The sequence below is a fragment of the Microcebus murinus genome, chromosome 19 (genome assembly GCF_040939455.1).
Source record: "Microcebus murinus isolate Inina chromosome 19, M.murinus_Inina_mat1.0, whole genome shotgun sequence".
Taxonomy (NCBI): Eukaryota; Metazoa; Chordata; class Mammalia; order Primates; family Cheirogaleidae; genus Microcebus; species Microcebus murinus.
In genome coordinates, this window is record NC_134122.1 from 12,561,702 (window position 1) to 12,668,866 (window position 107,165).

General features: G+C 50.0%; 2 protein-coding genes across 4 annotated transcripts; both read left to right on the forward strand.

Annotated features, from left to right (window-relative positions):
• Positions 1-4,514: 4,514 nt before the first annotated feature.
• Positions 4,515-75,238, forward strand: SYT17 (synaptotagmin 17). Of its 3 annotated transcripts, none has more exons than XM_012736051.2 (8): positions 4,790-4,810; positions 8,973-8,995; positions 9,628-9,776; positions 16,091-16,239; positions 18,385-19,004; positions 45,798-45,918; positions 47,675-47,830; positions 73,782-75,238. In XM_012736051.2, exons 4-8 carry the CDS (start codon positions 16,092-16,094, stop codon positions 73,976-73,978), a joined length of 1,242 nt encoding a protein of 413 aa, XP_012591505.1. In that variant the 5' UTR covers positions 4,790-4,810; positions 8,973-8,995; positions 9,628-9,776; position 16,091; the 3' UTR covers positions 73,979-75,238. The 3 variants fall into 3 exon arrangements, with proteins under 3 accessions (XP_012591506.1, XP_012591505.1, XP_012591504.1); XM_012736050.2 differs by lacking the exon at positions 4,790-4,810 and adding an exon at positions 8,180-8,828 and having other exon boundaries at positions 8,978-8,995; XM_012736052.2 differs by lacking the exon at positions 8,973-8,995 and having other exon boundaries at positions 4,515-4,810; positions 9,642-9,776; positions 73,782-75,231.
• Positions 75,239-81,178: 5,940 nt separating this feature from the next.
• CLEC19A (C-type lectin domain containing 19A) lies at positions 81,179-102,625 on the forward strand. Its single transcript, XM_012736034.2, has 5 exons — positions 81,179-81,365; positions 92,791-92,956; positions 94,129-94,222; positions 96,639-96,771; positions 101,879-102,625. Exons 1-5 carry the CDS (start codon positions 81,278-81,280, stop codon positions 101,956-101,958), a joined length of 561 nt encoding a protein of 186 aa, XP_012591488.1. The 5' UTR covers positions 81,179-81,277; the 3' UTR covers positions 101,959-102,625.
• The last annotated feature ends 4,540 nt before the right edge of the window (positions 102,626-107,165 follow it).

A 107,165-nucleotide genomic window follows, 5' to 3' on the forward strand; every position in this document is an offset into this window, starting at 1 on the left:
CTGTATAATTAAAACTGACTTAGGAGACAAGTGCCGTCCGCCCGTACAGCAGAAATAGAAAGACACCCAGACAGAATTCGTGTGGCCCGCAGTTCTGGCACTTTTTAATTATAATAGGTAGCTTCAGGACTGGGGTTTGCATTGCCACCTCTAACTAGCTTCTTAAGGACCGTGAAGAGAAGACTGTTAGTGTGACTATGTGCCATGTCTGCCATCCAGGGCTGGGTGCCCGAGGGGACAGAGAGGCCTGGCCCCTTTCAGAAGATGGAGATAGACACGAGTCCGGAAGTGCCTTCAGGGGGTGACTGAAGTCTCATTCCCTGATCGGCAGCTCTGCGTGTCATTCTGTGTTAGGAGGTGCCAGATTCCAGAACCATCTAATCCGCCCATTGGACATCTCTGCCTGGATGTTCCGCAGCCACCTCATGGTGGGCATGCTGTTTTTGTCTCCCAGAACCTTCTTCTTAGAGAACAAGCTCCTCCCCTCTGCACGTGGTCCTGGTGGGATTCCGGCTTACGGTGTGCACTTGCCTCTGGTCACCTGGGTGGGGCTGACTCAAGCAGAGCGCAGGGTCCTCTGGACACAGTAGGCACGCGACCTAAACAGGACCAGTCGTTTTCCATAAGATTTGACACAAAATCTCTCTTCCTTTTGAGCACAAACTGTAAAAATATAAACTTAAGACCACTAGTGGCTATTTTCTGCCATGTGAAGCAAACCTACTCCAGGGGGAAAAAAATCTAAGGTTCAGAGAGAAGCTGTGAAGGGGTGAGACACAGAGCGAGAGATCCCTGAAGACCTCGGTGGCATCCCTAACTCCACCCACGCCCACAGCATTTGCACTTGGCCTTCCCAGCTAATGAGCTCATAAATTCTTTTTGGCTCAAGCTGGATTGGACTGGGCTTCTTTTAGGAACCTTAGATAACACATACCTGAGACTCAACATATCCAAACGTAAAACCCTTCTCCGTTCCCCACCTCCCACCCCTGCAGGCACACCAGCCCTCCTCCTGCCCTCTCTGCCTCCCATGATCTCATTGCTGCTCACTCAGGCACCGCCACTGATTCGCTGCCATCTCCTTGGTTCAGACTCGCACCACTTCTTACCTGGACTGTTCCAACAGCCTCCGTGCTGGCCTCCCTGCCTCCAGGCTTGTCTACCCCCTGCCCAAAGACAGCCAGGTAGACAGCCAGACACATGCACACCTGCCAAAAATCTTTCTGAGATCATGATCGTCCCTGCTTGCTCTTTTATGGGGTAACCCAGGAGGCTGCCTGACATCTGGCCCCTCCTACCTGTTGACCCTCACCTGGCACCCCACTCTCCCCACACTCCAGCGTGAAAACCACTCCCAGTGGCCCCTCTCACCTCTAAGCTAATGCACATGCTACGTCGAGGGGTTCTTATTCTCTTCTGAGCCATGGAACCCCGGGAAGTCTGTTGAAACCTATAGATCCCATCTCAGAATAATGTTTCTAAAATCATAGAATAGAATACTTAGGATGATAGTGAAATTATAATTACCTTGATAGACAGTTATTAAAATATTTAAACAAATTTAGGTATGATAATGTATGTGCTTCTCTATTAACCCATTAAATAGAAAGATCTAGCAGTGGGCCTAATAACTATTGTAACTTTCAAGCAGTAAAGAGTATAAACTTCAAGTCATTTGCAACAAGAATAAGGTGATATGAATATACATGATTTCTGCTGGTGACAAAGCCCCAACAAAAAGTGCTAACGTTGTGTTGGTTTGTTGCCTGCATTTATAATGGAAGGAAACACTAAAATCCAGGAAGAGGTTAGTGGCAATGCCGATGTAACTTTTTTCCTTTTTCAGTTCATGGACCTCCTAGGAATCAATCCCTGGACCTCCCAGTTAAGCACCACTGAGCTCTAGAATAATCTCCCCACCTTTGTTCAGTTCTTTGGGACTCAGTTTAATGCCAGCCCCTTCAGGAAGCCTTCTATGACCCTTGTCATCTGGGTCCCTCCTGTGTACCCCCGAGCCTCCTTTTATCACACCACAGGTCACAAATAATTCTATATATTTGTCATTATGTGTCATCTCCTGAACTGGGGGTTTCTCCACCAAGATTTGCAAAAGTGCCGGCTGCCTTGTCCACAGGCACGGCCTTGGTCTGAGACCAGGCTCAGGGCCGGACTCTGGGTCCCTGTGAAAGGCAGGGAGAAGCTTGCAGAGCCCTGGGACCCTGGTGTCCAGTCTCAGAGTGACATCTGACATCCCCCCCCCATAAAGACTTACAACTACTTCTTGCCCCTTCTTTCACCCAGAATGGTGTGGCCGTGAAGCTGGGCCTTTAGTGCCAGCTAGATGTGCATTTTTACCCCGCCCTTGTCTCTTTTCACCTGTTTATCTTGGGCACCCACTTTGCCCCTCAGCCCAGAACTTCAACTTCCGGGGGTCTGTAAGATGAGGACCATGGCAGCACCCACCTTGTAGGGCTCTAGCGTGGATCAAACAAGAACAAACTCGGGGTGCTCAGCACTCAGTCATAATAACCACTTGACGTGAGAGCTGGAACCATCCAGGCTAGCTGTCATTACTGGCCATTTACTCGTTCAACAAGCATTTATTAAGCACTTACTGTGCCAGGGGCTCTGCATACAATTAAAGCATTTGATAATATCAGAGGTAGGTCCTATCATCCGCATTTTATTTTATTTTATTTTTCATCCTCATTTTAGATAACCTTTTCCCTTGGGGGAGGGATGCTTAGTATTCTCAGACAATTTCACGTCTTAGGAAATTAGAGTACCAAAAAATCCTGGGTGGTTCCTCCCCTTTTCCCCAAGATCAGGCATTATGAGGCAGCACGACACAGGGGAGAGGAGAAGGATTTGAGTTTAGGTTTGGATCCCAGTGCCTGGAAGCCGTATACTTCACCTCTTATGCATTCTTTTTTTCTCATCTCAAGAATGGGATAGCAATACCCATTGCTTTGTGGAAATCAGAGAATTAAAGGGTCGAGCTTGTATAAAGGACCGAAAACAGTGCATGGCACACAGACCTCAAAAAGGGTTAGTTAGTATTATTTGTGGGAACACCTAAGAAACTCCTCTGCCTCCCTGACGTCCCCCAAGGGCAGCCATCCCAGGAGACACCCCTCCTGGGCAAAGCTCACTCCTCACCCAGCACACCGTCCCACCAGTGCTGGAGAAAGACTGTGGGCAGGACGCGTGGGTTCAAAGGCCAGTGCCTCCTGCTATCAGCTGTCAGGCCTTGGTGGGTGCCTTTCCCTCTCACCTGTCAACTGGGGATAATCCCTGCACCTTCCTTAGGAAACGGAGCCAACAGCAAGGACAAAAGCAGTTACTGAGTGCCCACTGTGGCCAGGCACCCTGCTGGCTGTGTAGGAGTCGCCCAGGTCCAGGAGGATGAAATGAAATAAGCTTGTGCAGGGTTGAGCTCAGTACGTGCATGCTATGCGCTGCAAATTGAATGCATCATACTCAAAAATGCATACGTGTGCTAGATTTTTACACAAAACATACACACACATGTATGTTACATCTTCTGTATATTGCTTCCACGTTCGTTTTCTCATTCATTCCCACAAAACAGCCCTGGAGGATAGGCAGGGCAGAGATTTTATTCCATTTTCACTGATGAAAAGACAGGCGCTGGGAGGTTGAAATTAAAAGGCTGATAAACTGGTCACCAGCAGCAGGAGCTGGCTGGGCATTTTAAAGACAGAGCCAGCGGAGGGCAATGTTCCACCTCGAATCTCTCAGCAGACAGCCGGGGCCTGGGGACGGGAGGCCTTGGGCTGGGAGGTTTGGTGGCGGCCTCCGGGCCCAGGGCGCCCTCGCCACGCGGGCAGGCGGGCGGCGGACACGCCCCGGGGCGCACACTTGCCTGCTCGGGGCTGCCGGCGGGCAGAGGCGAGCGCGAGCCCGGCGCGACGCTGGGTGGCGCTGCCGGTCCGCCCCGCGCTAGACCTGTTGCGTCCAGGGCGCAACTCGGGCAGGTTTGGGGTAGAGGGGCGCTCCGCTCCCTCCGCGCGCCCCCGGCAGCCCCGGCCGCTGCATCTCCCTCCCGGCGCCTCACGCCCACCTTCGCTCGGGGCTCCCATCCGTGCAGCCTCTGCGTGCCCCACCGCAACCGTCCTAGGCGCGTCGGGTGGGGCGGGAATAAAGTTTTTCCAACCCGGTTTGGGGAGAGGGCTGGATCGGGAGGACCCTCCCCGCTGCAGACTCCATGGCGGGCTGGACTGTGTCCCCTCGGCTTCACAGCCGTCCCCGGGGCTCTGCTTTCGGTAGGTGCCAGCCCCGAGAGGGCCGGATGGGCTGACCTGTGCACCACCCCCTCCCACCTCCTCCCACCCCGTCCCCATCCCCTTCCCCTCCCCCGCCCGCCGCGCGCCCGGGCCCCAGCGTCTCCGCCCCGCCCGCGCCGGGGTCGCTGCAGTCCCCGCGGCTGCCCCGGGCTCCCTGCCCAGGCGCCCCGGCCCTGCTCCAGCCTGGGGAGCGCCTCGGGGGGAGTGCGGGACGGCGAGAGAAGCCGGGGCGGGGGCCCTGGGCGCCGGATCTCCCCGAACCGGGGAGGTGGCCCCGACTCCGGGAGCCGGAACGCAGGGACAGGCAAGGACGGGGCGGCCGGCGGAGGGGCGGGCGCCGCTCATCAGCCACGCCAGTCACGTCTGGGGCCACTCGGCTGCTTTTTTCTTCCTTTCCCCCTGTGCTTTCTCCCCCCTCCCCGGTTGGCGAGGGCAAAGTGGCCGTGGCGGCGCCATGCCCGGGCCGGAGTGAGTGCGCGCGGGCGAAAATGGCGTACATCCAGGTAGGGCTGGGGCCGGGGGCACGGTCCGGCCGGGGTGGGGGGCCGCGCCCCCTCTGGCTGGGAGCGCGCGGGAGGGAGGGCACGCGCCTAGGCTCCCGCAAACTTGTCTCGAGAAAAAGGGTGCGGAGCACAGGCAACCTGTGCAGCAGCGGCCGTGCGCCCCGGGAGCAGTCGCCGGGGACCCCCAGACCCTGGGATGGAGGGCGCTATGCGGACTCCGCGCGCGCGCCCTCGCCTCCTGCGGAGGGAAGGGGGGTGGGGCGGGCTCTTCTCCCCCCTCCCCCAGCCCCTGGCACCCCACCCCAGGGGAGGGGCCGCGGGGAGGGCGCCCGGGGCGCGCCAGCCGCCTGGCCCGCCAGCTGCCGTTACCGTGGCGACGGCTCCGGCTAATTGGCCGGCGGAGCGAGCCTGAGGCAGCTGTTCCGGCCAGGAGGGACAAGGACGTCGTCTCTCCCGGGCACTGGGTGCTGAGGGGTGGGGGACACCCAGAGGCCAGAGGCGCGCTGGCGAGGGGGAAGGGAGTCGGGGACTCTAGCCCATCGCATTGGGGTGTGGGAGATGTGGACCCCACCACCTTGGAGAAACTCCCCCAAGAAGCCGTGAGCTGAAGTAATTTCCAAGCAGCGTTTTTGGGGGCTAGGCTGGACTTCTTGATTAAGAAACCCCGCTCCTCTGCAGGGAGGGAGGTGGCCACAGGTCAGCGCCAAGGTCAAGCAGGCAGACCCGCAGGGAGACCCGCTGAGCCGCTGGCTTCTGGGGCTGCTGGCTCCTCCTAGCCCGGCAGAGCCGCTCACGGGCTCCCACGTCCAGGCTGCATCTCGGCTCACTTCTTGTCCCCTCAGCCTGACATGGGGGCCTGCTGGTCCCCTGGTGGCCCTCTGGTTTGCACACCCCTGCATCTCGTCCTCAGACGCTTCAGTCTGCGGGAAACTGTGCTGTCACCTGGCTGAGCCTCTCCCCTTCCTCTCCTGGCTTGATTCCCTGGATTGCCTTCCCTGTCATGGCATCGCCGGTTCCTCCTCTCAAGTTCAAGGAAGGTCACATTTACTATACGCCCGTGTGCCCAACGATGTTGAGGGGCTGTTCAACAGTCGCTCGACACACGCGTGGGTGACCCCTACTATGTGAGGATACAGTGGTGAAGACTGAAGAAACGGGCATTGTAACAGGCTTCTGGGGTTCTTAATGACCACCTTCCAGGGCCACACAGCTGCCTGGGGGTCAAGGTGGGATATAAAACACAAGATCGTGGGGACCGGTGAGGGACAGGTTAACCATCTCTTGTGAGGATGGCCCCATGATGTTGGCTTTCCTTCTAGAACAGGGGTCCTCAAACTTTATTTAAACAGGGGGCCAGTTCACTGTCCCTCAGCCCATTGGAGGGCTGGACTATAGTTTAAAAAAAACTATGAACAAATTCCTATGCACACTGCACATATCTTATTTTGAAGTAAAAAAACAAACAGGCAAAAACACCCCCATGTGGCCTGCGGGCAGTAGTTTGAGGATGCCTATTCTAGAAAAAGGTGTTAAACTTTTTCTGTAAAGTGCCAGATAGTATTTTTTTTTCTTTGCGACCCACATGGTCTCTGTCACAACTGTTGGACTCTGACTGTGGCACCCAGGCAGCCACAGATAGCAGTAAACAGGTAGGCGTGGCCATGTTCCAATAAAACTTTATCCGTAGACATCAAAATTTGAATATTATGTACTTTACACGAGTCAGGAGGTATTGATCTTTTGGTTTTTTCCAGCCATTTAAAAATGCACAAATTATTCTTAGATCGAGGGCTGTACAAAAACAGGCTGCCAGGCCGGCCCTCTGTTTGGAGTGGGTTCTCCTTCCTCTTTCTGGCTCCATCTGTTCTCTTCCCTTGGTGTTAGACACAGGGGCCTGGTGGACCCAATGCAGACCCCCTTCCCTTTTCTCTTTCATCTTCCTCAGTTTCTCTTTGTTCCCCAACCCTCATCTTGTACCTGACACTTGAGCAGTCTCAGTGGTTGTTCCTCAGCAAGGGCATGAAGTGGCCTTGTCTCTGGTCACCTTTGTTTTATAAATGGTCTTTTTTGGCTGGGCGCAGTGGCCCACGCCTGTAATCCCAGCACTCTGGGAGGCTGAGGCGGGAGGATTGCTCAAGGTCAGGAGTTCAGAACCAGCCTGACCAAGAGCGAGACCCCGTCTCTACTAAAAATAGAAAGAAATTAATTGGCCAACTAAAAATATATAGAAAAAATTAGCCGGGCATGGTGGTGCATGCCTGTAGTCCCAGCTACCCAGGAGGCTGAGGCAGGAGGATTGCTTGAGCCCAGGAGTTTGAGGTTGCTGTGAACTAGGGTGATGCCACGGCACTCGCTCTAGCCCGGGCAACAGAGTGAGACTCTGTCTCAAATAAAATAAAATAAAATAAAATAGTCTTTTCTGACCATCACATGTCCAGGAAATGCTTCCCTAAATTAAGGGAATCACCATGGATTGTTGTGGAAAAGTATCACTTTATCTTTGCCCTTTATCTGAGCGTGTTAAAGCACTTTCTCATGGAAGCCCCATGAGGGCATGGCTTTCTGCTGCTTTCTTCTCTGTTGTAGCTGCCGGAACACTACCTGGCGCCTACTAGCTTCCACTGGGTCTTGACAGCTCGCCTTATTCTCCTGGCAGAAAGGGTACATTTTATTTTGCAGCCAGGCAGCACGAAAGCATTTGCAGGGTGTCCTGTCTCTTCTCAGCAGCACCCCTCAGAGGTAGGGAGTAGCTCTTCCACTAAAGAAGAGGCAACTGAGGCTCAGAGAGGCCCCCTGACTTGCCCACGTCTCGTGATTGGTTGCTTGTGAGGCCAGGACTAATTCTTCTCTACCCAGGGGGTGATGTGGCCCCTCAGCACCTTCAGGTCTTGTTCTGTGTATGGTTTGGGTTGCAGTTTTGGAAGAATGTGTTGGGAGGGCCTTTGACTGTTTCCCGAGCTGCAGTTTATTCCCTTACCACTTCAAGGCTTTTGAATTTTTCACGGGCCATGTAACTATTCCACCACCTGTACTATTATTAACTTAATTTTTTTTTTGCTAAAAATGGAATTTTTATTTTTACTTTAAAAAATCATATGAAAAGGAAACTTTATGACACTGCGGTGATAGAAAACCGGGATCACGTGATATGAGCAGAAGGCAACTGGAAAAATAAACACAATGGGAATAACGCCACATTATTGAATTCCAGTGGGGTATGGCTACCTGCAAGGCTCTTCAAGGCTCTGAGCTGGGAGTCTGCTTTCTTCTTTTAAATAGAAGGGCGGGGGGCGGGGGGACGAGTAAGCTGTAGGGTGATGTTAACATCCAGTGGTACCAATCTGAGACCTTCTCCTCCTTGAAAGAGAATTGGAAAAGATAGTAACTTTCTCTCTCTTGATGCAAAGTTCTGAGTTTGGGACGCACCTCAGTTCACCTCTGGGGTTCGCCTAGGCTGGGATGCGGGACCCCTCCTCACCTGCGTGGTTTACTTGGCCCGTTTGGAAAGCCATCTGCAGGAGGAGGAGGAGGAGTGAGCCTGTGCCTTGGGAAGGCGGGAGAAGAAGATGGGGAGGGGGGTGGGGCCACAAAAGAAACGGAGGCCCTCCCTCCTCAAGAGGACCAGATTGTGGCTTCCTTTTGGGTTCCCTCTGTTGTGGGTGGTCATATGCAGCTCCCCACCATCACCATTGGAGCAGAATTGGAAGGTAGGGACTCCAGGAGGGCGGGGGAGCCAAGTGACATCCACTCTGTGCCTGCCTGCACGCTAGCTAATCATGTCCTTTTGGGTTGGCTTCATGGCTATTTCTGTATAGGAAGGTTTGCTATTCTCCTGGAGTGTGGCTGCATTGGATAGCATGACTATCTATCCGCCCGCTCTGATTCATAACAGCATACGGTGCAAATCAAATCGAAATGCTAAAGTTTCCCATTTATTCGGTGTTGGTTAACCAGGAGGCTACCAGCAGCCCTGAATATAGCAACACCTTGTTAGCAAGTCACCTCCCTTCCCAGGATGGTAAGTGGAAAGATGCAGGGCTTTTTTTTTTTCTTTCTGTCTTGTTTTGAGTTGCTGGAATATTGCTAAACTGGTCTTGTCTCTCTCTTTTTGTAACCCCTTCACCCCCTTACGCCCCGTGGCTTCATCATGGATCTCTAAAAGGGCAGTTGGAACCATTAAACGAGGTGGGTTAATTGGATGATTTGTTTGGTCTGGTTTTTAATCAAGAAATGCTTGCCTTTCGTTTGGGAGCCTTAACATAGAGCTGTGTGGATATTGAGTACTAAGCAATAACCCGACGCTGATAACAGCACAGATTCCATCCCTTTCTACCGAAAGGAGATCCCCGTGAGGCAGGCACTAGTTGACAAGTTTCCCTCCCCATCCCCTGCTCATTCCATTTGATTATCTCTGTCTCATGTCACTGAAACAGAGATTTTTTTTAAAAAAAAATTTTTTTTCCTTTGCTTTCAAGAAGACAGAGTAATATTCATTGTGTTTCGAGAACATATTGTATAGCCCTCCTGATGTACAAACCACCCACACGTCAAGAAAGACGTTCACGTAAACTACAAAAGAAAATACCTGCAAATGTTTTGCCTGCTACCGATGGCTCCAGCGAGTTGATGTTTGCTGTCTCTGTGCCCGCAGTTGGTAAATAGAGATGGGAAACATTTTGTTCTGAGAGCTCGGCAGCAGGGCCAGAGCTCCCGAACGTCTTTATTTCTCATCAGGGATCGGCTGCTTGTAATTTGGGATCTTGTTTCTCCTCTCCCCTTCCCCACTCTTCCCACCTCCCCCCCCCCCATGGCCTCAGGGTTTTCTTTCTAGAATCTCTGATCTGCTGCTGTGCAGATGGACCTGCCGGCACTGCTGTCAGAAGTGCTACGAGTCCAGCTGTTGCCAGTCGAGTGAGGATGAAGTTGAAATTCTGGGACCTTTCCCAGCCCAGACTCCTCCCTGGCTGTAAGTAAAACTGCTCTGAAACTTCCTGGAAATCAATTTCAAGACCTTTTTTTTTCTCTCTCTCTTTTTCTGGAGGGGGTCAGGCGGGGGTGGGGTGGGGGTCAGGGCCACAGGAGGAGGGATTTGGGGGTGTGAAGGAGGAGAAGCTGAGTTTCCATTGACACCTTTGCTGCGGGTGGGGCTGAGTGCTGTGCTCCTCTTGTAGTTTGGCACGCTGGCGAGACCAGCTGGCGGTGGGGCTTCAGTTCAGCTGCCTTCCCATCGGGCCTTCTGAGATATGAACCGCGTAACGCTAAGTGTGTGGGCACTGCTAGTCACGTGGCGTGGCGTTCCCAACAAAAAAAAAAAAGAGATCTGTGAGCACCTATATTCTTCAAGCCTTGACCAAGTTCTGAGGGTTTCTATCCAAGTCTGTGTGATAGGTTGTCTTAGCACCTGGTCTAGTGCCTGCCCATAGTAGATGCTCAATAAATATTTGTTGCATGGATGGGCGGGTGGAATGAACAAACAAGTGCCTTTTTGCTGGTCTGAACAAGAACTTCAGAAACAGGGAAGCAGAAAAGCACCTCCAGGCTCCATCCTGTCCTCCAACGCTGTTTATGTTCTCTCTGGCATCTTTCATTTTATTTCCAATTTGCTCTCCTCCCGCGCCTGCATACAACATCTCCATCTGCCAGTCGCTCAGATATTTTGGGAACGCAGTTTTGAAGCTTCTCAGCCACGTGTCTGGTCCACCTCTCTCTGGCTGGGAGAGGGATGTGGTCAGAGTGGATAGATCCAAGAAGGCCGGGGCTGGGAAGGGTCTGGAAGTCCTGGAGTGCAGCTTCCCTTGATCTGTAGGGGGAGGCCCGGGGAGGGAGGGAGACCACACCAGGCCCACAGCTGGAGCCTGGTAGGGGTGGGGTAGTGCTGTCTCAGCAGAATCCTTGGGCTGAGATTCCAGAAGTCTCTAGCGCCTCAGGCCTCTCATTTTTCTCTTCTTAGAAGCAAGTATCAAATATTTTCCCTGGCAGAGTGGCTTTGTGTCAGACAATGTGAGTTCCTATCCTATTTCTACTACTATTTTCTCGTTCTGTGACCTTGGGCAAGTTGTTTGATCTCTGTGTGCCTTGATTTCCCATCGGTAAAATAAGCGTGATAAAAAGAATAGTATTTATCTCATAGAGTTGTGGCAGCTGATAAAAAGAATAGTATTTATCTCATAGAGTTGTGGCAGCGATTACACGAATCTGTATATGGAAATGCGCTTAAGAATGCCTTGTTGGTAATCATAATGTAAGGGATTCTCTTTTCCCTATTTTGGTCTTAGTTTTTTCATCTGTAAGATGGGCATAATAAAGCACTTTTATAGGGTTATTATGGAGAGTTGATGAGATATGCTTACACGGTGCTTATTAGCACAGTGGTAAAAGGTCTGTAAGTATTCATTTCTGTCATTATTAGGTATTGGTAGAGATGCATTAAACCGATGGAAAGGCCATATTAAGGAACTCTTCCATGATTCGTGAGTTGTGTGTAGAGTTGAGATGTTTGGTAGAAGCAACTCATTGATCAAGAGCTAACACCCATTGTCCAGTGGTCTGCCTGGCCGAGGTTAGCTTAGCCCATCTGGCGTCTTTAAAGCTATGCTCACAAGAGTGCCAACTCTGCTGAGGGCAGGGATTTTTATCTCTCTTGTTAACTAAAAAAAAAATTATTGTTGGCCAACTGACTGACCTACAGGCAGCAGTTGAATCCTGAAAGTGCCAGTCATCCAGTTGAAAAGTGCATCTCAGTTCCTTTGGTAGTTATTTCGCAAGTACATAGTGTGCCAAGCACTGTGGTGAGTGCAAGGCTAGATAGGGTCCCATGACCATGCTCAGGGGATTTAAAATCTTGTTAGAGGAGATGAGGCAGGTATGTAAGTCTAGCTACCTGCTAGAGTTGTGCATTCACACCCTGCATACTATATAGGACAGCCCTGCATACGGTCTTGTTGTGAAAAAAATCCAGGGATAATGGCTTCAGGCATAGCTGGATCCAGGGGTGTAAATGATGTCATGGAGTCTCTCTCCCCCTCTCTCTGTTTCTTCTGTATTGACCTCACTTTTAAGCTTGCTTTCTCCACATGGCAGCACTAGACTTACATTTCAGATGCCATGGCATCTGAAAACCAGGAAAGACTCTTACTGGCCTGGCTTGGGTCATGTACCAACCCTTGACCCAGTCACTCTCACCTGGAGGGAACAGTGCTAGAGTCGTGCCGGGTCGCCTGCCCACCCTGGAACCAGGGAAATGCCCATTCCCACCCGAGACGCATGAACTAGGCTCGTACGCCAGGGGTTGGCAAGCTTTTTTTTTTTTTTTGTAAAGGACCAAATAGTAAATATTTTAGCCTTATGGGCCATATGGCCTCTATTGCAGCTACTTCTGCCGGTGCGCAGAAGCACAGTACGTAAATGAATGGGCATGGCTGTGTTCCCATAGCATGTCGTTTGCAACATCAGGCGGAGAACTTGGCTCTGGAGTTTGTTGACCCATCTAGTAGACAATTGGGGTGTTGTGACCAGGGAGGAGGGAACAGACCCGCGGTGGACAGACACCACACAGGGATCTTGAATGCCAGATTTTCTTCTGCGGCAGTGGAGCCCCCTCACAGATATTGAAAATCACAGTCAGACACCTGTTCGCCCCCCAGATGCCCAGCTGTTGAGTGTCACAGATGCACAATCCAGGTTGAGACACTGAGTTGGGGGACAGCTGTGTTTTTCCTTGGTGGCTGACCCTTGTGCAAGCAGGGGACCCTTTTGGGGGGCAAGAGGGCTGGGACCCTCGGGGTGAATGCTTCTTTTGGTTTTTGCCACACGTAGACAAGTGGGCTGGAACTCCCCCAGCAGGGCCAGCACACCACGCACCTCCAGGTGGCGCCATTCACGTGGTGGCCATCATTCATGGCATGGTCTAGAGTCCTGCGGTCCACAGCCTGAACAGCCAGACGGGAGCTCCGTGCTTCCTGGGGTGAGCCAGGTCTCTCCTGAACCCTGGGCAACTCTTACTGCATTTTTGGGCACCCAACACAATGCAAAATGGTAAGAGAAATCCGTAAAGGGGAGGTGGGTTAAATCATTCAAGAAGCAAAATTTACAGCTTGTGCTCTCCCCAGATTTGTTTACCGAATGGGTAGTTGCATGTTATCAAACAGGCAGAGAGTGAAAATGTCAAGCGTATGGGCTTTGCAGCGCTGTTCCACAGTGACATCTGAGTCAGAACCGCAGGACGTGCCTCTGTGGACTGGCCTGTGGCAGATGAGCTGGCCCCTGTGTGTGCTCTGCGTGTGAGCCTGTGACCATTAACACACCGTTAATGGCCACGTATGATCATGTCCCGTGTGCCCCCAGCTGCCCTTGGCTGGGCTGGGCTGGTGAAGGTCAGGGAAACTGTACAGTCTAACTGGTTCCTTTCGGGGCAAGGCCAGAAAAACCCTTGAGGGGGTAATTGAGGAGTGAATTGAGGTCAAGTTGTTTATTTGTTTGTCCAAAAAGCATGTGTTGAGTACCTACTATGTGCGGAGCTCTTATAGGTCCTGCAGAGATGCCCTGCTTAGCCGTGGGAACTGTGCCATCCAGAGTTTATAATTGCTGAGCTCAGTTTGGGTTCTGCCACTCAACAGTGGTGCAAATTGTTACCTATTCTTTACCCCACCCCACCTGGGGCTTCCATTTACCATCTGTAAAGGGTGGGGTAGTTAATAACAATTAACATCTGGATTTTGGGGGGTTTTTTTAGACAAGGTCTAACTCTGTTGCCCTGCCTGGCTAGAGTGCAGTGGTGTCATCATAGCTCACTGCAGCCTCAAACTCCTGGGCTCAAGTGATCCTCCTGCCTCAGCCTCCCGGGTACCTGGGAATGTAAGTACACACCACCATGCCTGGCTAATTTTTGAAAAGTTTTTTTGTAGAGACAGATCTCACTGTGTTGCTCAGGCTGGTCTTGAACTCCTGGCCTCAAACAATCCTCCTGCCTTGGCCTCCCAGAGTGCTGGGATTATAGGCGTGAGCCACTGCCCCCAGCCACTCCTGGATTGTTTTAAGGATGAAATGAGATGGTTGGTACGGAGCATTTAGCACAGTGCCTGGCACACAGTGGGTGCTAGCACCCAGCACCTTTGATCATAATACATACAGATGTCACCATTCAGAAGTGTGTCCTAGTATGGGAGGGGGTGACAAGCCATGCACTGGGATCATTGTGCTGCAGGATAAGAACCACAAAAAGGGTGCATCCACTCACTCACTGGGAAAAGAAATGCGGAACAGCCCGGGCATGCCAGGCACCACGCTAAGGTGGGGTGGGCCGTGGTACATGCGGCAGACGCCGTCCCTGCCCACATGGGGCTGTGGCTTAGTGTTGGATGCAGAAGATGAGTCAGCAAGCCACAACTAAAGATGAGTTATGTGCAGGACGGGGGAGGGAAAAAAGGAGGTGTCAGGATAGGGGCTGATGGGGTGGGACAGGCCTTCGGGGACAGGGTGGGAGCCTCTGAAGCAGGGACCCGAATGATGAGGAGGAGCCAGGCAGGTAAAGGGGACAGGAAGCATATTCTGGGCAGAGGGACCATTGCTGGGCACATCAAAGGGCCAGGCGGCCTGGTGTAGCGGAGTGGCTTAGGGCAGATTCAGGCCAGCGTGTCCGAGGGCCTTCAGAGGGCAGTGGCATTAAAGCCGGTCCTTGAAGGCTGGTGGGACTTCACAGGAGGGGTGGCCGCTGCAGTGCAGTGTGGCTGCAGGATTCATGGCCTTGTGGTGGCCAGGGGCCCCGGTGGCTGTAACGTTTTCGTCCTGCCTTCCTTGGAAGGTGGCATTGCTTTCATTTACGGGAGAGAGAGAAGAAAGATGGATACAGAACGACCCCCCGGCTCTGCCCCTACACCCCCCCCCATTTCATCCTCTATCTTCACTTCTTACAGACCAGGAGCTAGAAGCAAGCAAACATCCCATTTTCCCCTGGTAACATACCCGGACTTGCCTTGGCTGTGCCCCTTGTATCGCTTTTGAAGAACATCAGATCAATCTCATTTCATGCACAGGATGCATCTGAAGACCTCACAGAATTCAAAACTTGCATTTTTCCAGATGAGTTTCCCTGCAGGCTTAAATGTCAAGCTGGGGGGATGTGGTCTCACCAGGCATAGATCTGCAGCCATCAAGGCTCGGGCGTGTGTTAGTAGCAGCATCCGTCTCAAAGCCACACCACAAGCTTTTCCACCTCCTTTCCCTCCCCAACCCCCCACATTCTTACCTAGAGTATTGGCGGCGGGGATCTTAAAGCCACCCTTGTTGTAATAATATGAGCTGAGCCGGGCATAGGAGTGCACTTGTATTGCCAGCTACTCAGGAGGCTGAGCCAGGAGAGGATCAGGCCAGCCTGGGCAACATAGTGAGACTCTGTCTCTTAAAAAATAATTTAAAAAACAAATTAAAAAAAAAATGTATTGAGCATCTACCTACTATATACCAAATGTTCTAAGCATTTTATGTGTGTTACCTCATTCAGTGTTTACAGCAAAAATATAAGATGGGTACTGTTTTTCCCGTTCTACAGAGGGGGGAACAGAGGCACAGAGAGGGAAAGGGGTTTGCCCAAGGTCACCCAGCCAGGGTTCAAACCCAGAGGTTGGCTCATAGTCACTACCCTGTATCATCTCATCCGTTCCCCATCTTGCGTGTCTTAGCGTTTCTCATCATCGTTGGGAGCACGGTGAGTCATGGGTACTTCTAATTCATAGCTGCTTCTCGGCACCAAACTTCTGTTCTTAAATCGTCGATTCTCCGTGCTGTTTTGTAGCTGTAGTTCTGCCACTCAAAGAACCCTTGAGTGACATTGTTATAGGATATTTTTAAAAGACGTGAAATTATAGACACAGTGACTGTTAAAATAGCAGAACGCTTGCTCCCCAAAAGCCATCTGCAGAAGTTTGGATGCATATGCACAGCCGCCCAGTGCACTCCGGACTGAAGAGTGACAGGTGTCCGGCTTCACTTAGCCGAAGTGGCGCCCCCATGTGGCAACAGCCTAAGTTTACCCATCCCTCCACCCAACCCTCACTTTGAAATTATGCACATCCTTGACAGATTGTTCTAAATTGGGGACTTATTTCTTCATATCATTTCACATTTTGTGCAAAAAGCGAGACACTGTTGAGAGTTGAAGGATACCACACTATTTCAGATTTGCGTTATTCCAAGTTGCATAAAATGGGTCTGGGAGCCGTCGTTCACCATGCCAGCCCCCCTTGGGATTCCTGGACAACCGTTGATCTCCGTCGCCTCCTCTAGGATGGCCAGCCGGAGCAGCGACAAGGACGGCGACTCCGTCCACACGGCCAGCGAGGTCCCTCTGACCCCACGGACCAACTCACCGGACGGGAGACGCTCGTCCTCAGACACGTCCAAGTCCACCTACAGCCTGACCCGGAGGATTTCGAGTAAGTGTTCCCGCCGTGCCTGTGCGGTGGCCCTGGCTGGCAGAGGCGGGTGGCAGTCCAGGAGACGGTGGGGGGGAATAACGGCAGTGCGACAGAGAAGTGCATCGCCCCTGATTTCTGCTGAGTTTAGCCAGAAGCAGTCATTTTGATTGATGTTTGCTTCTATTAATTACGAGTTGGATCGAATTGGCTCAAATAATTGACATTATCAGTGTATATCGTTTCAGGTCCTCAGAGGTGGGTGTTACCATGCCCTGTAACAGAGTTTGCTAGTTCAGGTGACGTCGGTCGGGGGTCGGGCGGGTTGTGGCAGTGGCTGAGTGCAGAGGCTGTGTGGAGATAAACATTGCCCCAAGGCAGTGACAAACAGGGGCGCACGCTCTGCCCGGAGAGTCTACTAGGGCAGGGTGGGGACTGTGGCCAATTGGAGAGCTAGTGCCCCATTGAAAGTATCTCACTAAAATGTGTTTACATTGGTTACATGTGAAAATGATAGGATTTTGGTATAGTGGGCTACATAAAGTAAATGATTGCAATTCATTTTGCCTCTTTTCTTTGCACGTTTTAAAAGCCATGGCTGGCCGGGTGCGGTGGCTCATGCCTGTGATCCTAGCACTCTGGGAGGCTGAGGCGGGAGGATTGCTCGAGGTCAGGAGTTCAAAACCAGCCTGAGCAAGAGCGAGACACCATCTCTACTATAAATAGAAAGAAATTAATTGGCCAACTAATGTAGATAGAAAAAAAATTAGCCGGGCTTGGTGGCGAATGCCTGTAGTCCCAGCTACTTGGGAGGCTGAGGCAGGAGGATCGCTTGAGCCCAGGAGTCTGAGGTTGCTGTGAGCCAGGCTAATGCACAGGCTGATGGCACTCACTCTAGCCTGGGCAACAAAGTGAGACTCTGTCTCAAAAATAAATGAATAAATAAAGTCATGGCTGCCAGATCATGTTAAGTTTCACATGAGGCTTGCATTTCTGGCTCGCGTTGTATCTCTGCTGGTCTGGATGGTTTCTAAGTCTCGTGCCCAGCTCCAGACACAGGTGATTCGCATCCAGCACACACTGCTGAGAATACCTCCCGTGTGCCAGGCACGAGTCTCATGATTCTCGCTGGCGAGAGAGATGTTTGGGCAGCTAATGAGAGCTATAGGCTCGTTGCTGCGACAGGGGGACGTGCAAAGATTAGAATGAGGGACTTGGGAGCAGTGAGCTCTGCTGGCTGATGGAGGAGGGAGAGGCAGCCCCTGGCGATGAGGTCTGAATGTGACCACCCGTTATTCTTTATTGATCTCCTACTGTGGGCACAGGTTGTGCCCAGCCCTTTCCAGGCCTTGGCTCGGTGAATCTTTACCACAGTCTTTAAGGTTGGTGCTGCTATTGACTCTATTTTACAGATGGGAAAACTGAGGCCCAGAGAGTCTATCTAAGTAATGTGCCCAGAGTCACACGGCTCATTACTAATGAGTCACACGTCTACTCTCTTAAAAGTGGAGGCAGCATGGCCGGGCGCGGTGGCCCACGCCTGTAATCTTAGCACTCTGGGAGGGCGAGGTGGGCGGATTGCTCGAGGTCAGGAGTTCGAAGCCAGCCTGAGCAAGAGCGAGACCCCCCGTCTTTACTATAAATAGAAAGAAATTAATTGGCCAACTAATATATATCGAAAAAAAAATGAGCCGGGCATGGTGGCACATGCCTGTAGTCCCAGCTACTCGGGAGGCTGAGGCAGGAGGATGGCTTGAGCCCAGGAGATTGAGGTTGCTGTGAGCTAGGCTGATGCCAGGGCGCTCACTCTATCCTGGGCAGCAAAGCGAGACTCTGTCTCAAAAAAAAAAAAAAAGAAAAGAAAAGTGGAGGCAGCATGGGTAATGGTTAGAGCCACGCTCAGACGGGCCAGGCTTGTAAGGCTCCTGCACTTACAAGTGTGTGACCTTCGTTAAGCCACTTAAAGCTTCCGCCTCTTCACCTGTGACCTAACACAGGCAGTTTGCATAGGGCGGCACCCGGTGCCGAGCTGCTGTGCGGACGGCAGTGGTAGCAGTGGCCCCGTGAGTGGCGGCAGTGGCCCCGTGAGTGGCTGCTGACCTCACACGGCGCCCGGGCCGCCCCGTCCGCGGCGGGTCTTCATTGCTGTCTCTGCTGGCCGTTTAGGTCTCGAGTCCAGGCGACCCAGCTCCCCGCTCATCGACATCAAGCCCATCGAGTTCGGCGTGCTGGGCGCCAAGAAGGAGCCCATCCAGCCCTCGGTGCTCCGGCGGGCCTACACCCCGGACGACTATTTCAGAAAGTTCGAGCCGCGGCTGTACTCGCTCGGCCCCGGCAGCGACGACGTGGACTCCCTGACGGACGAGGAGATCCTGTCCAAGTACCAGCTGGGCATGCTGCACTTCAGCACCCAGTACGACCTGCTGCACAACCACCTCACCGTGCGCGTCATCGAGGCCAGGGACCTGCCCCCGCCCATCTCCCAGGACGGCGCGCGCCAGGACATGGCGCACTCCAACCCCTACGTCAAGATCTGTCTCCTGCCCGACCAGAAGAACTCCAAGCAGACGGGGGTCAAGCGCAAGACCCAGAAGCCCGTGTTCGAGGAGCGCTACACCTTCGAGATCCCCTTCCTGGAGGCCCAGAGGAGGACCCTGCTCCTCACCGTGGTGGACTTCGACAAGTTCTCGCGCCACTGTGTCATTGGGAAGGTGTCCGTGCCTCTGTGTGAAGTGGACCTGGTCAAGGGCGGGCACTGGTGGAAGGCGCTGATCCCCAGTTCTCAGGTAAGGGGTGGCTTCTCGGTGTCCCCTCCCGGGAGCTTAAAAAAAAAAAAATGATGATTTTAATTTTATTTTACTGGTCAAAAACAAAAATTTTTTTAATTTTAGTTTTAAAAGTTTTATTTTGAAATAATTTTCAACTCGCAAGAAGTTGTAAAAATAGGACAGAGAATCCCTGTGTCCTTTTGCTCTGGCATCCCCCACGATGACATCCTACACAACCAGAGCGTGTTAGCCACGCTAGGAAATGACGTCGGTGGCTACACTAGACTTTACTCAGATTCTACCCGTTTTTACACGCACTGCTGTGTGTGTGTGTGTGTGTGTGTGTGTGTGTGTGTAGTTCTGTGGAATCTTATCACATGTGTAGATTCACATCCCCACCACCACTCAGGGAGCTTTTTTGTCACTGATGCTGAGTTATTTAATAAGGAGAATGATTGTCTCGAGTATAAAGCCATCAGTCATTTTGACTTTCAGAAATTGATTTGGGGGGGAAAAAATGAGGACTGGAGAACAGGATGATGCATGGATGTTTTTCAGGCAAAGTGTTCGATTGCCTTCCTTCCCCTGGGCAGCCCAGGGGAGCCACCCACGGACCGGGCTGTGTGTCCAGTAGACCTCTGGACATTCGGAGCCCCGGGGAAGGAAAAGACCCAGCCAGCAGGAGGCCGATCTAGCCCATCCACGCTGGGGACAGCAGTCAGTCCTGTGTGACGCAGGCCGGTTCTTTTGCATCGAACACAGTGAGGCGCTTCTCAAAGCTGGGCTCTGTTGGCCAGGGATTTGGTGGCACAGCGTCACATTTGGGGGACTGTCTCCCTGTCAGAGCGTGTGCCTGGGCACGCGTGCATGTGTGTCTGCATCTTCCGAGATAGGAGATTTGTTCTTCTCTTAGTTTGGATTCCCCAAGAGGAAGACCCTGAGGCGAGGGAGGTCATTTCTTAGGCAGGTGACACCAGGGGGGAGTGGTCACATAAAGGGTGCATTATCAAGCTGGCTACCGTTGGGGGGACTGGACTGTCAACCTCCTGTGTACAGGACACGCCGCTGGGAGAGGGGGCGAGGGAGCTGGCGTGTTTGTACCCCAACACCTGCCAGTCACTGGGGTGAATTCCCCGGCACTTCTGGCCTTTTGCACTGCCAGGTAAAGAGACCTCTGGCATCCACACGTGCAAAGTGACGCAGGAGCTGGGGCTACACACCCGTCCCGTCCCGTGCGCGCTGAAGTGGTGAGGGAGAGGGGACGGCGGGCAGGGCGTTGGCAGCGTCGGCTGTGACCCCAGACTAGCGCCGCAGCCGTTCCTCCGGGTGGCCTTCCTCCCGCCACACGGCCAGGACCTGTGGGTGCTTCCTGGGTGTCTTCCTTGGAGCTTGATATCATGAGTTTTCAAAGAGTCCTCCCATGTCAACCCTGTAGAAACTTACAGGAACGGCAGACAGTGAAGCACAGGAGTGGGGACTCGGCCGCCATTGGGTTCACCAGAGTCACCTTTCCGTGGGGAGCCACCGGGGGTGGCGTGTAAAGAAAATGGCCTTGGACGCGACCCCCCCTTGCTTCCTAGCTGCGCCCAGGGGGTCCCTCTGCTTCCTCACGGGTGAAGTGGGGGCTCGGACACGCCTGGCAGGGCTGAGGTCAGGCCTCCGTGAGCTCGCCCCGCCGGGGCCTGCTGGGTGGGGGCTCCCCACGAGCGGCGGCCCTGGTTGTCAGGAGGGGACGTCTTCTGTCCCGAGCCTGTTGGCAGCGGGCCCGTGGCGCTCCGCTGTCCTGCGTCCTCCGCGGCAGTCGCACCTGGTGAGCGTCCAGCCGGGCGGCCGGGGGCCCACAGCGTTTCTGATCGTTTCTGGCACCGTGCCTTCTTGGAGCAGAGGAGCTGGCGTTTCGTGCGCTGAGCTGATCTGGGGACTGTCGGAGAGAGACAGCCGGGCCTGTCTTATGTCACCGGGCGCAGGCTTCTCCCAGACGGAGGGCTGGCTGGCGCCTTGGTTTCACGGGGACCTTCGGGTGCCTCTGCGAATCAAAACTAGGTATAAAATGGAAATATTTCAGGCAGGTCAACTGCTCTGATCACTCATCTGGTCTGTCACAAGGTCTTCCAGCCTTGTTAATTCCCTCTCTGTGGGTTTCAGTCTAAATCCCTGCTGTGAATTCCTTACATCCCTCTCTCTTGATTGAGATGCATAATTTCTTAGTATTGCTCAAACGAAATTTTGGAAGAGTCATCTCGATCCTTAAGATATTTGTTTTCTTTCTCTACACCTCTTCTTTGTTATTCTTTGTTCTTTCTTTTTTTCTGGTTTGCTCATTTTTTTTTTCCCTATTTTTCTTGCAGTCCTGTTATGTGCTGGGGATCTCTAGTTGGATTAGTGAAATGAATATCATGGAGTTCCCATCAGTGAGAAACTCCCAGTCTAGGGGGAAGATAGGAAAACAGCAAACCATTATTAATACAGTGTGCTGCACACGGCGGTAATAGCAGTACAGCCGAGACTCATTTTATTAAGAGTGGTCAAAATTGTCCGGGCTCATTGGGAGGCTGAGGCAGGAGGATCGCTTGAGGCCAGGAGTTCGAGACCAGCCTGAGCAACAGTGAGACCACGTCCCTACTAAAAGTAGAAAAATTAGCCAGGTGTGGTGGCATGCACCTGTAGTCCCATTTACTTGGGAGGCTGATGCAAGAGGATCACTGAGGTCAAGAGTTTGAGGTTGCTGTGAGCTAGATGGATACCACAGCACTCTGGTCCGGGCAACAGAGTGAGACTGTGTCTTAGAAAAAAAAAAAAAGAAGACCGGGCACAGTGGCTCATGCCTGTAATCCTAGCACTCTGGGAGGCCAAGGCGGGCAGATTGCTCAAGGTCAGGAGTCCGGAAAAAAAAAGAAGAATGGTCAAAATTGACTGAATCTTTCCTAGGAAGGCGCCATATTGGAGACTGCGGCACCATCACTCAGTAATCCCAACACGGTGTGTCCTCCACCGCGGGACTGGATCAGGGTGTGCTCAACTGAGTTTAGGGAGCAATGTATTTTAAGAAGGAGTTTTAAATGTTGATGAAATCTACTTGGGGGTGGTCACGCTAGATGAACACCGGCATCATACTTAGGCGAGAAGCTTGCGCAAAGAAAGGCACGTGGAGACTTTGAGGGAAGACCTCACGGCCATCACCCGTGTCACGCCTCCTCTGGACCTGATGCTTTCCTGGGGCGGAAAGGCCAGTTGTCTTTGGTTGGGTTCCCTTGAGACAGAGCCTGAGACAGCGGCTTGCACGTGCGCGAGTTTGCTAGGGCTGCCCTAACGAGGCAGGACACATTGCATGGCTTAAAGCCACAGAAATTGGCTGTCTCACCGTCCTGGCGGCTAGGCGTCCAAGCTCGGGGGTGGGCAGGGCCACACTCCCTTTGGAGCCTGTAGGGGAATCTTCCCGTGGCTCTTCCTAGATTCTGGCGGTTGCTGGCAAACGTAGGCATGCCTTGGCTTGCAGCCGCCTTGCTCTGCTGTCTCATGGCTGTCTTCGCCCCCTGTGTGTCTGGGTCTCTGCTCTTCTTCCAAGGACATCCGTCATATTGGATTACGACCCACCTTATTCCAGTGTATTTAATTAACTTAAAAAATTACACTTGCAATCACCCTATTTCCAAATAAGGTCACATTCTGAGGTACTTAGGGGTTGGGACTTCACCCTGTCCTTTTGAGGGACCCGATTCAACCCATCCAGGGTGCTTGAGAAAAACCTGCAAGGGAGAGAACAAAACGGGATGGGGGAAGGGTGACAGCCAAGCCAGGGTGTGGCCTCAAGTCACACCTGGCTTCAGCCCAACCTATGTGGAGAGGGGACTCTGGATGACAGGCTTGCCCTGCAGAGCTGTTCCCCTCCAGGCAGGGGAGCCGGCCTTTTGTACCCCTGCATCAGCTAGTCGTTGGCTGTGAACCCCCCTGGGGAATCTGATTTCTAGCTGAGTGGCCATGGGCCTACCCAGAGCTCTTACTACTCAGAACATGCTTCTGCAGCAGGGACGACTTGGAGACGTTCTGGGTTCTATGGGTGGGAGAGCGCTACTGGCGTCTATTGGGTGGAGACCAGAGATGCAACAGAACATCCTACAATGCACAGGATGGTCCTCTTCCCGGTCCCCTCCTTCCCACCCCCAACAAAGTTATCCAGCCAAAAACGCCAGTAGTGCTGAGCTCGAGAAACCCTGTTTGGGAAGAAGGGGAGAATGCGTGTTGAAGGGACATGACGGGCTGTGCCTTAACAGGCCAGCTGAGAGCCGGGCCAGTCCCTGAAGGGGGGGGAGTTTGAGCAGAGACAGTTGCTGGGATGGGGGGAGAGCCAAGGAGTGGAGGGTGTGAGCACCAGATGTCCAGGGAGCTGCTTTGCTTTTCGTTCCATATGTGGAAGAGGAGGTATTGGTCATGAACAAACACCCTCGTCAAACCACATAGTCTGTACTGTAGACAGAAGACAAAATTCTCACGCCGTGCACTGAAGCTGTTAGAATGAATGCAATTGCTCAGTTGCTTTGGAGGCTGGTGTCTGCTCTCACCAAACCGTTTGGTTGACTGGGAAGGGGAGGGTGCGGTTGTGCAATGATGTGTAAGACAAAATGATTCAGTTCCTTGTTTTCTGCCTGTGCTTATGGTATACGGTCAGAGCACCTCTGAGGGTCTGGTTCTGCTCATGCTTCTCTGCCTTGGAGAACCCTCGCAGAGGATGAATGGGTGGCTCGCTGGGCCAGCACATAGACCCCCTCTGACTTGCAGCAGGAATGTCCCATCTGTCTCTGCCTTTGAACATTGCATCTGTGATCTTGGCATTCAGAAAATTGGCGGCTAATGGAGCCACGGCATTTTTGGTCTTACGGACAAAGTTAGCCAGACTACAATGGGAACGAGGACACGGTGTGGGGGGACACTGATGTAGGCGTGAGATTGCACTGACCATTAAGAGAAATGCTGCTCACCTGAGCGAACTGAAAGCCATTTAGAGGGGAAGTCTGTGTAGGCGCAACTCTTTTTAATTATTAGTTTTAGTTGTGGTAAAATACACAGAATATAAAATGTATCACCTTAACCATTTTTAAGTGCACAGTTCAGTGGCACTAAATACATTCATTCACATTGTTTTGCAACTGTCTCCACCATCCATCTTCCTCTTGGGGAATCCAAACTAAGAGAAGAACATCTTGTGAAAGGGAAACCTTATACTCATTAACTACTGCCTCCCCATTTCCTTCTGCCCCCAGTCCCTGGCAGCCGCCATTCTGCTTTCTCTCTCTATGAGTTTGGCGACCCTAGGGACCTCATATACATGGAATGATACAGTATTTGTCCTTTTGTGTCTGGCCTATTTCATTTAGCATAATGTCTTCAAGGTTCATACATTGTGTAATATGTGTCAGAATTTCCTTCCTTTTAAAGGCTGAATAATATTCCTCTGTGTGTGTGTGTGTGTGTGTGTATGTTTGTGCATGCGTGTTCTTTATCCATTCATTTTTCTGTCAATGGACACTTAGGTTGCTCCCACCTTTTGGCTATTGTGAATTATGCTGCTACGAACACGAGTGTGCAGATATATGTTTTATCAACTCTTTTTTTTTTTTTTGAGCCATAAAAACATCCAGGATGTAGGCAGTTTGTTTTCTCTTGCAGTCATGTGGTTTTCAGAAGGAAGGGCAAGGGTGGCAGAGAGATGGGCTGTCCCGTGCTCATGTGGAACCTTACTGAGCTTTAGGAAGGACACACAGGTATATCCATTTATCACAACTCATCAAGTTCTCTTAAGATCTGTGCATTTCACTGTGTATAAATTTAATCTTAAAACACCCTACCATAAACACACATTGAACTCTGGCTAATGATATGCCTGCTGAAATGTTTAGAGGTGCTATCGTCTGAATGTTTGTGTTTCCCCAAAATTTATACATCAAAATCCTAACCCCCAAGGTGATGGTATTAAGAAGTGGGGCCTTTGGGGAGGTGGTTAGGCCATGAGGGCAGAGCCTTCATGAGTGGGATCAGTGCCCTTTTAACAGAGACCCCAGTAAGCCACCTTGTCCCTTCCTGTATGTGAGGATGAAGCAAGAAAGTCCCAACTGTGAGGAACAGGCCCTCACCAGACACAAAATCAACTGATGCCTTGATCTTGGACTTCCCAGCCTCCAGAACAGTGAGCAATAAATTTCTGTTATTTATGAGCCACCCAGTTCAAAGTATTTCCATTATAGCAGCCCAAATAGACTAAGAGGATGTGTACTAATATTTGCAACTCATTTTGAAATGCATTCAAAAAAGATAGAGTGATGGTGGACAGATAGGTATGCAGTGAAGCAAATATATAATAGCATATTTTGAATACTTGTAGAATTATTAATATCAATAACTGTTCATTGTAGAATCTAGGTGATGTGTTTAATTGCGCACTCTACAATTCTTTTAGCTTTTCTGTAATTTGAAAATGTTCATGAGAAAATGTTGGGGAGCAAAGGACGAGAGGAAGCCAAGATGCCATTAGTAATAATCGCTGTGATCTCCTAGGCAAGGTGGGGGGCTGTCTGGACCCCACGTAAGGTAGAGGTACCCGTGGTCAGCTTGGAGGTGCAATGTGAAGGTAGCGTCTTTGCTGCCCAGGACCAGCCCTGAGACATTCAGCTCCAGTTTTGGGGGAACTGTAAGCAAGGGACATAAAACAGAGTGGGGCTTTCTGCTTGTGGGGGCCCTCTTTAAGGAGTATCAGAATCACCTGGGACCTGGGACTGTGGGGTCTCCTAGACCTCATCCTTCCTGATTCTGATTTTGTAAGTCTTGGGGGAGAAGCCCATGAATCTGCATTTCAGGGAATGTGCTGGGAGATCCTAATACAGGTGGGCTCTGGAGCTCACTTTGAGAAACGCTGGGTGGCTGGTGGAAGGTGGAAAGGGTTTGGCCGTTAGAGCTGGACAGGCTTGGGCCTGAAGCTTGGCTTTGCCACTTGCTGGCTGCTTGCCGAGAAGGTGTCACGAGCGGGCTCGGCAGCCGCCACGCCCAGGCCGCTGTGCAGGGCACACCCAACATGCGGCTGCCGTCGTAGTGACGACATATGGAGGAGCAGACTCGAGGTGCAGGGCGCTTGGAAGTTCACGGGGGATGACAGTTCTGAGTCATGGCAGGGTGTAGTATTAATATCTCATATCGTGAAGCCCGATTGCCCACTGAGGAGGGGTGTTTGATCTGGGGCCGGAAGAAGAAAATGTGTTTAGTCAAAAGTGATATTTGCACACCGGGATGCTGGCTATTTATGTTCCTGAACGCCGCTTTAACCTGAGATTTACTCTGTCCAGAGGAAAACCTTTTAGACCTTTGCAGCCTACAGTTCAGGGCTCTGTGGCTTAGGAAGCGGAGCCTGTGCGTGTTGCCTCTGACAGGCCTGTCTTCTTTGGTGTCCGACAACCCGGGGAAAGTCGTCTGCCATCCTAGGTTGGGCTCCCCTAGAAACAGACCAAAGACAAGGATCTGAGTGCAAGTATTTTACCTGGGAGGTGACGCCAAGGAAAACCAGAAGGGAAGAGGGGAAATGAGACCGATAACAAGCAAGTTACGGCTGTGGGCCACTGGGACTAACCCCCGCTGGAGAACTCAGTGCAGCCTGTGGTGGGGGGCGGGAGCTGGGGTATTTATGCACCAGTCGCCATTAGGCGAGAGTTCTGGGATGCTCACCGGAGTCCTGAGTTATTATTCCTTGGGCACCTGCAGCTTGCCGTAGGGACAGGAACAGGGAGGACTCTGGTGGCCAGAGAGACCCTAAGTGGGGAGACGTAGGGCCAACAACAGGAACTCTGGCCTGGTCAGGGCGAGGTGCTGCGGTGGGACCTGCAGCACCCCCACTCTTACTCTCGCCACCTGCACAGCTCAGGCTGCGGGATCTGCCACGCCCCTCCTTGTCTCTGCTCACAGCTGCCTTCGTCTCTCCTTTCCTCTGATCAGGAATGTGCAAAGCAGATGGACATGACCCCTGGCTAAGCAGAAACCAGTAAAGAAAAAGATGCCAACCTCCCCGCCCCCACCCCCATTTTTTTTTTTTTTTTTTTGAGACAGAGTGTCACTCTGTTGCCCAGGCTAGAGTGCAGTGGTGTCCACCTAGCTCACAGCAACCTCAAACTCCTGGGCTCAAGCGATCCTCCTGCCTCAGCCTCCCGAGTAGCTGGGACTACAGGCATGCGCCACTATGCCTGGCTAATTTTATATATATATATATATATATATATATATATATATATATATATATATATATACATATATATATATGTTAGTTGGCCAATTAATTTCTTTTTATTTTTAGTAGAGACGGGGTCTCGCTCTTGCTTAGGCTGGTTTCGAACTCCTGACCTTGAGTGATCCTCCTGTCTTGGCCTCCCAGAGTGCTAGGATTACAGGCGTGAGCCACCGCACCCAGCCTTAGACTTTATTTTTTGGGCAGTTTAAGTTCATGGAAAAATTGAGAGGGGGGTACGGAGATTTCCTGTGCACTCCTGCTCCCACACATGCTCAGCCTCCCGTTACCAGCATCCCTCACCCGAGCGGGACACTTGTCACTATGGATGAACCTACATTGACAAATCGCTATCACCCCAAACCCCAAATAATATACATTAGGATGCACTCTTGGCGTTGTACATTCTGTGGGTTCACATAAGCACATAAGGACACATATCCACCATTATGGTGTCACACAGAGTATTTTCACTGGGACTTTTTTTTTTTAAGAGACAGGGTCTTGCTCTATTGCCTAGGCTGGAGTGCAGCGGCGTGATCATAGCTCATTGTAACTTCCAACCCCTAGCCTCAAACGATCCTCCTTGCCTCCGGCTCCCAACTTGCTGAGATTACAGGCATGAGCCCCTGTATCTGGCTAGACATTTTTTTAAAAGCACAAATAATAATCTATGTGCTCGCTGGACCTGGTACCTGGAAACTGCCTGGAGTTGTGAACACCCCCAGCCTGCCTTGTCAGCTGCCAAAAACAGCCCGGTAACTCCTAATTGCACTTCGCATTTCAAAGTCACTCACCACCTGACCCCCGTAAGAGCCATGGCTCTTGACAAGGCAAATGCCAGGTTTTTAATGAGAATCCCTCTTTAACTCGCCCCAAGCTGCTGTCAGCCTTGACCCTCACAGTCGAATCCTGGCCTTTGTTTGTATGTTAAAATTGTCTCCTGCTCAGGTTTGGACGACCAGCCATGTTTTGGCAACACTTTGCAGCCAGAGCTGGACCCAGACCAGCACCTTACAAACAGCCATTAACTAGAACTTTCTTTTCACGTGGTCCTTCTTATTGTCTTCCTCCTTAAATAGGAATTGATTTTACATTTCAGACATCAACATGTACTTTTGATTGCTGGTTAGTATTTGAACTAGAAGAGGAATCAGATGATTTGGAACAACTTCCCTACTATATAATATATAGATGAGAAAACTGCAGCACAGAGAAGTTAAGTAACTTGCCCAAGGTCACGGAGTTGGAGAATGGAAGAGGCTGCTTTTAAATCCTGGCATCTGCCCGTCAACCTGCACCCTGTCTCTCTGGGGCTCGGCTTCCTTCGTTGGAAAGTGGCAAGAATAACAACCTCATGGGTGTAGTCAGGGTGCCATCTGATCATGCCTGTGGCCTGTAGCAAGGCCGCAATGGATGAGAACGTAATACTGGTGACAACACTGCGTAAATGTCACTGTCGAGTCGTTGCCATGATGATTACACTAAAATCGCTAAAATCTTCCTAGCCAAAAGACTGAGACTCAGTTTGACCAGGGGGGATAAAGCAACATTTATTTGCCAATCAAGGAATTCATCCACTCCAGCTGGGCTTGAGGAGATGAGGCCCTGAGCTGCGAGTGGCCAGCGGGTTGGGTGGCCCAGGTGCCTGGCGGTGAGCTCCAAGGGGGGCTCTGTCCCGAGACGGAGAAGTCAAAGGTTTCCCTGGGCCGTCGACATTGCTTGAGCACACACGCGTGGCAGGTTCCAGGGCTACAAACACGAGCGAGGACATAGCGAGCATTTGTGGAGTGCTTCTTGCTTCCCGACACCGTGCAAAGAATGTGATTCTGCATCGTCCCACTGCAGACTCACAGGCCTGGGCAGTATGTGGTCATCCCCATTTTACACAAGAGGAAACTGAGGTCCTGGTCCGTGAGTGACGTGCCCGAGGTCATTCAGGGAATGAATGGGGGAGCTGGGACTTGAACTTGGGCTGGGTGACTCCTGGGCTCGGTACTTCCAAGTTACCTGTAGCTACCACTGAGAAGCAGTCATGGGCGTCAATATCTAAGATACAGATGTCTGTGAGGGTGAAAATCAGCGGGGCTGTCAGGGAAGCCTTTTCATTGCAAGCAGCAGCAAAACTGATTCTGGAAAATGATGAACAAGATGATAATAGATTCACTTATTAAATGCTGGGCTCTAAGGCCTTTACATATATTAACCCGTTTAATTCTCACAACAACAATGTGACAGGTGTTCTTAACTATCCCCATTGTACAGGTAAGAACACTGAGGCCAGGGAGTTAGAGTACTTCCCCACAGTCACCCAGTTAGTAAATGGTCAAGACAGGACTGAGGTCAGGCTCTCTGGGAGAAAAAGAAGGTGGCGTTGAAAGGGTAGTGGGGTCGTTCATGGAATCCAAAGAAGAATTGTATCACCCCGGGGCAGGTCTGGGACTCCCTTGAGCAGGTCTCCATGGACTTCTCTCCAGAACAGCGCTGTCCGACAGAAAACACAACACAAGCCCCTCTGTCACCCGGGCTAGAGAGCAGTGGCCAAACCGTAGCTCACTGTAACCTCAAATCCCTGGGCTCACGTGGTCCTCCCACCTCAGCCTCCCCAAATGCTGGGATTTACAGCACAAGCCACCGCGCCCAGCCTACACATACAATTTTTTTTTTTTTTTTTTGAGACAGAGTCTTGCTTTGTTGCCCAGGCTAGAGTGAGTGCCGTGGCGTCAGCCTAGCTCACAGCAACCTCAAACTCCTGGGCTCAAGCGATCCTTCTGCCTCAGCCTCCCGAGTAGCTGGGACTACAGGCATGCGCCACCATGCCCGGCTAATTTTTTATATATATATCAGTTGGCCAATTAATTTCTTTCTATTTATAGTAGAGACGGGGTCTCGCTCTTGCTCAGGCTGGTTTTGAACTCCTGACCTTGAGCAATCCGCCCGCCTCGGCCTCCCAAGAGCTAGGATTATAGGCGTGAGCCACAGCGCCCGGCCCTACACATACAATTTAAAATTTCCTAGTAGTCACATTAAAAAACCTGCAAAGAAGCTGATGAAATTTATTCTAACACTATTTTACGTGATCCAATACCTCTAAAATGTCATCGTGCCCACGTGCCGTCCGCATAAGAAATGGTGAGTGTGAAGTTTACGTTCCTCTTTCCCCACTAAACCGTCCAACCCATCGCTCGTCTCTTTCACACTCCGGCCGGCGCGTCTCAGCCTGCGAGCTTCCCGTGCGCGGAGCCGCGGAAGGCGAGGGGTTACTGTACGGACACGGCAGCTCCACGGGGGTGGGACCGCTGGGCTCCAGCCGCCCTCCTCCTCTGTCTCCATTCCGGTTCCGTCCCCAGGGGACAGAGGATCTGGCGGGTCTCCCCCTTGGGCGGGGTGTCCAGGGCAGGTGTCATCTCAGCATCCATCTCCAACGAGGTGTAGCCTTGTTTGATCCAGACACTGGCTTCCGCTGGGCTGGGCCTCGGTGTTGCCAGAAAGAAGAGAAGGGAGAGGTGAGATGGAGGGTTTGGTCCCCAAGGAGTTTCTGCCTGCGCTGGCGACCCCGCCGGCCACCCCGCCGGCCGCCCTGGGGAGTTGGACTGGGCGAGCGAGCGGGAGTCGGTGTGCGGAGGCCGAAGGTCGGGTCAGCTCATCGGCATCTCTGGAAGAAAAGCCGCACTGCTTCGGGCACAGCGGGGTTCAAGGGCTCAGACCTGGTCATCAGGAAGGTAGAGTCTACAGGACAGGACGTCAGACCAACGACCACCGGCCGGCTCCTGTGCGGATGCCGGGGGGAGCCCCCCAAAGCCCAGCAAAGGAGCTTCTGCTGCCAGAGAAGGGGGCAGGGCAGGAGTGCTACATAGACGGGAGCTACAGTTCCCTCCTCTAGGGCCCCCCAGATCCAAAGACGGGGGGAAAGCACCATTTTTTGTAACAGTGAGAGCTTCTAAGGGCAGCAGACGTTAGAAAGTATCTATAAGGGACGCCCTTGCTTTTTATTTATTTATTTTTTTTTTTTTTTTTTGAGACAGAGTCTCACTCTGTTGCCTGGGCTAGAGTGCTGTGGCGTCAGCCTAGCTCACAACAACCTCAGACTCCTGGACTCAAGCAATCCTGCTGCCTCAGCCTCCCGAATAACTGGGACTACAGGCATGCGCCACCATGCCCGGATAATTTTTTCTCTATATATTAGTTGGCCAATTAATTTCTTTCTATTTATGGTAGAGATGGGGGTCTCGCTCTTACTCAGGCTGGTTTCGAACTCCTGACCTTGAGCAATCTCCCTGCCTTGGCCTCCCAGAGTGCTAGGATTACAGGCGTGAGCCACTTAACCTGGCCTGCCCTTGCTTTTTAAAGAAAGTAATGGAAAGATGTATTAGATTCGTGCCAGGTGCCCAGCCCTGGACCAGGCGCTAGAGTGTCGTGGGAAGACCTCGGGCTTTAGCGTCTGACCGGCCCACGCTCTGATCCGGACTTGGCCACGTACACCTTCACCCGTTCAGTGGATACTCCTCAGCGCTCGCTCAGGCCGGGCATTGGTGTTCCAGAGGGGACTTTGACTGTGTGGCCTTGGGGAAGTTACTTGACTTCTCCAAGCCTCAGTTTTCATTAGAGAAAATGGGGATAAAAGCCAAAAAGCATAGTTCTCAAGAGTGCAGGATCTGGAGTCAGTTTCTTGAGGGTCATCCCCTAGGAAACCGTTTTTACTCCCAACCTGTCTGACGCCGAATGTGTGAGTTGTTTCTCAGACCAACCGATTCTTTCTCCGGACGCCAGCGGGGTGTCCCACCATTCATTTCCATTCCGACATGAACTGCCTGGAGTTAGCACAGACCCCTCGGGGTAAGGGCTCCGTTCTGCAAGACTGGCCCCCACTTGAGACACCCACCATAAGTCCCAAGGCGCCACCTGTACTTCTGACGGACCTGGCTTTAAATCGGGAGTTCCCGTGACCCCCCTGCTCAAGTTCAATAATTTCCTAGAAAGGCTCACAGAGCTCAGGAAGGCACTTTGCTTGCTGTGACCGGTTGATTATAGAGGGTACGAGTGAGGAACAGCCACACGGAGGGATGTGTAGGGCAAGGCGTGGGGCAGGGGGCGTTTCTGTGCTGACTGACTCCAGGTAATCCCCCTCCAGCACCTTGATGTCGTCACTCACCTGGGAACTTTCTGACCCGTCCTTTAGGGTTTTTATGGCAGCACCGGCATGTAAGGAGGGGTTGATTGAATCACCGGCCACTGGTGATGGAGCCTCCAGCCCCTTCCCTCCCCGGGGGCCCGGGAGTGGGGTTGGAAGTTCCCACCCTTTAATCCTGCTTTGGGCTTTCTGGTGGCCAGCCCCACCCTGAAGCTGCCCAGGGCCCCCGGCCACCTGTCAGTCATCTCAGTAGCCTACAAAAAGACACCTGGGCCGGGCGCGGTGGCTCACGCCTGTAATCCTAGCTCTCTGGGAGGCCGAGGTGGGCGGATTGCTCGAGGTCAGGAGTTCGAAACAAGCCTGAGCAAGAGCGAGACCCCGTCTCTACTATAAATAGAAAGAAATTAATTGGCCAACTGATATGTATATAAAAAATTAGCTGGGCATGGTGGCGCATGCCTGTAGTCCCAGCTACTCGGGAGACTGAGGCAGAAGGATTGCTTGAGCCCAGGAGTGTGAGGTTGCTGTGAGCTAGGCTGACGCCACGGCACTCACTCTAGCCTGGGCAACAAAGCGAGACTCTGTCTCAAAAAAAAAAAAAAAAGACACCTGATCGCTCTGGAGATGCCAGGGGCTTTAGAAGCTGTGTGCCAGGAACCAGGGACAAAGATCAAATGCACCTTCCTCGTTGACATCATGGCTGTGCCACCTGCTCACTGCATGATGTCAGAACCTGCCTGGACCCTCCGGTGCCTCTGTTTACCCGTGTGCACGATGAGGACAGTAATAGCACCTCCCCCCTGGGGGCACGGTGAAGATTGGATGGGAAAGCCCTCGCCTGGCACGTGGTGTGCTCTCACCCAATACTGGTTGTCATCAATACCTCATCCTCATCCTCATCCTCATCCTCATCCTCATTGCAGGGCTCTTTTGGGATCCGAATGGGAGAATGTGACGAGATGGCAGGTGCTCAGCCCCGTGTGTGTGCGGAAGTGCTCCGTCCACGTTTCCAGCCGCGGCTATTGTTGGCTTATCTAGTGAACACGTTACGAGGGTTTCCCGCACGTCGCCTCCCGCGTGGGTCTTGGGGGTAAAGCAGTAAGTGAAGGGCTTGCCGTCTAGGCTGAAGGTGACGGTTAGAATCCAGAGTCCAGAGCTGTGTTGTCCACCAGCACCTGCCCTGGATGGGGGTCCTGGGGGACTTATACCCCTCTGTTCCCAGTTCTGTGCCCAGTTCCGGCTCAAGACGGAGCTTGTGTTCGTGGCACAAGTAGTGGCCACCAAGCACCCACTCCCAGAGGTAAGTCTGAGGCCTGTGGGAGCACCCGGCAAGGGGACTGCCCCACTGTGGGTGCACTGGAGTTGGGGGGAAGGTTGGGTGGCCCAGAATGTTCTATTTGCCTGCCATGTAATTTGGCCCTACGGGGAACGGCACCACACTGGAAGCAGGAGCCGGGGAAGGGCGATCCTTACAGACCAGCCGTGGATCTTGGTGTTTATCCCGAGAGGGGTGGGAGCCATTAAAAGATAAAAAGTAGGGGAGACCCCTGGTCAGGTGTGAGTTTTAGGTTGCTCCTCCTGGAGTAGTGCCTGAGATGGATGCAGAGCCGGGTCTCTTGGCCTTGGCACCCTGGGCCGATCGTTCCGTCTTGGGGGGCGCCGACCCTTGTGCTGTGGCCTGTTTCGCAGCCCCCCGGCCCCCACTCACTAGGTGCCAGCAGCTCCCTCTCCCTGGCTTGTCACAGCTCAAAACGTCTCCAGACATTGCCGCACGTCCCCTGGAGGGTGCGGTCACCCAGTGGGGAACCAGCTTCGGGGATGTGAGAGGGCAGACCAGGGTGACCTGTGAAATGGGGGGCGCGCTTTCCTGGCTGTTGCTGCTTCTCCTTGGGAAGGGGGGGCCGTGATTCTCTCTGTGGCCGGGTCTCCATTCTGGGCGCTGGGTAGCTGGAGGCAAGGCGTCACACCTGTCGTTTCGGGTTTGGGCCGATGGTCTCCACGAAACAGGTATCTCTGCAACAAGAGGCTCACCGGAAGCCCCAGTCGGGATAAGAATCAGTTATCTCGCTCTTCCGAGATGCCTGAAGGCGTCTCAAGTAGGTTGGTCTGAGCTGCATAGCCGTGAGTCTTAGACGTGAACGCTCCCATCTTCCCTGGAAGGTTTAGCTTCACACACGGGGTAGAAGCAAACGTCTCACGTGGTCAGCATGCACTGGGCCTTCCATGCCCGGAGGACCGCGGGGGTCACTGCCCTCAATGAGCTCCCAGCCTCAGGGGCAGGAAGACGGGGGAAAGGTGGTCACCCCCTCAAAAATGAAAAATGAGCCTTACCTCACCCCACGCACCAAAATCAAGTCCAGACGGCTGAGCACTTACATTGGAAAGGCCAGACTTTGAGTTTTAGAAGGAAATGAAGAAGATCTTCCCGACCTCAGCGTAGCAAGGCACCTCTTTATAGAGGCCGTAAGTGCGAGCCATCGTGGGGAAGGATGCGCCACCACATGGAAACGACGGGCCTCCGCCCGTCCGTCGGCATGGTGGAAGGGGTTACGGGGCAGGCCACACCCTGGGGGACACGTCTGCCGTGCGCACGTATTATTTAATGGTTTGCTAGGGCTGTTGTAACCAAGTGCCACACGCTGGTGGCTTAAACGATAGGAATTCAGGCCGGGCGCGGCGGCTCACGCCTGTAATCCTAGCACTCTGGGAGGCCGAGGCGGGCAGATTGCTCGAGGTCAGGAGTTCAGAACCAGCCTGAGCAAGAGCGAGACCCTGTCTCTACTATAAATAGAAAGAAATTAATTGGCCAAGTAATATATATAGAAAAAATTAGCCAGGCACGGTGGCGCATGCCTGTAGTCCCAGCTACTCGGGAGACTGAGGCAGAAGGATTGCTTGAGCCCAGGAGTGTGAGGTTGCTGTGAGCTAGGCTGACGCCACGGCACTCACTCTAGCCTGGGCAACAAAGCGAGACTCTGTCTCAAAAAAAAAAAAATAGGAATTCAGTGTGTCACAATTCTGGTGGGGTGTTGGCAAGGCCACACTCCCTCAAAGGAAAGAATCAGGCCTTTCTCCTAGCTTACAGTGATTTGCTGGCTATCTTCGGTGTTCCTCGCCTCCCAGACCTCTGCCTTTATCTTCACGTGGTGTTCTTCCTGGTACGTGTCTGTATCCAGATTTCTCCTTTTTATAAGGACACCAGTCGTTGGGTTGGAGGCCCACCCTACTCCAGCAAGACCTCATCTTCACTGATTACCTCTGCCACGGCTCTTCTTCCAGATAAGGCCACTTTGGGAGATACTCAGGGTTGGAACCTAAACATGAATTTTGGAGGGACATAGTAATAATTCAACCCGTCACAACACATGACTGGTGAATAATTAGCATCCATAATATTCAGAGGCCATTAACAAGAGAAAGAAAGACAAATATCCAATAGAAAAATGAGCAAAGAGAAAGAAAAAAGCGTTTTCCCAGAAGGGAAATAGCTGATAAACATGAGAAGGTGCTCACCTTCTTCGGCAGGCAGGAAAATGCAGGCTGAACCCAGAAGATAGCTCTCAGATGGGAGTCATTAAAAAGCCCGACTGTAACAGACAAATGTAATCCAGTGTGGAGTGTATGTTGTCAGCCACACCTCGGGCTCGTAGACGAAGGGCATCGAATTCACACAGTGAGTCAGAAAGTCAACATTTCTGCACAAAAAAGGAAATGCAGTCGCACCGATAGATGACTAGATAGGCAATCAAAGAAATGCAAACAAAAAATATGGTGCCATCTTACGCGTATGCATTTTAGCCGTCACACAGATCCCACGCCCATTTGCTGAATGGTTAATACCCAATCCTGGTAACGCCACAGGGGGACTTCTGTGCTCCCCTCTGCCCGTGGCCGTGAAGTGAGTTCACCCCTTTTAGCAAACAGTCCAGCAGTTCATATCAAGAGGCAGAAAAATATCTTGCTATTCCTTGAGCCGGCGATCCCACCCCGGGGTTTTACTAGAAGGATGTGACATAAAAGAAGAAAAATACTTACCTGCCCAGTTTAGAGCATTAAAAAATAACCTAAGTATCTAGCAATGGGAAAATGGTCAGGATAAGTTAATAGCATCTCAGCCTAATGGAATATTATATATGTGGACGATAAAAGTGATACTTACGATGTCTGGGTAGCCGCATGGAAAATGTGTGTGTGTTGAAATTTTTAAAGGAAGGCAATTTCAGAATTTGCCAGTATTGTGAGTGCGGCCCTGCAAATGCCGTGTCGGTGTATTGGCAAGGACTGGGGGGGGGGGGATACTGAAGAGGAAGAAAAAAAAAAAGAAAGCATTTGATGAACTGTGTAAAGTGCTGGCATTGTGGTTGGATTTTGCTTTTTAAAAAATTCATTCCTATCTTACTGGTTGTGCAGTAGATTAAGAGACAAAAGGCTCCTTCCACCTCGGGAGAACAAAGGCAGAGGAGCAGGTGTGAAACACTCTTCCAGGTGACAGCAAGAGGGCTGTCGAGGAGCACTTCAAAGGACGGCGGTCAGGAGCGGAGCCCGGCTCTTGTTTTCCCCAGAAAATGTCTTTTGTCCCAGATGGTTTTCTTTGATTTCCTTTTTATTGATTAGAAATTAGCCGTGTCCAAAGGCTGCAGGGAGAGAGAATTTCTGTCCGGGTAGAGATGAGCGAGCCGAGCCGGCTGCCAGGGAGGGAGCTTGCAGGGCGGCTTCTGGAATCATCTGAGTAATTTACAGATGGTCTATTTCGGTTCTCCCCAGCCCACCCCACGTGGTTCGACCAAATTAAACTCCCTGGGCTCCTATGCAAAGGGAAAGGAGGGCACTTTGCTCGTGAGAGCCCCTCCACAAGGGACGAAGTGGGCGTGGTCCTGGTCACCCAGCTCCTTCTCCCATCTCAGCTTCGATTGTTTTGAGGTTGGACAGGGCAAGGGACAGAGCGTCGTACCGGTGACTCCTCTCGGGCCCTGGTGTGGCCGCAGCTCGGCCTCCACGGTGAGGGCCGCACTGCTAGTTCTCGGGGTCACCTGCACTGACGCCGTTCCGGAAGCCGTGCGTGTAGTAGCGGACATGTGGGCGCTATCCTCACCTTTATGGAGAACAAGAAAATAGCAGGTAAGGACCAAATGCTGTGCAGGAAATAAAACAAAGTGGTGCAGTCGAAAGCGATGGGGGTAGAGGGAACTACCATGTTCACCTGGCAGTCATGGAAAGCTTAGCAGAGGAGGTGACAGGTGAGTGGGGATTTCCAGGAAATAGCAGGGTCTAGCCCTGGGGGTGAGCATGGTCTTGTATTTTCAAGGAACAGAAAGCAAACAGAGATGGTTGGTAGGGGCGGTCTCAGAGGTAGGCAGGGGTCAGGTCATTTTGATCCTTGTAGAGCAGTACTCCTCAACTGGTGTTTGCCCTCAGGGGACATTTGGCCTTATCTGGAGACATTTGGGGTTGTCACAACTAGGGGGGAAGGGTAATGCTATCGGCAGTGAGTGGGTAGAGGCCAGGGTTGCTGCTGAACACCTTGCAACGCACGGGACAGGCCCCACAACGAAGAATGATCCAGCCCAAGGTGGCAGTAGTGCTGGGGTAGACGAGTCCTGTCGTGGACTAGGCTAAGGACTTTGGGTTTTATTCTAACAGTGTTTTAACAGGAGTTTTAAACAGGGAAGCGAGAGAATGGCATGCTTCCGTTTTCTTTTATAATACGAACCTAGAGTACTGACCTCAATGATTCCACCTCTGACATTCCAAGCTTATCTCACCAAATTTGGAGACTTCATAGAGTTGAGATCTTCCCAGAACGAGCAATCCATTTGTCTTAGGAAGGCTGAGCCCACTTCCTGGGAGGACTTTTGTAGTTGGTGCCTGGCTTTCCTCTTTGCAGCTAAGAAGAAAGGCCTGAGGAGGAAACGGAAAGGAAGGAAATCTTAGCTTGATCTTCCCTGGCTCTGCCTTGTGGCTAGTGGTTTGGCCTCTTCCTGCATGGAGGAGACTCGAGACAAGCGCAGCTGAGGCAGCGAAGGGACTTTTCTTACGTGTCTTGGAGAAGCGTTCAAAGTCTTTGATTCCCATTAACCATTTGTTCAGCCTAGAATCGTGCATAAGACAAAAATCTGAATCAGCCCAAGGTTTAGTTCAAGGTTTCTTAACTTGGGCACTATTGATATTTGGGGCCAGATCATTGTTTGTTGGGGGTGGGGTGCTGTCCTGCACCTTGCAGGATGTTTAGGAGTATCCCTGGCCTCGACCCACTAGATGCTAGTAGCACACACGCAACCCAGTTGCGACAACCAAAAATGTCTCTAGATATTGCCAGATGTCCCTGGAGGTGGTGAGGGGAGAGGGCAGAATCGCGCCAGGTCAATGCAAGTCGAATGCCGATACTCCGCGGCGTCTGCAGGGGTCACGGTTGAGTCTGTGATCCTCCTGGGGGGTGGGTATAGATTGAGAGTTGCCGGCTAGGCGGTCCGGCTTTCTGTTCCCACTTCCAAGTTCTTGGTCAGCTGGCGCTCGTCAGCTTTTAAATCCAGCATCAGATGCTTCTAGGGGAGAGGGACTGGGAAGACACTGGCTCCAGGAACCCTCCGGGGACATTTTTGCCCCCAGGTTGCAGTTTTTGATGTCCCCGTGAATGCCGCCGTTCACGTGTGCCACATACTCCGGGGCGGAGGCCCTGAGTTTAGTGGGGACTCTGTTCTTTCTCCAGGGCTGGGTTAAGGTAAGTCTTTGAGACCCCAAGCCCCTGAAAATGATGGAGCCCCGACCATATGTTATTCAAGATAATATCAGTTCTCAACTGCAGATCTCAGCAGTGTTCTGATTTCTCAATGCTTACGTCGGTATTATTTCTGAACTAGCAAATTCTTGCCAAAAAAAAAAAAATGTATTTTTTTTTCTTGTTTTTTATTTGAAGTAGAGGCGGGAGGCATCACCCATTCCTGGGGGCCTGGCACGTACATACTTTTCCCGTTTAATGAGTGTGGTCGTTCCCACTCAACTACAATAACAATCTAGGACTACACATGGGTGAGGGTGATATTATTTGTAAGGAGAAGCCTCACTAATTGATTTTAAAAATATAATTTATTGACCAACTTTGGCTACTTTATTTTTTATTTTATTTATTTATTTATTTATTGAGATAGAGTCTTACCCTGTTGCCCGGGCTAGAGTGCCCTGGTGTCGGCCTAGCTCACAGCAACCTCAACGTCCTGGCAATCCTTCTGCCTCAGCCTCCCAAGTAGCTGAGATTATAGGCATGTGCCACTAGCTACTTTATTATTAATAACAAGTTAGGCTGCACACGGTGGCTCATGCCTGTAATCCTAGCACTCCGGGAGGCCAAGGCGGGAGGATCGCTTGAGGCCAGGAGTTCAAGACCAGCCTGAATAAGAGTGAGACTCCGTCTCTACTGAAAATAGAAAAACATTAGCTGGGCGTGGTGGCACATGCCTGTAGTCTTGAGCTACTCAGGAGGCTGAGGTGGGAGAACTGCTTGAGCCCAGGAGTTTGAGGTTGCAGTGAGCTATGATGACACCACTGCACTCCAGCCTGGGTGACAGAGGGAGACCTTGTCTCAAAATAAAAAAATAAAATAACAGGTTACTTGGGCCTTTATATTAAGAAATTGAGAAATTCAGGACCAGAGCAACAGAGGGAATTGGAGCTATAGTGAAGGGTTCCCTCATTCTGTTCCACCTGTATGGGGTGCCCTTCCCTGCAGTATTTGCTGAACCAAACCCTACTCATCTTTCAAGGCTTACCCCAAATGCCTCTTTCTTCATAAGCCTTCCCTGAACACACCCCTCCCAGGAATGGGCTGTGCTTCGGTCTGTGTCTGGTCTGGTTCTTATGGCTCCTTAGCACTTAGGCCCTAGAAGTATTTTTTAATTGAGGTGAAATCACATAATGTGCATTTAATCACTTTAAGTGTACAATTCAGTGGCATCTAGTCCATTGTCAGTGGTGTGCGGCCGTCACCTCTGCCTAATTCCGGAACACTTCCCTCACCCAGACGAGACCAGGTGTCTGTCAAGCGGTCGCTCTGCATTCCCCCTTCTTCCCAGAGCCTGCCCCCACGACTGCTGTCTGCCCCTGTGGATTTACCTGTGCTGGTTGGGCATCTTATAAATGGAATCATATAACCCGTGCTCTCTCGTGTCTCTGGCTTCTTTTCGCTTAGCGTGTTTTCAGGGTTCATCTACATTGTAGCGTGGATCAGAGCTTCATCCCTGTTTGAGACTGAGTGATATTCCAATGGATAGATAGACCATGTTTTGTTATCTGTCTGTTGGTGGACACTTAGACTGTTTCCACCTATTTTGAATAGCGTTGCTGTGAACGTGTGCACGCAAGTTTTTGGGTGGACATGTGTCTTCTATTCCCTCGGGCATGTACCCAGGAGTGGAACTGCTGCCTCAAATGGTAACTCTGTGTTTGACCTTTTGAGGAGCCACCAACCTGGTCACCAAACTGACGCACCATTTCTCATCCCCACTGGCAGCGCATAGGTTTCCTGTTCTCCACCTCCTGGTCGACACTTGTTATTTTTCTTTTTTTTTTTATTTGCTCTATGTGTGTGTGCATGTATTACAGCCATGCTATTGTGCACCCCCTGGAATTTTGATTTGTTTTTGTATCTTCCTTGCTGTCCTGCGATAAACTGTCAGTTGCTCGATGTCTATGATTGATGCTTAATCACCACGTGGTGCAAGAGTTCGTGCATGGGCTCAGCCTGAATCCTGTCCTTTTTATTTATGATGTGATCTTGAGCAAGTCACGCGGCTTCTCTAAGTCTGAATTCCTTCATCTGGAAGGTGGAAGCCTCTAGAGCTGTTGAGGGAAAGAGACCAGATTCAGCTTTCGTGTGCCTAGGACGGGGCCTGTCCCGTGGCGATTTCTCCGTAAAGTTTTGCCATAACGAAAACAATTGCCACGTGGCCAGTGCCTGGGATCCAGTAACTGTTAAATCAGCGATTGTTACAGGAATCAGTGAATCCTTCGATATTGCATAATTGGCGCTCTTTTTTATTTTCTGCCAACCGTTGCCCTGACTCCAGACGACAGTCTTGCATATTGATCACTCCCCAGATGAGGCAGAGAGAAAGAGTGGCCGGATCAATGGAAATGCTTCCCTGGAAAAAGACAGCAGGGAAGCCGTGATGTGTGCGTGTGCTGGGTGGGGGTGGGGTGGGCGGAGAGCGCGGCGAGCGTGTGTCCTGCAAAGGGAAGAAGGGACAGAGGAGCTTTGCTTTTTGAAGATGAGTGACACTCAGCCTGCTTAGAAGGAACGTGGCTCCAGGGAGCTGCCTGGTCGCAGGTCCAGTCCGTGGCCCCAGGGGAGGGAAGGAGCAACTGTGTCTACTCTTGAGGGCTGCAGGAGGGGCTGGAGGGTCCTTAGGTATTGAGGGCCCAGGAGATGGCCTCACTCCTTCTTCCAATGCCCACGAGGGTGGCCAGGGCTGGGCAGACACCCACGAGGGCAGCCCTTAGGCTGCCCTGTAGACATCTCTAAAATCTGCCTCTCAGTACAATCTGGCCACACGGGCCTTCCCTTTGTTCCTTGAACACTCCAGGTCCATTCCTCCTCCCACTGCCCCAGCCCTCGACTTGCTGTCCCCCTGCCTGGCGAGTCCCCTCCCAGCTTCCTGGGGCTCCCTCCTCACTCCCCGCTCCTCAACCCCGCCTGTCACGGAGGCTGGATTGGCAGCTCCCGCCTGAACCCCGTCGGCTCTCTTACCGTGCCTCCTTTGTCTTGCTCTCCTTTTCAGTATTTATTTTTATGTTTTCAATGGGAATGTTTCCAACAAAAATAATAAAACAAACAGCCATGTACCCATCTCCCAGATTTGACAAGTGGCTAAGACTTTGCCACATGTGCTCACTTCAAATCCCTCGCTTTTAATCAACTTTATTAAGGTAGAACTTACATATAATAAATACATGCATGTTAGATGTACGGTGTGCTGGTTTTTTGGCAAAATGCACCCACGTAACTGCCACCACACTCAAGATAAAGAATATTTCCGTCACGCAAGAAAGGTCCTTTCCCCTCTCTCACGCTGCTCTATTTTTCTCCCTAATACTTAACGGTATTTGAAATCATCTAGATGTATTTTTAAAATCTGTGTCCTGTCTGTCTCTCGTGTGTTCCGTAAAGACGGGGACCGCCCTCACTCACTGAGGTGTCTCCAGGCGTGTGGCACGTGGCTGTCCCACAGTGAATTTATCGAGTGCATGATCTTTCACCTGTTATCCTCGTGCACGCATCTGGGCACACGTGTGTGAGTACGTCTGTGTGGCAAAGTGCCTGCAAATGCAACTGTCGGGTCGAAGGACATTTAACTTTTTTTTTATTTCAAAGAGACATCTAACTCCCTTTCTGTTTGCCGGCCCTGTAACAGCCTATTCCGCTGTTTCTCGGCCTCAGCACTGTTGCCTTTTTGAGCGGGATGATTACTGCCGGGCTGCCCTGCACACTGTGATGTTTACGGCAGCCCTGGCTCCACCCACTAGGTGCCAGTTGCAGCCCTCTTCCCAGTTATGACAACCCAAAGTGTCTCCAGATGTTGCCAGATGTCCTCTGAGGGGCAAAATCACTCCCCGCTGAGAACCGATGGTCTATAATAGGCAGGCTAAATTTCTTGCCATACTCAATTGTTCCTCAGTTGGCCTCATCTCTAAATAAAATACCCTTGATGACACTAGATTTGTAGAATCTATTTTTTTTTCACCCCATTTATGCAGCTCAGTTGGCTGAATTACAAGCCACAACCTCCAGCTGGAAAGCTGCATCGTGAGATGAAAAGCTGGCTGATTTTAAAAGGAAAGTGGTGTCACTCTGACTTATAACCTGGGAGGGGCAAAGTCCAGGAGGACGCAGATGGCGCCTCCCTGGCCTGGGCCCCTGCAGAATGCTCAGCTCTCGCTAGGGTGCAGGTGTCTGCACGGTCGTGCCCCGAAGATGTTGCATCTCCCAGGCCCTTGAGAACCAGCAGAAAAGCCCTAGCAACTGTGTAAAGGGCTCTGAACTTTTATTACTCCAGACACTGAGCTCATCGTTCCTGCCTTGAAAATCTACAACCTGCGATGCCCAGGGCAGGGCGGCAGGAACGGAAAGAAGGGTGAAAGGGAAGAAGGGCGAAAGGGGGCGGGTGAGGCAGAGTGACACGAAGGGGGCGGATCCCATCTAGGAGGGCGCTGTGGCCAGATGTGTGTCAAAGGAAGATGATTCAATGACGCGTGTTAGAGCTCGGTAAGGACCAGCAGGAGAGGCGTAGAGATGGGATTTTGCAGTGGGGGAGAGAGATCGGGCTCAGCCTCGAATGCAGTGTGGACAAGAAGGAATTTATGGCCGAGGAGCCAGGTGGGGGCAGTGGATGGAAAATTACTAAGAGGAAACGTCAGAGGTAAGAGGGATCCTGGCTAAACCCATCTAATGAGATTCTCGCTGAAGACAGGCCCAGGTAATCAGACATCACCTGGGGCATGGCGGAGGATGAGGAATGATCGGATATTGGGGGTGGGGGCTTCTTGTTTAACTGACTTAGCAGAATTCTTTGCTAAAACTGGCTTTTACAAGGAAGTCCACAAATACGCCTGGGAGAAGGTTCAGGAGCCTGAATACAGTTTAGTCAAGAAAAGAATGTTAAAAGAAAAAAAGAAAAAAAAAAAAAAAAAAGAAGAAAAGAATGTTTGTCAGTGGCCAGGTGGGCACATGGGTCCAGTCTTGCCAGATCTTCCTCTTTTTCAAGCAAGGTGAGAAACCCAGATTTTATTAAAACTGTGAAATAGCTTGGTTCATTAATTATATAATAATTAGCAAGTAATTATCTGTTTAAATATGACGTGGGCCAAACAAACCACACCTACAGGCTGCCTGTTTGCAACCTCTGCGTGAACTTGCGAGCGAGGCTGTTCCTTATTTGTTCGGGGACTGACTCACTCTGTACAGCAGCCTTTTGGTTTAACTTTCACCCTGTCTGCAGATGTTTCTTGACCATCTTCTGTGGACCAAACATTGTTCTGGAGCCACCATTTGGCATCAATTTGCTGAAATGACTGACACCAAAAAAAGATAGAGGCGATAGATAAATACATAGATGATAGACACATATATAGATTGATGATTGATAGGTTGATGATACAGATAGATATAGAGAAATGACAGGTGACAAACATAGAGAGATGACAGAGACAGATAGCTTACCTTTTAAAGATACATATGAAAATATTACAGATAAAATAATAGGATGCCTGGTGTTAATATTTACTTTGGAGCAGTATAGGGAGTTTAATGAAGGTATAGGTGACTCTAGGTGACTCGAGATTGACCATGAGATGAAAATTTTTGGAGCTGAGTGTTGGTGAGGTATGTAGAGGTCCTTCCTTACTTATACTCTTCTGCCTTCTTTTGACTATGACTGGAAATTTCTCATACTAAAAATGTTTGTTTTGATGTTATCGGTGAGTGATGCATTCTGGAGGGTATACGGGTATAATGACACCATGTCGGGACTTAGGTTAAAATATTCAGCTAAAATTGTGTACAAATAGGGGTTTAGGGGAAACATCATTCAGTAGAATGTTGGTAATTGTCACCATTGGGCAGTGGATAAATGGAGATTTATTGTGCTAGTCTGTTCATTTGTATGTAGTTGAAATTTTCTACAGTAAAGTTTTTAAAGGGATAAAAAAAAAAGTAAGGTGACCTCCTGTGCTCTAGGTATTTTTGGCAGTGTGGAGTCATGCACTTAGGTGCTCATGTGAATTTTTCACAGTGTGATAGCATTGACATTGAGGGAATGGGTGCTCTTCAACAAGGGATGTCACAGTGCCAAGCGTTGCCATGGTGAAGCTAGAAGCGTGGGCTCCATTGTGGACTACAGGTTAAGAACAGATTTCTCACCCGGATAGTTACTCTGCGGGGTGTTCTGCCTCCCAGGCATCTTATTGGGAGGCAGAATAACAGAGTGGTCGCAGAATCTGGAATTGGCCTCTCTCCCTCTAAATGCCGACTCTTCCACTTTCTAGCTGTGTGCATGTGTTAGTTAACCCCTCTGAGCCTCAGTTTCCTAAAATCTATTAAATGGGGTTGATACTAATACCTCACAGACTCATAATGAAGATTAAATTGGTTATTACAGGTAAAGTGCTTCGCATAGTACATGGCAATGTGACATTTATTTTTTATTATTATTGATACTTTTGTTGTTGTTATTGTTGTTGCTGGTAAGTGTTTTAAGAGCAGAAAATAATTGGAAGCAGAAGCTAAAAGAAATCAAAGAAAGAGGCCCCACTGTCAACAGACCCACCACCCACAGCAACTCGTCTGTGAGCTGCTGACATCAATTTCCTGCATGGTGGGTGCAGAAGGAATAATAGGAAATAGCAACTTCCTGACCATTTCCTGTCTCTGCAGAATGAAGTGGAGCTGGGGGAGCTGCTTCTGTCCCTGAATTATCTCCCAAGTGCTGGGAGACTGAATGTTGATGTCATTCGGGCCAAGCAACTTCTTCAGACAGACGTGAGCCAAGGTTCAGGTACAGTGTGAGCCCCTCCTCCCCCCACTTCTCTAATGGGACATCTGTGTTTGTTTGGGGACCCACTTATCTATTTCTGCATCCCAGATAGTATGGATAAGACCCTGGAGATAGCATCCATCACTAGGATGCTAGTTCAAGAGGAAAAATAAATAATCAGATGTCTCTTAGGATGAGGCAGGTAAATGATGCCATCTCAGCAACCCTATTTGAATTGGGGAGTTGACTGAGCCCAGCTGTAATAACTACTGGAAATCTAGTTTTTGAACCCATGCAACCCCAAGGACGTTATCTACCTTTCCAAACACTATGCCTGCAATGGAGACACCATGCTCCAGGAGGTGATAGTGAGCAGTGACAATGCTTTCTAATTAGTAAGCATGGTGGACACGCCTTGATGTTTTTTCCCAGCTCATATCGTGTATACCATAAATCTTTATGAGTTCCAGCCCTGGAAAGACTGTTGTATTTAAAGTGTCTAGTTTATGGCAAAACAATTCAAACACGACTTTTAATCAAATGGAATAGATTCTATTTCACCTGTTTGTTGCTTCTCCCATGACAGCATGGGATATTGTGAACACAGCCATGGTCATAGGAATCGCTTTGGCTCAGTGGTAGAATTACTGTCTTCTCTAAGTGCAGTAGCTAAAATAAATTACTTTTGCTATAAGATGACAGCTAGAAGACACCTTGCATTCTCAAAAGTCACATTATAAAAACAGAGGTTTAGAAGGAGCCAGTAAAGGGAGTGGTATTAAGACTGGAGAGTTTCAGACTCACCACCATGGGATAGTCAGTATGATAAAATGATTAAGGGTTCTGGAGTCAAACTGCCTATAACCAAATCTCAGTTTTACTGCTTGCAGATGATGCGGTCTTGGAGAAGTTACTTAACCTCTATGTGCCTCAATTTCTCCATCTCAAAAATTAATATAATAACAGTATTCATGTCACTGGGTTATTTAAACAAATATTAAGTTAGATAATGTACATGAATCCCTTTAAAAATTGTAAACTGCTCTAAGGATGACAGTTATAATTCTGCCATCTCTATTCTCCTGTATTTAGGCTGTGGGCTCCCAGACATGATGATAGGGTTTCCACAGCCAGGAGAGGCTCTGAGTCTGGCTCTGCCTCCACTAGCCAGATCTTAAATAAATCATTTCTCACAACAAATCAAGGACTTGCCTTGAGTCCTCAGTTTTCTCATCCATAAAATGAACACAATGCCACACACATGGGAGGACCTCAACCAATACTAGATGACTGGAGGAAGAGAGAAAGGGATGAGCAGATAAGCAGATGGATGGGAAAATGATGGATGTATAATAGATGGATGGATGGGAGAATGAATGAATTAAAGGAGGGATGGATGCCTGGAGTGATGGATGGATGAATGGGTGGATGAATTGATAGTAAAATAGAGAGACAGAAGGATGGATGGCTGGTTGGGCTGTCTCACGGTACCTTGGATGGACAGGTAGATTGATGGATAAGAGAACAGATAGATAAAAGAATGGTGAAATGATGAATGGATCAGTGAACTAGCAAATGGCTGAGCAGATGGATGGATGCGTAGGTGGGTGGATGGATGGATGGATGGACTGAGAGCTAGATGAAAAGTTGAATGGATAGATGGATAGAAGAATGAATGAATAAAAAGATAGGTGGCTGGGAAGTTGAATGGATGAATGGCTGGGCAGATTAGGTTTTATGATCTCCAATGTTCTGTGTTGCTGTGTCCAATTTTCAGACCCCTTTGTGAAAATCCAGCTGGTGCATGGACTCAAGCTTGTGAAAACAAAGAAGACATCTTTCTTAAGAGGCACGATCGATCCTTTCTACAATGAATCCTTCAGCTTCAAAGTTCCCCAAGAAGAACTGGAAAATGCCAGCCTAGTGTTTACAGGTAGGTGGCATTCCAGGCCCTGGTGAACCCCAGGTGAGGCATGTTCAATTTACTGTCTTAGAGAAGGAAGCATCTAGAAAGAGTTGCATTTAAGAACCTCATGTCTGGTGTTCAACTGTCTGGGTTTGAGTCCGCTTACCGTCTGTGAACTTGGGCAAGACTCATAGAGCCATATAACGTAATCGTCACAAATGTGGACTCTGGAGCCAGATTTCCTGGCATTGCCACATAATAGCCGAACCCTTCGACAAGTTACTTAACTCCTCTGAGCCTCAGTTTCCTTGTCTATAAAATGTGGACAATAATAGTACTTGTGGCATACATTTCTTGTGAAGAGTAATTGACTTATGACTTTGGAATAGCACCCGGTGCATAATAAGTGCTCACAATATGTTTGTTTTAATGATGATGCTGATGACTCAGGTTGCTTCCAGTCTAATGGAGAAGAGTGGTCACCTAACTCGGGGATTTTGGAAGGCTTCCCTGAGGATATAGTATTTAAGTAGAGGCTTCATGTGCTGTTGTCTGGTAGAATTTAGTCTTTTTTTTTTCCAGAGTGTAATTTAATCTATTGTTTCTAGGGTATATTAGTTATCCATTGCTGCATAATAAATCACCCCAAAATTTAATAGCTTAAAACAACAAACATTGATGAGCTGATAGTTCCTGTGGGTCAGGGATCTAGGCCTAGCCTTGCCGTGCGGCTCTGGCTGCATGTCTCGGGCAGGCTGCAGTCAGGGTACCAGCCGGGGCTGCGGTCTCATCTGAACGCTCACCCCAGGAGGATCTCTTTTCAAGCTCGCTCACACAGTCGTCGGCAGGATTTGGTTCCCTGCAGGCTGTTGGACTGGGGGTGGGGGGCGCAGATCCTTCCAGGTTGTCGACCAGTGACCTTCCCCAATTCCTCGTCACCTGGGCTTCTCCGTAGGGCAGTTAACAACGTGGCAGAGGGCTTTCATCAGAGCGGTCAAGTGGAGGAGAAGAGGTGGCCAAAGTCTCTTCATAATCTAATCTTGGAAATGACATTCTACCGCCGTGGTTATATTCTGATATTCTGTTCATTAGAAGCAACTCGCTGGGGCCAGCCCACACTCAGGAGGAGGGGATACAAAGCCCGTGAACAGTGGGAGGCAGGGATTGCTGGGAGCTAGGAGGCAGCCTACCACAGTGGGTTAGAGTTAATGGAAGTAACGGTTATTATTTCCCATGTTCCAATTATAGTAGAGACTTCGCTATGTCATTCCTAACATCTGCCATAACTCCCACCCTGTAAAGTCGATGTCCTCACCCTCAACTTACAGCTCTGCAGACTAAGGTTTAAAACCTAAGTGACCCTCCCAAGGTCTCAGGCCGGCAGAATTAGGATTCGAGCTCTGGTCTTGCTGTTTTTAAAGCACACCATGCATTTCTAATATTTCTATTGCACAGCCAGGGGTCAGAACTGCAGCTGTGAGTGGAAATCCCAGCAGGAGTGGCATTTTGCATAAAGGGGACCGGCTGGAATAATAGAAATGCAGGTCCAGCCAGTGCCGATCTCAGCAAAGCCATGATTCTCCTGAACTCAAATCCGTGAGATTCTAACCTGCTTTATTTATCCGCAGAGGGAAAGAGCTGTCACCTCCAGGTTGAAGATCTGAAACCCAGCCCATTAGTCTGTTTCCCAACACTTCATAACAAAAGTCAGGTTGATCTGCAATTTAAGCATTTGCCGAGAATCCCTGGTAAAAGCCCGTAATTAGCTGGTGGGCTGGACTTTCTGAACAGTTCCTTTCCTGTGTGGGATGAGGATTCTTCTTCTGCAGTTTTCGATCAGGTGATTTTTGCAGCTGAAGTTTAAAAAAAGAAAAGAAAAGATGGGTAAAATTGCTTTTTGGCTCCTGAGAATGCAACGTGGGGTCCAGAGGCCTTCTGGGAAATTCGGGCAGGTTTGCTGAACCAAAGTCAAGTGGACTTGGCCACTGAGGTGGTTGGGCTGTTAATGGATGTAGGAAAAAAGGAAAAAGAAATGCAGTTTGATGGCAATTCTTCAAAAAGTTAAAAGTAGAATTACCGTGCGATCTAGCAATTCCACTTCTAGGTGTATATGCAAAAGGATTGAAAACAGAGACTTGGATATTTGTATATCCATGTCCATGGCAGCATTATTTATAGTAGCCAAAAGGTAGAAGCAAGGCAAGTGTCCACCGACAGGTAAATGGATAAGCAAAATGTGTGAGAGGTGTATGTGTGTGTGTGTATATATATATATATATGTATATATAATATACATATCTATTATAAATATACCTATATATTATAAACATTAAAATATTATAAATATTCCTCAGCTTTAGAAAGGAAGGAAATTCCGCCACGTGCTGCCACATGGATGAGCCTGGAACACATTATTAATGTTAAGTGAAACAAGCCAGACATGAAAGACAAATACCATATCATTTCACTTCTGTGAGATGACTAGAACCATTGGTTTCGTGGACAGAAAGTGGAACAGAGGCTGTCAGAGGCTGGGGGAAGGAGAAAATGGGGACTTACTGTTCAGTGTGCACAGAGTTTCAGTTTGGGAAGATAAACAGTCTGGAGTTGGATGGTGGTGATGGCCGCCCAAGAATGTGCATGTACTCGATGCCGCTGAATTGCGAGAATACGGCATGTTGGTTCAGGGCCAGACCCTTGGCTTGGGCTCATGTTTGTTGTTTATTTGCTGTGTGACCTTGGCACTTTGCTTGGCCTCTCTTTGCCTCGGCTTCCTTACCTGTAAAATGGGGACAGTGGTGCTACTACTACAGTGAGTTGTTGTCAAGTCCAAGTGGGTTAATATATGCAAAAACTTAGAACACTCCTTAAGTATTAGCTATTGTTGTTGTTACTTGAAAGACACCAAATTTATGCAGCCAGATGCCACCTTGAGGCTTGTCAGAAAGAAAGCCAGGTGTGTATACGTAAATAAATAAGATATTCCACCCACTGCGGCAACTAAAGAGGCTGAGATTCTGTGAAAAAACCCAAAAAGGAAAGGAAAAAATTATTTTGCAGACTTACTTGGCTGGGGTATTATCTTTCTCCCAATGTTAGAGGAAGACTATCTTCTTGGAGGTGAAGTTTTGGGGAAATCCCTAAGTAAGAAGGAATCAAATGTCATGTATTGTACCTCTAGCCCTCTTCCTCAGTTTCCCCTAAGTACCCTAGACTTCCTGCCCTTCTGAAAGGCACTCAAAGCTTTTCTTCCTTTTGCAAGCTTAGTCAAGAGACACTTGGGTTAGGAACGGTTCCCAGTGCCGGGGGGAAGGCAGGGTGGGAGTATTGCAGCATGCAGGTGGCATCTTATGGTGGAAGTGGGAGGGGCTGGGACCTCACACCCTAGGGCAGGAGCTGACCAGGTGTCAGGTGAATTTTTTGGAGCACCTACTCCGTACCTAGCACTGTGCTCGATGTTGTGTGTTCAGTAGAGAACCAGACATTCATGGTGCTCATGGAGCTTAACTGTGGGGACAGACAGACATTAATTAAACACCACACCCATAAGGACTGGATTAGGACTTGGTCTAAGGATGAGGAAGGAGAGTTGCAGGGCGTGGTGCAGAGGGGGTGAGAGGTGACACATGAGCTGGGAGCTGAAGGCCCAGCAGGTGTAGACAGGATCATGGCAGGGGAGGGAAGGTCCGGCCGGGAAGAGAAATGGAGGCTGACGTCATCGTTCCACCTGGGAGCTGTCAGGCTGCCGCGGCCAGGGCGGAGGACCCGCGCCCTGCTGCCCGCCCGTCCCGGGAGAGTGTCCCAAGGCAGCTGCTGCAGGAGTCACCCTGGGCGTAGCCTTAGAGGGGCCCACCAGTGACAACCAGTGCTGGGCAGCTAGGGGACACGGGAGAAGGGCAATGACAGACACTGCTCGCTTTTTGCCAACCCTTGGTGTCTCTAGTGAGGACTGGAGAACGTGGCGTCTCTCGGGGATTTGTTAAAGTGCGGAGTCTGACTGAGCGAGGGCCGAGGTGGGGCCTAGGACTCTGCGTTTCTGACAGTTCGCGGGCGATGCCTGTGCTGTGGGTCCGCAGACCACACTCTGGGGAGCAAATACGTAGAATACCCAGGGCGAGTGACGACCATGCCACACGTTAACAAGAATCAGACTCTCTGCACCGTAACCGTGTCTGTACACGAGCATTACTTGGGAGACTTTTAAAAAAATCCTGGTGCCCATGCCCCAGCCCAGACCAACTAAGTCAGCCCAGGCATCTGGTCTTTTTTGGCGAGGATCTGTGTTTTTCAAAGCTCCCCCAGCGGCTGTCCTGCACAGGCTGGTTGCCCACCCTTGGTCTCTCCTGCTCGGCCTCCCTGCACACCCGGCTGTCTGTCATGAGGCCTCCCAGGCCCCTCTGTGACAGTAAGTTCCAAGGCACCTGGTCTGTTTTCCGTAATTGCTCGGCTCTGTGCAGCTGGAGCATCAAATTGGCTAATCGGATCTGCTGGCGCGGGGCGGTGAGCGGGGAGGCGCGGCGGGGACGGACGGAGCTCTGGAGGCCAGCACGCCGCCCTCGTGCCCGGAAAGACCCCGGGGCGAGTGGGCATCAGGGGACATGCCTAGAAAGTGCTGGGGTTTGGGAAGCAGGACAGGGGAGAAGTTGAGGGTCTCCAGCGTAGGAAGCCAACCCAAGAGGGGCAGAGCCATTCTGGAAGAGAAGGAGAGATGCTGTGGGTTTGTTCCGGGGCGCAGAGGCTTCCCTGCAGCCCCCCATGCCTCACCCCTTCTCTCCACAGCCGCCCAGCAGCCGCCGTCTTCTCCCCTCCCAGCCTGACCCGCCGGCACCCCGCCCAGCTCTGCCTCCTTGAGAGGGGGCTGCACAGCCATTCGAGGGTGGGTGGGAACGCGCTGCGGTTGGACTCCCATCCCGCCTTCCCCGTCTGGCAAGCGCGTGACGTCAGGCAACGGTACGCCTTCTCTAGACCTTAGGTTCCTCCTGTCTTACGAGCTCTCAGTCTCACTGTTTGATGTGAAAATCTTTAGACGGTGCCTTGTGCAAGGTTAGTGCTCTGTAAATGCCAGGGGCGATGGTGTCTGATGGGCGCTGCCAAAGATGAGCAGCCCCTGGAGTGACGCGGATTTGGGTTTGAGACTTGGCCCCGCCATTACCCAGCTGTGGGACTCCACCTCTCGGAGCCGCTGGCTCCTGCGTAAAATGTAGCAATGCTTCCCATTATGGGGATTACGGGCACGTCAGCACGCGGACCCATCCCGAAGTGGCCACTCGGAGAATCGTGTCTTCTGCTGTTTTGATCATCGCAGTGTGTGAAAGGGATGGAATGGTGCTGGCACTTTTGGGGTGACGAGCTCAGCCCAGCAGCCTGTGGTTGTCTCTCTGGGATCTCTCTCCCCTAACCGACATCCCCCCAGAGCTGCCAGCGGGTGCGGCGTCTGGGAGCCAGGGACTGGCGCTGAACCTGTGCCCACCCGGCCGCCGCAGAACCAGACCGGTCTGTGCTCCCTGCGGCTCCCTGGGGTTGGCGGGGTGGGGGAGGCACCTGGCTCCAGACCCAGGTGCCGTCTCGGCAGGTGAGCTGCAGAAGGAAGAGCCTAAAGGCCCTGGTTTCTAGCCAGAGGACCATGAAGGTGGGGCCCCTGGGAGCCAGCATGTGGGAGGACTACAGAGGGGAGGAGCTCAAGAAGGGGTCCCATAAACCTGCGTATGAACTTCTGGACTCCCCTCCGAGCCGCACCCGAGTGGACAGCATCCTAAGCAGTCTACTAAAGGCTTTGAGAACTGAACGATAGGGTAGCCCACCACCTAGGCCCCTGGGGACACACCTGAGGGGCAGGTGTGAGTAGCACCGCAAAGGCTTGGAAAACTGAACTGACATTGGAATAACAGCAAGCAGAAGGCAGGTCAGAATCTGTGGTCCGAACCTTTCCTGATCAGTTGCTAAAAAAAAAAAAAAAACAATCAACACATTCAATAGGATTTAAAGAAGACCTAGAGTCTCATAGTATTCAGAATGTCCAGGATAGAATCCCAAATGACCTGATTTATAAAGAACCAGAAAAATCTGGCAAATTCTTGGAGAAAATATAACCAACAGATGCCTACTGCAAGATGGCTCAGATGTTGGATTATCAGATGAAGACTTTGTAACCATGCTCCAGGAAGTAAGGATGAATCTTCTTGAAAAGAATGGTAAGGTAGAGAATATCAGCAGATTAACAGAGAAATAGAAGATACAAAAAAAGAACCAAATGGGCTGGATATAGAGGCTCGTGCCTATAAATCCTAGCACTCTGGGAGGCCAAGGCGGGAGGATCGCCTGAGGCCAGGAGTTTGAGACCAGCCTGAGCAAGAGTGAGACTCCATCTCTACAAAAAACAGAAAAATTAGCTTGGGGTGGTGGCACACACCTATAGTCCTAGCTACTTGGGAGGCTGAAGCAAGAAGGCTGTTTGAGCCCAGGAGTCTGAGGTTGCTGTGAGCTATGATGGTGCCACAGCACTCTAGCACGGGTGGAGACTCTGTCTCAAAAAAAAAAAAAAAAAAATGGAAATTTTAGAGCTGAAAAGTACAATAACTGAAATAAAATATTCACTGGATGGGTTCAGTAGCAAAATGAAAGTGACAGAGGAAGCTGTTAGTGAGCTTGAAGGCAGATCGAGAGAAATCGGTCTGGGGAAAGAGGAGCAGAAAGGGAAAAAGAGAGACCTATGGAGAAACATCAAAAAGTCTAACATTCATGTCGCATGAACCCCAGAAGGAGAGGAGAGAGACAGTGGGGAGCACTGGTATGGGGGTGGGTGTCTCACCCCAGAGGACCCCTGAGTTCCTTTCCAGGTTGCTGGGCTTCACGCTCAGCCAAACCACTGCTGTTCTGCCAGAGAACATTAGCAACTCATGAGGAAGCGGCGTGGCACGAAGGCACAGGGCTGGCTTCTGTGTGACTCTCGGCCAGTGGCTTCACCTCTCTGAGCCTTGGTTTCCTTGTCTGAACAATGGGGACAGTAATACTTACATTTATCATGAACTTCCTGTGTGTTCATGATCTCACTTAATCTTTCAACAAAAACATAAGGTATGATCTGTCTTGTGGCCATTTTTCAGTCGGGGAAACCTGAAGCTTTAGAGAAAGGAAGTGCAGTGAGTTTAGCCCAGCTGCAGAATCTGAGAACAGACCGTACAAGACTGCCCTCACTGAAAGTACCAGCCGCAAGTTTGGGGGTCCCAAGGACCACGTCCCCTCAGACCATTTGGCTACAAATCCAGGGTCCCCATGACCACCACCCTCAGGTTCAGTCATTTGCTAGAACGACTCCCAGAACTCGGGAAGGCGCTACTTATGACCACGGTTTTATTGTAGCGAAAGAATGCAGATTAAAATCAGCCAAGGGAGGAGAGATGTAGGGCAGACTCCCGGAGGGGTCTAAGCTCTGAGCTTCCAGTCATCCTCTCCCCATGGAGTCACGGACAGTGCTACCTGCCCCTGGTCACCATGTGTGACAGTATACACAGAGCATAGCCAACCAGAGAAGCCCCCCACGTCTTCAGTGTCCAGAGTTTTTGCTGCGGCTCGATCACATGCTGCTCAGGTGTCTGATCTTCAGTCTCTTGCTTCTCCCAGAGGTCTGGCCAGAGGTCGACTTCTCCAGAGATCTGAACTGACACGGAGTGGCCGTAAAACCCGTATCTTAAATCACATTGCTAGACTGCCCTGTGGCCAGAGCCTCCAGGCAAACAAAGGCCCTCCTCTTAGGACATTCTAGGGGTCTGTAGGTCACCTCCCAGATGCCAAGGGCAAAGGCCAGACCTCTTTTGGGGTAATACTAATTCTTTGCTGTGCAGGAAGTAACTGGTAACTTGCGCGAAGTCACCTAGCTGGTGAGCGGTTGAGCCAAACGTCTAACTAAAGCCGTTAACCACTACACCTTGGCAATCACCTGGAGATCTTGTTAAAATTCGCTCTCTGTATTGTGCATCTGGGTGACACCTGTGCATCCGTATCTCTAATGAGCTCCAGGTGACACCTGTGCTGTCTGAGGCCCACACTTTGAACGGCTAGAAGACGCTCTGATCGCCCGCGTGAGCCCAGCGTGGCCAGAGCAGGGGCCCCCATGAGTTTGCGGGAATAGCGGGGAGCAGATCAAGGAGCTCCTGTAGGATAAGAAGTCTGTGGGTTTTTTCTAAGTGCGTTGAGAAGCCCAAGGAGGATTTTGACCAGGGGAGTGATCTGACCTAGATAATGTTTGAAAAATACCATTGCAGCCGTTGAGTGCGGAATGGATTATCACTGGGCGAGACGGGAGTCCTGCGAGAGGCCGCTGTGCTGGCCCGGGAGAGAGGCGATGGCAGCTGGGACCAGGCAGGTGGCAGAAGGGTTTCAGAGAAGTCGCGCGGCGGAATGTCACGTGGGAGGTAGAGTCGACAGAACTTGCTGATGGGTTGGATGTCAGGGACCATTCCCTGTCGTGGCCAAGTTACTTAACTCCTCTGGATCAGGGTCTCCTATCTCCAGGTCTCAGCTCCTGCCTCTCGGGCTGTCGTGGGGACAGACGGAGATGGCGTGTAACGTGCTCAGCACAGCACTTGGCTTGCAGGGAGGCCAGATCTCCAGCCAGGCGGCCAGCAGATGGGAGCGGACACCTGTCACCCCAGGGCTCTCCTGGCAGAGGGCAGGCCCACAGCGGCACGCCGGCCTTGGCTTCTCCTCCTGAGAGCTGCCGGAGGCTGCCAAAGTCCACCCAGGCAGTAAAACTTGGCTGGATCTTAAACCTTCATTTTGGGTTCTAATGGCAGCCTTTGAAGACCGGGCCGGCTGCCAGAGCTCCCCAGGGGCTTTATTCCATCCGAATGGCTGTTTAATGATGTCGGTGCCTTTGGATGGGCCCGGTTCCATGCAGACCCCCACGGGGGAGAGCATGGGGGGCTGAGGATTTATGCAGCCACACGTGTTCCTGCGCGGCCCGAGCTAGACAGAGTGATGGAGTGACAGGGAGAGAGGAGCCGGCGGAGGCCAGATCTGGGGCGCGCTTTCTCCCTCTGTTTCTGTGCTGGCGAGAAGCCGTCCTGAGCTCAGCAGCCAAGGCCAGCACCTGCTAGGGTCGAGACGAAGACGTGTGAGTGGAATCGGAAACGGAGAGTGTGCTTCCAGACGTCCCTTCTATCCGTCGCCTCGGCCTGACTTCCCCGGCCCAGAGCCACCAGTGAGTGGGAGAAGGCTTAGCCTCTAAAATGCCAGGGCCTGCAGGGCGCAGGTGGTCGTGTCACCTGGCTGCCTGCATTTCCAGGAGGCCTTTTGCTGGAGGTTTCGCTTTAGCTTTGGCTTAGAAATGAGAAAACCAGACTCCCAGAGCTTAGTGCCGTAGCATTTTCAACAGAAACCTTTTAATGTCTCTGAGCCCCTACTTTTCTTTGATCAGATGCTCATAAAATCTAACTCGGGGTTGTTCATGCGGTATTTGACAATAATGAAAGCAAACCACAGCGCTTCCTACGTGCCAGGCGCTGCTCTAGGTGTTTTGCGTGAATTCTCCCATTTAGTCCTCATGGCAACACTCTGACATAGGAGTCCTTATTATTACCATTTTATAGATGAGGAAACTGAGGCAACAATATGGCAAGTAGCTTATCCAAGGTCCTGGAGCCAGGATCTAAGCTCTCAGTCACTGGGTTATACTGTCTCAAATATTTTTCTAGCCCAACCATGTTGAGGTGCAGCATTAGTTGCCAAAGAAACAGCAGAAAGACAGACTTAATCCATCCCTTTCTGGTATTCTAGTTAGGGTGAAAGAAATGATAAATAAATACAGAGTGTGCTGACAGAAAGGGCCTGGAGAATTGCTTTGAATTGGGTAATGTAATCTGAGAAAGGGCCAGCTGTGAAAGATGGGGGAAAGGAATATTCTAGGCAGAGGAAAGGGCAAGTGCAAAGGCCCTGGGGCAGAAATGAGCTTGTTTTATTCATGGAAGAGGCAGAAAGCCATAGTGTGCAGAACATAGGTAATGAATGGAGTGAATTGTGCAGTGAGGGCAGAGCAGTGAGTAGAGGCCATGGTCAGGGGCTGAGGTGGTAAGTGTTTATTAAACACCTACGTGTGCTTAAGGCTGTTAGGCACCAGGGAAATAAAACTGAGCAAAACAGAGATGGCTTCTGGCTTTGTGAAGAATTGGGCAAGATGACATGCATGCAAGGAGCGCATAGCAGATGCTCAGTGGGTGTAATTTTCTCTTTTCCTATTTGTAAGTCGACAAGAAAACTGCTTCCCTGGGTTTCTACCTCCCCCCCCCCCCCGCCCCCTGCATTAGAGCAGGACAGAATGTAGCTGGCATATAATGGGAATCATTTTTAGAGACAGCCTTAGGCACGGGCATTATTTACCTGGCAAAACAAAGCAAACAGGTGGGTGAAGAATCAGTAGGGCGGTCAGTGGGCAAAAGATCATGGCTTCCCCTCTGTCTTCATGAGCCAGGGGGGGGAGGGGCTTTGGGGCTTAACTGTTGGTCACCCCCTTTAGGACCCTGAGCTACAGAATGGGCCCAGGAAGCAAGGACCAGTGTCTACTGACTTGGTTGCCAAAGTTCCCATTATATGTCAGCTTTGGGATTTTATTCTGCTTAATTATGCTGGGGCTGGAGAAGCAGAGGAGGGGCAGCCTGTGGACGACTCGTGGGTGGGTTCCTCTTCCATCCTTGTTCAAGGTCACCCTTGCCCTCTCAGTGGCCTGTCCTGGTAAGAGGCCAGGACACTTTAGATGTGCCTAGATAACCTTGTGACAAAATGAGGCCCCCCCAGCCTTATTACAAGACGTGTCCCTAAAACTCAATGAGCCCCTAAGGCATTGGAGGACCAGGGCAAATCATCCTTTTCCAAGATACGGAGGGTGGCTTGGAAAAGAAGACACAAAAGAAATCATGGGAAGAGCTGCTAACTTGGAGGTGGGGTTGAGGGAGCAGGAATTTAGTGGCAGCTCTTTGCATAATAATGGCCAACGTTTATTATTAAGGCTTACAGTCCTCCAAGCACTGTCCTGAGCACTTTACAAACACTGTCTCAACTGGTCTCACAGCAACCAAATGAGGTAGATCCTATTATTATCCCGTTTGACAGGGGAGAAAACTGAAGCTCGGAAAGCTCATGTGACTTGCTAAACGGCTGAAGTCCTTGTATTGGTTAAGATAAGGTTAGCTCCTGTAGCAGATCAGCCACCAAGGTTTTGTGGTGTGACACCATAGGAGTTATTTCTTGCTTCCACAATAGTTCCTTGTGGGTCCTTTCATGGGTTGCCTTGCATGCAGTAGTTTGGTGACCCAGGCTCCTTCCATATTGTGGCTCTTCCGCCCTCTCAGGCTTTGGAGGGTTTCATCTCCAGCTGGTGGTTGGGGGCGAGAGAGAGCTGAGGGCTGCTGAGAAGTGTTTGTGGGCCAGTCCTCAAAGTAACACGCATCACTTTCCCTCCCAACTCCACTCACATTCTGTTTGCTGGAGCTCCCTGCGGGGGAGGCTGGACGTGTAGTCCAGCTGCATGTTGAGGGAGAACAGGTGACCACACAGCCGTCTCTGCCACAGACACCCAAGCAGGCAAATGGAAGAGCCAGCCTGCGCCCTGTGCAAGCCTGCTTTGCCCCACTGCCTCCCTGAGCACTTGTTGCCTCTGAGTTCATGACCAGGGTCAGCAGTGGGGGAATCCCACAGCCTAGGCTGGTGGTAGCCCCAGGCACCTGCTGACTTATAAAAGCAGTTAAAGGAGCGGTTCTTAGCCTGGGGTGATTTTGTACCTCCTCCCCGGGGATGTTTAACAATGTCTTGAGATCACAACTCAGGGGATGCCTCTGGGTAGAGGCCCAGGATGCTGCTAAACATCCTACACTGAACACACAGCCCCTCACAGCGGAAAACGACCCATCCCTAAATGTCTGTGGTGCCGAGGGTAAGAAACCCTGAGCCCCAGGCGGTGGGATTCCGTGGGCGTCCTGGAGTTTGTGGGGTGGGGTGGTGCTCTCCGCCAGGAGCTGAGAGGGCAGGTTGGCGCGGGCTCAGAGCCAGCCAGCTCCTGCTCTGCACCTGTTTGCGGCTTGTTTACTCTCTTTCTGTTGTGTCAAGCCATCACCATTCCCAGTGGTTTCTCTTTGGCTGCCTGGGAGTGCAGAACTCAGGGGCAGAGTGTGCTGAGTGAATCCGTGCTCATCTGTGCAGATTTTTCAAATGACTTCCCTGTCTCCACCCATAAAAACTTGGGCAAACAGAAATACCTTGCTGTGCAAACAAGCCCCATCCCTGAGGTGGCCTGGCACGGGCAGATGGGCTGCAGTGCCACCCAGCCTGAGAGGGAATCAGGAGCCCTCTTAGGAAGACGGACAGAGCATGTCACCTGCAAGTGGTGACATGAAGGGGTTCCATGGTAGGGTAGTACTCATGGCTTTTTAATGTGGTTATTATAAAAGATATATGTTTCTATACACTACATGTATATGTATATATATGTGTATGCATACATATATACTATTATTTAGATATAATCTATATATTTTATATGTATATATTACGTACTATTTCTATAAATACATTAACTATCAGTATATTAATAAATATTAATGAATTGATATCCATTACTACTTGTGTAGGAATGATATGTAAAATAAAATATCACTTATAAAAGATGTAAAAACCACATACATACACACACACACACACACACATATATATATAATGTGCAAACAGTAAAAGGAAAGGGCGACAATAAAAAGTCAAAGTCTCTAATTTCCCCTACTCAGAGTTGACCACTTTTAATAATTCTATCGTGGTCGGGTGTGGCGGCTCACATTTGTAATCCCAGCACTCTGGGAGGCCAAGGTGGAAGGATCGCTTGAGCTCAGGAGTTCGAGACCAGCCTGAGCAAGAATGAGACCCTGACTCTACGAAAAAAAAATAGAAAGAAATTAACCAGGCAACTAAAAATAGAAAAAATTGGCTAGGCGTGGTGCCGCACACCTATAGTCCCAGCTACTTGCAAGGCTGAGGCAGGAGGATCGTTTGTGCCCAGGAGTTTGAGGTTGCTGTGAGCTAGGCTGACTCCATGGTACTCGAGCCCGGGCAACAGAGCAAGACTGTGTCTCAAAAAAAAGACAAAAGAAAAAAAAAAAAAAAAAGACAATCTATTATAGCTTCTTGCCAGGAATGTGTATACGTGTATATGTACTCACATGTATATGTGTGTGTGTGTATATTTGCACGTTGGTGTATGTTTATCTATCTCCACTCTCTTGTTAGCATTCAAAATATACGTGTTTTACTGCAAGTTGCTCTTTTCACTTAGCACATCTTGAATAACTTTTCCACATGAGCACATATTTATTCATTTAACAAATATTCATGAGCACCTCTTATGAGCCAGGCGCTGTGGCCATGGCCACGACAAAGCGTGACAGTGAGCAGATCAGACAAAAATCCCAGTTTCATCCGGCCAATACTTGAACATGGGCAGGCGGGCAATAAACAAGCAACTGAATCGTGCAGTTCAGAGAGGGGGTTAAGTGTGAAGGAGAAAATGGAAGCAGGGGTCGTGAAGGATGGGGTGGGGGTAACAACTTTTTACAGGGTGTCCTTTGAGCCGAGCCTTGAAGGAGATCAGGGTGTGCCATGTGGATGTGTGTGGGAAGAGCATTCCGGCCAAGGGGAACAGAAAGCGCGAAGGCCCTGACGGGGGAGAAACAGCAAAGAGAGTGTGTGGTCCTGTGGGGTCCAGAGCCCCCTGGTGATTATCAATGGCTGTGTGATATTGCATTAAGTCAATGAGTTGAAGGATAATTTATCAACTGATAGATTCGAGTATAATGCCACACTGGCCCACATTGCAAGTTAAGGAATGAACAATAAACACACAATTCCTTAACATTACAAGTTAAGGAATAAACACAGGGCTGCGGGGCCTCTAAGTACCGGCTACTGTTCTTTAAGCGATGTTACCGTTATGCAAAACCAGTTTGAGAATTCTCTTTTGAAATGGCCCCCAGAGCCTGTCCCCACAATAAAAGAAATAAATAATTGTGGCAGAATTCTTCGTCCTTTGAAGACACTGAGACACACATATTTTTTAACAGGTCATGGAAGGCTAAGTGTTTCACACAGATCAAGTTCAGAAACATCTTAAAAAAAAAAAAAATCAGAGATGAGACCTCACTCCAAACCAATGAGGCTGATTTCTTTGGGTGTTTTTAAGAGGCTTCTATTCCTAACTTACTGTCTGCGTGAGGGTCCCTACCCTAGACCGGTGCATCTCAGACCTGGCTGCACAGGAGGGCCACCTCCAGAGATCATGCCAATTGGCCGGGAATGTCCTCTCTCCTCTCCAGGTGATTGTCATGTGTGGTCCTGCTGAGAACCAATGCCAACCTCAAGCATGCATCAGAGTCACCCGGGGCTTTGTTCAAAGAGGTTGCCGGGCCCCTGCCCCCCAGTTTCTGATTCGAGAGAGCTGGGTAGACCTGAGAACGTGCATTTCTCTCTTTTTTTTTTTTTTTTTTTTTTTTTGAGACAGAGTCTCACTCTGTTGTCCCGGCTAGAGTGCCGTGGTATCAGCCTAGCTCACAGCAACCTCAAACTCCAGGATCATGCAATCCTCCTGCCTTAGCCTCCCAGGTAGCTGGGACTACAGGCATGCACCACCATGCCTGGCTAATTTTTTCTATATATTTTTAGTTGGCCAATTAATTTAGTTCTATTTTTAGTAGAGACGGGGTCTCACTCTGGCCCAGGCTGGTATTGAACTCCTGACCTTGAGCGAGCCTCCCGCCTCGGCCTCCCAGAGTGCTAGGATTACAGGCATAAGCCACTGTGCCTGGCCAGAACGTGCGTTTCTAACAGGCTTCCAGGTGGTGCTGATACTCCTGGTGTGGACACTACACTTTGACAGCCGCTGCTCTCAGTAGACCAGAGGTCTGCAAACTGCAGCCCGTGCCCTGTTTTTGTAACAAGAGTTTTATTGGGACACAGCCATGCTTGTTTATTGACATATTGTCTGTAGCTGCTTTCTGCTACGACAGCAACGAGTGCTTCCAACAGAAACCACAGATAGCCCTCAAAGCCTGAAATATTTTACTATCTGGTCCTTTATAAGAAAGGTGTGCCTACCCCAGCCTTAGAGTAACACGTCTGGACTCTATTTCAATCCTTTATGCACTCTTCCCCGGGGGAGAAGTGACCTCTCTGATTGGGATCGTGGTGAGTTTGCACTAGAGGTCCCCAGGCCTCTGCTGGATGGTGATAAATAGGTCTCCTTGCCCTCCTCTTCTCTCTGGACCTGCCTGCCCACGACAGGTGCCATTCTCTGCTGCTCCCTCATGAGCTTGCTGGTCAGGCTTCGCCCTGGAGGGACGGAATCTGCACAGCTGTGCTCAGAGAGGTTTAATTCGAGGAGAGCACATAGTGCCATCAGGTCTCTTTCTATAATCCAGTGAAGCCACCAGTCCAAGTGATACTTTGATCCTGCATGTAACCTGGGGAACATTTGGAGTGTCCCCCATCCTCAAACCAATCAACAGAATCCCTTGGGGGTAAAGCCAGGCACCGCAGGGGGAAGATTTGATCTGTTATCCCCTAAAGCTTCAACAGGTGTCTTGTAACTAGCTCTGAAGATGGTTCGTAGTGAACATTTCCACCAGAGTGATGCCAACATTTCCCAAACAAATGCACAAAGACGACCCTCATCCAGATGTCTCGATTTTGGTTGTTCGTGTAAAAACAAGCACGTTGCTTTATAGTTACGCCTTTAAATGCCTCCTCCTGGATGGTGCGATTCACATGTGGATCTGAAAGTGATTCTTCAACCCGTATGTCATCTTAAATGCAGGCTCCACGTGGCTCAGTCTCCACGCAGAGGCACGAAGACGTGGTCCAACAGCTCCCAAAGGAATTTTAGTAGAAATTTCCATCTTGGCTTCCATCTCTTGAGGAAGGAGAAAGGGATCTAATACATAAGCCACTGCAATGTTTCTCAGAAGTGTCTTCTCCATCCCCCTGGTTTCTCTCCCCCTGAATTTGCTCGGGAATTTCTTCTCTGCTGAGCTTTCAAGCTCTCTCTAGCTCAGTGGAAGTGACTTCCCTCCTCCCAGTCTCTCAGCTTCCTTCCCTGGGGATCTGCACCGCTTCTTGAATCTCAGTGCCTTTCATTGGGTGGTGGTGGTGAAGGTTCGGTAGTAATGAAGGGGAATCCTATCATTTCTGCTTTTTCCTAAAGGCAGAGGTTTTTCAACCTCGGCACCTGTTGACATTTGGGGACAGATAATTCCTTGTTGTGGGGAGCTGTCCTGTGCGTTGTAGGGTGCTGAGCAGCATCCCTGGCCTCTGCCCACAAGATGTCATCAGCACCCCTCCTCCCAAGTTGTGATGACCAAAAAATGTCTCCAGACATTGCCAAATTCAGGGGAGCAAAATTACAGAATCCCACAATTCCCTAGGTGCCAGCATTGCCTGCAGTCCTGGGCATAGGGGCCCTCTACTTGGGGCCTTGTGCTTTAAGCAGGGTGAGGGGCCCAAAAGCATTCTTCTGCCCAGGGACTGAGAAGTCCAGGCATCAGGGAGCCGACACCTGCCCTTCTACATCATCACCTCTGAATACCGGGGTCCCAGAATTGCCCACCCAAACGGCCCAGGCCTATTTCCAGGACCTGCTCAGAGCTCTTCCAGGCTGGTTCTCAGGAAGGTGAGCCGGGATGCCAGCGCATGCCCTCAAGGCCCAAGGAGATAACAAAATGGAGAGGATGATATTATTTACCTTGTAGGGCTGTCATGTGGATTAAATAACTTAGTGTATTGAGAGCCCATAGGATGACCGCCACATGATAAATACTATATATAAGTGTTAGGTGCTATTACTATATTTTTCATGTCAGTCATCCCTAATCATAAGACAACTTCCTTCCTTGTCTGCTGCTTAGCTGAAGAAGTTGGCGGCAAACCTGACTGCTGGGCTCTGTGGGGGGTGGGGTGGGGTGGGGGTCGGGGGGTGAAGGTCCCAGAGTGGCGTCTGCACAGGGATTTTTGTGGGATCTTCCCAGGCCGTTCTGACTGGTGGCACCTTTTCCCTAATGTGCTGGTTGAGGTTGTAACTCCCTTTGAAGCACACAACGTACAATAGATCTCTATTCTTGATCTTGGCCTTGTCATATCTGAAGGTCAAGGGAATGGAGAAATGGGTGCGAATGCTCTCCTTTTTTGAGATTAGAGAAGAAATGATGCTGAGCCATGAGTTCCAAAGCAGCTGTGCCGTGTGCTGGGAGACCTTGAGCACTCAACCTCTTAACTTCTCTGAGCCTCAACTTCCCCATCTGTAAAATGGGGATAAAAATATTAACCTTCCATACTTTTCTGGGGAGCATGGGTTTTTTTGTTTGTTTGTTTTTTGTTTTTTTTTTATAAATGCAAGGTCCTAGGAAGGAGCATGGGTTTAAAAAATAAAATAAAATGGTACCTTCCCTAATAGGGCTGTGGTATGGATGTAAGTTAAAAAATATATATATATGAAGTGCTTTACTCAGTGCCTATGACTCACAGGATTTGGTATTGCTGATTTTTAATTATTGTAATACCGTTATCTAAATTGTCATTATGACTATTGGAAGGAAAACCATGGAGAAAAAAGTTCTGTCCAAGCAGCTGTTAGGAATCACAAATGAGCCAAGAAAGCTTGAAAAACATCACCCTTCGGTGATGGATGAGGCTCTTAGAACCAAAGAAATGTTCCCACTGAATGAGGATTCAAAACCTACATCTACCCACCCATGGTATACATGGGGAAACTGAGGCCGGGGAAGGGCTGTGATGATATAATCTACATTTTTCTGAAGAAAAACCTGGAGCAGCTTGTAGGTTTTAGAAAGAAGAAGAAAAGAAGGAGTGCTGTAGTGTGAGGAAGTTTTGCAGAAGTTGAGAAGAAGAAACAGGGACCACGTGTGTTGGGGCGTGTGGGCGCTGGCCCGAGGGAGGAGAGGAGGGGCGGGAGCAGCGTGTGTGGACCGCCTCGGTTCTCCTGCAGCAGTTAGGGTAACTGGGGACCATCCTGATGAACAGTGGGGACCCTCCGCAGGGAGGAAGCATCATGATACAGCCAGGATGGGTCTTGCTGGCTTGATGTGTTTTTTTCAGAAATGGGAGGGCGCCTTACCCCGGCACCCAAGAGGCAGATGGCGGGGTACAGTGATGAGGTGTTGGGGGTCCCTGCACTGTGCTGTCAGACTCAAAGTTGTATGTGGGGGTACTGACAGCCTAGGGCACAGGTGAGAGTCTGTCATTACCTTGTGAACCAAGCAGGCAAAACGAGGAACTGCCACGTCTGCTCCCATTGGTAAAGAAGGGGAACTTTTTTCTTTTAATTTGCAGTGTTTATCACACCCACATGCTAAGTCATCCAGCTTCGCTTCCAGAACCGTCTGCTTTGGCACACTAAATCAGCGACCAAAAAAAAAAAAAAAAAGAGTTTGGCACCTATGGTGAAGAACAAATTCATTTTTACGGCAAACATCAACATGTGAAAGCCTCAACTTGTCCCTGACTCATTCAGGGCACTTAGAGTTTGACTGCAGCAGTGAGTGACCTCCCCTCACCGCTCTGGACCTCAGTCTCCCCAGCTGTAAAATGGGCCAGTGATAGCCACTGCCTTAGAGTAGCGATTCTCAAACTTGGAGAGTTGAGGGGTGGGAAGGGGAGGTGTCCCTAGGATATGTGTGACAATATCTGGAGATACTTTTGGGTGTTACAACAGAGGTGGGAGGGTTGCCACTGACATTTCATGGGCAGAGGTCATAGGTGCTGCTAAACATCCTACCGTGCTCAGGACAGCACCCCGCAACACAGAATGACCTGACCCAAAATGCCATCAGTGGCAAAGGGGAGAAACCCTGCTCTAGAGGGTTGATGCGAAGATTAAATGAGTTAATCTACTGTCGTACTTAGCCCTGGGCCGAACACCTAGTAGGTGCTTGATAAAGCAGTGCCACTCCTGTGCTCCTTCAAAGCCGGACCTCTGAGCCCTGGAAGATGCCCCATACTTTTATTTCCCCAACCTGAATTGCCATGGCACCGTAGAAGTAGACACATATGCTGATGGTTCTTTGCAGGTAAGTTGGGTCTCAGGGTGTGTCCAGGCACTGCCTGAGGAAGGGAACTGGATTTCGGTGTACTTGTCTGTCCACAGAGGGTGGCCCTCTGAGCCAGTACCCTTAGGATGCTACTGTGTTTCCCCGAAAATAAGACCTACCCATAAAACAAGCCCTAGCAGGATTTCTAAGCATCTGCGCAGTAGAAGCCCTGCCCTGAAAATAAGCCCCTACGCAGCGCATCTGCACAACCCACGCATTTCATTGAGGAGCGGTAAAGACGATGAGCAGCCCTTCTCATCTGCCCCATGAGAGCTCTATGGCTCGACATGAGAGATGGGGGCCAATGGTTCTAAAGGAAATAGAGTCGCAAGAAATTCAGGATGAAATTCGGGGTTTGGAGAGTTACGATGATGTTCCAGAGGAAGACGACTTAACTGTATTTGAATAAATGCAGATTGTTGTACTGTACTTGAAAAGAATAACACATCCCCTGAAAATAAGCCCTAGGGTGTCTTCTTGAGGAAAAATAAATATAAGACCCTGTCTTATTTTCAGGGAAACAGGGTAGAGAGCCAACGAGATCGGGGACAGTGTGACGGGTAATAGAGCAAGTTCCTGTGCAAGGTGTGCTCTACGTTAGAATCGTTAGCAGAGGGGGGTCCAAAAGTGTTTTGTAAGAATAAAGTTTCCACTTACTAATCACTTTCCCCTTAAGCTTGTAAAAAGTCTTAAAAATTTTAACTGTGTTTGATACAAAAGTTTTCATACTTCTTTTGACCCATTAAACAGAAGAACATTGAGCAGTCTTAGGGATTCAGAGTCACAATTTTTTTAAAAAAAGACCACACGGTGAATAGCCCCCAGCTCTGTGAAGGAGTGAAGGGTTTGCTCTTCACCACTGGTCTCGTTCTACTGCACTTCTTGAGTTCTTGTCTCTGTCTGGTCATCATAATCCACTGTATTAATTTAAATTACTCCAGATGGGGAAACCAGATAACCGAGTTCATTGCAATTATATCTAAATCCATGAAGAATAAATAGGCTCTTAGAGAAAGCCCTTTTCCTGGGTTTTGTGTGTAGACTTAGTGACAGCTATTCCAACTGTTTTTAAGTGCTTTTTTGCCACACTCTGCGTTGCTCATGTTAGTGGGAAGTGGCTTTGGACGCCTGGGGTACACTTAGCATCTGTCTATACACTGTCCAGTAGTAGATTTAGTGGCTACAATAAAATGAGTCCCCCCACAATGATCAGTGGGTACCTTTGGTGGCGGTGCCTTATGACAAAATATTTAGTTGTGAATGTTTCTAAAGAGAAGGAATTTAGGAATCCAGTTGTAAGGAATCGTCTTTCTTCACAGGTTATTTGTTTCTGTGAGTTTTATCACCAGTTAGCTGTGACTTGTTTTCCTTTCTTTTCTGTAAAAGACAGGGGATACCCGAGCCACTGCCTCTGAGTCCCTTTCTGGACTCTACATGTCTAGTGCTTAGTTCCTTGTTCTCTGCAACAACACACTCCTTAGAATTTACAGACATGGCGAATCTTGATCTCCTCCCAGGCGACTTTTTATCATAGAAGTCATTAGTTTTATTCAGCTTCAGCTTATTACAATTTGCATTTTGAATTGAAAGACTATTAATATTGCCATAACTTTACCAAGTGATTTGCAAATGCCATGCGTGCCAGTTAGCTTGGATGGCCGCGGCAGGGACGGCTTCCCATCGGAAAGGCTGAGTCACTTCCCACCTTGCCGGGGCCAAGTGACTCAGCAGCCAGGCTTCTTCGCAAATCGGGATAAGGAGCGTAGGATACGAGATTTCCTTTTAGTTTTCTCCCCTTCTGGCGATTTAGATGTGGATTCTCTAATAGCGACTTATTTTCCCCTTGTTTTCTTTCCAAAATAATGTGTACTTTTTGTAAGAAGTTCAAAACTGCACATGCTTATATAATACAGAAAGTGGAAACTTCCCTTCTGTTTCCCCGCCCTGGAGACAGCTACTTTCACCAGTGTGGTGTCCGTTCCTCTGCTTAGTGTTTTCTTTACGTATATTAACATTCTTTTTAACGAAGCGAGGTCGTGTTTACATATGCGGTTTGGTAATGTGCTTTTGTCTCCTAGCATTATGTCTTGGAGGTTTTTCCATTTCGTGTGTGTATAGATAGATCTGTCTAAGGCTTAGCAGCGACACGGATTTCCATGGTGTTATTGCATCAGAAATTGTCGAACCGGTCCGTTCAAAGTCTTAAGATAATGGCTTGAGCACAAGGAGGCACTGAGAAATGAGGCAGGAAAGGGGGCAAACCAGTTAAGGATGATGGAGGAAGTGGGCGTCTGCAGTTTAGGGGTCCTCAAAACCATGCACAAGTTCAGTGATTCACTAGGGCTCGCAGGACTCGGAAGAGCCGTTCTTCTCACGGCTACAGTCTGTGACAGTAGAAGGATATGGACCAAAGCGAGCAAGGGGAAGATGCTGCTGGGGTTTGGATGTGTGTGTTCCCACCGGGGTCCGTGTTCGGAGTCCTCCTCCCCGCTGTGGCAGTGTCAAGAGGTGGGGCCTCGGGGACGAGATTCCTTCACGAGTGGGGGCCGTGCCCTTACCAAAGAGGCCCCGGGAACTGACTCGCCCCTTCTACCTCGTGAGGCCCCGGCGAGAACACACCCTCTCTGCAGCGGAGAGCGAGCCCGCGCCAGACACAGGATCTGCTGGCATCTGGAGCTTGGATTTTCTAGCTTTTAGAACTGTAAGAAATAAATTCCTGTGGATGATAAGCCACCCAGGTTATGGTGATTTGTTATAGCAGCCTAGATGGACTAAGACAAGCATATGGGGCAGAGTCCAAGAGAGACCAGGTGCAAACCTCCAGCCGCCCTCCCCACTGGAGCCGTATGGACGGCGCTTAATTCTCCCAGCAGTGACGTGTGACAACACGCCCAGAGTGCCACCAACCCGAGCCTTGGTGTCTGGGATATCTGATGGGGGTTGGTCACACAGGTGTGACTGACCATGTAAGAGGCTAACCCTGGTCTCCAGGCGATGCGGAGTGGCCCCAGGCCCGGGGGGCACAAATAAATCACAGTGAGCACAGACAGTTTGGCGTGGCTCAGGCAGAAAGCCGCAGTGCTTTAGGTGGGACACTATCCGCAGATGCCGTGAGCAGCCTCCAAGGTGGGCTGAGGGGGTAGGCAGGGCACCAACAGCCTCAGCTACACTTCCTCATGGACATTTGGATATTTTTGTCATTTCCAAGTTTGGGTTTTGTTTTTGACTTTTTAGAGACAGGGTCTCATTCTGTCACCCAAGCTGGAGTGCAGAGCAGTGGCCTGATCAGAGCTCACTGCAGCCTCAAACTCCTGGCCTCAAGCAATCCTCCTGCCTTGGCCTCCCAATATGCTGGGATTACAGGTATGAGCCACTGCACCCGGCCCTGGCATTTTTTTATTGAAATAAAATTCACATAACAGGCCAAACAGGAGGATTGCTTAAGGACAAGAGTTCAAGACCACCCTGGGCAACGTAATGAGACCCTGTCTCTACAAAAACTTTAAAAACTAGCCGGGCATGGTGGTGCACATCTGTAGTCCCAGCTACTCAGGAGGCTGAGGCGGGAGGATCACTTGAGCTCAGAAGTTCGAGGCTGCAGTGAGCTATGATCATGCCACTGCACTTCAGCCTAGGCAACAGAGCAAGACCCTTCCTCTAAAAGATTGTGTTTTAAAAATTTACATAACAATAAAATTCACCCTTTTAAGGTATACAATTCAGTGCTTTTTAGTATATTTGCAAGGTTATACAGCCATCATCATTATCTAATTCTGGAACATTTTTATCAGCCCCAAAAGGAGCTCTGTGCCAGTTAGCAACCACTCCCCATTCCCCATTATCCCCAGTCCTTGGTAACCATTAATATACTTTTTGTCTTTAATGATTTGCCTATTCTGAACATTTCATGTAAGTGGAATGACAATATATGGCCTTAAAAACTTGTACATAAATGTTTATAGTAACATCATTCATAATAAGAGTCAAAAGGTGGAAACAACCCAAATGTCCATCAATTGATGCATAGAACATTACAACATGGATGAACCAGACAGATAGTAAATATCTGAGGCTTTGAGGGGCACATGGCCTCTTTCTGAATTATTCAACTGCTATGGTCTGAATGTTTGTGTCTCCTCAAAAAATGTATATATTGAAATCCTAACCTCCAAGGTGATGGTATTAGGAGGTGGGGCCTTTGGGAGGTCATTAGGTCATGAGGGTGGAGCCCTTATGATTGAGATTAGTGCCCTTATAAAAGAGACCCCAGAGAACCAGCTTCTCCCTTCCACTGTGTGGACACCAGCTGTGAGGAGACAGGCTCTCACCAGACCGCGAATTTGCCAATACCTTGATCTTGGACTTCCCAGCCTCCAGAACTGTGAGAAATAAATTTCTTTTATTTATAAGCTACCCAGTTTATGGCATTTTGGTATAGCAGCCCCAATGGACTAAGACATCAACTCTGCCCTTTTAGCACAAAAGCAGCATTATGTAAACAAATGAGTTTGACTGTGTTCCAATAAAACTGTATTTTAAAAAACCATGAGCTGTCCAGAGTTGAGTTGGGGGCTCTCGTTTGCTGACCCTCACTATAGAAAATATCCTTGTATGTGTATCTTTGTCCATTTGTGCAGACAATCCCTTGTCCATTTGTGCAGACAATTCCATCAATTCCTAGAAGTGGAATTGCTGAGGTGTAAGTTACGACACCTTTATTTTGAACAGATACCGTGAACAACCCCCAAAGTTGAACCGACTTGGTCTTCTACCAGCAATGCATGAGAGTGTTTGAGACTCCCTTTCTTAAACCCCTTTCCCAAATATGTAAAACCTGTGCCCATTTACAGAGGGATGTTTCTGCATTGTCATTCTTGAGCTTTGGAGAGCTTTGGAGAGGAAGATAGAACATTTTGCCCTCATAGAAGAGCAAATGGGGCTTCAGGTGGCTTAATAGTATCTTGTTTTAGATTCAAGGCACACAGGGAAGGGGACATGGGGAACTTATTCTCTTAGAGAATCAAACCTTAGTGAGATCAAAGTGAGATCTCTTAGTGAGATCAGACCTTAAATTGCCCCCTAGGTATGATTCCAAAAGTCTTGAGTGTTACCTATTCAAGAAAAAAAACCTGCTTTTTTCCTAATGCATCAGAAAGCTCTGTAGCAATTTCCTTTATTAAGCAAAAGTTCCATTCCTATTATTTCCCCTTTTTTGTAAGGGGTTTGCATGTAAATGAGGTCCACCTATGCATACTGAGCACATTACCAAGTGTACAAAAATATACATGGTCCAATTTTTCTCCACAGAGGTAACAGGTACTAGTCCCTCTCAATAGAGATGACGTAGTATTTCACTTACCATAGTTTTCCCTGAGTCTTTTTGGCTTTTAGATGATGGATGGAGTTTTTGTTTTTCCTATTTTTCTTTTTTCCCCCCATTTTCATCATTTGGAATTCTTGATGTGAACCCCACAGAGGAGAAGAGAGGCTCATTAGCATTCAAGCTCTGTTTTGGGCTGCATATTTTAGTGGGTTTATTTGATAATCAGTGTCCCTCCTGGGATCCAGCCCGCCTTTGCTCGGCTCACGCTGGGTGAATCTGCGATGTTTCTTGTTCCCTAGCCCTTTATTTATAACGGAGACACGGCCCGCTTTCCCATTAGCGAGATGGCACGCCTGCGCTGCTACCCACACGCAGATAAAGCATTAGGCGCAACTTGGCCAGGAAGATAAATCAAGTTAACCATCTCATTAGGCTTGAAAGACATACATTAAGCTTAAGTTGGGATTAACAGAGAAGCCTTCCAAAGAGACATGCAGCATAGCAGGGGGGGGAGAAATTACCATGGCCATTTCTCTCAGCAAACTTCCACCACACTGCGTGGAACAGAGGAAACAAACCTGAAGTCTCTTCTAGGAAAGGTCAGCAGACAGACATACAGGATTGAAATAGCAATATAACATTTATTGAGCTCTCACCACATGCCAGGCGCTGTGTGCCGAGAGCCTTACACACGTCGTGTCATAGAAACTGCACATTGACCTGCGAGATAAAGCGCTGCTAAGATTCCTATTTAACTAATGAGGAAACAGACTCAGAGAGGCTACCTCGTTTGACTCTAGAGCTTTGCCAAGTGGCGGGGAGCCAGGATTCACCCCAGGATGTCTGGCCCCGGGGGCCCCTGGCTTAACCTAGTGGTTCCCATGTGGGATGCATTTACCCTCCCACCCCCAGGGGACATGTGGCCATATCTGGAGGCATTTGGGATTGTCACAGCTGGAGAGGGGACTGCTGCTGGCATCTAGTGTCAGGGGTGGGGGTGGGGTGGGGCGGGGCCCAGGGATGCTGCTAAGCAGCCTATGGTGCACAGGTCAGTTCTCTACTCGGAGGATTATCTGACCTAACGTCAATGATGTCACAATTGAGAAACCCTGGCGTAAGCACGCAGCTGGCCTGCGGTTGCCGGCTCGCTGAACCGCCGGAACTAGCCGTTCACGGAGCGCTGCAGGCGGGTGGAGGGCAGCAGGACAGAAGTGTAAAGGTGCATGCTGCAGGTGGGGCGGCCGTCTGGCAGAGGGCACGGCCAGCACAAAGGCCGCAGGGTAGGGTCGCGGCTGGCCTGGGGTGAGGGACAGCAGGACACGTGGTGTGGCTGTCGCAGAGACCCAGGGGAGGACGAGATGAGGGAGTTGGGATTCCTCACCACGCCACGAAAAAAGCAACGTGCCCCGAGCGATGACCCTGCGCCTGCAGTTGGGGATGGTGTGACTAACGGCCTCTGTCTTGTCGTCTTGTCCCCACTGCCTTGCTCCTGCCTCCTGTCCCTGCCCTCGCCCCCATGGCTGCCTAGTGTTCGGCCACAACGTGAAGAGCAGCAACGACTTCATCGGGAGGATCGTCATCGGCCAGTACTCCTCCGGCCCCTCCGAAGCCAACCACTGGCGGCGCATGCTCAACACCCACCGCACGGCCGTGGAGCAGTGGCACAGCCTGAGGTCCCGCGCCGAGTGCGACCGCGTGTCTCCCGCCTCCCTGGAGGTCACCTGAAGGCTGCTGGGAAGGCAGCTTCCGTCTGTAAAAAAAAAAAAAAAAAAAAAAAAAAAAAAAGACAGAAAAAAGTGTCACATACTATTACATCCACACCCACAAACGCACGCGCGCACACACACACACACTCGCACTCGCACTCACACACGACACCCTAAATCCTCTCAGCACCGAGAGGAAGCTGACTATTGATCACAAAATGGCCGCCCTCAGTGAGTGAGGCCTGAGAACTTTCCGGAAGCCCCACGCGTAGATCTCGAGCTGAGTAGGCGCTGCCGTGGGACTGACTGGCGGCGCCCGCTCTTGTTGATACCCCTGCCCCAAAATGCACTTTCACCCCTCAGGCCGGGGAAGGGCCCTCCCAACGGGCGCCAGCCTGCGTGGAGACTAAACACCGAGAGTTCGGCCGGTGTGTGGGAGACCCGACACCCCCGCCCCCAAAACACACGCCCCTGGGTGACTTCCGAACAGGCTGCTGTTCCCTGGGGTTCTCCAAACCTGCTACCTTTCTCCAAAGGTGTAAGTATCTTTGTCTCCTTAGTAAATGTGGTGACTAGGCTAGACTGTGTGGAGAAACCAAACGGCAACACAAAGCACGCCAGCGTCCGAAGCCTCTCCTGGCGTCACTGAACTGTCCTTGTGTTCGCTCCTTCCAGGGGCCTCCCTGTGGGTGCGTGTGCGTGTGCGTGTGTGTGTGTGTTCTCGTGCGTGTGCCCTCATGGAGGAACACACGCGTGTGCCCGTGTGTCCTCTCCGAGAGCAAGGTGACGGGCCGGGACCTCGACCCTGAGCACCCCCTTCTCTCTGCCCCTCCCATCTGGTGAGATGTCACCCCCTGTCCTCCCCCTGTCTGTCAAAGCCCCCACCGTGGGTAACAGTAACGTGTGTGTGTCTCGAGTAAATAGGATACGATAGAATAAAAGTGACATTTTTGACCACATCAGGGTGATTGTGACCCACGAAAGACCTTCAGAGGACCTGATTCGTGGATTAAAATGGCCACCACACCCCACGCACAACGGTCTCCCTCCTTAGTCGTTCTCCGAGGATCTTTCTGTGTTTGTGTGTGAACCAAAGTCATGTCTCACGTGCTAAGGAATTAGTGTAGCTAGAATAGATCTCTCTCTCTCTCTCCCTCTCTCTCTCTCTCTCTCTCTCTCTCTCTCTCTCTGTTGGATGCTTCTGTATCTCTTTCCACAGCATATTGTCTGGTGTGATGGGGAGCTATTTATTGAAATTAAAGACTATTTATTTGTGCCACGCATTCGACTCACCTTTTTCTTTCTGAACCTGGGACATAGAGGACGGGTGGGTGTTCCGGCCGCTGCTGCTGCGTAACAGCCATGCCAGTGGCTCAACGCAGTCATATTGATTATGCTTACAAGATTGGGGGGATCAAGAATGTCAAGTATTCGCACCATGTTTGCCTGACTCGAGCAATGTGCTAACAACAGTTGTTCCAGTTTTGCTCTTCTCGATAAAACCATCCACTTGTTTGGGGCAAGATTCACAGCTCCTTTAGCTTTTCATTGGCCGTGCCTTGCTCAGGGCTTGAGGCAGGTAACTGTCTCAAGGGGTGGGCCAGGGTGGCTTCGCCCCTCCTGGCTACACTGGGTATTGCAGGGAGGAGCCTCAAGGGTCCTTCTGGTGTGTGTCTCCCACCCTGGAGTGGAGGTGTCGTGGGCATCAACGGGGAGAAGCAGGAAGGCTGGGTTAGGTTAAGTTCTCAGGAGAGAAAAGAAGCAAGAGGTATTTTCCTTTATAGAGTGGCTTCCTTGCTGTCATTGCACAGAGGAGGATACGAGCATAAGAGAACAAACAAAATGAGGGCAGACAGGTGCATGACAGGCACGCAGGGTAGAGACAGGGTAATCAGTTCAAATCCTGGGACCCTCTGCTGCTTAACTGTGTACAGGTGCACAAGCCACATGACTCCTCTGAGCCTCCGTCTCCTCATTGTCTTAGCTAGGGCACCTCAGGAGCACACCTCGGGCAAGGACTAGGGTGCAGGTAGCTTACTTGGGAGATGACCCCAGGAAGCAGAAGTGGAAGACTAAGTCAGGGAAAGGAGAGAAGCAGAAAAAGGCTGCACTGATTACTCCTGTGGGCTCAACCCTGCCCGCACTTGAGAACGCACGTGAGACTCATCATCATACGGAAGCTGGAATACTTAACTACTGACCCTTGTCCCCCGTGGCTTGAGGGTTGCCCCCGGAAGCATTAAATGTTTGGCAGTTTGGGAAAGTCGTGTAGGCTGAGCAAGCCCCGACAGCGCCAGAGAAATCCCTGGGCAGGGAGAGAGAGAGAGAGAGAGAGGCGCGTGCACTTGGTGAGTGAGGTCAGCAGTGCACGTGCTCGGCCCGGCTCTCTGCAGCCACAGGGGCTCAGGTGGACAGAGGGACGGAAGGAAGAGGGGCGTCCCCAGCACCTGCTACCCTCGTTAGTAATGACAGGAGGGCTGGCTGAGCACCGTGGGAGCACCATGCATCGTATTTAAGCCTTACACAGCAGCCTACAGGGGCGCAGGGCAGACACTGTCATTCCCCTGCTACAAATGGGGAAGCCAGGCTTTAATGAGGTGAGGTGGCGAGTGAGCAATAGAGCCAAAAGGCCAGCCCAGGCCTGGCTGACTAGAGCCTGCTGTGGGTTTAATTGTGCCCACCACCAAAAAAAAAAAAAAAAAAAAAAAAGATTTGCTGGGTTCCTAACCTCCAAGACCTCAGAATGTGACCTTATTTGGAGGTGGGTCCTTCCAAAGGTAATCTAGTCGAAGCGAGGCCATCAGGGTGGGCCCTAATGCAATATGACTAGAGTCCTAAAAGGGGGGAATTTGGACACAGATCGACAGACAGACGTAGCAGGAAGAAGACTTGAGACCCAGGGAGAAGACGGCCGTCCACAGGCCGAGGAGAGAGGCCTGCTGCTGATCGACCCTTCTTCCCTCACCGCCCTCAGAAGGAGCCACCCCTGCCAACGCCTGCCTGGACACCTCCAGCCTCCGCGACCGACCGTGAGTTGACGATTTCTGCTGTTTACGCCGCTCAGCGCGCGGCGCTCTGTTCGGGCAGCCCCGGCAAGCTAAGCCAGCGCTCCTGAACGCTCTGCCCGGCTCCGTCCCTGAAAATGGGGTGACATTCCTGCCCCAGAGGGTCGGTTAGCTGGGCTCACGCCTGGCGCCCGGCGCACCGTGGCGTTTCCCACGGGGTGTCTGCTGGTTGGCCCGAGGCAGCAGCGGCGGGACACATCGGAGCCTAGCACGCCTCCGGGAACAGAGTTTGTCTGGAGACGGGACGGATGTGCGGAGAGGTGAAGGGAGGACTGAGTTTCTATAGAAACCTGGGCCCAAGGTGCCCTGTGGCGGGCTGCCCACTCGTTTTAATTAGCATCTTCCTCCTCCTCGGGTAGGAGGTGGGAAAGGAGACACATACAGGCCACTTAAACTCTCTCTTTGGGGTGTCAGGGCTCCCGCTCAAAGAAAAAGATGGTCTGGGGGTGGGGAGTTTTAAAGCTACTTCTATTTTACTAGAACCACCCTTGAGTCCTCCCATCTCTTGGGTGAAAAGAGCGTCACTCGCTTCCCCCTCGGCAGCACCTCCGAGCTCAAGGCCGGCTCCAGAGCACCTGGGGATGCCGCCCTCCCTGCGCTAGAAGGAGCTGAGCCCCCGCCCAGCCTGCTCAGAGCAGGGCCCGGGGTGCCAGGAACAGCTATCTGGGGCACTCACTGATAACTCACTCTGGAAACCGGGACCTACAGCAAGCGAGAAGCGCTCCTTCCTCTCTGCATGGCCTGTCTGCCACCACCATGGAGACACCTGCTCTTTTTCATGGTAAAAAATACCAGAATGATTAGTAGGGAAAAACTAAAAAATTACACCTGGAAGGCAATGCCCTAAAGGTTGGCAGCGGTCATCCCCCGGGTCGTGATTTTATTGTACCACCCAACTCGATTAGTGGAGGTTCTCCAGAGAGACAGCCCAGTGGGAAACTCGGAAGGGCGTTTACTAGGGGCAGTTGACTCCCACGATCACAGAGGGGGAGGTGCCCCGGGACAGATCGACTGCACGCCGGGGAGCTAGCGCAGCCGGGCGCGTGGCTCGGTCCGAGTCCAAAGCCTCAGACCCAGGCAAGCTGACAGCTTTTATTACCCGTTCTATATTCCCATCGTCATCCGTGAGCACCTCCGCTGGCTGTGGTTCTTTACTTGGTGGGGTGACACGAGCCTTCGTTCCTGGAGGGTCTGGGCCACCTGTGGTCCTGCCTGGATTGCGTTGCTATAGTTTCCCGTTGAGCTTAATCACAGGGCCTGGTGATACTAAGAGACACCCTACGGGATCTCCCGTACTGCAGACTTACTCTCTCCTGCCACCACTGCGGAGTCGTAGCCCAGCATCCCCTTGGCCTTCCAGATCAGTCACTCCAGCCAGATTTCTTTCTCATCGACTTGCCAAGCATGTTCCTTCCAAGTCTGCCCATCCAGGGCAACCACTGGCTACAGCCATGAATTAATTGGTGCATAGTCACATGTCTTCCCACTTCTCCTTCCAAGCAAAGTGCTCCTGTGCTCCCCATTGGCCACAGGTGCAGCAGGGGAGACGGACAGAAGGCAGGGGAGCAGGGGTGGGGGCGAGGATTTGGGCCACTTCTTCACGTAACTTGTGCCTTCAGGGCCTGCTCAGGCCTAATCCCATGCAGCCCTTCCATGTGGCAATGCAGCGCTGCAGGGAAGCCAGCGGTGCAGCCCCAGAGCCCCTGGACGGCTGCCGTGCAAGTCCAGAGTCTGAAAGCTCAAGAACCTGGAGCCTGCTGTCCAAAGGCAGAAGAAGACACTGTCTCGCTCCAGAAAGGAGAGAGAGCAGAGGGAGCCAATCCCCCTACTGCCTGTTTGTCCCAGCAGGGCCCCCAGCCAATTGGACGGTGCCCACCCATGTTGAGGACGAGTCTTTTTCTCTCAGTCCACAGACTCCCAGGTCAATCTCCTCTGGAAACACCCGCACAGTCACACCCGGAAACCATGCTGCACCAGCCACCTAGGCATCCCTTAGCCCAGTCACGTTGACACCTGAAATTAACCATCACAGCAGCTTTATGACTTCCTATAGGGTATTTTCAGAAGTTCCAGCGTGATCTAACAGTAGCTAACATATATGGAGTGCTTATCATGTGTCAAGCATTTTCCTAAGCACTTGTGTGAGGGAAGTATTGATTTGTTCCCATTCTGCAGTTGAGAAAACTGAGGCTTAGTGGGATTAAATAATCAGCGTATGATCTCACAGCAGCAGGTTTGGAACCTGAACATGGATGCAATCTGAGTTGAAAACCATGAAGTGAACTGACATCTACTCCTTCTTTCATAATTGTGGTGAAGGGGCAGGGGACTTTGATTAATTGGTAAATAAACAACATTTTTTAAAAGCTAAGAAATGGAGATGGGTATAGATTATAGATAGAGATAGGCCAATGGATGGATGGATGAATAGATAGATAGATAGATATCTTCTCTGAACCCCAGCCTGCCATGAACACAGTGTGTGTCTGTATGGGCAGGTGGAAGGATACACCATCACTTAGTAAGTACAAGTTTAAGAAACCAGAAGATATATATATTGTGTTTCAAAGAGACCTCTACAACCTCCAAACAACAGCAAAGAGAATATTTGTTGAGCAAAGAAATTGTCTACTCTGCAGCCAGTAAGCTTGAGGTCTAGAGCAGGAGTTGGCAAACTATGGCCCATGGACCAAATCTGGCCCCCTGCCTATTTTTGTAAATAAAGTTTTATTGGCACACTGACAACTGCATTCCTGTGTTTCTGGCAGAATTGAATTGCTGTGACAGAGACTGTATGGCCTGCAAAACCTGAAGTAGTTATTGTCTGACTCTTCATAGAAAAAGTTTCCCTACCCCTGTCTAGAGCAGTTCCATAGACTTTAATGTGCACACAACCCACCTGGGGATTTAGTAGAGATGCAGTTCCTGATTCAGCAGGTCTGGGTGGGGCCCGAGGATTTGCATTTCTGGTGAGCTCCCAGGAAGTACTGATGCTGCTGGTCCACAGACCATACCTGGGTTTGAGCAAGCAACATATGTCTCTTGTGTTTTCATGCAGAGAGAGGACATGAATTAATTTACAAAAACCTTGAGACATTGCATGACAACACAGATAATTTAAGAGGTTTATTTGCCGAAGGAAAGGATTCTCTAATTTTCAAAAGGATTTCCAGTGGCCTGCTTTGGACTGCCTTCATTCTCCCCATCTGTTATGTCCACACTCAGAGGGACATTGCTATGATTTGAACATTTGTCCCCTCCAAACGCATGTTGGAATTTCATTTTCATTGTGTTGGTTTTGGGAGGTGGGATCATTAAGAGGTGTTTAGGCCGTGAGAGCTCTGCCTCAGCGAATTGCTTAGTGCTGTTGTCATGAGAGTGGGTTAGTTACTGTGGGAGCAGCTTCACCCCCTCTTGCATGCACTGTCATATTCTCTCTCTCTCTCTCTCTCTCTCTCTCTCTCTCTCCCCCGCCCCAACCTCCACCACCATGTGATGACTTAGCAAGAAGGCCCATGTCGGATGCCAGTAGCTTGATATTGGACTTTCCCGTCTCCAGAACTGAGCGCCAATGAATTCTGTTCACTGTGAATGACGCAGCCTCAGGCACTCTGGCCTAGCAGCACAAAACACGCTAAGGCCGACACACCTGATTTCCCGCAGCCCCCAGGAACAAAGTCCAGCTCGCACGTGATAAAGAAGAGGAAGAAAATATCCAGACTCTCCTCTCTATTTATACTTTGAACCAGCCTCCAACAATGTCAATTTTGAAAGATGTGTTTTATAATAGACACACTATATTAGTACAGTGAGTTGTAGTACCTGCCCCTGACTTATAAATATACAATAAATGTGTGCCATTTGTATGTAATGTAAACATTACAAATAATGTAACCTTTGTTATTATCCCATCTTACAGAGGAGGAAACTGGGAAACTGAGTCTCAGAGGCGCACATGCCCAAGGCCACACTGTGGCTCAGAGGCAGGGCCGGGAACTGAAATGTCTCTTGGTGTCCAACAGGGCCCGGCCTAGTGCCCCTCTGCTTTCAGCTGTCACTCTGAGCTGTCTCCAGCAGTGTGAAGAGGAGGGAGGAGAAAAGGGGGGAAGGAGGAGGGGACTGGTGTCCACCCAGCTGTCCCCAGCCCCTGGCAGGCCCCGCCTGAGCCTCAGAGAGCGATCCTGGACCCAAGCTCCCACCAAAAAGCCTCTCTCCTCCACTCGGGCCAGGAGGTAGCTTTCTGGGGACTCAGGATGCCAAGGTGGGGGCTGTGGGCCACGGCCGCCCTGACCCTCCTCTCTGTCCAGGCCTTCCCACAGACAGACATCAGCCTCAGCCCAGGTGAGCGCGGGGGCCAGGCCGGGAGTGGGTGGAGAGGGGACACACCAGGGACATGTTCCATCGGTGAGGCCTGGCTGCCTCAGTTGGGGGGTCGGGGGCTGGACCTGAGCCTCCTGCCAGCTTCCCCCCAGTCTGCTATGTCCTGGGCACTCTCCTAGGCCCAGACCCGAAAAGTCCTGGGTTCAAATCCCAGTTTTGCAGTTTATGAGCTGTGCGAACTGGGACAAGTTTCTTAGTCTCTCTGTGCCTCAGCTTCTTCTGGGAAGTGGGGGGTCACGATGGCACCTTCTTGGGGCCACTGTGCAAGGGAGATGAGATGCCATGGAGAAAGTGCTTAGCACAGTGCTGGGCACTATGGGGAAGGTCTGAAAATGGCATTTTTGTTAGGAGTTTGGCATCTGGGACCCCCTCCCGCCAGACCTTCTGCTGTGCCACCACAGGTTGGGCAGGCAGGAAGGACAAAGTGTCCCTGGAGGCCTGGCCCTGTGACACGCAGCCCTGTGGGTTTTGCAGGGTGTCCCAGGGATTGAGAGCTCTCAGCCTTGGCCATGTGGCCTCCCAGTGTCCCACATAGAGGACAACGGGCTTCAGATGAACTTAGTTTCTTCCGCTTTGCAACAGGAGGCCGGAGTACTGACCCTGGGGGGAAGAGTCCTGACCCCCACAACCTCCTGGGGGCTAAGGCTCCTGCCCGTCACCTCTATTGGGTTCTTTCCAGACATCGTTTTGAAAACACAATATTAATAATACCGATAACAACAATTAAGACTTACAGAGACCTTCCTATGTGCCAGGCACAATTCTAAATACTTTGTATATATGGATCTATTTAATCCTCACAGTAACCCTATGGTGGAGATACTGATTTTTTTTAACTTCATTAAAGTAAATCTAATAATGAAATACCTAAATGGAGATTTTCCTGAGACCAAGTTCCTGGGCTATGATAGCATTAAGTTGAGTTGAAACAGTGGGGTGATAGGGTTGTGAGAGAAGACGCCAATAAATAAATACCAACAAATCCTTTTTAAGTACAAGTATATCCCAAATATCGCATGAAACATACTTATGCTAAAAAGTGTTTATTGTTTATCTGAAAATCAAATCTAACGAGGTATCTTTTGGATTTTTTGTTCGTTTGTTTGTTTTAATCTGGCAACCCTAGCAGCAGGGATGAGAAGGGCAGTCTCAGTTCACGGGCAGCTAGCGGGGGCTTCTGTTCTGTCATAAACTGTCTGAGCTGCCATAGCAGAATATCACAGACTGGGCAGCGTAAACAACAGACATTTATTTCCCATGGTTCTGGAGGCTGGGAAGTCCAAGATCGAGGTGCGGGCAGATTTGGTTCCTGGTGAAGGCTCACTTTCTGACTTGCAGATGGCCACCTCTTTGCTGTGTCTTCACATGGCAGAGAGAGGTGGGGCGGGGGGAGAGAGAGACGGGGAGAGAAAGAGACAGAGAGAGAGAGAGAGAGAGAGAGACAGCACAAGAGCACTCCGGTTCTTCCTTTTATAAGGACACTAAGCCTATCATGACCATAGAGCCTCATCTAAACCTAATTACCTCCCAAAGGTTCCACCTTCCAATACTGTCACATTGGGAGTTAGGGCTTCACCAGATGAGTTGGAGGGAGGTGGACACAAACATTCAGTCTAGTAACAGTGTCTTTGGGCCAGGCATGGTGGCTCACGCCTGTAATCCTAGCACTCAGGGAGGCCGAGGCAGGTGGATCGCTTAAGGTCAGGAGTTCGAAACCAGCCTGAGCAAGAGCGAGACCCCCGTCTCTACTATAAATAGAAAGAAATTAATTGACCAACTGAAAATATATACAGAAAAAATTAGCCGGGCATGGTGGCGCATGCCTGTAGTCCCAGCTACTCAGGAGCCTGAGGCAGAAGGATCCCTTGAGCCCATGAGTTTGAGGTTGCTGTGAGCTAGGCTGACACCACGGCACTCTGGCCTGGGCAACAGAGTGAGACTCTGTCTCAAAAAAACAGTGTCTTTGCATTCTTGCTCTTGGGCCTCAGTTTCCTCCCTAGTACAATGGGCAAGTAGGAGAAAAGTTGGAAAAATATCCTTGAAGACTGCTTTGTATATCCCAAGATCTTGCCTTTCTGCCCAGCAAAAGTGGGAAGGGGTCGAGACTGAGTTTGAGCGTGGGAGCAATTAGGGGAGTTTCCTCTTTCTCACTAGCTTGTGTCCATGGGGCCTCCCTGAACCTCAAGTTTCCACACTTAGAAAGTGGGGTTAATGAGGTTTTGGGGGATCTTCAATGGGCTCGTGCAGGTGAGATACTTAGCACAAGTAAGCACTTGAAAATTGATGGTTATTCCTGTTACCACGTCTGTCACTGCGGTGGTTGATGTTCTGCCAGAACTAAACAGGAGACATAGTTTTCTGTTGTGATGAAAAGACTTCATTATGGAAAGGAACTTCCAGACATCTGTCCCCAAGCTTCACCCCTACTCTGTGGATAAGGGAACTGAGATTATGTCAGTCCTAGCAACCTTGGAGAGCTTCAGAGTTTGAGATTGGAAGGAAGGGTCCTAGGAATCCCCGCAGCCCAACCCTTCCATATCACAGCTGTGGAAACTGAGGCTGCAGAGGCCAAAGGGGCTGGCCAAGGTCATCACTGGTCCAAGTGGTAGTTCTTCTGCTCCTGCTGCCAGCCAGGCAGAAAGCCCAGTGCTAGCCTGAGCAGACCTTGCAGAGGAAAGTGATTCAGCCCAGAGAGAATGTGTGAGTGTCAGTGAGTGTGAGTGTGAGCAGGAGCATGCAAGTTGATGTGTGCCTCCCCAAAGGAGGATTTGGGGGTCTCCATGGGCCCTTGCAGACCATGAGGGTGGGTATACCCCCAAAAGCCCTCCTTATTAAGGATAGACCTAGTTTTTCTTCTTCTGGATACCCCCAGCCTTTAAGTGCAAAGCAAAACAAGCCATTCATTCATCCCACCACTCTGGAACTTACTCTTTTTTTTTTGAGACAAAGTTTGGCTTTGTCACCCAGGCTAGAGTGCAGTGGCATTATCATATCTCACTATAACCTCAAACTCCTGGGCTCAAGCAATCCCATGCCTCAGCCTCTCAAGTAGCTGGGACTACAGGTGCGCACCACGGTGCCAGGCTGGTCTCGCTCTTGCTCAGGCTGGTCTCGAACTCCTGAGCCCAGGCGATCCGCCCACCTCAGCCTCCCAGAGTGCTAGGATTACAGGCATGAGCCACCATGCCAGCCTCACTCTGGGACTTTCATTACTCACCTCGTGAACACACAAACATACATGCAAATAGTGCAACTCAACCACACCCTCTAGGTTTGCTGTGGAGGGAAAAAGGCAAAAACAAAAACCTTTAGACAACCTCTGAGAGACTTGGGAAGATTTAGCCAGACTAGATCCTTTCCCCAAAACCTTTTCTCTGAACCTATTGCCTTTGAACCTATTGCTTAACTGGGTTGAGTGTAACGTGCTCAGAATGGTGCCTGGCACTTAGTAAGAGCTACTTAAATATTTCATATTATTCTTCTTCAACTATCAAAAAGTTTCCTGTCTTTGGCTCCTGAGTCCAAGAACTGTCTGTAACAAAGGAAAGTACAGCAAAATGTTTTGAAGCTCAGGACATGCTTCTGCAGGGCCTCGGGGGTGCAGACGGGGAATGAGTGAAGGTCTGTAGCCTTTTCCTCTCCCCTCCAAGAACCTGCCATTGCACTCTCAGCTCCGGGAATGTCGCAGGCCCCATTTCTGTTTCTGCTGCAATAATGTCTAGTGTTTACTGGAATGCCAACCTGTGAGCCGGGCACTGGCTTCCCCGTGAAGTAAGCACTCTGATCATGCCCATTGTACAGATGAGAAAACTGAGGCACAAAGTGTGCTGAGTTTCCTACTAGGGCCATCTGACTCCAGAGTCCAAGCTCTGAAGCTGGAGCACAGCCCAGGCAACTGTGTCCCCACCTGCTAGAGTAGCCCTGATCCTAGAGTGTTCCTTGGGCACTCAGTTCCATTCCCACTCCTCTATGGTCACAGCACTCTGTGCACACTTCTAGAACATTTGGCCTGTGGTGACTCTTTGCCACGTTGTGTTCCTCCTTCTAGACTGTGGGCAATCTGAGGGCATGCGCCTTAAGCCAAATAGGCACTCAGGAAATGCTGACTCGTTTGCTTAATTAATTAATTGTTAAATTTGGTGTTTATATATATTTTACAAATGAGAAAACAAACATCAGAAAAAAAAAAAAAGATGTTTTCTGGAAGCGCCAGACTGTTTAGGAGTTTCCAAGTCCTTCAGATCTAAGTCTCGACCTTGGCACCGCCACTTGGTAAGCAAGGGAGCAAATGAATTAACCTCTCTGCGCCTCAGTTTCCTCATCTGTAAAACGGGGATGACACTGAAACCTGCTAGGTTGGTCTCGGCAGTCACTTACGAGGCACCCAATGAATGGCCACTGTCATTAGCCGTGTTAAGAAAGTGTCCGTCCGGTGCTTCCTCCTCTGTATCAGGTGGCCTGAAGAGTGGCCCAAAGAAGGGACAGCAAAGCTCGGGCAGGACAGACCCGAGACACTGCCAGTTCTGCTTCCAGAGCCAGGGCTCACCGTGAAGGAGGCCGGTCTGGCAAGTGCGGCTCCCCGCAGCCACCTGCCTGGGACCGTGAGACACTTGCTTCCGGCCCCCTGGAGCGTCCGTGGCCCAGTGTGGGGGCTGGGTGGACAAACGTGTCCCCCGCGCCTCCCCACCCCCGCCTGGCTGGGTCCCAAGGCCGATCTGGGCAGGAGGCGGCAGGGCGGCGCATCCGTGGGCGGCTGGACGGGGGCCAGGGGAGCGAACAGCCAGGTTGAGTAGGAGGGTGACAATTTATTCTCTTAAAAAGAGAGGGGGGCGGGGAAGCTCTGAATTCCACGGGTGTGTTTCCTTTCCCTAACAAGCTCAGAACTCCCAGCGGCTTTGACTCCCACCCCAGCTGGGAGACCTTGGGGGCCTCCGGCGCTGCTAATTGGAGCATAATGAAAAGACCTCGCAGTCAGTTGGGCCTCCTGGTTTCCCGGAGCAACAAGCCCCCGGTGCGGCGTCCCCCCACCACTTCCCTTCCCCACCTGCAGCTGCATCTCCTGCGTCCTGGCAAATCCCCAAGTTCCCAGCCACGCTAAGCCGGTTCCAACTCGCCAGGTGCTCCGTTCTCCCTCACACCTCCAGACCGTCGTTGCACGTGCCGGGCCCTCCACCGGAACGCGCTTTCCGTGACTCTTATTCATCCTTCGGGTCTCAGCTGAGACGTCACCTCCCCTAGGAAGTCCCCCCAGCAGATCGCCAAGCCTTGGTTACGTGCCGCTTTTAGGAGCTCCTGTGGCAACACCCTGTATTTCCTCCATTTAGGAAGCGGACTCGGGGGTGCCCTGTTGTCATCACCTGTGGGCTCCTTGAAGACAGGGACGGGGCAGCCACCAACTCAACTAGGCAGAGAGACAGGCAAACAAATAACAGTTTCCTAAATAATTTGGGGGCTGCATCCTCAAGTGTTTGCCAGCATGACACACCTGCACAAATTACCCGTGAATGACATCTTTATTTCTGTGCTTATTTTTCTTAATTTCGGCCTTCATAGGCCGTAGGACCCATGAGGTCAGAAGCACGTCTGCATAGTTTGCCATGGCATCTTCATCTTGTAGCCAACTGCCCGAGACCAAGTGGGTGCGCAAATAGTGCTTGTTGAATGCAGAAAGATGTGGATGAAGGACCAGACCATCAAGATTAGAGCAAAAGCAAACGGACTTGAATGCAGTAGGGATCTCTCGGTCTGGAGCCAGACAGCCTGGTTTCAAATCCTGCCTCTGCCCCTTAGGAGCTGTGTGATCTTGGACAAGTTAGTCAACCTCTCTGTGCTTTGGGTTCTTCATCTGTAAAGTGGAGATGATAGTGGTAACTGCCGCGTAGGATGTGTGAAGATTGAATGAATCAATATGTATAAAGCACTTAACACAGTGCCTGGCACACGGTGAGTGTTGAGTAAGAGTTGGCTCTGGTTGTTGTCGTCGCCATGGTTACCGGCCTGTCAAGCTGCAAAGCTACAGAAATCCCTTCACAAGAGACAGATTAGCAAAGGCTGGCTTGGGGTCAGGTTGATGAGGGGCCTTCCGTGAATTAATGACCGTCCCAGCACAAGCCAGCGCTCCCTTCTGCCTCCCGATGAACGGGGAGTAGTGATTGAGCAGTGACCTGTCACTGCCCCATTTTCTGCTGTGTTTCACCCCAGGAATCCATAACAACTATTTGTTTAGCAGAGAAAAATCAAAGGGACCAGAAATGGGGAGGGGAGGTGCAAAGAGCTCAGGGAGCCTGTTTTCCACACTGGGGGTGGGGGGCTTCCCTTTGAAACCTGCACCAAACTTCAGGACCAAGGATGCTTTCCTCCTCGTCCTTCCCAAGCCCCCTTCACTTAATTCATTATTAATTTTTTTTTTTTTGCTGTGCCCTATTCAGTGACTGAATGAATAAATGAATGAATAATTCTCAGGCTTCCTCTCTCAGTATGAGACACTGTACCCCAGTGCTCCCCAGATCTCCCTATGCACATGAATCGCCCAGGGGATCTTGTTAAAATGCAGATTCAGGGTCAGTGGGTCCGGGGTGGGGCCTGGGAGTCTGCCCTGCTGACGAGCTCCCAGAGGATGCCGAAGTTGCCCTTCACAGCAGTCGTTGTCCTGAACAATCTGGACAGCCAGGATCGGGCAGCCTGCCTGCAGGGCTGGGGTAGAAACCTCCAGGAATGCCATCCTAGCGTCTGGACTCCCAGTTTCCAAGCATCAGGACACACGGGTGGCGCACACAGTCTTCTCATCGTTTTCCAAAAACAAAAAAAGTGGTGTTTGATTCCCTACACGTATTCATCCAAATTCATCCAAAACTCATCATTGTGCACCTGCTATGTGCCAGGGCATTAGGGGAGAGGAAAGATCACGACAGATGCTGACAAGGATGTGGGGGAGGGAAACACAGGAATTCTCGGGGACTTTTGAAAGTTGGGGTGCAGGGGACTCCTAGGGAGCATGTACCAGAGGCTCCTACCTCATCTGCCCTGAAAAGTCGCCATGCAGCTGAGACTCGAAGGAGAACCAGGAAGTGGCCAGAGTGAGGCCTGGGGATGCATGTGCAAGGCTCCGGGCGCGTGCGTGGGAAATGGCCAGAGTCTGAGCACGTCTGCAGCGAGGCGGGCGAGGAATGGCCCATCAGCCAGAGGCAAGCAGCTCCCCACGCAGTGGGAATGCCCGGAGGGTTTCAGGGAGAGAAGGTCAAAAAGAAAGGACGCCTCTGGGTCTAGGAGGTGGGACAGGGCAGGAAGAGCAGCGAAGAGGCAGTGGAGAAGGTCGTGGTGAGAGATGTCGGGCAGGGAGATTTGGAAGGTAAAGAAAGAAAGGAACAAATAAGAGAGGTGTTTAGGAGACGGAATAGACAAGACTTGCAAACTGATTGGATGTGAGGAAGGAGGAGGTAAACATGATTTTTGGCAAATTATTCAACAATGCCAGAGAATTCCGACCAATTCCAGCCAATTCTCGCCAACTTCGTCTAATAATCCCATCCGGTCCTAGCTACGGTGTTTGACATCAAGTGAAACATGTAGGTAAACATAATGGGCATCCTAAGTCGGATTTGGAAACAACAAAAGAAAACACTGGATAAAGCCTGGAGTTGGGTTAATGGCATCGTACCTGTGTTCGTGTCTCAGTTGGGTAAGATGTTAACATTAGGAGAATCGGGCGAAGGTGGCCAGGAGCTCTCCGCGCCATCTCTGCAACTTTTCTGTAAATCTAAATTCATTCCAAAATAAAGTTTATTTAAAAACAAAAGTGAAGGAAAAGAAAAAGAGGTAGAGGACAAAGAGGTGGAAACTTCCAGATCAGAGAATATAGTGAATTAGTGAAAACAAACCCTTCCCACGATAGCCATGCAGAAAAGCCACACGAACTCTCGCAAACATCCTGCCGAACTGAGCTTCCAAGAAAATGGGCTGGGGGGGTTGCCCAGGGGTCAGAAACAAAGGTGAAGGCCAAAGCAGCCAGCATGTCACTCCAGAACTCTGCACGGGACGTCAACCTCGGGAATGCAGGGACTTGGGTTTTAACACTCACGTGGGGGTAGCAGGTGAAGCCGGAGCCAGCGGAAGCGGGGAATTGAGACTGACACGCTTTCTCAGAGCAGAGACTCACGAAGAGTTCCACCTTCGATGCAAGGAAGGCCAGGGGAAAACCTCCTCCTCCTGTCAGAGAGAGATGACAAAGAAGTATGTGCTTCATCCTAAACTCAGGGAGGAAAGTGCCAGACTCCCCTTCTGCACTGTTCTTTGATGAGGTCCCTGCCGTTAAATTTAAACACAGTACTAGGGCAGAGCCTCCAGTGCTTTTAAGTCCTGGGTTTTTAGTAGTAATACATTTTAACTCTAAAATTAGACAAATAACCCAAACTGTACTTCTAATTAGCTGTGTGGGCTGTGGCTTGATTTTTGTTAAAGAAAACACAGATAGGCTAAGACGTGTGGGTGTGCACCGCGGTGCTCTGGGTCGCGGCGCCGTGGGACTGTTTGACATCGCTGGGGTCCCGCCTTCCGTCCGGGACGCGCTTTCTCAACCTTGGCGCCACTGACGTTTCGGATCCCGTCACTGTCGTTGCGGGGAGACGTGCACTGTCAGATGTGTAGCGGTGGCCTGGCCTCTACCCACGCGATGCCAGTAGCACCCCCACCCCCAGTTGCGACCACCGAAGATGTCTCCGGGCATTGTCCAATGTCCCCAGGGGGGCAGAGTTGCCCCTCACTGCTCGAGGGTGACTAACCATTCCAGTGTTCTGGGAACCGTAGGGGGACCTGGAATGTGGGATTTTCGGTTTTAAAACTGGGATAGTCCCGGGCACGCTGGGATGGGTTGGTCACCCTACTTCCATCTCTAAGGTGAGTATTTAGGATGCCAGGCAATTTGGGGATGAGTGGAAGTGGGGGAAGCGATGTAGCACCAGCATAAACTGTGCTCCTGGTGAGTCACTCCAGCCCTCCCTGGACAAACTTAGCTACTTGTTCTCACCAACAAGTGTCCTTGGTTACAAGTGGAACGATGAGAATGATTTGCAGCTTCTCACCCAAGCTAAGCAAGAAGCTGCTGCAAAAGTAGACGCCAGGGAGTGATTCGGTTGAGGCTGTCTGTGTGGTCGGCAGTGGCAAAACTCCCCACAAAGAGCTCGAGGACACTCAGCCTTACAAAGGGTCCCACGGCCCTCTCGGCCAATGCCACTTTCAGGCAGGGGGGCGATGTCCTCCCAAACCCATGCTCCCCATCAAGAAAGGAGGAGCCTGAGGCCCCGAGAGCAGCGGGGACAGGCCGGGGATGCCACACCCGCCCACCTCCGCAAGCGGAGCGTTGCCCTTGCCGTATAGAAGAGGGTTGAGAGAGCAAACTTGGAGCCAGCTGGCTCCAGTTTGGGTGCTGGTGCGCGCTGGAGGACAGTTGGCCAGGACGGTGGGATTGACCAGGACCCTTCAGCACCGCCGCTGGGGGGGCGGGGGGGGGGGCGGCGCTGGTTCTGGTCAAATGGGAGAACCCAGTGGCTCTGACCAGCCCTGGGAAGCATGGCTGGAACAGCCTGCCTGGCGTAGCCCTCTTGATCAAAGCAGCCGTCCCTTTCCTTCCCCCAAAAAATGCACAGAGGCACACACGCACACGCACACGCACGCACACACACACACACACACTCTTTTGACTTTGCATTTTTATTTCAGGGGATTCACTAGACCTCTAAAGCCCATCAAACCAGGTTATAAAACTGTGAGCTAATCACTAATAATCATACAATTACACAATCCATCTGTATCAAGAACTGGGTGAATTTATTTGGCCCAATGAATGGGCCCAGCAACCCTGGTATGATAAAGACCATTAACCATTCTTAGCCCTGTCGATTTCCCATGATGACGCATCACACAGACTTTGGAGTTAGGGAGGCCTGGGTTCAAATCCCTACTCTGCCACTTATTTGCAGGATGACCTTGGGCGAGTCGCTTAACCTGTCCAAGCCTCAGTTTCCCTCCATGAGCTTAGCACATCATAAATGCTCAGTGAATGCCGTCCACTACTTTATTATTCCACGAGCTTAGCCAACCACTATAGTGGCTCGAAGGCAAAGATTCCACAGGAGGGTGGCTTTCATCTACCCTTGGGTGGGTGGCCACAAAAGGGACCCCAGAGATCAGCTAGTTTGATGGTCAAGAAGGGAAAGAATGTGCCAGAGTCCCACGGCAGGACAGGTCCAAAGCCAGGACCAGGCTCCAGGCTTCCCAGCCCTAGTCTAACGAATTTCCCCCCCCCCCGCCCCTGCCTGCCCCACAGGTGAGCATCTGACCTGACACGAGGAAGCCTCGCAGCCTGCCTCCCCTGCCAGTCATCCTGAGTCGTGGTTTCCAAATAAAGCATCTCCTAAAAAGCCTTCAGAGGGCTGAGACTTGAGAGAGCTTTATTATCTCAACCATGGGGTGTTTGTTTGCTTTTTTTTTAAAAAAAAAAATCTATTCCTTTTCAGAATTAAGGAAAAATCCTAAACCCCAGGAGTTCAATGGGCAGAAGACACAAGTAGCCTTGGCTATAGTTTGTCAACAAACACGTGGGGAAAAAATGTGCATCCTCGCCAGATAGCCCAGAATTGCAAATCAAAACCAGATAACCATTTTTTGCTTATAAAATTTGCAAAGATCACCATGAAATTGATAACACTGAGCATCAGCAAGGGCTCGAGGAGACGAGCTCTCTCAGACAGTGCCGTGGGCGCATAAATTGCTTTCAGGAGGCAATTTAGCAAATTGTAACAAAGCCTTAAAAACCTCTCCTTAGAAAACCATCAGAAATGCCGCAAAAGCTCTGTGCACAAAGCTGTTCATGTCAGAATTATCTGTAATAGTTTTAAAAAATAGGGAAGCAATCTAATTATCCAAAAATAAGAGAATGATTAAATAAACTCTAAGAGGGTCACTCAGTCAGTAGAGGATTCAAGAGCTATTTAAAACAAAGCTTACAAAAACGTACAATGACATGGGAGCAATGTTCACAGCCTTTACTCTTTAGAAATCAGAATTCTGCCTGGTATACAGAGTACGATATATCACAATTTCATTTTTAAAAATCACTGCAAACAAATGTGACATGAGGAAAAACGTAGCGAAGTATTAACAATCTTCCAAGTGTTCTATGATGAGCATATGTTACTTTTATTATTTTGTCGGATTTAGGTATGTGTGTGTGTTTTGGCCCTCAGGCATGAAATTGCATTGCTCATAATGGGATGTGTTTCACGTGGACATAGTCTTCACGTGGACACGGTCTTGAAAATATGTGCTGAACTGTGGAAAATATGTCAGCCCTGCAAACCTTCCTCCCGGTCTGTTCGCTCTCTGCCCCCAGCCCTGCCTGAGCTGCCCCAGCCCGCCCTGTGCCCCCTGTTCTGGATGGAGTTCAAAGGCCACTGCTATAGATTCTTCCCTCTCAATAAGACCTGGGCCGAGGCTGACCTCTACTGTTCGGAGTTCTCCGTGGGCAGGAAGTCCGCCAAGCTAGCCTCCATCCACAGGTGAGGGGGAGAGTGGGAGCCCGGCCCTCCGTAGTCCAGCTTAGCACGCTTTTGGGAAACGGGGTGGAAATGGTGTTTCCAACTGACGTTTCTCTTTGGCAATTAAAGCTTTTTTTTTTTTTTTCCCCACCTGTTATAAATGGAGTTCGGTTCTCATAAAGCTAAGAACTAGTATAAAATTCCTGGTTTCATCTCATCTTTGAGGCATAATCCAATTCGAAATAGCATTTTCTTCATGCCTTTTCATTTTCGTTTCTTTCCCTCATAATTAAGCACACAATCAGCTTATGTGCACAGAACATCTGATTAAAGTTTAAGATTTTCATACTTTTCGGTTTACCTAATAATTTCCATTTCTGCTTCCAGTGACGGTTGAATCGAATTAAGTTCGTTTCATCTCAGCTTCTTATTACTTGCAGCAGCACCTTGGGCCTTTCGATTTTCCAGTTTATTTTGATCAGATATGGGGGGAATGCAATAAGATATTCAAGTAGTTCATCCAAACAGGTGCTGTTGAGCAAAGATGGTGATAATGCTGAAATGACTAGGCTGCTGTTCTACCGGGTGACTGCTCGAAAACGCATGTTCAGCAGTTGCCAAAGGAGAGCCCGAACAGTGCAGGAGAGAGGCATTTGTGGGTGCCATTGCTTACCCAGCTGGGTAGGACCAAGGTTAGAAACCACTGGACTGAAGAATGCTTTGTGCCCAGAAATCTTATCACTCTCATGTGGGACGGAACACAGGCTCTCAGAGCGCCAGCGTTGAATAGAGCCTGGCGATGGTGCAAGGGAGAAGGTGCCAGATAGAAATGAGATGTGATGTCGGTCTGTGTGTCCTTGAAGCTCATTTGAGGATGCCAGATCTTGAAAATGGAGAACTAAACCAGCCAGCCAGCCACTGGGAGGACAGGCAATTTGGGCTACAGGCAGTCCAATTTTTAGGGATGCATAGTAGTACTGAATGCTTCCTCGAGCTGGCATGGGTCAAATCCAGAGATGCCCAGGTGAGGACGGCAATATATGGGTGACCTAATCAAAAATGAAAGCACAATTGCATTGTATCCTCTATTTACTTTGGTCCAGGAAGCTTAGCAAGGATTGCTTTCAGCTTTCAATTCTATCCTATGAAAAGAGGCAAGGAGGGACGTGCTACTCTGTTTCTTACATTTGCAGCTGGGAAGAAAATGTCTTTGTGTATGATCTCGTGAACAGCTGCGTTCCTGGCATCCCGGCTGACATCTGGACGGGCCTTCATGATCACAGACAGGTGAGGAAGCAGTGGCCGTCGGGCTCCCTCAGAAGCTCCAGCCAAGATTCCGTGTCGACTTAACAAGCCTTTCACGTGTGCGCCAGGCCAGTGCTATGCACACAGCTTGCAGAGAGAAACCAGACCCCACGATGCCACAGTTAGAATGTGACACATTTGTGAAAGACATTTAATGATGTCCCACTAAATGAGGAGAACATATAGTATGGGCAGTAAAGGCCTCTGTTTTGACTTGAGTTGTCTTAAAAACAAGCACCAAAACACAATTAGATGTGCAAGAGATTTTTGAGGGGTAATATCTGTGAAAGGAAAAAGAGGAAGGGGCATACATAGGCAGGAGAGGTCCTCGGACGACGACGTGGGTCTGAGACCTGTGAAAGGAGAGTGGGAGGACGGACTGGGCGGGAAGAGCCTCAGATCACAGCACAGTTCCGAGAAGGTCTTGGCCTGGCCAGTGGGGAGTCCCATGCAAAGAACGCCCGGAGCAGACAGCCGGCACGGGGCAGCAATGGGCCCGGACTGGCATCCGTGACGTGCTGAGTCACTGTCTGGGAACAGCCCGGAGGAAGCGTGGGCGCACTGCGAATGCAGTTGTAGCTCCGAAGGGGCAGAAGCAGCATGTCCTCAGGTGGTGAGTCCAAAGTGGCAGGAGAGCTGGGGCTGCCCGTCAGCTCTGCTCCCTGCAGCCGGCCCTCCTGAAGGTGATCTGAGCTGCGCACCTCCGTGACTGCCACGGCCTCTCTGAGCAAGGGACATTGGAGCTAGTACCTAACACATAAATAGGAACCAACCAAAGGTAGAGCACTGCAGGTAGAGGGATCAGCAAGGGCCAAGGTCCTAGGTAGGGGACATCGTGGGCATTCAAGGAAGCGGAAGAAGACCAGCGTGGCTGGGATGCAGATTGGGGTAGGGGCGAGCAGAATAACGGAGACTAGGCTGGAGAGGCTGGTGTGGCCAGATCTCATGCCTGGCGATTCCCAAACTCCACCTGGAGATTTCAGCCCCAAGGTTTCCCCAGGCAAGCTGCAACCCGAGTCTCTACTCTGCACGTATGATTCTTGCCCTGCCCCAGAGCACTACAGAGAACAGAGTCCAGTTCCAGCTCCTGTTCTGCCCCTTACTGGCTAGTGGGCAACTTTGGGCAATTTTTAAAACCTGTCTGAGCCTCAGTTTCTCCATCTGTAAAATGGGGATGATGATAATAGTGCCTTCTTGTAAAAATACAGGTGAGCCAATGTAGGCAAAGGGCTTAGCACGATGCTTGGCACACTGTAAGAACTCATTGAGAGTGGTGGGAGTTGCTAAAGTCTCTGCTAATGTAGCAGAAGTAGCAGGATGGTCAGACTCAACATGGATATTTTTTAAATCAATAGAATTCATCTGGTAAGAACCCATGTAGAAGTTGTGATTTAAAAAAAAAACACTCACATTTCTATTTATAAAAGCAACTTAAACTTGGATTTTAACTACATTAAATCAGAGTTTAAGGAACTTGTATAATAATAATAACAACAGCAACAAACAATATAGGAAAAGGGCTTTTTCTCTCTCTCTCTCTTCATGGCTAGGCACCTGTGCCAGGCACTATGCTAAGTCTTTCACATGATTTAATTCGTTCAACCCTCACAACAACTTTCTGAAGAAGATATTAGCTCCATTGTATAGGTGTGGAAACTGAGGCTCAGAGAGGTTAAGTAACTTGAGATAGGATCTCAAGCTCTTGTCTCTCTGTTGGAAGTAGCAGTCCATTCCCATTATATGACATGGGCTCCATAGTCACCAGGGCTTTGGGGGGGGATACTTTTCTAAAAACCTAAACAGAGAAATGGCCCTTCTTCCTGGATGTTGCAAAGATGTTCTTTCTGTAGTTAATGTGCACATGTGTTGCAACACCAATCAAATTCTCAATAGGACTTTTCTTGTCATTGGTCAGAGTAGTTCCATATGAGGCAAGAAAAGCACAGACTATTTATACAAAAAGGAAAGACATGAAGAGTGACTCCCATCCACTGACAAAGTTAGGATCTGAGTACTAGAGTCCTGAAGACCTGGGTTTGAATCCCAGCACTAATGCTTTATTAGCTATCTGAATTTGAGGCCAACCTGAGTCTCAGTTTTCTCATCTGTAAAATGGGGATGATGATGGCTGCTTTGCAGGATGGTGAGGATAAAATGAGCAAAGTGCCTTACATGGCACATAATAAGTCCTTAACAAATGACAGCTAGTAATAGTAGTAGCAATGGCAGTAGTATCTGATTAGTAGCAGTAGTATCAGTGAGGACTTCTGCAACACAGGTGTTAGGTGTGGAGGTGCTAGAATGTTATCCCTGAACTGGAGCTGGCTCAAATGCCTAACCTTCCCCTCCTTGGCTTGCTTCCTTGTCTCTGGGTGGACGCCCCCTCCCCCCCCCCCAGGAAGGGCAGTTTGAATGGACCGATGGCTCATCCTATGACTACAGCTACTGGGACGGGAGCCAGCCAGATGACGGCATCCACGCGGACCCAGAACAGGAAGACTGCGTGCAGATGTGGTACCGGCCTACCAGCGGTGGGTATCCCTGCGACCAGGGCTCCTGCAGAGATGCTGGGGAGACGCTTGGGACGGCAGGGAGACTGTCAAGATGTTCAGCACCTTGGAGAGCGATCGGAGGGCTTTGGGGTGTTATCCATTCTCCACAGTGGATATGTTTTAAGCGGTATTTAATGGTGTATTGTTGACACGCAGACTCCGATTTGGATGAAAAGACATTAGAGATAGAAGCATTAAAAAAAAAAAAAAGACTTGTACAGAGTATAGTCCAAGGGCAGTGCTTCTGTGTCAGCTTACCAATGCATCAAGGTGCAAGTCCCCACCCCAGGCTCCTGCTCCCAAATACTAGAACAAGTCCACACCTGGGGTAGTGTGAAGGTGTAAGTAACCAAAAGAATATAGACCTGGGTTCAAATTCTGGCCCTGTTGCTTTCTAGCTTTGTGTTTTTGCAGGAAATTACTTATCCTCTCTGAGACTCTACTTCTTCTTCCATAAAATGAGCTTACTAATCGTTCCTAGCTACGGGACTGTTATGAGGGTCAAAGGAGGCAGCGCCGAGACAGGACTGCGGCAATAGCTTGGACTCTGGAGTTGACGGTCCTCGTCTGAACCTCAGCTCCGCCCCGTAGTAGTTGTGTAGCCCGAGGTGAACGCCTTTACCTCTTGGTCCCTCCCATTCTTCATCTTCAAAGTTAGGCTAATGATACTTAACTCACAGGCTTGATGTGAACAAAACAGGAGGTCACCTATATAAGGTGGCTTCCAAGCTCGGTGTTCAGTACTGACAATCACCATCATCATCATTAACAGTATCGTCACCCCCCACACCAATCTTAAGAAGTAAAAACTATTAATATTGCCATTTTGGAGACTGAAAGAGGAGATGAGATCGAATGAGGAAGAGGAGACCAGACCAGAAGAGGAGATGAGACGAGACCAGACCAAACCAGATGAGGAAGAGGAGACCAGACTGGACAAGGAAGAGGAGACCAGACCAGATGAGGAAGAAGAGACGAGATCAGACCAGACCAGATGAGGAAGAGGAGACCAGACCAGAAGAGGAAGAGGAGACCAGACCAGAAGAGGAAGAGGAGACCAGACCAGAAGAGGAAGAGGAGACCAGACCAGAAGAGGAAGAGGAGACCAGACCAGAAGAGGAGATGAGACGAGACCAGACCAAACCAGATGAGGAAGAGGACACCAGACTGGACAAGGAAGAGGAGACCAGACCAGATGAGGAAGAAGAGACGAGATCAGACCAGACCAGATGAGGAAGAGGAGACCAGACCAGATGAAGAAGAGACCAGACTGGAGAAGAAGAGAGTGCTAAGTTGTTAGTATGCAATACGTCATTCAGACCTCATGAATCATCCTGTAAGATAGGTATTGTTCTTTGCCGTGTTTACAGATGAAGAAACTAAGGCTTAGAGAAGTTACATAATCCACCCAAGGTAACACCTTAACTCATGAAACTGAGTATCAAAACCGGGCCTGACTCCAGAGTCTCTGTTCTTAGCCATTATGCAAGTCAGATACCTTCTTTCTGCCTATATGGTTGTTCCCCCAGCTTCCTCCAAAGGTGTCCTCAGGCTGACCCTGGGGCTGAGCCACAGCTGTTGTCGCAGTGATTTCCAACCCCAGATTTCATTTTTACTGTCCATGGGGGGAGGGGCACAGTCCTGGGCTGGAGGGCGGAAATCGGGCTTCTTATGCTGTTCCATCTCTGGCCACAAGAGGGCGAACTCTCAGCGGGCATCTCTTGCACTAGGCCTCACTTGCCTCATCGGTAACATGGGAAGAATAATCCTCCTCCTGGTGCCTGCAAAATTACTCTTTTTTGAGATCATATATGAAAGAAATCTGCATAAAGGATTAGCACTTATTAGGCTATGTATAGATCCAGCCCCTAACCAAAGTTCCAGACTTAATTCCCAAAAGTTCCCAGCAAACTTGGAAAACCCCCAAAGGATCCTCACCTCCCTGCGTTTGTTCATGCCTTTCCACGTATCTGAAGGGCCTCCTCATCTTCATCTACCATAATCCTACCTGTCCAGGCCTAGTTCATAGGCTTCCTCTAGAAGGTGTTTGTGGACACTGTCCTTCAAGTGATGCATTTCTCCTACCTAATCTTTGGCTGTAAGCACTCAAGACAGGCATCCCCCCTAGCCCTACCATCTAATTACTGATGTACAGGACATCTCCTCTATGGAGGGCATGTGCTGGTTTTTGCTTGCCTGATATCTTCTCCCCCCTTTTAGTAACAACTTGATTTTCCTCTGGTGAACAACCTTCCCTCACTTTTAATCCGTATGATTTGGATGGGGTCAACCCCACTTCCAAATCCAGACGTAGGCATGTGACGTAGGCCTATTCAGAGTTACTATCATGGTGAGGGGCAGGTGGCTCAATTAAGAGCATTGAGAATTACTCCTAGGACTTTTGCTAGGACCATTGGCATAAAAGGGTCTATTTTTGCTACAATTGGATGTAAACATGGAGCTGTGAGGGGCTTTCACATGGAAAAAATAATTCCTGAGGATGAAGCCACCCAAGAGCTTCTATAACCAAGAGCAGGCTATAGAAAGAGACCTAATCTGGAGGATAACATTGTTGGAATCTGTTGGATCTTAGATTCAACTGTTCCTGAAACTGTGAATAGAAGTAACCTGCCTAGGACAAATAAATTCTGTCCCCTGCCCACATTCTTTTTTTCTTTTTAAGCTAGCTTGTGTTGGGTTTCAATAATGTAGAATTGAAAGATAGGAACACACATCCTCAATTTGTTTATGAACTTTAAGGGGCCAAAGGCCTGATCTTTTTAACTTTACATCTCTTAGCATGGTACCTGGCAAGACAGAGGGTCCCCAAGGTGTGATGTTGATTCATTCAGTCTCACTTTCCCTGAGCACCTACAATGAGCTGAGCCAAGCACTGAGACCACAAGCAATAATTAGACGTAGTCCTTGCCCTTGAGGAGTTCTGAATTTAGTACAAGGAGGGGGTATGAAAATGAGCACTTTATAATATAACTTGGGCTATAATAGACATCTCAGCAAATTTTCGGGATTCCGGAAGGTTGGAGGTTTGGGGAGATGGGATGTGGGAAGGCTCCACGGAGGAGGTGACATCTGAATCGAGTTCTTAAAGAACAAATAGAGGTTCCTAGGCCTAGAGAAGTGGTCATGGGGAAAAGGTGTCCCAGGGATGAGGTATTTCGGAGAGAACAAGATTATATATTAATAATTATAAAATTACTAATAATATCACCATCTCCTCTTCTTCCTGTGGCCTCTTCACAAGCTCCTTCCTCTTTCTTTTCCTCCACCTCATCTATCAGTGGAAACATCATAGTGGTTAAGAGTAGAGGCTCTGAGCTCCAAAAGGTTTTGGTTCTGCCAGACAGGGTGGTTCTCCCAGTGACTGGGGAGGCTAAGGTGGGAGGATCACTTGAGCCCAAGAGTTCAAGACCAGCCTGAGCAACATGCTGAGACCCCATCTCTACAAAAATAGAAAACTTAGCCAGGTGTGGTGATGCACGCCGGTAGTCCCAGCTACTGGGGAGGCTGAGGCAGGAGAATCATTCGAGCCCAGGGGTAGGAGGATGCAATGAGCTGTGATGACAACACTGCATTCTAGCCTGGGCAACAGAGCAAGACTTTGTCTCAAACAAACAACAAAAAGAGATTTGGTTCTGCCACTTACTACACACATGACCTTGACCAAAAATCACTTACATTTTACAAATAAGGACAATACTGTATTTGCCTTATAAGATTGTCAAGAACATTAAACAAAATTACAAATATAAAGAATGTGTCTGGCACAAGGTAATTGTCAAGAAATATTGGCTGCTATTATTTTTATTGTCATAATCAAGAAACTTCAAACACTAAGGAATGAAAAACCAAACTGGAACTGGCATGAACAGTAAGGAGATTCTTCATTGCACATGACGGGGAGTCTTGAAGTGCAGCAGGCTCCAGGCGTGGAACACTCAGGGCTCTGAATTTCTCTGCAGTGCTCCCAGCTCTGCCCTCTTCTTTGTATTGGCTCTGTCTTCAGGCTTCCCTCATTGTCCAGAGATGGCTTTGCCACCAAGTCCTGTGCAATTGTGATGACATTCTTCCTTATTCACATCCAATCATGGACAGAGGACAAAACCTCCTCCCTCAAACAGAAATATAAATCTGCTTAGGCCAGCTTAACTCTTAAGTGCCTACTCCTGGACCAATGACAGTGGCCAGGGCAATTCCCTGTGATGATTGGCTTAAACCTGGCTTCCTGATCCGGTCACTGGTATGTGAGGTTGGGTGGCCACTATTGGCTTAGACTAATTGGGATCCGCCCTTATGGTTAGAGATGGGTTCCAGCTTTCTCCTGATCACGTGGCTGCATTAGGCAAGGGAAGAAGAATTCTGTTAGAGAGAAGGAGGGAATAACTGGATGTTGCATGGACAACCAACAGCGTGGCGTCTTCTGCGATGATTACTGTTTCTCGTTTTTTGCATGCTAGTTCACATGGGTCTCTTGAGGCTTTGGCTCAAATGGTTCCTTATCAGTGAGGTTTTCTTGACTGTATAAGTCAGTCAGTAAGTCAGTCTGTCTCTCTCCACTCACAGAGACAGATCTGTTTTGTTTTATAATAAAAAGCTGCTCATGTGAAAAAAATGTATTCCCATTTTGCAGATGAGGAACCTGAGGCTCAGAGAAGGTGAGCAACATGTTCAAGGTCACAGAGCAAGCAAGTAGTGGACTGGGTTTCAGACCCAGATCTATAGAACTCCAGACTCAAGCACTTAACTGCTGGTCCCTCTTTGCTCCTTTTTATTTTCCTAATTAGGGGAGGGAGGTATGAAACAGCTTATTATCCGGGAAACCATCCTGGATCCTGGTGGCTAGAGTTGGCCCAAGCCTCTGGGTGAAGTTTATCCTCCTCCCATCCATGGTGACAAGTTGAGACCAGCCTAAGGCTAGAGAGCAGGCTTGTCAAGCATTAGCAAGAAGGGGCTGCCAGTGTAGACATGAGATCTACTAGAGAGGGCTTTTACTCCAGTAGGGTGGTGGGGATACTTTCATTGTGGTGGGTGGATCTTCACCCAGATCCTCTGTTTCTTTCCATCATAGCTCTGAGGTCATGGAATGATAACGCCTGCAGCCGGAAGTTCCCCTTTGTCTGCAAGATCCCGTCCCCGACCATTCACTGATCCAGCCAGTCTTGCCCTCCTGGAGTGAGCTCAACTCCAGCATCATCTTGCAGCTGTGCCTGGTGTAGACGTGCCACTGAGTAAATGTAAAACACACATGGGAGGTAAATCTCTCAGACAGAGGTTTTAAACAGGTAAATCTTAATAGCGCAGGTAGTTACTCACTCGGCCAAGAGACAGGAAACGCAACTCAAACTGGCTTAATACATGAAAAGTGGTGGTGGATTTATTGGCCCAAGTCACAAAAATGCAGAGGTTGTTCTGGATTCAGAGTTGAATCTCACTGGCCTGACTTGGGTCACGTGCCCGTCCCTGAAGCAATCGCTTTGGCAATTGCTGATCGACTGGGCCCTGCTTGGATGCACATCACTGGGGCAGAACTGGGTGTAGTCAATTTCACCTGAGGGGCTGGGAGTGGGAAAATGGGGGGGAGGGGGTATTGGTCAAAAAGTACAAAATTTCAGTAATAAGTCAAATAAGTTCTAGAGACCTAAAGTACAGCACATGACTATAGTTAATAATAATGTATCACATCTTTACTCTTAAAAGTAGAGCTTAAGTGTTTCCACCAAAAAAAAAAAAATTGCTAAAACAGTAGATCTTAAGTGTTCTCACACTTACACACAGAAAAGTAAATATGTGAGGCAGTGGATAGGTTAATTAGCTTGATTGTGGCAATCATTTCACGATGTATACATATATCAAAGCATCACGTTGTACATTTTAGCTATACACAATGTTTGTCAATCTTAACTCCATTAAATAAATAAAATTTATATATACATATACATTTACATACATATATTTATATATACACACATGTTCTGAACCACATGGGCTCAAAGAGGAGATTGGTTCTCAAAATAAAACAAAAATATTACCAAACTCATAAGTTGCTGGTGGGAATGTAAAATGATGAAGCCACTGTGGGAAAGAGTTTGGCAATTCCTCAAACAGTTAAAATAGAATTACCATGTGGCCCAGTAATTCCACTCCTATGTCTGTACCCAAGAGAATTCAAAACAAGTATTCAAACGTGAATGGTCATAGCAGCGTTATTGATAATAGCAAAAAAAAAAACAAAACACACACACATTAAAAAAAAACATGGAAGCAACCCAGTGTCCATCAACAGATGAATTAATAAAATATTCCACACAATGGAATATTATTCAGGTATAAAGAAGAATGAAATGCTGATGTACACTACAACCTAAATGAACCTGAAAAACATTATGCTGCCAGTCACAAAAGACCACATATTATATGATTCCATGTAATGTCCACAATCGGCAAATCTATGGACATAGAAAGTGGATTACTGGTTGCCAGGCAATGGGCAGAGCGGGGAATAGGGAGTGACTACTAATAGCTATGAAGTTCCTTTTGGGGATGGTAAAAATGTTCTGTAATTAAGTAGTGACAATGGTTGCACAACACTATGAATGCACAAGAAGTCACCGAATTGTACAATTTAAAGCGGTTAAAATGATGAATTTTACATTATATGAATTTTACCTCAATTTTTTTTTAAAAAAGCTGCCAGAAGAAAAAGTGCCTTCAGGCAGGAAGAACAGTAGATATTTATTAATAGAAAGAGCATTGAACAGAGAGGCAGGAGGCCTGGGTTCTAGTTCCCTTTCTCTGAGCCTTATTTCTGCTTTGGTGTGGACTAGGTGGGGCGGGGCTAAGGGAGTAAAAATCTGGGCCCTCGGACACCAGTAAGAAGTCAGAAGGAGAAAAAAATATACAAAAAACCCCCATCGATTAACGTATGGTGAATTATGCTGATTCTCAGATTTTGCAAGAACATTCTACTGAAAAGCATGTTAAAATGGGACTTTTCCTATTGCTTCAGATTGGCCCTGGGGCCTACAATTGAAAACAACAGGCATTAATTATCTCTCATTCTGAAGAGAGCAATGAACAAATGGAGCCCCACGACTTCCCCCAGAGCTAATATAATGGTTTGCAGAGCTGGCGCTTCTAGCAAGAGCCACATGAGTGTGTGAGGGCAAAGGACAGTGAGCGTGTTCCTCACTGGAGTCAGAATCCAATGACATCATATCTGTAGAGGATTTAAGCAGCCCCTGCACGTAGAGCTGTATAGGAATAGGTTAGGTAGCATCAGTTAGGGGCATTATTATTGTATTGGCTGGCTCCTGCCGTGTTAACAAGGCCCCCAAAGCTCGGTGGCTTAAAACAGCCGTCATTTATTATAACACACGCGTCTCCGGGTCAGCTAGGGTGTGGCGGATCTGCCCCGGCCTCTGCCGGGCAGCTCTGCCCCTCCCTGCAGATCTCGAGGACAGCTAGAGTGGCTCTGCTTCATTTCCTTCGGGTGGGCGGCCTCGCTGGGGCTTGCCCTCCTCAAGGCACAGGCACAGGAGGGCAGGCGGAAACAGGCGAGCTCAGAACTGCCATTGGCCAAAACTAGTCACGCAGCCAAGCCCAGAGTCAAGAGGTGGGGACGAACACTTGCCCTCGTCGAGGCCACGGCAAGGGCGTGGGTGCAGGGAGGGTTGCAGAATCAAGGCCAAGCATTCAGAAATGTTACACAATTATTGTCAGAGAAAGGCAGGAGCTGTAGGACAGCCCAGATGGCCACCGTGCCCAGTGTCAGCAAGACAGGAACAGCATTGGAGCAGCAGCTGCCAGCAGAGGCTCAGGGAGGCCACCCCATCCCTCTCCAAGCAGGGCCTTCAGTGATGGAGGAGATCTGGGTGAGTGCGAGCACTGCCCAAGAAGAGCCCATAGACCCTCTGCTGGAAACCAACCTGTCGCCAGGCCACCAGTAAATCCAGATGAAGTTGGAGGAAGGCCAGGAACTTCTCTGTAAGAAGATAGCCACCAGCTGGGCGCAGTGGCTCACGCCTGTGATCCGAGCACTCTGGGAGGCTAGGGAGGGAGGATCGCTCAAGGTCAGGAGTTCGAAACCAGCCTGAGCAAGAGCGAGACCCCCCGTCTCTACTAAAACAATAGAAAGAAATTAATTGACCAACTAAAAATATAAATACAAAAAATTAGCTGGGCGTGGTGGCGCATGCCTGTAGTCCCAGCTACTCGGGAGGCTGAGGCAGGAGGATTGCTTGAGCCCAGGAGTTTGAGGTTGCTGTGAGCTAGGCTGATGCCACAGCACTCTAACCAGGACAATAGAATGAGACTCTGTCTCAAAAAAAAAAAAAGACATCCACCTTCTGTATTCCCTTCCCCTGTTTGCAGCCAGAGGAGCTGAGCCTCGGTACAGAGATGGAGGGGCCATGTGTCCCAGAACCAGACCATATTCCCACCCATCCCGCTCAAAGGGGCCAGAGAGGAGAAGGGAAGGAATAGAAAGCCACACCCCATCTACCCTGAGCCCCATGAGCCACAGCCCGGCCTCTGCTACAGAAAGAAGACAAAATATATAAATCAGCCTCAGTTTGGAGCTTTGGCCAGGACTGATTTGCCCTTCTGACAAGTGACCGTCACCAGAAAGCTGTGAAATTATCTCAAGATGTCATTGCAGGCTGGGTGCGGTGGCTCACACTTGTGATCCTAACACTCTGGGAGGCCGAGGCAGGCGGATTGCTCGAGGTCAGGAGTTCTAAACCAGCTGAGCAAGAGCAAGACCCCATCTCTACTATAAATAGAAAGAAATTAATTGGCCAACTAAAATATATAGAAAAAATTAGCCGGGCATGGTGGCGCATGCCTGTAGTCCCAGCTACTTGGGAGGCTGAGGCAGAAAGATTGCTTGAGCCCAAGAGTTTGAGGTTGCTGTGGGCTAGGCTGATACCACAGCACTCGCTCTAGCCAGGCAACAAAGCAAGACTCTGTCTCAAAAAAAAAAAAAAAAAAGATGTCATTGCAGGACAGAAAGATGGGTCGGACATGGTGGAAAGCAATGATTTTTTTGTGGGAGCCCGTGTTTATAACCCACTGGATTGAGACAGCTCAGCACAGAACACTTGGACAGGTCTGGAACAGTTCTTTGCAGAGAGGGGTGAGGCTTAATAAAAAAGCGGTGATGGCCGGGCGCGGTGGCTCACGCCTGTAATCCTAGCACTCTGGGAGGCCGAGGCGGGCGGATTGCTCAAGGTCAGGAGTTCGAAACCAGCCTGAGCAAGAGCGAGACCCCGTCTCTACTATAAATAGAAATTAATTGGCCAACTAATATATATACAAAAAATGAGCCGTGCATGGTGGCGCATGCCTGTAGTCCCAGCCACTTGGGAGGCTGAGGCAGTAGGATTGCTTGAGCCCAGGAGTTTGAGGTTGCTGTGAGCTAGGCTGATGCCACGGCACTCACTCTAGCCTGGGCATCAAAGCGAGACTCTGTCTCAAAAAAAAAAAAAAGCAGTGACTATGGAGTCAGAAAGATTGAATTCAATCCTAAACTCTACCAAAGCCCGATCATGTGACCTCGGGCAAATCATTTCCCTTCTGAGAACCTTGGTCTCCTTATCTGTATAATGGGTAGAAAATAATCATGTAAAGAATAAATGAGGTGTTGAACGGAAGAGACTTGGCGCACAGTAGGAGCTCAGTATGCGAAGGCCGTTACCAGTGTTAGTAGAAGTAATAGTGTTTTACCCCTTGGGTTTCCTTGCCAGAAGAGCAGGTTGCATTTATCAAATAAAAGAGGATTCAGAGAAGCAATTTCCTGTCCTAGAGGTCAGCAAACTTTTTCTACAAAGGGACAAACATTAAATATTTTGGGCTTCATGAGCCACTGCAACTGCTAAACTCTGCCACTGTTGTGCAGAAGCAGCCACAGACCACGTGAGTGTGGCCACGTATTCCCACAAACTCTGTTCACGAACGCCAAAATCTGAATTTCATAGCATTATCACGTGTCACAAAATATTCTTTTGATTTTTTTCAACCATGCACAACAGTTCAGTCACTCTGAGTCCTGGGCATGGCCTGCCCTTCGTGCCACCGGAGATGAGGACTTCTTTGTCTGCAACCGAAGAGGCTCTCTGGCTTCCACGCCTGCAGCAAGGACCTGTCACTTGCCGTTCGCTGTTTATTCTCTTTCTGTCGAACACGAGAGCCTTTTAGCAGTAGTCATCCAATCCACTTACCCTTATAGCGCTTTTCTCTATTCATCTCAGCTACTCAATGCACTTCTCCTGCTAAGAGTTCACTCTGCCTGGTACACGCCCAGGCCCACCCCAGGAGGTTTTAACAATGGGACTAGCACCTGGTGCTGTCTGCATTCC

Coding starts and splice junctions, on each gene's coding strand:
- SYT17 (XM_012736050.2), top strand. Junction 19,005..45,797: donor CGCTGATCCCCAGTTCTCAG/GTAAGGGGTGGC, acceptor CTGTCTCTGCAG/AATGAAGTGGAGCTGGGGGA. Junction 47,831..73,781: donor TGCCAGCCTAGTGTTTACAG/GTAGGTGGCATT, acceptor ATGGCTGCCTAG/TGTTCGGCCACAACGTGAAG.
- CLEC19A (XM_012736034.2), top strand. CDS start 81,278: ATGCCAAGGTGGGGGCTGTGGGCCACGGCCGCCCTGACCCTCCTCTCT. Junction 81,366..92,790: donor AGACATCAGCCTCAGCCCAG/GTGAGCGCGGGG, acceptor CTCTGCCCCCAG/CCCTGCCTGAGCTGCCCCAG. Junction 96,772..101,878: donor GTGGTACCGGCCTACCAGCG/GTGGGTATCCCT, acceptor TTTCCATCATAG/CTCTGAGGTCATGGAATGAT.